This window comes from Dermacentor variabilis, chromosome 8 (assembly GCF_050947875.1).
Source record: "Dermacentor variabilis isolate Ectoservices chromosome 8, ASM5094787v1, whole genome shotgun sequence".
In the NCBI taxonomy this organism is placed as follows: Eukaryota; Metazoa; Arthropoda; class Arachnida; order Ixodida; family Ixodidae; genus Dermacentor; species Dermacentor variabilis.
In genome coordinates, this window is record NC_134575.1 from 26563782 (window position 1) to 26707582 (window position 143801).

General features: G+C 45.5%; 4 protein-coding genes across 10 annotated transcripts; 3 read left to right on the forward strand and 1 right to left on the reverse strand.

The window, feature by feature from the left end:
* Positions 1–403: 403 nt before the first annotated feature.
* On the reverse strand, positions 404–6954 carry LOC142589885 (uncharacterized). The gene has a single exon (XM_075701539.1). The coding sequence runs from the start codon at positions 6898–6900 to the stop codon at positions 787–789; it is 6114 nt and encodes a 2037-aa protein (XP_075557654.1). The 5' UTR covers positions 6901–6954; the 3' UTR covers positions 404–786.
* Positions 6955–14340: 7386 nt separating this feature from the next.
* On the forward strand, positions 14341–48262 carry LOC142589886 (uncharacterized). Of its 4 annotated transcripts, none has more exons than XM_075701540.1 (15): positions 14341–14581; positions 15214–15386; positions 16586–16702; positions 21310–21414; positions 23849–24103; positions 24865–24949; positions 25877–26035; positions 27845–28314; positions 29767–29985; positions 36791–36896; positions 38946–39101; positions 40196–40387; positions 42320–42455; positions 43823–43893; positions 46683–48262. In XM_075701540.1, the coding sequence occupies exons 1-15, from the start codon at positions 14450–14452 to the stop codon at positions 46968–46970; spliced, it is 2664 nt and encodes an 887-aa protein (XP_075557655.1). In that variant the 5' UTR covers positions 14341–14449; the 3' UTR covers positions 46971–48262. The 4 variants fall into 4 exon arrangements, with proteins under 4 accessions (XP_075557655.1, XP_075557657.1, XP_075557656.1 ...); XM_075701542.1 differs by having other exon boundaries at positions 46701–48262; XM_075701541.1 differs by having other exon boundaries at positions 36791–36881.
* A 5884-nt stretch (positions 48263–54146) lies between these two features.
* On the forward strand, positions 54147–97287 carry LOC142589887 (uncharacterized). Of its 3 annotated transcripts, none has more exons than XM_075701544.1 (16): positions 54147–54403; positions 61280–61449; positions 65650–65739; positions 67388–67504; positions 71067–71174; positions 74207–74461; positions 74934–75018; positions 76654–76803; positions 78510–78805; positions 79265–79453; positions 79889–79979; positions 81616–81786; positions 84625–84813; positions 90975–91110; positions 93767–93837; positions 96759–97287. In XM_075701544.1, exons 1-16 carry the CDS (start codon positions 54272–54274, stop codon positions 97026–97028), a joined length of 2520 nt encoding a protein of 839 aa, XP_075557659.1. In that variant the 5' UTR covers positions 54147–54271; the 3' UTR covers positions 97029–97287. The 3 variants fall into 3 exon arrangements, with proteins under 3 accessions (XP_075557659.1, XP_075557661.1, XP_075557660.1); XM_075701546.1 differs by having other exon boundaries at positions 79268–79453; XM_075701545.1 differs by having other exon boundaries at positions 54148–54403; positions 71070–71174.
* A 10585-nt stretch (positions 97288–107872) lies between these two features.
* On the forward strand, positions 107873–137561 carry LOC142589889 (uncharacterized). 2 transcript variants are annotated; one of them, XM_075701547.1, is made up of 7 exons: positions 107873–108212; positions 127189–127710; positions 129014–129146; positions 129611–129722; positions 130442–130593; positions 131559–131725; positions 133983–137561. In XM_075701547.1, exons 2-7 carry the CDS (start codon positions 127461–127463, stop codon positions 134405–134407), a joined length of 1239 nt encoding a protein of 412 aa, XP_075557662.1. In that variant the 5' UTR covers positions 107873–108212; positions 127189–127460; the 3' UTR covers positions 134408–137561. The 2 variants fall into 2 exon arrangements, with proteins under 2 accessions (XP_075557662.1, XP_075557663.1); XM_075701548.1 differs by lacking the exon at positions 107873–108212 and adding an exon at positions 108221–108333.
* Positions 137562–143801: the final 6240 nt, after the last annotated feature.

Sequence of the window (143801 nt, forward strand, 5' to 3'; positions counted from 1 at the left end):
CGCGAAGGTGAGCTTTCTGGTTCTTTTTTTATTTCCCCTGCACGGCCGGCGCCGCCGCGGAGGCGAGCGCCATCTGCCGGTGCTGCAAGGAGCCCAGCAATGCACGCGGCGCGCTCCCTCCCAGTGCCTAGGGAGAGGACATACCCTGCCATTGGGAGGCAGAGCTATACAGCTTCGCTGTAAAATCTTCGCGCACACCTGTGTCCACATACTGACGTATATATATAGATGCCCCATATATTTTGGCAACATTGGAAGCACGTGGATTCCTGTATACTGGCAGAAACCAATTAACTGGCGGAACGTCCTATTGTCAGAATTAAAAGCAGGACGGTCAGGTTGAACCAACACTTTCGGTATGTGCGAAGAGCGAAGTCCGCAGCGGTAAAGAAACAAGAGAAAGCGAAAAACAAATGTTTTATTCAGGTGACCTTACAGTCTACACCTTAATACACGTATCTCCTTTTTAGGTTGTTTCAGGAGCTTATCTGTCGAGGTTGGTGCCAATGGCAGATGCTTCTCTTCGGTCGGCGGTTCCGCCTGCTTATTAGCTGAGCCAGCCGCTGGCAGCAGTGACTTTATGTATTCTGCGTAAAATGTAAGGTGCGTAAAGGAGCGAGTAACGAAAAAAAAAACAACAACACCGCTTTCATTATGGCCGTATGAGGATATATTCCTGACCGGCATTTCTATAAAATCAAGTGCGCATTTTAAAGAGACTGCGACAAAGAATACTACGCATGTTGTCTGAACAATGTTCGATCGCATCCATAATTAAAACACAATTTAGAGAAAGATCTTGCAAACGGGTTGCCGGTTGCATTGAAAAGCGTCAGAGAACTCCTGCAAATACCGCAGGGGCATATGGACTCTGTAGATATCTTCGGCCGCTCTCGGCTGCCGCCTGCGGTACACCGAGTCCGCTGTGTTGCAGTTATCGAGCGCGAAGTATAGGAAGAACAGTTGGTCGGACGTGAGGTTCAAGTTGGGCAGGCGATAGTCGAGGTTCCAGATGCGCCTCACGTGCAGCATCTCGCGAAAGGCCCGGAAAGCCAGATGTATGGCCACCGCCTGTTCGAGCACGGCCTTCCGTAGAGTCTTCTTATAGGGCTCGATACCGCGCTCCCTGTCCAGGTTGTTCTCGATGCAGCCGAGCAAGGAACGCAGGGCCTGCGCAGAGTTTTCGGTGAGCCCCGGCGTCAGGGTGTGCAGCCCGCCGTACGGTTCTTCCTCCGTGAGCATCTTGACCATGGCCCGGTACAGCCTCGTGGCGACTCGCGGCAGGTGCAAGGCAAAGAAGGAGTCGTTGGTGCGTGTGAGGGGGTTCATGATCACCGCCGGGACGTGGACGACTCGGCGCGACGGGTCGTACCTGACCTCGGTGTCCAGCTCCGACTCGAAGGCGAGGGCGTTCGCGGCGGCGCTGTAGTTGAGGACGGCCTGAAGTTTCTCCTGCTGCCGCATCAGCGATATATGGAAGTAGCGCTTCAGGGCCAGGTCCTGGTCGTTACCTCGCCACTGGACGCACGATCCTGGGCGAGGACGACCGAATCGAATGACGCGATTCTTGCGCAAATTGTAGCGGACGAAAAGGGCCGACAGCTCTCCTAACCACGCCAAGTGCTGAACCTCTCTACCGAACAGGGTCTTTAGCCGAGAGAGGACATCTCTCACGCCTAATTCGGCCCCGGACCTCTCGCGTATGAGTGCAGCTGCCTTGGCAAAGCAGTCGGGTAGAAGGGACTCGACTGCCAGCAGACAGAGTTTAGAGGAATTCGTCACGTCGCGCAAGGACCTGCCGAGCATGCTTTTGGCAAACAGGCCTCGCACGTACCTCATTCTATCGGGGAAGAAAGGCGCAAGCCGTACCACAACCAAGAAGCCCATGTAGTTGAGAGCCTGGACCGGATCTGAATTTTTCACGAAGTGGACCAGTCCTTCGTGAACGTACGTCGGAGATTTCAAGATCACGTCCGGCTCCTCGCCTGGGTGAACGATGTTGTCAAAAAGTTTGCCAAGAAATTTCTGCAATCCGCCGTCGAGCTTGTGAAACTCCACTAAAATCCACCGTTCTGGCGTTCCAGAGGTGTCAGGTTGACCATCGTCGGGCAGCCTGGCAAGCCCGACGAACATGCGTTTCGTTTGGTCCACGACCTCTGGTGAAGTACTTTGGGTGAATACAGCCAAAGCCTCTTCGACTGCACCGCGAAGCAAGGTGTCCACTTCAGCAGAAGGCTCGTCGGACCTGTAGAACAGCAACTGAGGTCTGTCGAGCTCTACGACGGTTTGGCGCACACCTTTGGGGCTCACGCCAATCGTGACCTCAAGCAGCGCGCTGATGCCCAAATCCCGGAATACTTCGGCTGCAAACTGCCACACGTCGCTGGTCCGCGCCTTTGCGCTTGCATTGCGGGGCCACGCTTTGATGACCCAGGTCCTGAACATGTCCTGCGCGAACGCGAGTGCCGATTCTGTCTCGGGTCGCCACGCGCATGACCCGTACAAGAGAGCCGCAACCTCAAAGTCTTTGCCGTGCGTGCTTCGAATGACCTCGATGAGCGTTTGCGCCAAAGCGTCCTGAATCATCGTGCCACGCGACACGAATGAACCGACGCCTTCAGGACCCGCCGGGTTATCCCGGGACCAGGCGTCGCAGACATAAGCGAGCAAGTTATCGCACGGCTTTGAGTCAACTGTGTTCAGTAAGTTAGCAAGGTGGGCTGCCTCGTGACGGCACACCTCCGTTGGACAAACGTAGACGTCCGACCCAGGTGGCGGCGGCGCGATAGTCGGACGTACGACAGGCGGCGGTCTTGTAGGTACTGCAGGCGGTGGTGTAGGTGGCAGGGCAGGGGGCACTGGAGGCGGAACCGTTCTCGGAGTGCTTGCAGTGGGCGTGGATCGAGGGGTCGGATATGTGAATGTCAGGTACGTCGTGGTTGTGGGGAAGGTCGCGGTGCTCGCCGTCGCCAGAGCCCTGAGAAGCAGGAACAGCAAGATTACGGCGAGCAACAGGCCGACGACGATGGGGCACAAAATTCGGCAAGTGGGCCTGCCTGATCTGTAGCCGAAGGGGCGATTTCTCTTCTTGCGCTTGCGCTTCCGCTTCTTGGGCTTGCGCTTATCCCCGCCTTTATTCTTCTTCTTCTTCTTCTTTTTCTTTTTCCTCCTCTCCTCGTCCTCCTCGTCTTCCTCCAAGAATTCCCGATCACCGGGCTCTGCTCCTGCTTCGTCGGCAGGCAGGCGTTCTCCTTCAGGCCCACTGCGTTCCTTCAACATCGGCTGAGAATCACGTTGGAACTCGTCGCGCCCCGTAACGCTGGCCCCCTTGCCTTCGACAGAGCCGCGACTCGTGGCCGAAGTCTTCCGCCGAGAGTCGCGCGTTGTCGGCGATCCGGTTGTTGCCGTTGCGCTGGCACCCGTTTCCTCGGCTGTGGCCGCACTTTTTCGTGCTTTCGCTAACTTTGACGACGCGTCCTTGCTTCTCTTCCTCTTCCCTTTTCGGCCGGTGTCGGCCGTTTGCTCGTCCACCGCCGATTCAGGAGCTAACAGCGCCAGCGGTGACGGCGACTCCACCCCGCTGTGTCCTTTCTTCTTCTTGCGCTCTATGTCGGTTTTATGTATTCTGACGATGCTCATTCTTCGACCCTTCTTGTGGGGCTTTCGGCCCTTAGAACGCTTGGCGCCTTTCTGAGAAGCTCCTTCTTCATCTTGAGATGACGCAGGAGGTTTGAGGCCCACCAACACTCGGTAAGGGCTCAGAGCAAGCTCGAAGCCGATCAGAAAGTCGTCCAAGTCTTTCTCGTCCAGCTCACTATGTTCCGTTCTAATTACGGATTGTCTTCGTGCCCTTTCGATGGCAACTGTGTCGGGATCTTTCTGCTCCGAGGCGGGAGCATCAATGGCCAGCGACTTTCGCGACTTGAGGCTACTCTTCGAAACCGGTTCGCCTGTCTCCGACTCGGCCGTCTTCGTTGTCGTCGGTTTGTCGAGTTCGTGCGGAGAGCCTTCGTACTTCGCTTCCTCGTGCCTGCTAGCAAGTCTTCCAGAACCGACGGACGCCTTGGTGTCTTCTGCGGCCTTTGAATGCTTTTCAGCAGCTTCTTCGGCGGCGTCTTTCGTTGCTTTTTTCGGCTTCTTGGACGTTTTGGAGCGATGATGACGCTTTAATATGCTGTGCAGAGAGGTGTCCGAGGCCCGCGTATGCTGATCGCCCTTGGTTGATACCAGTTCTTCCGAAAGCATCTTTGTCCTTTCTCGATCACCGTGAACGTTTGATTTAAGGGCTGCCTTGTCCGGTTTCTTTGTTGCTATTTCCGTTGCCGAAGCTTTAGGCGGGGTGTTAGCAGGCGCTTCTTGAGAGGCCCGCGTATGCTGATCGCCCTTGGTTGATACCAGTTCTTCCGAAAGCATTTTTGTCCTTTCTCGATCACCGTGAACGTTTGATTTAAGGGCTGCCTTGTCCGGTTTCTTTGTTGCTATTTCCGTTGCCGAAGCTTTAGGCGGGGTGTTAGCAGGCGCTTCTTGAGACTTCGTTCCTTCCGGTGCAGCAGACTCTCTTCGGCCTTTCTCCGCAGGTAGATCATCTGAGGAAACGTTTTTGTTTTCTGGACTTATAGGAACACTTGCTACGGAAGGTTCCGGCTGAGATTTTACTTGCGAAGGTTCCTTTGGTGATTTCTCAATCCCGATATCCGCTTTATCAGGCGACTTCAACGACTTTTTGCGTTTCTTTGAAGACGCTGTTGTTGCTGGTTTCTGTCTTGCGTCAGATTTCTTCCTCTTGGAAGCCACCTTTCCCGACTCGGGATATGACACCTGGCTTTCCCTAAGCGCTTCGTCCGCAGGCTTTGCGCGGTTGGTTTTCTGCGGAAGCAGCGTTTCTTCGGAAGAAACGGGAGGCTTCACCGGAGTTTCCTTCGCTCGCGCTTTCGGCGCTTTCTTGCCCCCAATAGATCTCTTTCTTCCAGTAAGCATTTCGCCTGTTTCAGGAGATAACTCTGCGGATTCTTTCGTGGTTGCTTTAACCGAGGCATAAGGTGCGCCGTCTTTCGACATGCTCATCCTGCCTGACGGGCGTCTCATTTCGGTACTGCCACTGTCGGCCGACCGCTTGCGAACTTTGTCGGAGACGCATATTGCACTCATCTCGTGAACCGACGGCAAGCTTCCCTCAGACTGCCTTTTTGCGGAAACGGATCGGCGCTTTCTAACGCTCTCCGCGTCTTTCTTAACTGCGCGATCTTCGTCAACAGCACTGAGACTGGTAACGTCACTTTCCTTCGCTGGTTTCAACTGCTTGCCTGACGAAAGCTGCGATTCTTTGGCTGGCTTGAGCGGTTCACCTGGAGATGCCAGTGCTTGAGGTAACTGCTCCTTTTTAGGTTGTTTCAGGAGCTTATCTGTCGAGGTTGGTGCCAATGGCAGATGCTTCTCTTCGGCCGGCGGTTCCGCCTGCTTATTAGCTGAGCCAGCCGCTGGCGGCAGTGACTTTTTCAAACCACGGAACGCCGCCGCCTCCCGTGCCATCTCCGAGGGCGTCGTTGACGTCGAAAGATTGTCCGCCGACGCCTTTCGGCGTTTGGCTTTTTGAACACTCTCCGGTTGTGATACGTGCTGAATGGCTGGCTGCGAGTGGCCGAAACTGATTGGTCCGATGGTCAGGTGTACCACGGACGTCGGTGTCGGCGGGCTCCGTGGCCCGTCGGGACGACGTCTCTCCGCAGGGTCTGTGCTTGTTCCTGCTGGCGTCGTTGTGGCACCGAGCGGCGTTGCGGACAGTCCGTATTTGCTGGTCGCTTGGCCGGCGGACCCAGCCGGATACGCCAACGTCTGCCTTCGTTCTCCAGCATCCTCGGTCATCGTCACGTCCACGGAGATGCACTGCTGGCTGTCCAGCTTAATCATGGCCCTTTCGGTATTATCGGCGCGCGAAAGCGGCCGACGATCTTCGGTCTGTCGCGTCAAGAGGCGCGCTACTATCTTTTCAACGTTCGTCGAGATGGACTTGAGCAGCTTGCCGTCCTTGTCCGGGCCAGCCGGTTTGCCGAACGATATGTCGATCTTCAGGCTCTGTCTCTCTACGGCTGGCGCTGCCTCGCCCTTCGCGCCGGCAGCAGGAGGCTTTCGAGTGCCTGTCGACGCGACGCTAGGCCAGGCCCTCTCTGCCGCGTTGAGACCGCTGAACGGGATCGAGGGTTTCCTTTGCCCACTGAGCGCCGGCATCGCCTGGTATATGGACAAGGGCTGCCTGTCGATGGGCAGTATTTTCCTACCCAAAATTACTTCCACCGAAGGGCCATCTGGTACTGCGGGATCCCCTTGAAGTTCCGGGGCGCCAGTCCTCGCCTGTGAGGTTCCACCTTCTCGGGAACGACTGCCGAGAAACTCGTTGTCCCGAGCCTGCAGCACCGGATGCCTGCTGGTCTTGTAGTGGCGCTGCTGCGACGTCAAAGCAACGAGGCAAGGTGAATCTCCCATGTCAGCGGCGAGTCCAGGTGGCGGGTACTGCAAACTTGGCGCAGCTGACGGCCCGCGGATGGTAGCAGAGATCTTCGGCTGTGGCTCAGCGTCGTCGTCATCGTCGTAGTAGCAGCCAAGGTCTTCGAAGCCCAGCTCGAACGACATGCTGTGCGAGAGCAGCGACTGAGCTTCGTCGAACAGAGGCCTGGAATCATGGTGCCGGGCCCCTTGGTTGCTGTGGCGACCAACGGGCTCAGCTGCGTTGGTGGCGGCATCAGACGGTACATCCGACAGCACAGGTTGAATCGAGGAGCACGAAGAAACTGTAGCTGATGCTGCTCTACTCGTGCGGGACGCTTCTTCTCTGTCTGTTGTGAGAATTCCGCGGCTCCACCGTGGACGCTTCGGCGAAGGAGGCGGTCGCTTGTCTTCGTTCATGACTGCTAATGATCGAACGTTCGCCCTGGAGGAGTACGGGCACGGAAGAGCGCGTGAGTGGCGCAGGCCACGCGACTAGAGAGATTATGATGATGTTGATGACACCTGTGATGGCGAAGAAGTGAGCTCATATCGTTTTCGAGACGGAAATCCATGGCATATCAGTAGATTCACAATTGGCCCCTTTAGATGTACATATCCGTGAGGTAATTCCATTCGATGATTCCACATCGTCAATCGATCGGGGTTACAGTTGGCCTCTCCCCCCACTTTGTAGGTGCCGGATGCTGGCCTGCTGTGTTGCATGGTTGCCTTGTAGCGGACATGGTGCTAACCGGCACCGAATGTATGGACCCTTTACAGCGAGCAGTCTGCCACCTGTCGCGCATAGTGGAGTCTATTAGGCCACATCCTCCCTCTTTCTCTATCATCTTTTCACTTCCCACTCCCTCTCCCCTGATGACGCTTCGCCGTGCTCCCTCACGGGTTGCAGAATCAAGCGTGCTTCCTTTCCTTTGATCACTATCATCATCAGTCTGCGCACCACGCTCCGAGGGCCGCCATCACTGAACGCCTCTCGATGGAGAAACAAGCAGACATCAGCCACCGGCTGCCGCTCCAGCAACGTTCCGCCGAGTCGGATGACCAAGCTGGAATCACGGCGATGCAACTACGACGATAGCATCACAGCCAGGCGCACATACCTATAGTTGCCGAAGCTATTATGAGCAAGTTGGTTCACTGGGTCTGCGTGAAACGCGTGACAATAGCATGACGAGAGCCATATGACGTACGACGTCAGAATGACCATCATTGAATGACCGCTACGGCATCACGACCATGATATGACAACGAATGTATGAGGACTGTGTGATGACCATGGCGTGACGACGACGGCCATATGACAAGAGCCGGCTGACGAAGATGGAATATGATGGCGATGCAACGGCAACGACGGCACTACGAACACTTGCACGTACCACAGTGGCCGAAAGTAATAGACAACTTTGTCCACTGAGTATGCGTAAAAGGTGTGACGACGTCGAGAGTCAGATGACGAAGCTGTAATGGCGACAATGGAAGGACCAGGACGGCATTATTTTACGAATATATATATATATATATATATATATATATATATATATATATATATATATATATATATATATATATATATATATATATATATATATATATATGCCGATGCTCCACATGACAGTACGTGAGCGGCACATGAAAAACGACTCGGCTAGGCTCGGCTTGCGAAGTCTCCAAAATTATCTTTTGTTGAGTCGAAAATGGTGAAAGGTTGTCCACTGTCCGTCCCTCCGTCCGTCCATCAATCCATCCATCCTTCCATCCATCCGTCCAACCATCCATCCATCCGTCCAACCAACCATCCATCCATCCATGGATGGATGATGGATGGATGGATGGATGGATGGATGGATGGAAGGACGGACGGAGGGACGGACAGTGGACAGGATGGATGGATGGATGGATGGATGGATGGATAGATAGATGGATGGATGGATGGATGGATGGAAGGACGGACGGAGGGACGGAGAGTGGACAACCTTTCACCATTTTCGACTCAACAAAAGATACTTTTGGAGACTTCGCAAGCCGAGCCTAGCCGAGTCGTTTTTTATGTGCCGCTCACGTACTGTCTTGTGGAGCATCGGCTTTAGGACACATATATATATATAGGAACGTTTGTCGAGCCGTAGATGTGCGATTACTTCTGCCAAACAAAATATTGCTTAGTTTATGTTTCCTGTTTCCAATCATTCCCCACCATTTCATTCGCGATTCATTTCCCTTCTTCAAGTTACAAAATTCAAATAACAAGAACACAAATAAAAAGTCTGCAGAAGCCATCTCACGATGACTGTCACTGGTAATGCGTTGAGCATTGAATCAGTATAGCGACACAACGTATTGCCGCGGTGGCTTAGCGGCTATAGGGTGTTGCGCTGCTGAGCGCGAGGTCGCGCGATGACATCCCGGCCGCGGCGGCAGCATTTAGATGAGGGCGAAATGCAAGAACGCGCGTATACGTGTGGCGTGCATTGGATGCACGTTGAAGAACCCCAGATGGTCAGAATTAATCCGGAGTCCCCCACTACGGCGTGCTTGGTAATTAGATCGCGACTTTGCTACGTAGAGCCTCAGAATTTAAGCTTTAATCGTGTCATTTGCTTTAGTGGCGTTTCTTTAGGGGACATATTGTTCACTAAGTTAGTGAACGTGCTGTAAGACTGCTGATTCCGAATTTCAACACCCTGTAGTTGCATTCAACAAACAGAATAACGTTTTCGAGAAATAGTCTAAGCAATTGCACAACGCCACGCTGTGATGCGACTATGCGGGAATCAAAGAGCGAACGCGTTTGATACTCGATCACAAATAGAATGAGCTTATATTCGTGATATTATGCGGGTACATAACTCCAATAAATAACACAGAAAAAGATCATCACTACATGTAGATACGAGGCCACGTCGCTATCAGCGAACCCGTCGATCCAGTTCATCCGACACAATGGTCCGATGGGCGACTGCAAGGCCCCAGGCCAGCGCCCACAGAGTCGCAGACCTCTCCGGCCACGTGTGGGGTCACGGTCACGTGACGATAGCCGACGGTGGCCAAGACAGAAGACAGACACCGGCTTCTCCTGCTAAAGCAGCGTTTCTCAAACGGCGGCTCATGACCCTCGAATGAGTCATGAGCCTTTTTTCTGGTGGTCATAGACGGTCGTCCCACATTTCGACATCATATATATATACGTTCATTATGCTTGGCGGAGCAGAGATTAATTGTTGGTCTCGGCACCCAACTCTTTCAACGCCGCGTTTTCTTTAAGAGTAACATAAGCATACATATGCATATCACTCCCACCCCTGAAATTGTTAATTATGCAGAGTGTGGTATTATTTATTTTATTATTATTTATTTTATTATTAGTATTATTATTTATTTATTAGCGTATGACACAAAAATGGTCGCCGGAACGGCAAGACAACCGGCGATCGAAACCTTCAGTTGCCACAGAGAAAACTTCACCGAATACGGCCTCCCAAGCGAAGCCCGCTTTGTCTCACCAAAACTGTAGAATTGGAGTTTAGCACATATGGTTGTATCAAGAAAGCAAGAACACCATTTTCATTGAAATACGCAGTTAAACCAAACCTTGTTAAAAAAACATAAACGAGAGTTTTTGGTAGCTCTTTCTGTTGCAATTCAAGATGTGAATGTATTTGCCTCACTTTTTTGAAAAGAAAGTTAAGAAATATAAAAGTGTGCATGTGTCGTGGGGGGGGGGGGGGTTGCGGGGTGTCATGGTAGGTTTGGTACTTCTATAAGGGCTCACCTACCGGGAGAGTTTGAGAAACACTGGGCTAACGCGTCCGACTGCCAATTCTGCCAGCAAAGACGGACTGCATGTTGATGCGCGCGACGCCATAACTACGGGGCCATCCGAAACTACCGCACGCGTGAAGACTGCAGAGAAGTGCCGAATACAACGTTAATTGTGCATTCGGCTGCCGAAACAATTAAGTTCGGTCAATGGCAGGCACTAATGTAGGCCGCACCTCGAGCGGAGAGCGAGTTAAAGGCTAAACGGGGACCCGCAAAATCTCGATCGAACGAACGCCCTCGTGAATAGACGTTTATCTGCAGCCATTGAGAGAGGAAGATGCAGTTTTGTCGGGGGAGAGGGAAATAGCAGTAAAAGTGGATAGAAAATGGATGGACATGCGACCATTTTCTCGCAGAATGCCGAAGAAGCAAGGGCGACAACTGGAGCGTAGTTCAGGCGCACCGGCGCGCCGCGCATTTCGAAGGCCACGCGCAGGCTTCGCGGCGGCTGCGCTAGATGGCGCCGAGTGTTCTTAGGGCAGCGCGAAGGAGGAGTTCCGCTGCCAGTACACGCGCCTCACACACAATTCGTTCCGATGGTGCCAATACGTTGTGTCGCTGTAACGATTCAATGCTGAGCGCGTTATCGTCGGCAGCAATCGTGAGGTGGGTTCTGCCGTATTTTTGTTTGTCTAGTCAAGTCATTCAATCAGAATGCATATATTTACCTACTATTTTTTTGTCTTTCTGTACTGAAACCTATGGCATTCTCGACAAATCGCACCAACGAGCACCGCGGCCGGTGCGCCCTGGGGTGACGATGATTGGACGAAATGGCGCATTAGGGCGCCCCGGTGCGATTTGTCGAGGATGCCATTAGTTTGTTCATGGCCTCCGAGATTTGCCCGCTGGCAGGTTTCTTTTGCTCCGGCCGTCCCATTCACACGGAGAGAGGTTCAGTGGTGGGCGTGACCGGCTCCTCCGCACGGCGGCGCTCGCACCCGAGGGCTTCTAACGCTCATAACATCCATTCATCCATCCATTCTAGGGTGTCTCAATGTCCTCCTCGCCCGCCAGCGAGGAGGACATGGAGGCATCCTAAGGGCTTCTAAAACCCCTTAAACTTCGTAAAGTGACGCCACGCTTTGAAGAATGCCGCCTCCTCCTCGCGCGCTCTGGCCGAGGCCAACTCCGCGTCGCTATTGGCCTAATAGCATCACGTGGGCCCTCGCGCCGTGCTTCAGCGCCATTTTCGCTCGAGAATCGTCTACGGAGTGCCGAGGAGCCCATGTTGGCACGGCCGGACTCGACTCTCTTCTCCGCGCTCGGAGGAGCGAGTGAGTCGAGTCCGGCCGTGATGTTTGCACGACGCTCAAGTGGTGTAGGCGGCACCATGGTCGAGGAGGGAGCGTGAAAGAGAGGAGGAACGAGGAGGAGTGAAGGCGGAGGAGTAGAGTGTCGCTACTTTACGAAGTTTAAGGGCTTTTAAGGGTTTCTCATACGTGTCTTCGCGTGCTCCGGTAATATTGCTGCAGCTTGGATGAAGTGAGAAAAACAGGATTTTGTGCTGCCATATGATTAGAAAATGACGGCCGAAGGTGTATGAGGGGGAAAATCACGTGCTGGTGGCTATTTAATCTCAAATGTGTTCTTTTCTTTTTTTTGTGTGTGTGTGTGTGTATACGCATACTCCCTCTAGATTGACGTGGGCGTAGAAGTGGCACATCTCTTCAAGAATTCGTTATGAGACGGCTAGAAAGTACGAAAAGCCATTAACTATAGTTGAAACTCGATTTAACGAAGTGATGGCCACGCTCCAATTATTGCGTTAAATTGATAAGTTCGGAAAATCTAGTAAGGAATTTTTCGTCTCTTCGAAATCAAAAATTGTAATGTAGCGACACCCAAAAAGGTGTATTTGCTGCTAACCCACGCCTGCGAGTGTAAAAAATCCGCGAGGGCAGCCCAACTAGCGCCACCTGTTACATAAGAACGCTCTAATAAATTGTTAAAAATAAGTATTACAATATCAATAGATAAGAGTTCAGAAAACTACTGGAAAAATAAAGGCACAAGAGGACTCGATGTTTGAGACGCGGAATGTTTGAGCCAAAGCTGAAAAGTTACTTGGGACGTATCCGTTGAAAATGTTCCACAACACGTGAACAGAGAGACAATGCGCACGTTGAAATCTCGCGCGGTCTGCCTTTTTATGACCTTGTACTTTATTGGCTGGGGAGCTTGCCGAGTGGAACGGCCGGAGCGAAACCTGCCATTGAAAGCCAATTTCTGAGGCCATGGTTTGGTCAAACCCATTGATTGAATTCGTACGCGATATTTCTCGCCTTCTGTGTGCCTTCAGTGTCAAGTATTGGCCTCGAGCTCCACCACTGGAAAAGCTGGCGCCACCGTCGGCGTGACGTGCTAGGAGGGATCACGTGGACATAGCGGCCGCGTCGGCTGCTTCGGGAGCGCCGAAGCGAGCTGAAAACGAGAGTTTAAATTCCCTCGTACGCTGCGGTCCTCATTTAGTGGGAAGATTTCCCCGCTTCGAGTGTCTCCATTACAACGCTTGAAAGCACAATAGGTAGTGGCTGCCTTTGAAGGCGCGCAACATGGTAGGTTACTGCTCGGTGCCGTAGTGCCGGACGTACGTAACGGAGGCCGATGTCAGCCTTCTTCACACGTAGGCGCAGGACAAGAAGCCGCGTGAAGCTTGGCTCGCGAACCATAAAACCGGCAAACAGTCATCGGCTACAACTCGAGTATCCAGCAAGCACAGACGCGAGGAAGATTTCTGCTACGGCGCCGTGTCTGTGATGTTCGGAAAACGCGCACTGAGGTCGACGCTCGCCCGAGTCCATTGCCCGAGTAATGTCACGACGGTTTGGTCTATGAACTTGTCGATGCTATAGATATCGGCAAGTTCAGTGGAGTGGAAAGGGAGTGGTAAGAAGCACATTAAAAAGAAAGCATGGCATATGGTCATGTTTGTGTTATGAATCAGTGCACTGGATTACAAAAAAGGAGCAGCGGGAAATCGCACGCTGAGAACACCGATAAGCATACAGTGTGACGCAACTCTAGAAATTATATTGAAAGGTAAAAGAATTTATAATAAAAAAAATATTGAATCGTCGCGACGGCACGTACATCACAGTCCCCGTAGGCGTCGAAGTCTCTACAATGAAATTATTTTTTGAACAGCTCTGATAGCGCCCACGCAACAATGGTTGCTTGTATACTGTCAAACGCTCATATTCTGCGGCCTAAAGCTCATGGCACAGTGCGAAAACGAGCACGCGGCGAAAGCGAAACAGTGCGCGGACAAGCATGCAGACGCGCAGTCGGTCGCTGCGAATCTGTGCGATCGCTGCATTGAGGCTTCATTCTATTACGCTACATTTAGTTATACAAACACTATAAGAACATATTTCATGTAGTTTGCTCTCAGCGTTTACTTACCTTTCACGCAAGAAGCCGGTTCAGGAGACTCCATCGCGGCGACCGCGCGCAGTGGCGTTCACTGTACGTATTCGGTAAAGAGATAGCGTCTGTAAACGATTGTGCTTTTTCAGTTTGCCCAAGATTATTATTTAGACAGTAAAAAGCTTCTCTCGTTTCGAAAGTACTTACAGAAATGTCCGGAAGAGCTCGCGCGTGGTGTTTTTAATGAGCGCTGACAGCAAAACCTATGAGGAGCGCGCCACGTGATCCCTCATACTACGCCAGCGAGCCGCTTCCGATAGATGGCGACTCCGTAACTCCTCGCCGCCAATAGTGAAGTAGAATACTGGTATAGTTCACGATAGTTGAAGTGCTACCTGAAAAAAAAAAATCTTCGTATCGTGTTATACAATGGCAGATCTTTTTTGTTTGTACATTTGTATTTCGTTTTACGTGACAGGAATACAAGTTAAATATTTTTTATCGGCCTTACCGGATGATTGGCTACTTCTGTTACAATAATCGGGTGCTTTCGTTACGCGATGATTGGGTGCAGCTACAGAATCCCCGTATTTTGGCCGTGTCGCTGGGCGCCCTCTGGCCACACTGTAAAACGCTTTCCCGCGCCTGGCGCGCGTGTTTGCAATCGGTTTAGCATTCGTATCCGCGGCGCACGTGCTTATTTGAGTCTGTGAGTGTCGCGAGCAGTCTCTCCGCGCACCTTTTCTTTTTTGCCAATATGGGAGACGTGTTTTGTCTCGTCATACTACAAAGCGGCAACAGACGAAAGCTGAAGCTGACGACTGGAACCCACGTCGAACTGCTGGAGAAACTGGCCGGAATCGTGGAATTTGATTCTGAAAACACCCTGGTAGAAACCCTTTGCACCCTTTGTTCCGTGTTGGGGTACATGCGGTGCGACATGTGCACGCGCAGCCATTGCATACGCTGCACCCTCTGTGCGGGTGTTGTAATGATGCGATACGCTGCCGATGCGTCCCATGAGCTCCTCGCGCATATCGGAGTCGTTACGAATCGCGTTCGGGATCGGTATATTAAGTGCCCAAGGGAATTCGAACCCGACGCTTTGGATGACTCATAAACGTACAGTGATTCTGGCTGATACTGAAAAAAAAATAGCAGTTTTAAAAGAGCCACTGCGTCAACATTAAAAGTAATAAACATCTCCAATGAAGAAATTACTCCAGGCAGCAGGACGACTACTGCCTGGTTAGTGACGTCGTAATGTATTACTGTGCTCAGACCAGCTCGCCAATGCAGGAGCGTGCTGAACCGTACTAGAACTGCGTCTAGTTTCTTCACAATACGAAGCACAGGCGAGTTCATAATTGTGCAAATCGAATGTTGAAAAGCGTTTCCTCCTGGTGCCACTGGTGCAGATGAAGCATAGAACAAGGCAAAGCCTATTGCGCGCATTGCTGCCCATCCTGCCTGTGAAACTCCCTCCTCTTAAGAAAAAAAAATGCATCCTATCTCCAACAGATCCAAATATTCGATGCTGACCTGGACGACTTTGTAGACCTTTTGCCTGAAGATCCAATTCCAAACAAAGCAAAGCTGCGCGCTTTTTCAAGAAGTGCTTCGACCATGTGCGGTGTACCAGTGACTACCTGTGGTTACAACGCTCCACCCGCTTGTCCGCCTCCTCAGGCCTCGTGAGTATTTGTCTTATGTTAGATATTTTGTTGAACTATCACAATTATACGGACGCTTGTGGCCTGTTCGCGCCGCCGTTAGCGCCGTTGTGCTGTCGCTGTATAGACGTTTATGCACAAGCCCGCGTGTGGATGGTTAGAAGATCTTCAAGATGTGCAGCCTGTTTGGCTGCAAAAGCGGCAAAGCCAAGTGGACGCACCTTCGTGCTTTCGTCTCTGCCGCAGTGGCGCTTACAGGAGCGCTGTGGGCAGACACACATTAGTGTACCTCCCGAGCAGCTGTGTGCATATCACACCGTGCTGCATTCACTGATCTGAGAGTAATGGACAGTAAATGTCAAGCTGACATTATCACTCTGTCTGAGCATTGACCAGTGGCATAGCTAGGTCGTCTGGCACCCGGGGCTCATAGGTCTTCTGTCATCCCCACCCCCCCGGCTGTAGCAGGCAAAAAGAGGGGTGTCTTCAGACGTATATGGCACCCCCTCCCCCCTCCCACTTGCCCCTTGCTCCCGGGGCCCACGCCCTCCCCCCCCCCCCCCCTTGTTGCTACGCCACTGGCACTGACAAACAGCCACTCATTTCTTCTCATTTTGCGCGCCATAGAGGTACAATGCTAACGCAATGCTAAAACGTGCTGTCAGTTTCAATGGTTCTCGTTCTAGCAAATGCGCCAATATTTATTGCATGTCCTATACTATGGGATTGTCGTCGCTGCAGCAGACGAAGTACTGCATGCCAATTTTGAACATGTGCAAACTAAGCACTTTGACTGGTTGTTTATTGTTGGCCCTGAAGTGTGTTTGTATGTCAAGTTCCACGATGAAGCTTTTCAACACCAGCAGTTGTCCAGCCAAGTCGCTTTTGTGTAAGTTCATCCAGCTCGTTTTTTATTGTGTGTCTCTGTGAAGCACGTCTGTGGAAAAAATTACTTTTATTTTTTTAAGTTGGTGTGGTCTTATTGTGCATGGTCCGAGGGAAGAGTTGCTACATTTTGTTCAAGTACATCTTCCAGTGACCTTGGCTCTTAGAGGAATTTGGGATGGCACTGCGTTAGTGGTGTCGAGCTTATTCCGTGAAGCTGTCTAATCTCTGATGTCATGTGCGAATGCTGCAATTTTGGCTCATTAATTTTCAAGGTTCCTCACACAGAACAGGCCTAGTTTCTTGAACAGGAAAATTCCCTTTGACATTTGCAGCTGTGCAAGTGAGACAGCTTCAGTCCATGGAGAAGGTGATGTTTCACTGCAAGCATGTGATGCTGTGGAAATTCAAGAAACCGCTGACTACACTATGGAAACATCAGAACCAGTGCTGTGAGTTGTCCATACTTATTGCCCGACGTTAAAAAAAAATTATTGGTAAAGTTGGTAACCTTTTTACAGCAAGAAATAGTGTACCTTGCATGTGCTACTTGCACATGCAACTGTGCCGCTAGCCTGCGCCTTTCTTTGCTACTGGATCAGATGTAGACACTGACCCTAGTCTTGTTACAACAATAGGACTCTGATATCTGAGCCAAACTAGGTTACTGCAGAAGCTGCTGCTGCCGTCGAGGGCTGTAGGAACAATGGGAAAGTAGTGAGAAATAGGTTTACAAGAATATGGCATTGAAATGTTTATCACTCGTAGATGAGTAGTACATTTCGGTGCATCTCGCCAAGACACACGAAGAGGATATTGGTAACAAGTGCAGCCTGGAATCTACAGCCTTCGTGGTGGAGAGACGCAACAGGGTGCTACCATCGAATTTGGCATTTAAACCATGAGATGCCATAAAGCTCTTGCCTGGCAGCATATGTGCCTCAAAGAGTTAATTTGTGTTTGGCGACAAACATGTTTTGAAGCTTGGTTGTGCGAAAGCAAGTCCCTCTAGCGGTAAAATCTGGGTGTTTTGGAAAAAGGGAGAAATAGCCTAAGAAATTGATTCGATTTATTAGAAAAATGATGGGGCCACTTGAGAGCTTATGTTTGTAACAGCGAAGATATTTAGAAGGCATTTTTTGTTTTGTTGCACAGTTTCGTAGAGCTGGTGACCAGCACATCTGTTGCTGTAGTACAGTTGAGATGGCCGATTTACGTGCTGTTTTGTGTCGTCATGTAGGGTGGTGATGTTTCCGTGAAAGGGAAGTCTTTGGGAGAGCTCGAAAAAATGAAAACGCTTCTGCAGTAAAAAGCAGTGTTAAGGGGACTGAGCTGTAGCATCTACATACCTGCCAACTCTTGGAATTTCCCAGAAAGTTTACAATGTGTGCTTGTTCTACATTCTTACAAAAAATAACTTCTGTTTGCGGAAGAGCTTCTCTTGTCAATATCCTAAGATACGCTTGCCAGTCTTCTGATTGTGAAAGGAAGCAAGAAACATACCCTCTTCGAGCAAGTTTATTCGGACAATTTCCTGAAGCAGGCAAAATTGGCACAAGAATGTTGCTGAAAAAAAATCACTATCATCTAAAAACAATATGTTGCTTGTCAGTTTGGGGTGTTCCAAGTATTTCGCTGCTTGTCTGTTGCATCTAAAGCCATCGTAAATAAAGTGAGTATGCATCCCTTGAAAGGTGTGTTTGCTAGGCAGGCTTTTTTAAAGATGCGTCCAGCAGGGTATTAGCACACATTGAAATTTTGCACTTCATTGTTGCAGAGGCTGTGGAGACAACCTATAAACCTAGAATGGCAGAATGCCGAACAGGTTGACCAGAAATCATAATATGGAAAAGCAGGCACATAAAGCACAGAACACAAGAAGTTGTCTGAGAATGAGTTCGGATGTTTTTCTCCTTCTTGTATGTGTGCTTTGTATGCATGCCTTTCCATACAATCTACTCGTAAGCCATGTGCTCCTTCACTAATATTATAGGTTTGCACTCATAGGCAATAAACAAAAGCAGTGCAAACTGCACATGCGCAAGTTTACGACCCATGTAATGAACAGCCACAAAACAGTGCCTATATCACCTGCAGTTTTTTGAGTGCAGAGATATTTGAGAAAAGAACAGTATAGTGATAGTGAAAGTTATCTCAACTTGTAAAGAAAGGGCATTTATATAATCTGCGTTTTCTTACTCACTCTATTGCTCACTTCTGAGCAGAACATCGAGATTAACTATATATGTTTGTCTGTACTCATCGTTAAAAGGGCACCATGACGTCTGAGAACACGCTAAGAAGACATTTGGGATCTGTAGACAATGCTGTCATAAGCATGAGAACTGAATATTATTCTGCTGTATACAGCAGGAAGCCCAGAATCTCCTGCAGTAGATCACTCACTCTCTCCCGCAGACTTCAATGCCCTATCTCTTTTGCCATGGTTGATGATAACCAGTGTAACAGCTCGTAGACGAGTCATTGGGCAATTGTTCCCATTACCACGGATCATTCATTACCCAAGTCGCAGGGGTAAATTTGGTGGCACTTTGATGGAGTGCGCATCACCTCGTGGAGTGCCACTTTTGCGGCAGGGTGCTAGAATGCAAAATGAAGTGTCATTCAGGACTGATGGCAATGGCAATATATGGAGCCATAGGGCTCAATCTGGTTTTCACCATTAGGAGTTAGAAACGGTTCCTATATAGTTAGGGGGAAAAAATTCATAAGAACCTTTGTAATGAAAAATTGAAATACTATTATATCATTACCATGTCTATTCAATTTAAGCCAATTTAGGCGGAGAACACATCCAAAATCCAGGCAGTCAAAATGGCGGGATTTGTGGATGGTTTGACGGATGTCAAAAGTGTATGTTTCAACTTTGTTTTGCCTCCTCTAACATCACGCGGATGCTCATAACATTCTAAATCACAAACAAAGTGGTCTCAGGATTATTGCTATCTTTGTATTATTTGTTTATTAATCATTTGAAGCAAGGCTTTCAAGGATACATACAGACTTAAGCGCAGTGAAGTGAGTCCATCGAACACACTCACTGGCAAGGGCGCTCTGCAGCAAGTGCCCTAAACTTTTTCGTCTCACAGCCTCCGAATGACATTAACGGCGAAGTGCATTCGCTCGAACTGACATTAAATTTGCCCGTCTGAATGGGGTATTACCCCACAGCGAACCTTCTTGCAAGTTATTACTATTATTAGGTTATGCTATCATTAAGTTGTCACATAACTATTAAGTTCTGATATTAATTTACTAGCTATTGCTACCTAGCAAAAGCTCGAGCATGCTTGCACACCCATCTAGTCTTCTAGCAAACAGGGAAACGATGGTTGTTGATGCATCCTACCTGTCATGCCACTGCTTCCTTGTTGCTCATGGGCAATTTTGTTAGATATTCGGCTTTGAAGGCTTAACATATGCACACTGCATAAAGAAAGAAAAGCAAGGAGAGGCACTAGGTGGGGTGTCGCTGTCGGTGCCATTCCGACTGAAAGGAAGCTGTGCTCACGTGAGGCTGTGCCAGCTCCCCCTAAATTTTTCGTAAACATTGCGAATTTGGACGCATTCAAATGCTTTGAAGGTGTGGTAGGACAGAGCCACCCAGTATTGCAAAAAAATAAAAAATAAAGCAGGAAGGGGGATTCAGTCTGCAGTTGAAGTCGATCGAAGACAATTTCTTCCTGAACGAGTTGAGGAGTATGGGGTGGAGTCACTGCACCTGGCACTCTACCGCATCACCCCTCACATAAGAGAAGTAGGAGGCACGTCGGACTGCTTAAATTTGTTTTTACTGCTCGATCTTTGGGATTGGCCCACATTTTTAGACTGCACATACCCACAAGAATGACCCACATTTTCAAACTGCGCTACCTTCGGTATCGGCCCACATTCTAAGACTGCACTATCTTTAAGATCAGCCTGCAAAAAAAAGAAAAGGCTAGAAACCCAGATACTCAATACAGAAAAGTGGTGGTAACTCGCTAAGGAAGTCATTTTCTTCAAAAGTGCGTACAGGAATAAAATCATGGTAGTACCTATGCTGTACTCATGTGGTAGGGTTGCCAACGATCCTTAAATGAGCGGAGCAATCCTAACTTTTGAATAAAAGTTTGACAGGACGACTTGGCCCAGTCGGAATGATCAAATGTCCGTTTTTTTTTTTTTTTTACTGAACAGATCAATAAATATGGTTCCTTCTTTTAATTTTAAATTGCATGGCAGCTCATTATTTCCTTTTGTTTTCTCTTGCGTTGTCATAAGCATGAAAGTGGCTTCGTTATTGTCGTTCTAGTTCTGTTGTAGGTCATAACCATTCATAGTGCCTCTGTCTGTATTGTTAGACATGTTATAACCAGGCATCCACTGCACCTTTCTTATAGTATATTGCCAGTAGGACAAATTAAAATTTGCTATGTTGGTGCACTTACAGACTGGTGGCTTCTTCCTCTTACAGGGTCGATCGTCCCCTCCCCTTGTTCCAACTTTGCCTTCTCAATATCTGGCAACCCTAGCATTTGGCAGCACAAGTTGAATTGAGCAAACTTATTCAGACAAGCTGAAAGTCGCTGAAGAAGTCACCGTGATCTAAATGTAATGTGTTGCTACTGTTCAAAGTTTGCTGTATTTAAAGGTAAATAATTGTTAATAAAATGTCTGCATATCCCTTAAAAGGTAGGTGATCACAGCAAACTGATAAAAATGTGTGCTATTACCTCCTCCCCCTCTCGTTTAATATTCATTGGCCGGTGTGTTGAGGGGGAAGGGGAAAAGCAAATACTATTACACTCTTTATATGTTTGTTCATGAGGTCCTTTTCAAAAAATTCCTTTGAGAATATATATTTGTTAAAAGAAGCATCACACCTATTCCAGTGCATTTCTCCGGTTTTAAGGAAAATCATTGCAAGGCTTTTTAAAGCTCTGTGCAGTTTTTCTCACTAGATGGTTGGGTTTAGTGGCCGTGCTCCTGGATTACAATGCAGTGCTTTGATTCTGCGCTTCACTCAGTCTTTTTCTGTGTCGACCTGTTTCGGCAGTTTCATTGAAATACCTAGGTTGTCTGTGACCTCGTCCGATGCTGCTGTACAGACCATTGCAGTAGCTGAAAGTGATACACCTGGGGTACCTGGTGGCACAGCTGTGTGAGTACAATTCAAGTTCTTCATTCAGATTTGTACGTTCGGATTGGTGTACTTGAAGCTTGGAATGCTGATGAAAGGGCGTTCAAACGGGGAAGACAATGTTCTCGTGTAGATTCCGCTAGCTTCTTTCCATTGTGCGACTGAGATCCTCTGCATGCCAGTGGGATGTTGTCAGCTTTGCCTTAGAATGAATAACTTTTGCTTAGCAGGTGTAAAGAAACCATTATAAATGGATACTTCTTGCTTGGCAGTGGTTGTTGGCATTCCCGAAAGCATTTTGCTGCAGTCTGTCAGCAATATGTGCATGGTAGTAGTGCACGTAGAAACTGTGGTGGGGAAGAAAAAAAAAACAATTAAATTTTCCTGTTCACTGCAAGATGTCCACTGTCATTATATCACCATTTCGAGTCGGGCACATATTTCTACATTTTTAACTATACCACGCCGGCATCACTCGCACACCACTTTAGCGCCTTACAATGGCGATAATCTGCGAGAACGGTAGAAGCACCTTCCAGTGCAGGTGTCAACTGCTACACTGTTCCCTTCAAGACCCATATCATAGTGTGCCCACACAACATAGTTAAGAAAAATGGGTGGCTGTACGTGGTAATCTATGTTGTGCAAGGGGTTGGTGCGTCGTCTCTCTGGGCCGGCATACCGCACGTGTAATTCTCTCTTAACAATCTTTCACTCCTTTATCTGTCTTCAGATGCACATTCCACATTGCCATTTGTGTTTCCTAGTGAATTATGGCTTTGTCTGAAAAAGGCACATTTCTTGTGGACGTTTGTACTTTCAAGTGAACCACTTCGTAAAGCCCAGGCTAGCCTTCCAGCATTGCACTATTGCCCAGACTGTGGTGGCCAGTACATTGTGTAGTTGGTGCATTACGCATTCACTCGTACGTTACATATGACGGGAAAGAATTTGCAGAAGCAAAAACAGCTTAAGAACTACATAGCAGCCATCATTGTATCAGTATTGTGGGAAAGAATTTGAAAAAGCAAGAACAGCTTAAGAACCACATAGCAGCCATCATTGTATCAGTATTGTGGGAAAAAATTTGAAAAAGCAAGAACAGCTTAAGAACCACATAGCAGCCATCATTGTATCAGTATTGTTCACCATACTTCATGCAGTAGGGGATTGCGGGAAAGACAGCTTGACACTTTCTGGAAGGTTTAATTTCTCACCAAAGTTTAGAAAATTTTGGGGGGGAGGGTTTGGAAATAAATTTTATTTTATTAGTTATAAAATAGATGCTGAGCTGTATCTTCTCAAACGCTAATGATAATCTATCTTTCATGTGAATTTTAGGCTCCATTTTGAGCATGCTGCTGTAAGCGGTTCTGTCTGGAGCGCATGGAATTTATGGCTCACTGCTATTGAACCCATCAGCAATGCTACTATAAAAGGTTGAACGAGAACTCTACCGTGGGCTTCGGCGTTTAACGGCTGAAAAGTGTTTTGAGAAGCGCACATACATCTGTTACAAAACTTTACTAGTTTCACTTCTCACGAGACGAAGAGCACTGGGATGACAATAACAGTATCGAGTCATGCGGGCAGCTTCTGAAGCATGATAATGAATCACACTGGGCTTCTTAAAGGGATAAATGAGTAAAAAAACTAAGTATTTAGCTTTTTTTCCTTATCTGTGATGACAGGAGTCGAGTTACGCTTTGGGAAAGACTGCTTTAACTCCCTTCTAAACACATGAGAAGAGAGAAAATGTCTTTCTTGGCAACTGCTGTGCCAATTTTTTAGGGAAATTTGTTGCATTTAAATGAAGAAGCTCAAATCTAAAATATTTAATTTATGCATCATCTTTATTTATTTTTGAGAATTGCAACATTTCAATAAACCTATGTATCAAGTTTGCAACTCATTCGGCAATAAAAACAATATTCTGATTCTGTAAACTACACCCAATAATAAATCCAAAGTGGACATACTTGATGTATTGTGCATGACTCTCAAGTATACCACACATTTGAGGGTAGGAGTTAAGCAAAACCCTTGTAAACATTGTAACAATTTCACATATCCTGTACTCTTTTATCAAGTGTGTCTACTCTACGTGTTGTGACAGATGTAGTTTATGGAACTGCAATATCAGTTTGCTATGCATATTTACTAATTCATAACCTTTGTGCTTCGAAATTATTTTAAAGCTTACCAATTTTTGGCAATCTTCGTTTAAAGAAAATCATTGTTCTCAAATATTCTGCTTTAAACAGCTGTTAGAATTTAGCTTTATTTTAAATGCAAGGCATTTTGTTCATATTTGTGCAGTTGTATGATAAAAGCATTTCTCCATTTTACATGTTAAAGCTCCTTCAAGTTTTACATCATATAACAGCAGCATTATTTCTTCTTAGCTCCTTTATCAACTTCTGAATTGTCACGTTTTTCTTGTCGTGGACTGCAGGAAGCTCCCGCAGGTTCAAGATGAACCGAGTCCAGTGCAGTGCAACAGGTTGGTGAGCACCATAGATGTGTCAACAGACAGCACTGCATCCAGCCCTGTCGCGAAGTGTAACCGTGACGACTGTCTCAAGTTTGTGCTTCCTCCTTCCTTTGGCATCTCGTGTGACACCTTCTTGGAGAATAAGCGGCCGGTCACCGCGAAAGTCAGGAGGCACATCGTGTCAGTCCTCTTTAAGGCGTGCTGCAAGATGACTCTGTGAGTGAATTGGTATTGCTTCCATTTGTGTCGTGTCGTTGATACCTTTCGTGTGTTAAATTAAAGTATGCTAAAGAGAAGCACTTAGTCAGTTAGACTGACAAAATACTCTTTCATAACTTTATGTTTATTGCTTTTGGGACATTAGGTTGCATGTCAAAAGGAAAAGTGAGAGTTTGTTTTTTGAATCTCGCACTGAAACTTTTGCGTCGGTTTCAGTGCGTCGCACTGAAACCTTTGCGTCATGTTGGTATGATGTCACAGATTTCAAAGTAATAGAGCCTCTGGGACTTTTAACATTCAGTGCAGTTTCTCTTTCCCAATAAAACATTAATTAGGCCTAAGCGGACGCTGCCAAACTGCTGGCTAGTACGGGAATTTAAAGGGGGCGGTGCCACCGGTTTTTTGTTCTTAATGTCAATAGGCAGCATCTCACACGCCATGGACATAACTGAAGACTGCACACTCTAGGAAGTTAATATTGGTAAGTAGGCTTCGGACAGCGACGGCGAGGGATGCCATGTCTAATGTGGCTCGGATGCAATAAATTTTCTTTTTCCAAGTGAAAACAAATGAGTGTGTCTCTCTGTTACCGTAACATTGTAGTGAGTGAAGACTAATTGAAAGTGGGGGGTTGGGGGTGTTACAGTCAAGGGTGAGTTACAACCGAGTATGGTATAATACATTGTAAGTAAATGTTGTTTGCTCAAAGGACTCTCACACACAAGCAGTGCACTGTGGCTTCTGAATCTCCATTGCAGATATCCAACAAACAGACTGTACAATAGAGTACTGGACTCATTGGTGACAAAGTACCCACACGTGGTGGAAGGAAAGTATGACAGGGTAAGACGACATCTGTGCACAGTATTCCTGAGTAATACTGTCCTGCAACACTCTGGCGCACTTCTAGCTGTGAAGATTCCTGCCTGGATTACCAATAATGTGGAAGCTTGGGCAATTTGGTGATTCAATATAGACATGTTTGCACAGCACAAAAGGCGAGGACTGAAGGAAGAACACAGCACAGCGCCCGTGTTGTGTTCTTCCTTCAGTCCTCGTCTTGTGCACTGTGCAAACATGTCGATAGTGGGTCACCAAATTTTGTGAAGTGTCCAAGAGGACACTTTCGTCTTAGAGGGCACCTCAAAGGCTCCGTTCATGAACACTTTCCTGTAAGAACTTATGTTTTAAAGGGCAGCAGGTGGCCTGAGCAGAGCTGTGGTTTTTGAAGTTGACTGCACTTAGTGACTGTCTGTGAGGCAGCGGTGAATGGTCCGCTATGTCTAAATCACCACTCTGTCCTCTCTCCCTTCGTCTCACCCGCTGTGCGGCAGCCAATCGTGCTCAGTCATGGTTAACTTCCTTGCTCTGCCTTAAGCAGTCGATCTCGGTCATGTCAAACTCGAAGGGGATGGTGAAACAGTTCGATATATCAATAATTATAAATGAGGGGTGTGCAAATAGCACATAGATTTCGAATTGACCATTGAATCGAATCAAGAAGAAAAAAAAGCAGAGTATCGAATAAAATAGAATAACATTTATCGTGAAGTGATGTTTTTTCTCTTCTTTTTCTCTTCTTTATTGTTGTGTAGTCGAGTTAACTGGCGCCCTCCCTCCCCTCTGGCACTCACTCTTGTTCAGTCTCTCGTCCACTCACATCTTCGGTCACTCACCAATGCTTGATATCATGTCAAGTGTGAGTCAGTGTATTTGTGAGTGGGTATGCTGATCTGTGAGCGCCAATGGTCGTTTTCTTACCACTTGCAGCGTCGCTGGTTGATCGCCCTGAAGAGCAGGTTTAAAACTGCGCGGCCAAAGCTTCCAGAGTCTTCAGTTGCTGTGGATGAAGTGAAAAAGAGGTGTGGACTCAAGCGGACACTGGCTGATGCCGATGGCGAGCATGCCTATGCTGACGGGCAGCACATGGTGAGTACAAAGTCACAGGTTCGGAGAGATGAAGTTGTTTAACTCTTTTCTTTCCATTGGGAAAATAGCTGTTTTTTTTTTTTGTAGGTGTCATAGTTGTCTTTCTTTTTTCTTTAGAAAATGTCACATTCAAAATTTTACACAGCATGGGAAAAGAAAGTACAATGAATGTGCGTCTGAGGTATAACAGCTGTACAAATGAGTTCCATGTGGCAGCATTTTATTTTTTGTTTATTTTCTGTTTTTCTTCCGTTTCAAGGGCTCTCTCAAGGCAGTAGTCTCTTGAAAACGTTCGGCTTCATGTATTTTAAAACATCACCATTCTATCACAATGTATCTTTTGTGTTCTTAGTACTCCTCATTAGTCATTGCCATGATTTTATTACATATAGCTTTTACGCACTTTACAGAGATCGCTTTTAGGCCCCTTTACAGCTATGTCACACCAACCTATCGGAATTCGTCTACCCGCTGCAAACTCACCAACACCGACCTGGCACTCTTTGGTCATAATTGGCCCTTGCGCCATAAAACAACAAATTCATTCATCTATTTTACAGAATTACTCTGTCGCTGTAGTGGCATTACTACAGGAGGGGGGGGGGGGCATATACAAAGTCAACATAGTTTGGATACATAGCTGGACAAAATAACTGCAGGGAAATCAAAATACGGAATACAATATCTAATGGTGTAATCAATACAAAGTACAAATAAAATATGAGATGGCACAACCAACACAAATTGAAAGTACACATCAATAGACGGTCATAAGTTACAATGATGAAATAAGACACTATTTTCGGTTATATTTACTTCCTCTTCAGGGAGTTGATTTTATTCCCTAATTAAAGAAAATATACATAAATGCTCGATTGAAAAAGAAACAACAATATTTTAGAAAGAAATATAGAACAACACTTTTAAACATGCGCATGCATACTTAAAGAGACAAATAGTGTTAGGCCTACTCAGCGTAGCTTTAGGAAGACTGATCAACCACTCTCCTGACCAAGTAGAGCCTCAACACGGCTGATCACCTGTCAAGTGATTTGAATTCTTTACAAAAACGACATCATGGGCCTCACTGTACTAAGTGAAGTCCAACAATGCGCCCATCTCTCCCCCACAGAGGATGTGGGCCTCCTCATCTATTAATAAATGACTTTCTCCTCACAAAAAGAAACAAATACATGCAAAACATTTGACCATCCTATGGTCACTGTCTGTGAATAAATCAAAATTCTGACTTAGTCCACACATTGCTGGATAGCCAAATGCTTCACATAACATCGATTCCCACGGTGCATGAAATCTGCACATTTTTCTTTTAAGCGGAGCTTTTTTAGGTGAGCCCTTCTGGACTTCACTGACCGTGGCTGATGCTGCAGTTTCACCGACTAACTCATAGGCAGTTGTGGCTCTCTTTGCTACGGGATTACATGTTGAAACAACAAACAGTACATAAATATTCTTAGTGCATCAAGTGTGCGCATTCAAGTGGATAATTCTTTTTATTAAAGAGATGTCTTTTATGCCTTCTTTCTCGAAGTTTGGTGCAACTACTCGGTCGGTTTCTCATCAAGTAGGGTGGTCTGGTCCCAGACATAGTGCAAGTAGTAAAGTGGGCTGATCTCACGGTCTTGCGCATAATCTTGCCAACTTGTCGGCCAGGCACATAGTAATTGCTGTGTCGCAAAACACAGTGCAGAAGATGGAACAGTTTTTATAGCATTTAATTAACCAGTTCCTACATTCGAGAATGTGCTGAATCTGCAGAATTTCTTTTCTTTTTTTACTTTTTTGCAGCCTGCGAGCCAGAAGTCACCTCTGAGTTCATCAACCGACTTGCATATGAGCCACGACAAGCCAAGCCAGCAGGAGTCTGGTGGGCCTGATGACGCGTCTTCACAAGCCTTCGGTGCTGAAAATTCCCACACATTCGAAACCACGCCTTCGGACTCCGTGGAATCGAGCTCTGCATCAGAACTGGCTGTGTCTCTAGCAGAGAGTAACCAGCTGGAAGAAGAGTTGTTTGATTGTCCGGACTATCACGACGCCATCTTGGAGGATGTCACTGTTTCCGAGCTGCTTGGAATGTGCACCGACGAAGCAGCCTCAGAAACTCTGATGGCAGAAGAAGGTGGTCAAGCTTCCCCAGACAAACAAGAAAATTGCGACAAACCAGCAGAGGAACCAGAGGAAGTCAAGTACAACACAAGAGCGCAAGTTTCCCCAGACAAAAGAAAAAGTTCAGACAAGCCAGCAGAGGAAGTCAGGTACTATATGATAATCCTGTTGCCACTGTGTAGATTTACCATATATTTACATGCACTGAGTGCCAAGTGGGATTGGTCCTTATCTGTTACCTTCAGGACGCGAATTAACTTTGTCTGTTCATAACTTAATTAACAAAATGACTGAGGGGAACTGAGGGGCTCGATGTTTTTTTAGTTACAACCACGTGAAGCCAACAGACAATGAAGCCAAGGAAAGCATAGGGGAAATTAGCCACTTTCATTACTAAGATGTGGAATGAAAAAATTCAAGGGGCACTTAGTTACCTCTATATGGATGAATGTGAAAGCATTGTGACCACCGCACTGTGCCTATGCTCTTTCAGTCTTAACTTTGCCTTAATTAACACCAAAGGTCGTGGGTTCAACTCCCACCAAAGGTCATGGTTCGAGTGCCTTAATTCACCTTAATTAACACCAAAAGTCGTGGGTTTGACTCCGACCAAAGGTCAAGGGTTCATAACTTTTTGTACCATCGTGTGGACACGACAACAACGCCGGATTTCCCGCCTAATGAGCCATTTACTGCTTTTGCATTAATAAGGGAAATGAAAGTGTGTGAAGAGACAACTTGTCACAGGGTCACAGGGGGGGAGCTGAGCCCACATCTTTCACATTATGCATGCAATGCTGTACCACTGAGCTATGGCGACAACTGTCCTCCCGCCCACTTTGCTGGATATTTGTGTATGTATACTTCATCTGGCCCTGGGAGTGTTCGCCAGTGCCACTCACGGTTGTGGTTGCACATGTGGAACAGTGCTTTCAACCATAGCCATCGCATTGTATGCAAACTTTGGAATGGGCAACTGGCCAATGAGCCCTTCAGTGCTACTTTGAGGTGTTGGGGCCCTCACTACGCAGTGAGTGCAGAGAATTAAAAGAAATTCAGTTTTGACTCATTTCTTACCTCTGCAGCATTATTAAAAACATACAGTATGTAGTAGGATGGATTAGGAATTTGAGTTTGTTCTGTGAACTTTGTTACATTTGCAAATGCTGACACTTGAAGCCCTTAACTGTCAAATATACCTCAGCAGTGGGGCGCATAGAGATAGACATTGCATGTGATGGTGGTAAAGACAATCTGAAGCATTGCATGTAGTTTTACATGCATTTAATTGACCACTGCATGAAAGCTTCTCTTCACAGTGATTCCAACATGTACGGTTCTTGTGTGTGTATGTGTGTTTTGGATATCCATTCTTTCTCTCTGGTCCGAAACTAAGCGTTGGGCCGATTTCGCAAATCTACTTTGGTAACAAAACAACGCTTTGTCGTGCCTGCTCTAAGCTTGAATCTTAATTGTAGCACATCTCGTGCAAGTTTTCGTATTTCTGTGCAAGGAAAGCAATAATGAGCTGCAATCTGTGTGCGTTTGATTGTTCACGCTATTTTACAATTACTTTCTCTTTTGTGATCTTTTCAATGAAGCCGTCAAGAGGAGCCGCCAGAGGAGCAAGTGGAGGTGCCCGACTGTGAGCCTGACAGCGGACCTGACTGTGAGCCTGACAGCGGACCTGACTGTGAAGAGTTCAAGTTGCCTTCATTTGGCATTTTTGATGATTTGCTCCGGATCCAGGTGCCAGTCAACACCCTGATGCAGCGTCACATCATTTCCAAGCTTTTTGATACTCTCTGCAAGATTACTGTGTAAGTCTCACGCTCAAGTCACCGTATCATCTAGTCCTGCTACATTTGCGCGACCGTGCGCCAAAGCCTTGAAAAACCTGTAGTCCCAGCTGCAACGTACAAGTACCACCCATCACAATACTTTGCTTTAGAGGAGTGCTGGCATCTGTTTTTAGAGTCTTGGAGACTCTATGGCACATTTCTGATATGTGACACTTAGGAAGTTCTGAAGTGCTTATAAGACAATTTAATTTGATACCAAAGTCAATCACTGCCTTCACACGGGCATATTAGTTAGGTGCAGCCTATTTACAAGCGAGCATGAAGTCATTGGTGTTCAAGAACGTTGCCTATACAGGGTGTCCCAACTATCATGTTCCAAGATTTAAATATATGCAAATGCCACACAGACAGAGCCAAGATAATGTTGTTTGCTGTCGCTTGGATATACTCAGATTACTTTTTCCTTTCTGCATAATTGTCTGATTAGCCTTAATTAATCAACTTCTAAAATATTATATATAATTATATAAAAAGTATCAATGAGAAAATTGTAGAGCGACATGAAAAACTTCCTATAATGCTTTCCGTTGCTCAATACGTGCTGCATAAAAGTGTTTTTCTGAGCATGAAAGAAGCCTGCGAATACCGACATGCAAACTTGCCACGTGACTAGCTGCTTGAGGCACTTTACGTATATTTGCAGGATTCTTTAAAACTCAGAAAGACACTTTTAGTTAGCTCGTATTGAGCAACAGAAACCTGTATCTGAAGTTTTTTCATGTCACTCTACAATTTTCCCATTGACACTTTTCATCTATTTATATTATTTGAGAAGTTGATTAATTCAGACTAATTACGTAATTAGGCGAAATGCAAAAGTAATCTGAGTATCTCCGAGCGAAGGCAAACAACATTACCTTGGCTCTGCCCACCTACGTGGCATTTGCATATTTTTATATCTTGATGCATGATAGTTTGGACACCCTGTATAATACAGTGAAACTTTGTTGAACCGTAGTTGGCTGGAGCTGGGAAAAAGTACATACTAAACGGTAGTACAGCTTAAGCGAAATAGCATGAGATTGCCCACTTACCTGTCAAAAATGGAACTCGGAGAGAGTGTGATAAAAGGGCAAAAACACGCAGTATTTATTCACTTCGCACGACAGAAGTCTGTCATTTTCGTTTGATGCCGCAGTGGCCTAGCAGCAACGACAGCGGCGTAAAACTTACTGAAGCTTCAAGCCAGCTTTTCAGCCAGCTCCCTTTTCTCGGCAAACACTCACATAAAAGATTCCTCGTTGGCGTTGCATATTCTCCATGCATGGGCGCAGTAGCGCTGCAGAAGTTGTGGGGCGCCTTTTTCATTGCTGGGTGCTGTTCTCGTCGTGACAATTGCATTCATGAAGCTGCCACTGTTGGGCCTGAATTGCCCATGCTGTCGGTTTCCATTTCCTCATCACTGTCATTAGGCGACCCTTCGGCAACAACAGAGGCAACTATGGCGAAAAGTCGAACCTTGTAGCCGACATCTGTTTGCAGTCACAGCAGTGCTGCCGAGCAACTTCTTTGCATTCCAAATGCCACACACCGTAGTCAACAGTAGATCCTCGTCGCGTGCCAGCGCTGACTTGCTGCCACGTCCGATAGCACAAACGATGTTCAATTTTTCTTCTACGCTGAGCACTCGGTGTTTTTTACCCGAGCAAGTCCTAGCTTACATAGATCATAACGCTCTGGCATTGCACCGAAATGGTGTTGATGTTGATGAGGCTTCATGCGCAAACGCACAGGGCAATTAAAGGCCCTTGTTCTGATCTCTGAGGCTTGTTGCTCTGCCGGGCCGTGCTATGGGGGACGATGCACCACCGTGATTGTGCAACGAAAAGTGGAAACATTACGTGTGAATTGATACGTACGCAGTAAGCTAGTACAGTTTATGCAGGTACAAAACGCATTATCTTCAATGGTCGCTGAGTTGGGGAGTTGACCAGAGAGAACCTTAAACCCCTTAGCTGACGTGGCAGATTTTGAAAACATCTTTAAAAGTGTGGAATGTGTTTATTGCTGTAGCAATTATATGGACACTCCAGGTGCTTTTCCTGCTGTCGTCACCATCACCGTGATGTTCTGTATAAAGCCCAAGTGCGATAACATCACTGCCATGTGCTGTATGCTGTTGGTGCTAGTGAAAGCGTGCGAGTGTGAGCCGAGAAATTTGATGGCTCGACCTTGCACACACAAAGGAGGAAGGCGGGGAGGAAGCGCCGTCTTCCACTGCGCTCAAGGCAGCATTGAGGGAGGGGGTGTTTTACTCTGGCAGCGGTTGAGCATGGTTGCGCGGGTCTCAGCGTGAAAGCCAGTGGGTGCAAAGTCTAGGCACGCCGAGGGCTGGTGGCTTCGTATGTGCTGTGTTCTCAATGCTTAGTTCATGTTGAAGCGAGAGGCAGCACAAAGGTCAATTGCTCGCTGTTGCTGCCGCTCTTCCTCACACAAGCGCTTTGGCAGCAAGTGTCTGCGGTCATCGAATGAGATGTGTTCATGTTTGCCTGTGCGTGCGTGACGCCTTGCCTGTTAATTTAGTTACCAAACGAATGCTTTATACAAGTTCATACGGCTGATGAAACCGGTAAGTGAAAGGAAGGAAGGAAAAAAACATTATTTAAGGCCAAATGCAACGATAAGTGGATGCTTGTTGTGATGACAAGTTACATCGTCATTGGCAGTCTAGGGGTCAGTGTAGCATCTTCCAAAGCAAACCCTTGCAGTCACCAGTTTGGGCTGACAGCCACGTGCCGTCTTGCCGACATTTCATCATGTTTGTCATCATCGCCTGTACGCTGCAGCATTGCATACATTGCAATATGCATGCCATAAATTATTCTCTTGACTAGCTTGCCACAGTGGCTCATTAACTATGATGTTTGCCACTGAGTGTGTGGCTATGGGCTTGACTCCTAGCTGCAGCCACCACATAACGATAGTGGGTGAAATGCACAAACACTCATGGACTTTGTGTACCTTCACCTTTTGGGGGCCAGATGTTTTTCCTAAGTACAACAAATTCAATTTCTAAGTAACAAATTAGCACTCTTTAAATTTGAATGCTGTTCATTGGCAATATGTTGCTGAACATTCTACAAATATTTTTATTCTTAAAGATCAAGCAGTGATTGTAAGACTAATTATTGCCTTTAATTAGCATAATAATGTTCATCAGACAACATGGCCTCCTCGTCACTGTCACCGTCCCTTGAAGACGCCTCATATCAATGTCAAAGCCCTCTGAATTAGAGTTCCTATGACGTTCTTGAATTTCTGCATCATTAAAAAAGAAATGTGCAGGCCTTTTGTGGCACTCTGTCAAACAAGAAAGGACTTTTGCAAAGCCTTTGTGAAATTTCACACACGTAGTAAATCAATATATCACATTTGTCGATTGAGTTGCTGCAACAGATGCAGCTGACAGAAGTGCAACATCTGTTTTTGATGCAGAGTTGCGTATTTGTAAAGTTCATGCTTCTTTTTTAAACTTTCACATTTTCGGTAGTTTTTTCTTTAAAATATTTCTGGCAGAACCCATCTCATGATGAATGTCTACGATGATGTGATTAGCATTGAAGCAATGTAGCAAAACACCGTGTTGTCACCACAGGGACACGTCATGTGTGAGATGTGTATGCAGCCTGGCTCCTCTCTCGTGCTTCGGATGGATGGATGGATGGATGGATGGATAGATGTTATGAGCGTCCCCTTTGGAACGGGGCAGTGGGTTGTGCCACCAAGCTCTTGCTATTATAATGACTAATGTCCTACCTAGGTTAAACAATAAAAAAAGAAGAAAAAAAAACACTGAACTACCACACCCAAATTTTCTGAACCCCTATTGCGAACTGTGCAGTTACCACTTCCTCCTGCACACGCCAGGCCACCTAGTGGCGGCGCCGTGAAGTCTGTGCGTGGCACGTCTATCATTATATAGAGGTTGGGTGTGCTTGTCCCTGAGGCTGGCTGTGGCAGGACAGGACCAGATCAGATGTTTGAGGTCGACGTTGATCGCAGGGCAGTTGGGGCATTCCACTTGTGTTCCTCTCCACTTGCTCAGAACATCAGATGTAATAGATGCCTTAGCTCTTGCTTTGTGGATGAGAACCTGGGCTGTTCTGGGAAGGCGGCTGGGAATGGTAGAAAGGATGCTAGGAATGAACTCCCGTAGTAGAGCCTTCCTCTCGTGTTTCAACCGGGCAATCTGGTGATCTGGTATGACAACGGATGACGGGGATATAGGTGGGGTCCAACAGGGACGGGCTCACTTCACAGCTGCGATGGCATTCTTCTCTAATTTTCTCGCCTGCAGCCTCATGTTGTGACCCGGTGTCCAGTGTATGAAAATGCGTGCATGTCTGTTGTCCCACAGGTGGGGGCAGGATTGTTTCATGCGGTGCGCTATGGTAGTCATGTAGGATCGGGAGTTTAATTGCTTGAGGGCCTCTTGACTGTCTTGACTTAGACCACGGGCCATCCCTTCTAATAACAGTTTCAATCAATCAATTATCATTATATATATTCAGACAAGATTGAATACATATGGGTTGGGTTCGATTGTGCCCTGCAGTGGAGAAATTTTAAAGGGTATTTTTTGCCATTGAAGAGTGGCACATACTCGGTTACCCAAGTTGGACAGATGCCTGTTTTCAAAAACCCCGTTCTCACAGCACAGCAGCCCAAACGCTCTATCCATTTGATCGCGAACTACTCATTGATACAAGTTGGCGTCGCTCTGGGAAAATATTTAGAGATGGGCATAGATAAGTCAACGACCGATTTTTCGGACGCCGGATTTTTCGGACCTGCCCGATAATTCGGACGCCTTCGCGGCACCGCCACGTGCCCCGCAGAGTCAATGTGTATAAGAACGTCTGAAATTTCGGACCCAAAAGTCCTTCGCCGTCTGATTTTCCTAACTTTTTGCCATAACCACAGGTACGAAATGGCATGAGTCGAAGCCACCACCGGCGCCATTTCGTTAATCTCGCCGCTTCTGGTGCTTTCGCACGCAGATCCCCTGGCAGCCGTAGCCACCACCACGGCAACGTTAGGCCTAGCGACTTCGACGTTCGCTACCAAGCTTCTTTCTGTTCATTGCCGTGTTTCTTTATTGAAATAATTCGCTGCTGTCAGTAATGGTGCTGACTCCGCCTTTGTAATTATCGCCAGTGGCTTCGAAGCTCGCAAAACACGGCACGTTGCATAATGCCGGTTCCCTAAACTGACCTTCGCTTCAATACAGCAGTGTTAGACGGTGAAGCATACCATGAGTGGAAGGGTCAATTGTCATGGGACGCGGTATGCATTCCTTAATTATACATGCGTGTACCCGTCGTCTGCTATCCAAGTGCGAGCACCGATACGCCTAATAAGTGTACTGGCAGGCCTTTAGAGCTATTTCAGATGTGCCTGTGGCGATTTCAGCCCTCGGGGGCATAAAAAGCATGCATTCAAATTTTGTGACTGCCCGATTTTTCAGGCGTTTTCGCTGCCCGTAGGGAGTCTGAAGAATCGGACGTTGACTGTACAAAGATACCAGAATGTGCATGAGGTATGCCAAGAATGTTAATCGCATTAAATTTTCACGTCTTATATCGGAATTCTGCATCCTACAGTTGCTAGAACGTACCTTTTGTTGTCAAAAACAGCAAATTGAATTCAAAACGGTCCAGTGATTGTGTAATAAAAGCATTTTTGCATTTTACACGACTGTACTTACTTGATTCTATCGTGCACCCAATGCACAATGCACAACATGCACATGAATGTAACATGTTCACAGTTTATAAAAGAAAAATATCGCATGGCCCCCACATTCGCAATCAGGAAAAAACGACGCATGCAGTATTCAGCGCCCGTCCTGTCGTATGTGTTCTTTTCAGCTGTTTTATAAACACTGACATAATTTACCTTCAGAGAAGGGAACTCTTTTTTTGAAGACACTGAGCATGTGCTGGTGGGCGAGTTGGTTATACGTATTACAACGAAGGCACCAAATAAAACATCTGACAAAGGAAGGAGACATGAGACAACCATGTACGCGCTAGGTTTCAAGACGTTTCATAATAAAAGTGGCATGTCATTGCTGCCACTTGCGCATCTTTGGCCACAGATGTCAAGCACACAGGGGCGGTATTCTTGAGCAATCATATTTATAATTACTTACTATCACTTTTGCAAGCTTTCATGTTACTCTGCACTGGACTTGTCGAAGTATGCAACTGACAGCATTTCTCGCACTGTGTGCAGAACGCAAGCTTGGTGCAGCACCAGAAATGCTGGCGGTCATACCCGCCGACACATCCTGTACCGAATCTTGTAAAATCTTGCAAAAGTCATAGTATCTTAGCAAATCATTGACCGAGAATACCACTCTTGACTGTATTCAAGAACAAAATTAACCCACAACAACCTTTATGAAAAATGTACTGTGTCCTCATTTTGGGATGGCGCTAGTGATGCTGCTGACACCTCCGACGGTAGGCAGTTGCCAATACTGCGAACATAGTTTTGGTTTTGTATCCGATTGTAACGAGCAGGCAATTAGTGAACCCATTTTCTGTGAAAAAAAGGTGCATCTTAGATTCGGGTAAATAGGGAAGTTGAGGTTGGCCCTGAGCTAAAGCTTCTTTTTAGTACTCCTTTTTTTACTGTCCATATAAAGAACCTCTCGGAGTTCAAACTTATGCAGAGCTGACATGTTGTATTGGGACAGTTACTCTACAACCAGCCAACTTCTTTATTGCGTGCCTGTTTATTCTTTTATTTAATGCAGGTACCCATCAACATATCAATACGATGCAGCCGTGGACAGCCTGTTAGAGAAGTACCCACACCTGTCAGGCATCAAGGGAAAGAAAGGAAAGGTAAAGAAAGGAAAGGTAAAGAAAAAGATTTTATTACTTGCAATTACAAAAACACTTTCGCCTGTAATGCGAAGCAGTGATGCATTAGGTGGTGAAGTTTAATGTACAGTAAGCCTTAAACAGCTTGATGCATTGTTTGTTGGAGTGAACATTTGCAGATGCGAGCAAGCAATCATCTTTGGGTAAGTGAAAGAAGTTCGATGTCATAACATGGCAAAACATACTTATCTGCGTATGCGATCTGTGTTGTTTCACCCTGAGACGAGTCAGTATGAGCAGCTGAGCCACTTAAACAATGGCAACTATGATTTAGACTTGTATATTACAGGCTGTTATTACTGATTCTTACCTTTCTTGCACTCCATCAAACTTAAAGTTTGTGTGACATAAAGTATTATTAGAGAAAACTGTGCTCACCAAAAGTGCTCATTTATAGGCCGGATAGTTATCTCGCAATAATGTGGATGCCATTGCTGACACCATTGGTAACTGACCAAGGTGATTGTTTATGCTGCTGTACCGAATGCACCGTCTCTCGTTTCCCATTTGAGGCAGAGGTAAACAGTGCATCTCGGGAATTCAGAAATGTGTCAGCATAACAACACATTTAACAGACCCACCGAATGCCACTGGCAGCCTTCGGGAATGGCAGGGTTGCCATTGGTGTCTACTTTGCACCAAATTGGCTGCTTTAAGACATTGACCTTCAACAGAAAGCTCGGCTACTTTTGACTTGCATTTTGGCACATTTGCTAGCCATAGTTTGTTGTTGATTTCAAGCAAAATAATCAGCATGCGCAAAGTTTACCCATCATTTTCAGCCATCACATGCACATGAAAACACTTTTTCTGCTAGGATCACACTTGAGAAGCCATTGTGTAAGGTCCCTTAATGAGTTTAGTTGAGATTTATCTAGGGGACATATCTATTATCGCCACACTTCGTAAATATAAAGTCAATCTATCTTGGCCCAAAAGTAGCGGACCTGGGAGATGTGAGCAAGAAGATTGCGGATGTCTCTGCTGTGGATCAGGGCACTGTGAGCTTCCAGTTCTGAAGGCTCATGATGATGTAGCATCAACAGCGCCTTCACAATGCCTTGCCAGCGCTTCGGACACTTCAGGCCATAGATCTTCAAGCAATAGGAACATGATTAGCTGTGAAAATTAATGAAGCATCCTCCTTTTTTATGTTCGTTAGTGGCAATCAGAAGTCCTAAATTTGCAGGTAGCGAGCAGTTAACAGCATGTACTCCCAGTAATCGACGTGCGCATGTACTGAACAGTGATATTTTGGTGACTGGTTCAGGCCGCTAATTATCATTTCTGGTTGGCTGATAATGGTTCGGAATGTTCCTTATTCATTAAAATTTATGATTGATTGACTAATGAAAGTTATATTAGTAATAAAGTCTGTATTTTATATTGGTTCCAAATTGGACAAAAATGTAACTGTTGTGGCTACTTTGGGCTGCTTTTTGGTTCAGTCCCGAGTCCTTTTATCAAACTGCAATTTTGGCTCGGTAATGTGATCAACCAAATGATGAGAGGGAGGAGGAAGAGGGGCAGGCATATAAGCACGGATCTCCTTTTCTAGCCCAGCCGCTTATGCACATGGTGTGGCCGAGCACATACACGACCCGCACACCCTATCTTGGAGATAATCTGCGCCATGTGTAAACGCCAGAAAAGCTGAAATGGCTTGTGGGTTTATATGTGCTGGCTTTTCACATGACTAGTGCTGGAGGTCACATAATCTCAAATCTTGGCGGCACATTGAAGGGAGAGGGCAGCATGAAGTGGTTGCTAACCTCTCTCTGCCTGTGCTCTTCATCACGCCATTGTTGTGACAGCATGTTCTTGGTCACAGGGTGAGATCTGTTTGTGGCTGCCTGTGCGTATATGACACTGTGCCTGTGAATTCATTTGTTAGCAAGTGTTTACTGCAGTTTTTTTTTGCCTGATAAGCCTACTAACCTTACTTCATGTCGTTGTTCAATACCCTGTTATCGCTATCAATGTCTCACCTTTGGGCGAAACTGTGACTTTCTTTCTCACTGACAGAAGTTTTGGAGGACTGCACTAAAGGCAAAGTTCTACACCTTTCGAAACACAGTGGCAGGCAGTGTGTGGAACACACGCCAGGCTCAGAGCAAGTACGCTGAGGAGCTTAGGCAACAACGGGATAACGAAGATGCACAACATACCTCTCGACCTCTGGTAAGCACAAGATAAACGACTCATGTCATCCTTGTGTCTGCATGTGACTGAAGTCAAATACCTTGCTTGAGTGGAGGAAACACAGGCTGCGACATGTTCTGAAAAATTTTTATAAGTGCAAAAAAAAAAAACTGGCAAAAGTCAATGAGAGCAGCATTCCGGGCAAGTTGTTAATCCATTAGTCAAGTATTATTGTGCAACAAAAAAGACACGGACATAAGAGAAGAAGAACACACAACAAGCGTAAACTTTCAACTAAATTTATTGTGACACTGAATCGGTTTATATTTGTGAAGCAGTATAGACTGCGCATGCACTTACATGAAGAAAACGAACTGCACATTCGTGTAACATAGTAATGAGTCCTGTCACGCCACCTCCAAGAAGCTTAATTCTTTTTCTGTAAGAGCCAGTGAAGGGAAACTAACACACTTATTACGCAATTTTGCAATCATCTGCGCTTCAATTATTTCAGTGAGTTCTTGGCGATTTATTGTCGCGATCATGGCTGCAAGCCTATCGAGGACGATTGCACGATTGTGTCCCGTGGCAGGATGCAGCTCATCCAAGAATTAACCGACTCATTTCGACCCGATGCCAGACCCAGATGTCCCATGCAAAGATGCTTTTGAATACCTCAGCAAAGTGAAGGTTCACTGCACGAAGAACAGTTTGAGGGAGAAAGCGCTTCAGTGCTGAAGCCTCTTGGAGGATGAAATTGTTCGAAGCGCTTTTAAAACAATATCTCCAGACGAAAATAACAGCATTCTTCCGCTGATGCCGCACTTGTCAGGAGAACTTGGTTTCGGTGCTGTGTTGCGATTGTGTTGCATGTGTGTGTGAGTGAAATATGTAATAAATTGTGTTTGAAAGGTGGGTGGTCCGTCTGGCATAGGCAAAAGCCGAAGAAAGCATGCTTTGGTTATAACGCGGCACCGCTTATAGCATGGACTTTTACAGGTTCCGCGACTTAAATTATAAGCGGTCTACACTGTATACCATTTTTTTAAGTACTTCACGATAGCCTTGCCCCACATAGATTTCAACATGGTCGTCAGATCTGCATAATTTTTTTTCTTTCTTCATACTTTCAGTACATTGATTTACGGCTGTCGGAAGACGAGGACAAAGCATGCCAACAAGGTAAATCCGAAGCTTCTACAGTTGCAGAGAACATGGACTACCACAAGCAAGCGCTGCTCGCCAAGGCGAGGCATGTCGCTGTTCGCGAGATGACAGTGGAGAAGGCCATTTCGACTTTTCCCGTGTACAGGAAAGAGTCATCCGTGAGTGTAATTCTTCGTTTGTGCATTCAGATGCGCACTGCATCAATTAGACTACGCACGATGTTGTTGCTCGTTAGAGAAATTTACCACAGCACCGCCCATGTTTATTTTGGCTGCGCTCGTGTGTGGAAGCCGCAGTGGTTTCATGAACAGAGCCAGCCATTGTATCGTGACATCATGACACGTGCATTTCCTAGGCAGTGAAACCAAAACTGGCTGGTAGAAGCAGGTATCATAATAAATTATATACGGTATTCTTGTGTTTCAACCTTTCAACCATGAGGAAAGCAGTTGTCACACTGATCTGTTGTTTTCTCTATCCTCCCTGGCAAGGGGGCTAGGGGGCCCGCCCAGAAGCTGGCCATTTTTGCTTGTTTCTTTGTAATTATACTTCTGGTTCAGGCATATGCGTCATTCTCTCGATACAGGATGAGTGTGTGAGTTGCCTGACATTGCCATGCCCTTAGAGTTGCTTCACCCTCAGAGACCAATCGGACCATGTGGTTATCAGCTGCCAGAGGTCTTGCCACGGCACCCCATGGCGACAGCGGTATCTATGCTACACAGCATGCTGATGCGACCTCTGAGGTCATGTGCAGCAGACGCAGCTACATGCAGCTGCCGTGTGTAGACTGCAAGTGCAAAAACAAAATACCTTTTCTTTTTTTTCTCATATCGTAGACATATACATTTCTTATTTAACTCAAAATAAGCAATAATAGAGAATCTTCTCACAATCATGAAATTCACCAGTACTGGTTGGGCATGCTTGGCTGCTTGCGAAGTAGCTGCTGATGACATTTCGAAGGAGAAAGCAAGCGATTTTTTACTGTTTCTGACATGATATTGTGAATTCCATGCTGCATGCAGGGCAATAATATTTGGCTCACGTGTTCACAAGGACCTCGTCTACAGATTTGCAACGTTTTCTTACAGTATTTAAGAAGTGTTTCGTGTACTTTGTATATCCAACCGAAAGGAAATTTCACTTTGGCTAGACTGGTTGTAAACCAGTTTGCAAGATTGCTTTGCTAGTATAAATACCACTGAAGCAATCTTGGCAAAGTTGTAGGGCCGTTAATTGCCAAATGTTCTCATTAACAACCTTTAATAAAGCGCACTTAAGCAGACGACTGCTACACCTGGTGGTTGGTGGCTACGACGCAAGTCCCAGCATGTTGCCTCTAAAATTTTTCTGTGCGCCGCGGGAAGCCACGTGCAAAGGGTAGACTCATAGGTCTTGCGAAGAAGCTGCAAATTCTTACTCTGGCCTCCCTTCCAGTGAGTGGTAATGGCAACGTTTTCTTTTCCTTAGTTTTATTATCAAAATGTCTACTTTTGCAAGCCTTTAGTGCCGCATCCGCTCGTATTTCAAACGTAAAATTTTGCATGCCTGCTACTCTGTATTTATGCTACCTGAAACTAGGCATTCCACATGGCCAAGATTTTTTAGCAGTTAGCTTTAGAGTAGAGACAATAATCTGTATTTCTGCATGTTCTGTGCTATCCCCCAATTACCATCTCTTGTACTGCAGACATGCTGTTATCTCTGAGCCTCTCCTCTTTTCTGGCAGTGAAATGTTGTGATGCCTCAATGTAACATAATGAAATTTAAAAGAAAAGCTTCGTGCCCTTCCATTCTAGGAGGAAGGATAACCAGCGAAGCTGTGTATGTGGGCCCCTTAATGGTGAACTGCACCTCAGTCGCAAGTCGGCCTGGTATTGCACTATCTTCGGGATCGGCCCACGTATGGGGAGTGCTTAACGCCTGCTTCAGCTCTGCCACGGGTCAGCCCGGCATTGCACTATCTTCTGGGTTTTTTTTTTTTCTACATGCGGACGCAATAGGGGGAAAAGTAGCCCTTGACAGCTTCACTGTAAAAATTTGCTCTGTTATTCAGCTGGTATTGCTATTATTACTTTTTTTCTCAGCTGCTCGGAGAGTTCAAGATTCTATGGAGGGCTGACATTGCTGACTGCTTTGAAAAGGGCATCAAGAAGCTGTTCCTCATACTCATGAACTGTGGCACGAACGAAGAAATCAAGGCAATGTCTAAGCCTGGAAACGGTATGTTAACCATTACAATGTAACTCGTGTACCTATCCTAGGAGTGCCAGCCATGACTCTCCCATCTAAGCTTCTGGCTGGTTTCAACTCGGAAATTCACACGCACGACGATGCGCACCCTGGGTTTGTTGTGCATATAACAGGCAGATAATGCTCGCAAACGAACTCTTTGCAAAATGCCACCTCTGTGCAAAATCTCAGCAGAAGTCAGCCAGTGGTTTAGCTAAAAAACTAATGCACTCCTGGCACTACTATCTGTGCGAAACTCAGTATATCAATACTGTACTTGGACGTGCCAGCAGTGCCAGCAATACTTGGTGCCAGCAGCAGCTCCAGCAGTGCTCGTCACAACATCTAGTCGTGCTGTGCTCAACCACGGTGCACTATAAACATTCTCGTGTGGCACAAGACACAAAAATGCCATGCTGTTTTGCACTGTTAGACTGGCAAGATTGTTCGCTGCACTTAAGTTGAACACGTCAGCAGTGGCAGCCATATGTGTATGTCAGCACAAATCCATCTAAAACGGTCTCTAGTCTACACCCATTGTATTGATGGCACATACAAAATCTTGCATACTGGATCGAGAGCAGACAATGTTTGGGAGGTGCTTTCATCTCTTGAAAAACCATAAGGCAAGGTGCAAGTTTGGCCTAGCTTGTCAGACATGGTTGAACTAACACGAAGGTAGAACTTGGACAAAAGAAAGAAACGACCACAGCAGTGGTCTTCCTATCGTGGCAGTTTTATCTTCCCAGGAAGAGCCTTCTTATTTGAAATAAGTCAAGGCTGTCCTTGACAAGCACTCATTTCGGTCGCCACCATCTCGTGTTCTTTGCATTGTTGCTTTGCAATGCAACATTTAAAGATTAGCGATCACATGTGCACCTAGAATTGCCATTGTTTCATGTCAGACCGGGTCTTCGTTCCTTTGTTTTTGTTTCTCTTTCCCCTCGCCTTCTTTTTTTTCACGAGTCCGCACTGCACCCTCACTTGAAAAGCTTGCCATTGTCATGGTAGTTGGTAGTTGGATTCATAGTGGATACAAAGGGGCCAATGTAATGGGCACATGCTCTTGTGCAGTCGAGTTGCAGAGTGCGTTCATCGCGCAACGCCAGCTATATTATAGCTCTGAGACACATGTGCTGTCACACACCTGTAATACTACTACAGATGTACGTTCACAATGAAACAGTGAACGCTGCCTAACATCCTCGCTGAAACAAATATACGACATCCAGAACATATCGCCGCCTTAAATAAAGTGAACAGCTTTCTAAAAGCGTTTTTCTGTTCGCATGCATTAACAATCAACGTCGGTGGTTTCCATACAATCTTAAAAAAATGTTTTGTCTTTGCTGCTGCAGACATTCTCATGGTGGTGCTGAAGGCCATTGCCAGGAGATGCGGGGAGAGGCTGGGTTCTCTCTTGATCGAGGTAGGTCAGCATTTGTTCCATTTCTGTCATTTGCAGGCTATCACACAGGAAAGGTTTACTGACTCTTGCTGCAGAACTCACTCGCCAGCGAGCGAGTTGATCAAGCTGCTGTGCAGCAGCAAGGGAGTTAAAGGGGCCCTGAAACACTTTTCTAAATAACCATACATTGACCTCACTGTTGAAGGGCGTCGCATTGTGAATCTCCTGCCACAAAGATGTGTCACAGTTTGAGGTAGTTATCGCACCGATGCCTGGCTTTCTATCTCTCCTTTCGTCACTAGTGCGCTGGAAGCGACACAGTAGGGGTGGTGAGGGAGCAAGGCCCCACCCAATAAGTGGGGCATCTTCGTTGAATTTGTTTGCTACGTTGCTTAAAAGGTTCAGGCGTGTGCAATTGTTTTTCGATGCAAGATAGCATTCTGGTTGCCTTTCATTGCCACGCCCCTGGAGTCACGCCACCTACCGACCAATCAGAGCCACGCTGTTGTCAGTGACAAGGGGGCTTGTCTCAGCACCCCTTGGCGGCTGCGGTACGTGCGCTGCACAGCACGCCGGTGCAATCTCTGCGGCCACACGCAGCTTTGCGCAACTGTCGTGCTTAGACCGGAAGTGCAAAGATAAAATACTTCTTTTTTAGTCTTTTTGAGATCCCAGACCTATATATTTTTCACTTATTTAACTCAAAATTAACAATACCATTACTATTACTGAGAATGTTGTCGCAATCACGAAATCCACCAATACCGGTTGAACCTGCTTGGCTGCTTGTGAAGTAGCTGCTGACTACATTGCAAAGGAGAGAGCAAGCCATTTTTTACTTTTGCTAACACAAGATTGTAAATCCCTGCTGATGCAGTGCACTAATATTTGGCTCACATGTTCACAGGTGTCTTGTCTACAGATTGGCAACAAATTTTCTTACTATGTCCAAGTAGTGTTCCATGGCTGCTTTAAGAGGGGATGAGGCATTTCAAATAATTTTTTAAACAATTTGACAATATTGCACAGGTAATGTATCTTTACCAGCTGATTTTTAAAATTTATTAATTTTTTCTATGATAAATACTCTTTATGATATCCAAAACAGGATGTTCTTTGTTTGGAGCCTAATTAGCTAATTAACAGCAACTTTCACGGTAATTTACAGTACACGGAATTGATTGTGAATGTTCTTAGTGCGTTGTAAGGTATAAATTATTGTTTTAGGCCATTTTGAAACAAAGTTACAAGTTGTCAAACTTCATCATAAAGAATGCCCACCTTGATAAGTGAAAAATATCAATATGGTATTTGCCTAAATTATTTGCCAAAAATCTGCCTTTAGGAAATTTAAAAGTAAATTCAACTGAACACCTTTCCTACGAGAATGGTTTGCTTGGATCGCTGTTGTCTGTAGTAATAAACTTGCTAATACACTCAAGACACCTGATCGTCAAAAATGACCACGTTTGAATCTGAGCATTTAACAACTTCTAGCTGAACTTCTAGGCGTGCAGAATTTTTTTTTTTGATCATATGAATTACAGCTTCAAAAAGAGCGCATGTAATTTTGCATTTATTGAGCTTATGTCTGGAACTGCTAGATACTGTCATTGATTGGAATGTCAGATTCTAGGTAAAAAGGAAAGACCATCCATAAAATGCTTGACAAGCAGTGGGATATTATTAACCATTGTTCAAATAGGTTCTATTTTTTATTCAATTTCTATTGATATTCTAACTTAAGAGGAAAATTTACTTCAGGCACTCTAAATATGTGAAGATTGAGAAATTGTTTTGCTTGGCATTCACTGTGCCAGTTTTGATGAGGTTTGTTGACTACTGACTATAGAGAGTAGATTTTGATTTAGGCCAATAATTTTTCTTAAAAAAAGGTTTGTAAATTGAGAAATAAGCTAAACCATTAAGTTTACAACTCTAAACTCAGCACTAAAAAAATCAATATCACGATTGTGTAAACTGGACCTGTTGAAAAATTTAATGTGGATAAAAATTGACAGTTTATGCACCACTGTGAAGTATACTGCTAATTTGTGAGTTGGAATTTTGCAAAACCCTCATAAACATTGTAACAACTTCACCTGTGCTCTAAACATTTTCAATTTATGCTATCAGAATTTTTTTAATCTTCAAAATTACCAAATAAAAAAAAACTCATGCGTCGAGTTTACAATACCGTAAGCTCCACTTTTAACACATCTAAATTGTAAAGCAGAGATGATTGATTATGCACTGTTCTAAAATATACTAGTAATTTGCAAGTATAACCTTTGCAAAACCCTTGTAAGCATTATAACAGCATTATAAGCATTATTATAACAGCGCTCTGTTCTATCAACTGATTTCCTTCCTTGTGAATTGTACACAAAATGAGGCTTTTCACTGATGAGCTTATGTAACAATTTCGCATAAGCTGTAAATTCATATGTGGCATTTGTGTTGATGGTATGCTCTAAAAGATTTCGTTCACAGTACTACAATACCTCTTTTTGGTGCAGTGTACGAGTTTGTAAACTTTGTGCTTCTATATATTTTTTATACCTACTGATTTTTGGCAATTTCTCCTGTAATTTGAGCTCCTAAATCAATTTTTTGTTTCCTAGAGCTGTTAGAATGTAACTTTCACTTCCTATAATGCAACAAATTTTATTCAAATTGGTCCAGCTGTTGTTTCATAAAAGCAATTTCTTTGTTTTGCATGTATTGTATTAGGAAAATTGGAGTTTGCCCAGAGCTAAAGCTGAAAATGTTGTGCAATTGAAATTGCAACAGGTTGTTAATTCTGATAGGAAACTTCTATGCCACAGGGCAATGCGCTGCCGACACCCTGCCTCGTCACACACGTCGACAAGAGCGTCGACGTGTTCGTCAATGGTGTCCACCTGTTCACCGCATCGTCTCTGCTTGGGGGCCTCTGTGCGCTGTTCGCGTCTTTCTGGGTGTTCCATATCGAGTACTCCAGGCACGCGAAGGGCATCTTGACATTTCTGGAGCACGCCTTTCTTTACTTCAACTACACCACGCCACACAACAAATGTAGACGGTTCATTAATTTGTACAAAAGGTCATCATCGTAGTGTGCGTCTGTTGTCAAGTGCAACCAGAGGAGCATACTGTGTTGGTGGGGCCCCAGTGCTTTGGAGAAGTTAATTCTTAAACTTTTAGTCATTGCAATGAGCACTACTTGCAGGTTAGAGATCTCCCGATCCACTTGAACATGATTTCATGCTAAGGCTAGACTGGTCATCATGGAATAGTAACAACTAAAGAACCATGGCAAGTTGTGTAACTAAACACAACTGCAATTTGAACTAGTGTGAATCCAGTAAGAGAGCAGATGAACATAACGGATGGGCCAGTGTAGTGTGTTCTTGCTGTTGGTATCTCAAAGTTTCTTAATTTCTGCAGTGTTAAGTTGAAAGTGTTTTATGCATAACCAGCAGTCTAAGATCAATAAGAATGGGCAAATTAAAGTTTCTTGCTAGAAGCACAATTGCTTAAATTGCTGTTTATTGAAGGTAACCAAAAGTGTTGTGCAGACTTGTAATCGTACAAGGACAATCAATAAGAGGCAGAAAGAATAAAATGTTGTGCGTTCCTTATTAATTGTCCTTGTCTTAATGCGCTGCTTTAAAACTGTGTTGAATGCAGTCAATGCCTCAAGTCACATTGTATGTTAACCTTACCCTTGTTCAAAATTTGTGCTGAGTGAGTTTTAGTTTCTTATTCATTCAACAACGTAACATTCAACCAATGTGAGCAGCATGCCTGCACATGGATAGGTTGTCACGAGTGCCTTGAAAAACTTCTCACTTGCTGTTTTGAGAAATGGTGCTTATCAGTGGCACATATCTTAATATAGTCAGCATGGACTGCCTTCAACCTCGAAGAGGACAGTGGCATCTCCACTGACTGCAGTCTAAGCAAGTGTTCTGAAGTTGAACTGTCTGTTGGAACCTGTGATACCTTGTCAGTTGGTGCTGGCGAACGGCAAGGGATAACCTGCCAGCACAAAAACAATGCGTACTCCATGTTAATATGCAGGATGTTGCTTATACCATTTTGTTGTATTGTTTATGGTGTATATATATTTTTGTAAAAGGCTTGTTTACAGAGAACAGCAACAATGCAGAATAAGCTACTGCATTTTTGACAGGTCATATTATAGTGATACACCAAGTCTGCAAATGTCTTTTAGGATAGAAAGAAGCTTTTTATTTCAAAACTAAGTAATCTCCAGTGCATATTATGAAGGCTGGAAACTTGTTCTAGCCAGCTTATTCTCATAGTATCGGGCTGAATTTCACAATTTTATAGTGACGCAACTGATCTGTGACTGAGAATAAACTTCAGCTGTTTGTTGTCTTTTCTCGGCGGTGTTGTCTTTTCTTGGCAGCCTTTTACAAAGGGACACTAAAGAAAAGGATAAATTTAGACTGTTAATGTATTCTTTAAAATCTCTGTTGTTCATTCTGTGATATGTCAATCATTAGAAAAAAATGAAGCTCAAACTCATTTTCTAAATTTTGTGCCTAAGCTTTAATGCTGGTTTGTGATTGTGACGTGGTGGATTTCAATATGTTTTTTCGTATTTGGAAAGTATTGGTTCTGCAAAACTTCACGAAACTCATGTGGTGTACAACTGATATCGGCCACAACATGAAAAGGCACAAGGCCAGCCACATTTTACAGTTGCTCTTGGGCTAGTTGCGGATGTTCAGTCAAAGGCTGTGTGTAAATTTGACGCATTATTGACTGTCTATGCGAGCAGACATGGGCACAGTCCTGCTATACTGCCAAAAATTGCATACGTCCCGATATTTAAGTACAGTCCAACCTCGATATAACGAACACGGGTATAACAAAGTAAATATAAAATTTGGTTATTCATACTTTATTTCATTGAAGTAGTCTGCTATAACAAAATCAAAAGTGTGAAGTCCGGTGTAGTACCGGTCATAGCAAAGCTAATTTTTTTTTTCTGGTAACAAAAATGTCAAATATAGTTGCCTAGTCGATTCTTCAGACACCCGATTTTTCAGTCTTGCATGATTCCTGTGGCACCGCCTCGTACCTTTAGCATCAATGTATAATGGCAATTGAAATTTTGGGTGCCACATTGTGTTCTTGGTACGAACCGTGTGCACGATGCCGTAAACATGGCGGCCATCGACAAGAAGTTTCTTTGTGTCGACTGGCACGAAACTGCAACTTTGTAGATGAAACTGTAATGGGTAGGCCTAATGGCCTCCTCGTCTGAAAATTCTGTCGGAGGCTTGCGTATTTTTATACTGTAGACCTTACCAGCAATTGAGTGTGAAATCAGATGCACGGGCCAGACTAACTGTCATAGCAATGGAGTACGGATCATGGCCTGTGCAGGCCCACGTGTGGTCCTTTTTGTGTCAAAGGTCTGTCGGCGGTGTGCACGTTTTGGCCTGCAGCTTGGCTTGGTTGGGCTACAATCGGCAAGCCAAGGTGCCGGTCCCACTTGATGATACGGATCATGTGTTTGCGCATTCACGGCGATGCAGAATGCGTGTATGTGATTTATTGTTCCTGTGCCTCATATCTTCACGGCAAAATACGGCGTTTTTTAAGTGTCTCTGAAGACCCTTTGCTGGCCTGTCGGAGGCACCCCGCTTGCGTTCCTTTCGCGTAGATCTGATCGCGATTTTTTTCCTGTCGATATATGCATTTAAGCTTTTAAGGAAGACCGGATGCAATGAAGGTATTTTTGTGGCCGTGATGTGATTTCATGATAATGAGGTTTGACTGTATGACGATCAGGTCAGTACAAGGGTAGTTCATTGCTTGCACAATACCCTGAAGATGCCTCCGTAATCTGCAAGGAATGTAGGTAATTGAATATGAGGGTCTTTGTTTTGTGGAAAAACATGGCATCTCCTGGTGTTTGTGCAGAGCATCGGTCTTACAGATGTCGAGTTACGCTTTCTTTCTACTAGCCTCCCTTAATTCAAGAAATGGTAATTGTCAACTGGCCACTGCTTCGGATTTGCTCAAATATTTTGTTTTGCCTTATAAAAGTGCGGACAATGTTCCAGAATGGTATACTTGCATTTGTCACCTTTAAGCTGCTAAAAGCTGTTGAGCAGCTCTCAGTGGTAACTGAATAAACGCAACTGGGCAGGCCCTTTGTGACTGCAGTCAAACACAACCATGCACATAGGCGCTGCTGAGTTTTGCACCAGATTTAGATATATGATCTGAGTATGGTACATGACATGGCATATGTCTGCTATGAAGAGGGTTCAACTTGCAGCATTGAAATTGGTAGTTGGGTGACTGCTTGCCTTCTTTTGACCATGACTGTGACTGTAAGCAAAAGCTACAAAAACACGAATTTGTAAGGGGCATTCTTGGAATAATGTACATTAACTTTTGTTTGTGTGAGCGAAGAGGCTTCACTAGTGAGTATCAATCACTGTCTTTGATTTGGCAGACTAAAAGAAAAATCAGATTTTCTAAAAAAATATTAAATTTTTCATGATTGTGACTTAAATAGATCACTGATTTTTGCACACATTCCTCTCTATCCTCCCCATCAAACTGAAAAATATGAAGTCCACAGACATCAATGGTCGTAACTTTGTACACACAAGTAAGAATTTATAAATGCTTCATAATAAATTGTCTGTGGATTTTTTTCACAAGAACAAAAAGTGCTTTCTACGAGCACATGCAGGTACTTTTGCAAGCTATTGTGTTGCATAATTTTGCAATGTTGGCTTTCCCTGCAATGTTCCCACCCAACGAAGCTTTTGCCTACAAACTACAAGTCTCACACGTGGAATGCGTGGATTTTACATAAAGCGCTGGTACAGAAGGGCTCTAAGCTAGTAATAAAAATTTTGGCAGAACCCATCTTGCAATTAATGTTGATGCCAATGCAATTAGCATTGCACCAATGTAGTGACACCGCAGAAGCTATTCATATGTTTGAGGCATGTATGCAGCAGGGCTCTTTTCTTGCACTTTCATTTGGACTCGCTGTGCCATCAATTGGCGCAGCCGATAAGTCTGTTCCTGAAATGTGTGTGAACACAAGACAAGATTCTTTGATTATATATGATGCTGGTTCGATTCCGCTGAACCGGATAATTTTTTTTCTAATTCAAGAGCAGCACACACCCTGTGGCATGTGCCCAGTAGCTTTTTCTGTTTATTGAAGCCCTGCATAGATCTGTGGTGTGGAACAGACCTACAAACAGGTGGAACAACTTGGATATCTAGGCCACTTTTAACTGCCTTAATGGACACAGTTGCAGACTTCCACGATTAAGAGGTAGCTACAACAATAGCACAGTGGCTATTGATGTGTGCTGCACACTGCTGTTCTAAAGGTTGCGGCTTTGATACCAGCTGCGGTGGCTGCATTTCGATTGTGGCAGAATGCAAATAACACTAGTGTAGTTCACTTTCAATAGGTGAAGCACCAATAGTGACGGCACACAAGAAGAAATACAGACAGGACAAGGCACTACTTGCAGCTGTTTATTGAAGTCACAGGTGGCTGATTATATAGCCATAAGGAGAGGGGAACGAAAAAAGAGGGACACTGAATATGTGAATGCGCACGTGCGAGAACACTGAAGATATATATGAAGGGAATCACGCTTAATCTAAATCCAAAACTTATCTGAAAACATGCTTTCATTCGTGTAATATTCAGAGACGGGGTACTGACACAGTTGTCCCCTCTTTTCTTAATCTCGTTGGCCTCCAACAATTCACGCGCGGAGGCCAAGGAGACAGATAAACAGTTGCAAGTAGCGCCTTGTCCTGTCCGTATTTCTTCTTGTGTGCCGTCACTATTGGCGCTTCACCTATTGAAAGCTATGCACCAACTAGCCCCACAACGTGTTTTACTGCTAGTGTAGTTCAATTTAGGTCCACGTTATAAAGAACCCAGGTGGACCGTCAAAATTAATGCAGCAACAAGAATCAATGGGTGTGGGGCGATCGCCTGACCATGTTCAGAGACCACCCAACACTACAGACTAGAAAGAATCAGATTTTTGCCACCACACGATAAACAGGAAGGAGGCCGTAACCTTACGCTTACTCCAAACACACACCTACCCTAGCCCGGCCGTCTTACACCACTGTTACCCAGGATTATACCCAACTGATGCGTGTAAAGTGTGCAGACAGAGAGCAATGCTGCGATACATGCTCTGGAAATGTACCGGTAACAATGGTACTGAAACCGCCACTGTTCACGACGCGTCCATAACCGTGGCCTTTGCCAGTGTACAGGAAGCCTCGAGCTCACTTCTTCCCGACACCGCCCCAGCTGCGGGGGCCGCCGGGGACCTTCTCCGTCAGCGTTGCAGACGCTGGGAGGCGGCTCTCGAAAGTTAGGGAGTTGGAAGACCAGCTCTGGGCCGTCCGGAAAGCCGAAGATGCCGCCCAAGTCCAAGGACTTCGAGCCGCCACCTGAGGTCACCACAACCAAAACTGCCAGACTTTTTTTTAATAAAGTTTATTTTCTTCTTCCACCACTACGCCATTTCTCGCATTCAGATCGTAGCTTTGGCAGTAAAAACCCCAGACTGTTTTTCTCCACAGGACGTAGGTGTGCGAGAGCAGCTGGGCGAGGGCAGAAGGAATAATAGAAGGGAAGGGCAGAAGGTTCTCATAGGCTGCAGCTGCTGTCAGTGCAACACCCACAAGAGTGCTGCACTGACAATACAACTTCCTCATGGTGAGAAAGAAGGCGTATGTAGAGTCTATTATGTCACAAAGGCCCGCACTTACTTTGGGGATCTTGTTGGGCACGAATCAGGCAAGCATAAAGAACATTATGTGTAAATGTAGACAGCTATAATTTTTTAGTGCTAATCTGAAAACTGGGTTTTGTCATTGAATTATGTCACACTTGTCCGTCAGAATGCCTCCTGCTCCTCTCTCAAATGCACATCCCTCCACCTATGAACTGTGATCTCTAACATGCCATAGTTGGGCACGTTGACACATAACATAGTTGAGAATCCCCTTTTCTGGAAAGGAAGGTCCAGAAGTTGGACCAATGATGAATGAAAATATTTAGGTGAAAGAAGGCTTTGTGCAAAAGCTAACCTTCAAGTTTGAGATTTTGAGTGTGAAGTTACTTGGTGACCTTTTCTACATTTTTTTATGCCAAATGAAAGTATCAGATGTCACAATCCTGTAATTATGGATATCTTAACGCTCCTCAAGGGGCTTCTGCAGTCCAACGTCCATACATATAAATTTGGATACACTATTTCACAGATGCGTTGCCCAAATCTTGCAACATTTAAGAACTATTTGCAAGGGCACCTCTAACTTCTGTGAAATTCGCCTTGAACATGTCTTGACCATTACTACACTTAAAAGAAAATCTCGCACCTGTTGGGGCTTATCTTGCCCCACAACGATAATCGTCATCTGCCTTGCTTGCGTTTCCTTTCTTGAGAACTCTGCGCTTGCTATTTCCTGTCGAGAATTCTGTCACGCTAATAACGCACATGCCGTTCGTGACCTAGAGGTACCGGGCGCGCAGCATTTAAGAAAGGAAATGCGGGCAATATAGATGGTGATCAGAAGCGTAGACTGTTAATTGGGCCAGTTGGTGCATCATGTAGTGTCGTTGAGCGAAAATACGGGCGGGAAGAACGGAGTGGACAGATGCACTCCGTTTCTTCCAAACGGAGTGGACAGGTCCACTCCGTTTCTTCCCGCCCGTATTTCCGCACAACGACACTACAAGATAGATGGTGATTGTTGTGGGACAAGATCAGCGCCAAAGGGTGCAGATTGATTTGAGAGTGCATATACGGCCAGGCTTGATCAATTTCTACACCGCGTGTTCATCTCCCCAACGCTTAAAACAAGTCCACCGTGCTTTTCTTTATAATTGCACCATTATATCCAGAGTAAAGAGCGACGTACACCTCAAATCTTCATCGCGCAAGTGCTAGGCACCCATTTTACACCCTTATCATGGCATTCAGGATTCGCGACAAAATAGAGGGCGCTAACTAACATTCCAAAAGCGTGCCATGACTAGCCGCTACTTTGACGATTTGAAGAACGAATTTGGAAAGATAACACACGAAAGATTAGGGCCGTTCGGAAATTAAACTTGGCATTTATACTCGCTGGCCACCTGTCGATTGTCAGCTTTTTCAAATGAGAGAGAAAAACCTCTAAGCCAGTCTGAACATTCATATATGTATTCACCTGACCAATCTGACCACCAGCTGGTCGTTCTTTCCGCGCCATTTCCCGCTCCGGCTGCAAGTGTAATCGCTTATCCGGTTGCCAGTAAAGTTTGGCGTGGTTCATGCGTGTTTTGTGATACGCGGCGACGTGCCGCAATATTTCTGTCGCAATGGGAGACATATTTTGCCTCGTAATGTTGGAGAGCGGCAGCAGGAGAAAGCTGAAGCTCCAAACGGGATCCTACGACGAATTACTCACGGGCCTTGCCGGAATCGCCGAAGTCGACTTCCGTAACACCCTGGTAGACTCCTCTATGTTTTGCACCACTTTTGACTTGATATTGCGTGTACGCCTGTATGCTAGAATTAATTGCGGTGTCCAGAACATTTATTCTGCGTAATTTAACGGCGTTCGCCGCTGCCAGGGCTCCTCTATCGCAAATCACGGGCGATTTGGTCCGAACAAAATGGCCGGGCTCGTATCTTTAGAAGTTTGTAAAGTGTCGTACTGTGTGGCGGCATGATTCTGGGCTGTAGCGAACTGTGTCGATTCCGACCCGAGAAATAATCTTATACGAGATGCTCCGTGCAATGGACAACGATCATTATTATTACTTCAAATACAGATAAAAGGTGTATTATGTTTTCGTATTTTTTTTCTTTCGTTTGCAAGGCATTCCACGAGGTAAGCTTTGTCTTAATGCAGCGAAGCCATTCATTGGCTGATGATAGACCTCAGATAATTACTGATCATCATCAGCCTATTTTATGTCCACTGCAGAACGAAGGCCTCTCCCTGCGATCTCCAATTACCCCTGTCCTGATACCAACTAGCATCCGCAAATTTCCTAATTTCGTCGCACCACCTAGTTTTCTGCCGTCCTCTACTGCGCTTCCCTTCTCTTGGTACCCATTCTGTCACCTTAATGGTCCAGCGATTATCTAATCTGCGTATTATATGACCTGCCCAGCGCCATTTTTTTCTCTTAAGAGGAAGCTTTAGCTCGGGTGCTCCTATCTAAATACATGTAAAAGGAGAATTCGTTTTTCTCGGCAACCACTGCATCAAATTTGACGGGGTTTGTTGCACTTAAAAGAAAACGTAAAATCTAGTGACTGTTGGTTTCGAATTTTCGATTTAGGTCGTCAATTTTTTATTAAAAATTGGCAAAAATCGCAAATTTTCAGAAAACAAAACTATGAACTTTACAACTCCGTAACTCAGCAAGAAAAAATGTTATCGCATTTCTGTGAATTGTGTCTGATAGAACATCTAAAGCGGACAAATTTGACATCTTACGCATGAATCTCAAAAAATTTATTAATATGTAATTACAACTTATGCAGAACCCTTGTAAACAACGTAACAAATTCACGTAAGATGTAAAATGACATATCGAATTTGTCCGCTTTGAATGATCTAATGGATGCCGTTTACAGAACCGCGATAGCTGTTCTTTATGCAGAGCTATTAGTTTGTAAACTTCGTGCTTCTATTTTTTTCAAACTTCTGAATTTTTGAAAATCTTTTTAACAATATTCAAGTGCTAAATCAAAATTCCGCTTCCTACAGTCACTAGAATTGAGCTTCCTCTCTCAAATGCAACAAATTTCATTAAAATCGGTCCAGGGGTTATCTCAGAAAAAACGTTTTTGCGTTTTTACATGTACTTGTATAGGCCGCGTCTTAGCTCGGGCCCAACTCCGACGCGGCCTATTCAAATACATGTAAAAACGCAAAAATGTTTTTCTGAGATAACCCCTGGACCGATTTTAATGAAATTTGTTGCATTTGAAAGAGGAAGTTCAATTCTAGTAACTGTTGGAAGTGGAATTTCGATTTAGGTCCTGGATTCTGTTAAAGAAATTTTCAAAAATTCGGAAGTTTGAAAAAATAAATAGACGCACGAAGTTTACAAATTCATAGCTCTGAATTAAAAGCAGATATCGCGGTTCTGTAAACGGCATCCGTTAAATCATTGAAAGCGAACAAATGCGATAAGTCATTTTATATCTGACGTGTATTTTTACGTTTGTTTACAAGGGTTCTGCAAAAGCTGTATTTCCATATTATTAAATTTTTCGAAATTCATGTGTAACACATCAATTTTGTCCGGTTTAGATGTACTATTAGATGCAATTCACAGAATTGTGTTATAATTTTTCATTGCTGACTTACAGAGTTGTAAACTTCATAGTTTCGTTTTTTGAAAATTTTCGATGTTTGCCAATTTTTAATTAAAAATTGGCAACATAAATAAAAAATTTGAAATCAGTAGTCACTAGATTTTAAGTTCTTTTAAATACAAAAAAACCTCATCAAATTTGGTGCAGTGATTGCCGAGAAAAACGAATTCTCTTTTTACATGCATTTAGATGGCAGCACCTGAGCTAAAGCTTCCTCATAATGTCAATTAGAATATCATCTATACCCATTTGCCCTCTGATCCAAACTGCTCTCTTCTGTCTCCTAAAGTTATGCCTAGCATTCTTTGTTCCATCGTTCTTTGTGTTGTGCGGTCCTTAACTGGTTCTCAAGCTTCTTTGTCAGTCTCAAAGTCTCTGCCCGATACATCAGCATCGGTAAAATGCACTGATTGTATACCGTCCCTTTCAATGATAACGTTAAGCTTCCAATAAGGAGCTCACAATGTTTGCCATATGCTATCCAACCCATTTTTATTCTGTCAATTTCCTTCTCGTGACCAGGGTGCCCTGTGATTAGTTGACCTAGGCAAACGTACCTCTTAACAGACTCTGGAGGCTGCCTTGCAATCCAGAACCCTTGCCCAGTTATTCATCATTATCTTTATCTTCGGCATACGAATCTTCAAACCCACTCTTATACTCTCCCTGTTAAGGTCCTCAATCATTTGTTGTAACTCGTCTGCAGTGCTGCTTAATAGAACAGTGTCATCGGCAAACCGAAGGTTGCTGAGGTATTCGCTGTCGACCCTTACTCCTAAGCCTAATAACTAGTGCAAATTTACACGTCAGTTATCATTGAATATTCTGCGATGTGCACTGATGAGGCTTAAATGTGCGTGCATGTCTTTTCTTCTTTTTTTTTGGCATAGCTGGTAATATGTGCTTCTTCAAGGCTTAGGGTATATCTATACTGAGATAGTTGTTTAGCAAAGGATTGTGCCCATTTGGTTGTTTTCAATGTATTTCACGTGAATACTGGTCTGTTTTGTGCTGCTGTAGTCGGCAAAAACTTAAGAATTGCAAAGAAGCTTCGCCCACAAAAACTCAGCGGACCATAGGCGCTGACTACAGTGGGGGCTCCGGTGCTCAAGCCCCCTCCGGCTATGCCGAAGCCTACCCCCACCCCACCTAACGTGTCATTGCCAGAGTTTTGCAACCGCTTGATTTGAGGTTTCTTTTGACATGCCTCGACCTTTTCATTAAAAATTTTATTGTGCCTAATAGCTTACTATGTCACTGTTGGCACGGACGTGCATGGATTTTAATTCATACTTTGCATTATTTCTGCAAATCCTGACAATAGGAGAACAAGCGCATAAGATCTGCCAGCGGCGGCTGCCTCATCCGTATATTTTCTCACTTCATTGTTTTAAATTTCCACTGTAAACACCATGAACATACACAATAAATTTAGTAATATACACAGGAAAAAGTTTATTATATTCTTAAAGAGAAGGAGGTAGCCAATTAACAATTATTTCTAAAGGTATGGATGGCTTATGCCTTGAGAATAAATATGTTGCTGTGTGTTCACCTCACTTCAAAATGCTTTGCATGCTTTTTTGACCCTGAAAGAAACCTGTAGACTTAGTGACCCCTTCGGTAGAGTCTTTTATCAACGGTTTGTGAAATGCACGGAAATGATATGTGTCTCAGTCTCACTTCTCTTTCCAGTAAGTAAAGCTAATGACTCAATAAAAAAAAACACTTCTAATAATTTACTACATTTATTAGGAATGGAAACATTGTCACTTGCATGCAGAGGTCATAAATATATACAGGGTGTTCCAATTAACTATCATGCACCAAGGTTTAAAAAAAAAGCAATCTGTTACTTAAAGAAAACCTAGTGCATTTTGTTTCCAGTACAGTGGAATAGCTGCCAGTAACTTTTTTTGTTACTGATATTTAATTAGGTAATTGTAATTATGTAACTCGAGACATACTATCATAATTACCAAAGTGTCAATGAGGCATTTGTAGGTACAATCAAGGGACGTCTAACTGCAGTATTTTCAGCGATGTACTGATTGCATACTATTTTTTTCTGACTGATAAACAAACCCTGCAAAATATGGTGAATACCATGTGACTGCGTTCCCACCTGCATCAAAAGCGGTGCCCTCGAACCGGCTCCTTAATTAGGCAGAACAAAATGAAGGGTAAAAAAATCACCGCCCAAGTACTCTGTACAGATAGTTAACCAGCGAAGTGGAAGCGTGTGGCCTGGGTGTTCATCACTGGGTTAATCCCGACGGTTCATTAAACAACGGCTTGGTAGGCGGCTGGATCCTCAGTACGCAGTTGCTGCTTGCACTCGACTGCATGAACCTCTTGTGCCTGGGCTGCAGCAATGAGACGGCGTAGATGAGTTTATTCCTGGTTCTGCTTGCGGCGTTGTTGATTGAAAGCTGCCTGTTCTTCAGGAGTACGTATGACACGTCGCCTATCCGTGTCGGAGAGAAACTGTTTCACGCCTGCTCGGCTGTGACTAGCGCCGAGCCAATTGTGTGCCTCTCTTTCACTTTCTTTTTTCATGCATTAGCATGGGGTTGTGCAGGAGGAGTTTTCGGTATATAGGCGACAGACGGACGGATGAGCGAATCGGCTAGCCATATACAGCTTAGCTGTAAAACGTAGTGATCGAGCTAGTGCCTTATCTGCTGCGCCTTGGCTGAAGTAACATGTCGCATTTAGTGTTGGAAACAAGCTGTGATAGCTGTCGTCTTAGCGTAGATAAAGTGCACGGATGGTTTTGTTTTTTGCCACAAAACCTATCGCCACAAAAGTGAATTGACGTCAGTGCAAATGATTAAAAGTGCGTTTTGTTTTGTCCCAATTGCCATGTCTTTCTCTAAATTTACACCAGTGCTATGATCGGTCCCATCTTCTTCGATCACACACTGACTGGACAGCATTAGGTGGACGAAATCCTTGAAGGAGTGGTGGATGAGTTTCTCAGCGAAGTCCCGCTACCACGTTTTCCAATTCTGTGGTATCAGCAAGGTGGGGCACCAGCGCACAGCAGCAGCCGCGCACGAAACCAGCTGGATGCGACTTTTCATGTGCAACAGATTGGAAAGCATGGGCCTGTAAATTGGCCGGCCAGGTCACCTGACCTTTTTCCACTCAATTTATTTCTTTGAGGTTATGTGAAAGACCGTGCTTACATGATTGAGATGAATTTCAGATTAGTTCAAGGAAAGGATAACGCATGTCTGCTGTTGAATTCCAACGCCGGTCATCAAGAAAGCCACTGAAGATGTAATAAAGCGGACTCAGTACTGCATAGCTGCGGAAGAGACATATTCGAACATGTCCTCTAGGCAGCAGCTGGTGTTCAACAGCGCTTACGAATTCATAAATAATAAGGGCACACTGAAATTTGGTGTATTTTTGTTTGTTTTTGTGCAGGCATCCCGATTGCCAATTAGGCTCATTTAGAAGTGCTATATTTACTTTCTTGAGCTCATTGTTTTTGCCTTTTCTCTACACGTGGGTCGCTTCCCAGTCTGTTTATTTCACTTTTATTTTTTCCCATTACCCTGTTTTTGCAGCACGTATACACTTTCATGAAAAATAAAACCGTCACTTAATTTTGCCTTGGTCTGAAGCAAATTTCTGGCGCGAAATATAGCTGCGCATGCACTCTGTCGATGCGGTGCGAGCAAAGCTGGGATTTTGAAACATGCTATGCCTATTACATTGCTTTTCGTGTTTCATGCTTGGTTAGAATGGTGCTTCGGCCACATTGTCAATGGGCTTTTGTTATCAGTGGGATCAGTCGGCCTTGAGAGGCAGATAATAAGTGTGACTTGGAGAGCAAGGAATAACTGAAAAGCCGTGAAACCTGCTGTTGGTGCTCCTTCCGTACCCTGATTAAGGTGATGCCCTGTCTCTTCGGGTTTGCGACAGGCAATGCAGTTGCTTTCAATAAGCTTATTTGTGGGCGCTGCTTTAGGATGAGGGTGGTAGCGCAGTCACACGGTATTTTTTATATTTCTGATATTTCGTGAGGTTTGCTTGCTAGTCAGAAAGAATTGCATGCAATTAGTACGTCGCTGAAAACACAGCAGTTAGATGTCATTTGGGGGTGCCTGGGGGTGCCTACAAATGCCTCATTGACACTTTGATAATTAGGGCAGCACTTCTTGGATTAGATAATTAATTGCAATTGTAGAATTACATTTCAGGAACTAAAGCATTACTGGTGGCTACTCCACTGTACTGGAAACAATATACATTAGGTTTTCTTTGAGTAATGCAACTGCTCTTAATTTAAGTCTTGGTGCATGATAGTTTGGGCACCCTTTATAATTCACTCAGTAACCGAAATAAGGCCAAGCGGAATTCGCTCAAAATCAGAATCAACAGCAGTCATGCGCAGGTGTGCTTATACAGACCCACAGAAAAAGAAAAAAAAAGACAGAAAGAGCCTGCGGTTTCGCCGAAAAGATGAAGCAGTATTAGTGATAGGGAAGTATATGACAATTACACGAAGGAAGAGTACACCGCTGATAGACGCCAGATTATTGGTGTTGGGATAGGACTCGGGCTGTGAAATTGAACTGTCTCCTACTATGAGGTCTTGTAAATTCTCATATAAGGCTGTCACTTCAGTGAACAATTCTTCGAGGTCACACGAAGTGCCCTAAAGTGCAATATATACAAGGGGTTAGAAAAGCTTGATGCCCCCCCCCTCCCGGTAAAATGATAACTTTCCGCCTACGGTTGTCACCAACTATAGTAATCAAGGCTCTTTGTTAAGCGATTGGTAACCCCTTGCACCATAGCAGTGTGCAAAGTAAACATATCTATTTTGACTCTATCAGCAGCATAATCATGACAAAAGTGCTGTCCCTTGGTATGTGCTAGTTGCTCTAAAATAAAGTGCAATTACTCTACCACATGCTGCCGCTTAATGTGTCGTGAAACCTCTTCTTAGTGACATTCCACTCATTCAACAACAGATTCAGATATTTGATACCGACTTGGAAGACTTCGTGGACCTGTTGCCTGGTGATGTGGTACCAAACAAGGCCAAGGTGCGCATTGTGACAAAAAAGGATCCTGCTCCGAGTACTGCGGCTACATCCCCAATTAAAGCCATTCTACCCAGTCATCCTTTGCACCAGGCTGTGTAAGTGTTCACCTATCATATATGCGTAGCCGTCCTCCTTTGCATGGAATATGCATGAAAGCTCGAGGACAGTTAATATAGAAAGTGTGTTTGTTTAGAGGAAATAAAGCACTGCAAAGTCATTAAGGTGATGAAGAATTACAGCTAGACTGGACAGATTACTCCTTGCCGTCATCTCACTGCCATAGCTAATCACACTTTACTTGGCTCAGAGCCCTTCATGTCAACACTTGAGCTGCAGCTGCTTTTTCTATTACCATCCATAATTGTTTTTGATGCGGTCAGGACTGTTTGTAATTTAAGCACTCTTTAAAGCTTTCTCATAACAGCACCTCAAATGTTGACAGCTGGAATTCAGATACAGGAAGGCTTATTAATGTAAGTGCTTATACAAAAGTGAACTGTGAAAAGTGGACCGACTTTTGAAAAAGGTCGGTCTACTTTTACAGTGAAAATTGGAATAGTAAAATTGGACCAATTTATTTTTTATCCAGCAATAGTGTAACATTTTTTCGAACAACTTATTGAAAATAGAGTTTAAGAAAAATAACTTTATTAAAAATAATAGTCTAAATGAAGATTGCAGAACTCAAAACAAGCAAAGGGACAAAACCAACTTCTCTGGAAGCCACACGGGCAACTTTTTAGTGGCAAATATGTCTTGTTTGCGGAAGGCAGTTTATATTTGGCACCATGCTTGTTCCCAGGACATTTTGTAATGTCCTCTTTGAAGTCTGAAGTGGCCTTTGTTCAGACTTATCAAAGAGAGTGTCTGCTCACAGATGTATTTATTTGCAAAGAGATGCCTGTTTAAGGCATCATTACTGGTGCTTCCATGTGCTCAAGGTTCATCAAAGAGAACATCTGCAGGGTGTCTACCAACTGGGAAAACCGGGAACTCTCAGGGATTTTGAATAGTCTGGAAGTACTCAGGGAAAACTTAGGGAACTTGTGCTTCTATCAAGGGAAATTAGCTGTAATTTTAAGGAAACGATAGTCGCAGTAATGCTGGCTCGCATAACAGAGAGGGATCGTAATGAATCGTCTTTTGACGCCGTGTCGTCGGCTGGAGGAGTGTACAGTCAGTGGCCGACTTTCCGGATGCCCGACGGCTCCGCGGCACTATCACGTGCCCCATAGCGTAAATGTCTAAGAACTTCTGAAATTTCGGACACAAGAGCCCTTCGCCGTCCGATTTTCCGGACTTTTTGCCGTGACCGCAGGTCCTAAATGGCATTAATCAAAGCCACCACTGCCGCTGTTTTGATTACCTTGCCACCGTGGCAAACGCTAGGCCTAGCTGCTTCAACGCTCGTTATAAACCTTCTTGCCGTTCGGCGCCGTGTTTTTCATTGAAAGAATTCGCCGCTGTGAGCAGTGGCACTGACTCCGTCTTCGTAGTCCTCGCGATTGGCTTCGAAGCTCGGAAAGTACGACGCGTTGCATAATGCCAGTTTCCAAAAGTCAGCTTTGTCTCAATACAAAAGTGGTACGCAGTGAAGCATAACAAGCGTGGAAAGGGGCAATTGTCACAGGACACGGTATCTATTCCTTAATTATTACACGCGTCCATCCACCATCTCCTGTCACAGTACGGGCACCGACATGCCTAGTAAGCGTGATGGTAGGCCTTTTCGAATGTGCCTGTGGCGATTTGAGCCTTTGATGGCAGTAAAAGACGGATTCATTTTTATGGACTGCCCAATCTTTGGGACGTTTTCGCGGCCCTTAGGGAGTCCGAAAAATCGGACGTTGACTGTACAGCTGACGGAGAGGATGCTTCGAATGGTCCGTGGGGCGAAAGCGCAGTAGAAGGAAGACGAGAACAGGACGGACCTACGCATTGAGGAATGAACGGGACAGGAAGCCTGCCGCCGCTTTATTCAAGGAGCTTGAGCTCAAAAAACAAAGTGTTGGCTGGCCCTGAAATGCAGTTGTTCCTCATCCAAACCGAAATAAACTCGCTAAAGCAGTGAAATGCAACATAAGGTGTTGTGTGCGGGCTGAGAGTATGTCAGGAGAGTTGAGGTCGACAAATCAGCTGTTGAGAATCTCATTTGTGACAAAGTTTGGGCCTCGCACCAACGAGCTTGCTATAAATTGATAAAAGTAGCTCATATCACCTTCAGTAATGGCGTGAACATTTGTAGACGTGACCTATTTTTGCCATTTCTGTGCAGTGGTAGCAAGGAACAGAGCATGAACATTAAGCTTACGGCAGATTGAACATTCTGTTAACCTAAATTACTTCCATTTTGCTTCTGAGTGATACATATCATTACAGAGTATCGCTTTGGTGAAGGCAGTGCCATGTTTTACGTGATGCTTGATGTGGGGCATGTCGGTAGCAGCCTTGAAATACATATATAAACATTTTTTCTTTCTTAAAATACTTGAGGCTAATGAATAACTTGTGCATGTAATTCGAGCGGAGGATTTAATCCTTTTTACGAAGAAGCGTAGAATGACTGACTTTACAATATTGACATATTTAGTTACTCTGTAATTATGACTCATCATAAAATGCTCAGAGCCATTCTATCACCTTGATTTGCTTTCAGTGGAGTCTCAAGCACCACACATGTGTCGACAGTCGATCATAATTCGTGACTGAAGTAGATATTCGAAAACATTTGTTTATGTATGCATCTCATTTTTATTCATATCTGAGAATGTTTCACTCGATTTGAAATGAGTTTTACTATTTGTTTCAAAGTTATCTTATTCGCTGTGCATTTTACTAGCCCCTTGCTAGAGATTTTTTAAAATATAAAATAAATGATACTGCTTACAATTCAAACTGGATTAAGTCATTTCTTAGCATGCTTACTAGAGAGTGACAGCATCGGGCAACATAGCGTCAGCCTGTCTTGATGTAAAACAGAGTTGTGTGTCACTCAGGGAATTTTGCAAAAGCACTCGGGGAAAACTTGGAAAACTCGGGGAATTTGGAAATGTCAACTTTATAGACACCCTGATCTGCTTTCGTATATATTTACAAAGGGACGTGTGTTTAAGGCATTATTGATGCTTCCATGTTTGTTCTCATCAAGGTTCCCATAAAACTGAAAAAGCTTTTGCTCTTGCTCCATACCTTTAGGTCTGGCAGATGCTGCGTGTACACGAGCTCTAGCTGCACTGTAATGTCACAATTGCGTATCATAACTATGAAAAAGTGACAAAACAGGTGTTTGCTGGGTTTGTCTTTGAATAGCTTAGATCACTGGTGGAACTCAACCAAAAAATTCCTGTACATTCCGAAAAGTTGGTGTAGTGCTCTCTTCTCCATGTGAGAGAGTACTTATCCTTGAATCCAAAAACATAATCTGATGCTAGAAATTATTGAAAGAGATGCCATTTTCATTCTATCGTTTTGTATGAAAGGGACAGAAAATGTTGCCACTTTCATTATTAGAATAGACAGCTCACGGTCTGCATCTGAATGCCGACATTATAAGTAAGGCTGGCAGCATGTCAAATGATTGTCTGCTAAGCCTTCGTCACACATGTTATGCACATTTGCCTCATCTGCACGAAGCCTCAAATGACATTGTGGGTGCCACTTTTACTAGATGAAAATAACATGCAATCACTCTTACACACAATGTGCTGCTATATGAGCACAAATTTGTGAAAGTTGAAAAGTGAGGCGAACATACCATGCAAAAGTATCTTTTTGCAGGCACTGCCATTCTTGATAGTTCAGTCGAAACACATTGGGGAACTGCACGTTTAATTCGATTGTGGACAACGCGCCAACAATGTGGTCTTGGCATTGGTAATCTGAAGAATAAATTCATCATTCCTTTCTCATCGGTTGTCAACAAAATTCTTGCACTGTTGCACTTGTTTTTTCCTTTCAATACCCTGTGCGCTGCATATTTAAGTGCTGCTGCGGGTCACTATTTTTCTTGTCCGAAGGGGACATGAGATGGGCCACAGCACTAATGACCCACTTGGGGTACACATGTGGCATGTTGTTTAGCCCTTGTCTAAGCTGTGTCGGTGTTCCTACTTTCTGTGCCTGTAAATAGTGTTCTGAAAGTATGTACACTGTTTCAAGAAAATGCATAGAAATCTTGTTGCCTACGCGCTGCACGATAACACTTTCAAACTAGGTTGAATTGTGCGAAAGAGTAGTATTATGACCATTGCTGTGCTGTGCAGATTAAGTTGTCTTCTTTATGGCTAAATTTTCAGACGCCAGGTTGCACCACACACAGCATTACGTCAGGTGGCGTCCCCGCTTCCCAGGCACCTAGACGGGCTACCATACAACGTCCAGTCCAGGTAGGCAAATAATTTTGCCTTGCCACATATTCATGCTTCAGTGTTGAAGTTGTCTGACAGGGCATTTATCGGTCTCACTGGTTGATGATGCGCTGGTTGACAAGAGAGCGCCTATAAGAACAAAACTGTCAGAGATGGACCACAAGCACAGACGTCCGAAAAAAGTATTGGAGAGCATTGACGGATCATTTTGTCTGGCTTTTTAAAGCAGTGGTGTGGGACTAAAGTAAGCTGGGCTGTTTGACACAAGTTCAACTTAGGGGTGATGAAATTTTTAAAAATTTTATGCGTAGAAGGTCTTAACGAAGATTGCAGGAAGAGGAATTCATGCTGTAGTGGACTTGAGCAGGTTGCTGATTACAAGGATGGAAAATTAATTTCATTGCGGAACTCTTTGAACCCTGAGTGATTGTTGACGAAATGAATGTGGAATTGAAGCCATCTTCTTTTTTAAATGTTGTGTTAACTACTGGCTTGCAGCAAGAAAAAAGGGAACCGAGGGGCCCAATTTTATGTATCATATCATAAGAAGCCAAACAAGAAACACACCAAGGTCAACATAGGGGAAATTACTTGTACTTACTAATTGAATTACAGAAATCATAAATTAATGCAAATGAAAATGGATGAAAAACAACTGGCTGCAGGTGGGGAACAATCCCACATACTCACATTATGTGTGTGATGCTCTTACCAGTTCAGCTACCGCAGCGCTGTTTCCCCATCCACTTTCTGGGGTATTTATGTTTTACTAGTAGAGCTAACCCTGAGAGTGTTAGCCAGCGCCGTCACTTACAAACCTTGGTGGCAGCTCAGTTCATAAGAGCACCGCACACGTACTGCGAATGCGTGGGATCGTTCCCCACCTGCGGCCAGTTGTTCTCTCGATCCATTTTCATTTCCATCAATCTAGAGTTTCTTTAATTCAGTTAGTAAGTACAAGTAATTCCCCCTATGTTGACTTTGGTGTCTTTCTTTGTTGGCTTCTGATCATACTACCAGCTTGCCAGTTGTTTACTCTCGATAAAGGACATTTTGATCCTGCTTTGGCAGTGTAATTTAATGATGTGCGAGTATACTTGTTGCTGGATTAGTTGATTCATTCTATTATGGTGTAAAAGAATGTGAAACAATGTGAAGGAACCTGTCCTGTTTTTTCATCTCATTTGAATCATTTTACACTCTAAAAACTGCCAATGCACCCTTATTCGACATTTCACTGCATGTCCTTCTAAACTAACGATGTCTAGCTTTTTTTTTCATGTTGCTTGTTCGGTGTTACGAGCATACATTGTAGGTGTAGTGTGTACACAATTTAGTTCACAGTTTAAAGTGTCTTCTAGTATATGTTTTTAACATGTGCGTTTGTATTTGCATTTGGAAATTTGTGTTGCAAAGCACTTGGCAACCCTGTACCATCAGATTCAAGTTGTTTGCTTTGTGTGCCAGAATGAGCTGCCCAATTGCGCTTTTTATACTGCTGTTTGAGTCCTCTATTCCTATGGTTACATGAAAGATACTTGTCCACAATTCGCTTTGGCTCACCATGCAAACATGCTTGTGTTAGTGTCACATTTTTGCGTTTTTATGTCATGAGTTCGTTGTATGAAAACAGGTGGTGTACATTTCGTTTTTTTTTTTCCCACAGTGATGTCAACGCAGTGCCAGCTATTTGCACAGCAGGTGATGTTCTTGTGCAAGCACCTTGTGCTGACACTATGACGAGCACCGACCGTGATACAGATTCTGTGGAATCAATTATGATGTGAGCCCACTTCCTAGCTTTCAAACTTCCACATTTTACCTTGCTTTTTGAGCGCTGACTTCTTTTTTGTCTTGTGGTAGTAAAGTCATGGCATTAATAAAGGGAAAATCAGACATCCACCCATTTCTGGCATTTGCTAAAAAAAACAACATACGGGTTTCTTTAAAGAAAAGCCTCGCAGTTGAAAAATTCGCCCTGGTCCGGGACCCGGCACCACCGCCTTTCCGGGGCAGCCGCTGCGCCATCTGAGCTAACCAAGCGGCTAGCAGAAGGCAGGGTGAAGTCAAACGGTTGGATGTCTGATTTTCCCTTTACTAATTACTTCTCTCCACCTTATGGGTTCACGCAGAACTATTACGTCAAACTCTTGCCTTTGCTTCAAGTTGGTGACAAATTCGACTTCGCCCTGCCAAAATAGAAAATTTTCAGAAAACGAAACTATCAAGTTTACAACTCTCGAACTCGACAATGAAAAACGATGTCACAATTCTGTGAATTGCATTTAATAGTACATCCAAAGCGCACAAAATTGATATGCCACACATGAATCTAAAAAAATTTGGTAATATGGAAATACAGCTGGTATGGAGATACAGATGGTATAGATGGTAGAGCGGGTTCTCCGGAAAGGTGGTAGTCCTGGGTTCGAGTTCCAGACCAGGATGAATTTTTATTCAACTGTGAAGCTTTTCTTTTGAGGAACCCGTATGGGTTTCCTTTGTAGCACTTAGCTACGTTTGGGTGGATGTCTCATTTTCCCTTGACAACCGAGTTGTATGAACAAATCAAAATAGGGGGATGGCAGAGCTCATGCGAGAAAACTATAATGGCGTGGAGCCCAGTGCCACTCCCCACCACATTCCTCCATCCGGCTGTTGATTCTGTTCACTCGTTTAACTGCTTCCTGGGTAACAAGCCGTGGCTGTCGTCGTTAAAGAATGACACTGCTATAACAACTGTAAAGAGGGGTCACGGGCCCAAGCGATATGCGACCTCCGCTGAGACATCACCTTGGTGGCCCCAAAAGGGGCCTTTTAATATATGTGAGAAGGTTGCCACGGCAGCCTGTCAGCTACAGAAATCCAGAAGAAATGCTGAGGTGACATCGCCACAAGCGTCTCGCCACATACTTTTCACTGGCTTGCACGAGAAAACCCTATGTCCTTCAGCCTTGCATGCTTTATGCAAAGCTTGCTGACATCCTTCTCCAAGGCATCTGAGTGCTCCATGGAAGGTTCTTCGCGGGAATGAAGCCCCCGGAAGGAGGGATTGAATCATCTGCCGAGCCTCCTGTGAGGACAACGTTGAGGAAGCCTGCCCTACCGCGTCATCACTGTCAGTGTTGCTCTCGCTATCCGATGCAAGCACGTTCGCGACGATCGCCTCATCGGTTAGAAGCACTTAGTTTCCAAATCTGTAGCCGTGCACTTTCTCTTCACGGGCAGCATTGTGCATTGCCGATGATAAGTTGGTAGATAAGCCATCTTCCGTTTCGGTGGCGAGTCAAACGAGTGTGGTAAACCACATGGCCAAGAACGATTTTGATGCAACCAACAAAGACAAACGCAAGCGATTGAAGGGACACTAAAGGCAAATAAGAAGTTGACGTGGACTGTTTAAATACCATTCCAGAAACCTCGCAATGCTTGTTTCGGGCCAAGAAAAGACTTAGTTTACTGGAAAATTGCATCTGAAGGGTCCGAATACCTTTTTCAAAATTGAAATCTCCCGCCACCCAAACGGGGGAGTGGTGACATTGCATATGCCATCACCGCCCTTTGCTGCCATCGATGAGTAAAACGGCGCCCGACAGATGGTGGCATCGAGCCAAGACAGAGCGGTGGATTCGCCGCTGCAGCTGCTTTTTGGTCAAGTGGCGTAGACCGTTCGGGCATCCCGCGGCATAATATGGAAGTTCTTGCAGTTTGTGCGAGTTTCGCGAGCCAGCAAAACCAGCGCGGCGGCACTACACGATCAGGAAAGTATTGAAACGCGAAAGCGTGGGCGGCGCAGAGTCGAGCGAAAACTGAACATTTCGACTGCCCGTGTCATTGTTGAGGGTCATTTCAATTAGTTCTTTTTTCTAAAAATGAAATAGAACTGGATTAGTAACATTTTATTTCGTCTTCTAATACAACACAATGATGTTTTTTGCAACGAGTGGTTGAATACTAGTGACGGAATTTAACTGAGGAGTGCTTTCATCATCGGGCAAGTGCTTGAATGTCCCAGGCGAGTCTCTAATCATGTCCTACATTTACCTCAGTTTCTCGATTACTAAAGCCCTCTTTACGATAATATTGATGCCTTGGAAATTCCCGAGCGCTAATCTCACTTTAGCTTGACTTAATATTTGCTTCAGTGTCCCTTTAAAGCTTAGACCGACAGAAAGCTGAGCTAGTTGGTAAGGATTCATTATGCAAAAAAGAGGTGAGGCGTGCAGACAGGACACAAGAGTAGAAAAGTGGACAACACGAACGCCGACTATCAACTGCAGGGAGCACTGAGGCAAAAAAAGAAAGAAGACACAAAACTCATCTGCGCAAGCTCAGGAATGGTATCACCACGTGTCAGTCGGGTACGTGTGCCAGCCTACGTGAGAGATAACTGTTAAGGCACTTAATCTCTTCCTTATGTAAAGTAATTGAAGGCTGCCTCACGCGCGCAGTTCCACCATTATAGATATGCCGTGCCTCTACCATAAGACGTGTATCTTCATTCTTGTGCCTGTACAATATCGCACGTTTATATAACTTTGGCGTGCAGTTACAGTCTTGGCAATGTAGGGACAGATTAGAAGGCTGATGCGCAGATGAGTTTTGTGTCTTCATTTTTCGCCTCAGTGCTCCCTTCAATTGACAGTCAGCGTTCGTGTTGTCCACTTCTCTACTCTTGTGTCCTGTCTGCATGCCTCACCTCTTTTTTGCGTAACTTTTAAAGCTGTTTGCAGGACTGTGCTGAATGAGGATCCAGCGAGCAATCTGGGAGCAGCGCAGTTGGCGCAGTCCATTCGTGTTAGGAGGGGTGGAAGGGGTACGGGAGAGAGGCGAACGAAGAAGGCTGGAAAATGAGCGTGGTGGCTGTTGGGGCAGTAGGCCATCATGCAGTGACTCGAATTTCTTGTTTTTTTTTTCCTTTTCAAGGATGTTGCATTGCACTACCTTTCAGCACGAACACCAGCATGAACACCTAGCAGCCAGAGTTCGCGTTATAGCGGCATTGGGGCACTGTAGTAAGCTGGTTATTTCACCATGGAAAACATACAAAAAGTTGACGGTGCAACAGCTTCTCATTGTTATAACTGATGTTTTGTTAAAACTGGTTGAACTGTATAAATACCGTGTACCAACTAGCCCAACAGCATACTTACTTTTCAGTGTTTGTTCAGATAAGTGCTCTTTCTGCATGGCATCCAAAACGGGTGGATTGGTTTCTGACTAGAACAACCTTAAAGTGGCTTAATTGCTTGCAGCTGTGAGGGGCTAATGCCGTACCTATCAACAAAGGAGTGCTGCTTTAAATCTTTTGCCATGAAACAATTCATTCCATGTCTGTTTTTCAGCAGCGTTGAGGATGTTCCTGACGAACCAGCAGTCCATTCTGAAGAAGAGGCAGTGTCCACCGCTGCTGCTGAGGCCGAGAAAGCCAAAGAAACTGAAGACGCAGCCATGTGAGTGCATGTTGGGCAAATCGTTTGCGCTTTGCAGAAAAACCTTGCACATAAAGAAAGACGTGACGATGGTCACTATACAGCGAGTGTTGCGTAAATAGATTTAGCACCGAGTATATAACGTGCTGGCTGATTTCTGCTCGAAATTTGGGCTCAGTTTAGTACTACATCTGCTAGCTTTACTTGCCGATTTTGCTTGCGATAGCCATAGCCAATAGCCATAGCCGATAGCCAAGCCAAGTGTGCATTGTCTGTGGCGACACCACTGAAGATATGTAGATTTTCTTGGAAGCAAATGGTGGCTTCGCATGTCACACTACTTCAAAAGGTGCATTCTACCATAGCATTGGCAGATGCTGCTAATTTGCACCACCATCGTGGTTCTTGCCTGAACAATTACACTGAACACTGGGTAGTTCCACGCCCATGTGCAAATGAATTAATTAATTGATTTATTTATTTATCACAGTACTCACAGCACCAACAAGGCATAGAGGGGCCATTACACACTGCTCAATTTGAAATCAGCAAATATGTGCAGGTAGCATGTGAACGTCGCAAGCAAGCATCCGTACTAGACTTGTAAAAAAGAAAGAAAATTATGATATGCCACATCGAATAACAAGCGACAAATACTGACTCGGGGAAAAAAAAACAAAATATCAAAATATCCCGTGCCGCATTACTATCCACCAGATACAGTATTTGAGAATAAAACACATCATAGCACATAAATAACAAGCATCAAATACTTGATTACTTTAATAATTGCGTTCTTCACTGTGTTACTGCCTTCCCACAATGCTCAGAAAATACAAACAGGCCAAAACTACGTTGTGTACCTAAGGACACATCTCTGCAAGTGCTCTTGTGAATGACTTTTTTTTTTTTTTTCACTGCCTGAGAGGTATGATATTTTCATTTTTTGGCACTGTTTCAAGTTAGCATGTTTTTAATTTTACTGCATGTCTCTTTTATGTTGCCTTGCCAAGCATTTCTAAAATAAACTATCTCGTTATGTCCGGTGCCTGGTTTCACGGACAGGTTTTACTAGTCAAGATTGTGTTATGTAGCTTTTACCCTGCCATCCCTGTTTTTTATATAGTACACCAGCATACTTATATGGTAAATTAAAAATTGCTGATGATTACATTACTTCCTAATGTGTAGTTTGAGTGCAGCTCTTCAGCTTTCTTGGCTTTTCGATATATTTAGGTGAAGAGTTCAAGCAATACATGTATGTACAGTTACAGACATTTATTCTTCACACATATTCCTTCTTCAAGAAACGCTCCACTCCCAGTTCTTGATTGTCATGAAGGAAGCTTTGTGGTCGGAGAAATAGATGGATATGTGCTCGACTTGCTGCACCAATGCCTTGTTTGGCGCAGCGCACCTCTGGATTCTGGCGGCGACGGCCGTGGACCTCTGCTCGGGCAGCTTGTTTAGCAACAGCGGCAGATAAAGCACTTCCACCGATTGCCTCGCTCGTGGCTCAGAAAGAACTGGCTGAGAATAAACTGTTTATATAGGCAGATGGATTATGTTGTAATATATAAACCGTCTGTGAGCCTCGGACAATCCGTCTTGTGGGGAACATTTCATACCAGCCAGCACAAACGGGGTGTAGCTTGGCGCAACTGCCTCGCTTATTGGGAGGTCGTGGAAGGCAGCGCGTAGGCACATAAGAACGTTGCACAGTGAAGAGATGGCAGCTACTGACTGACGCTGCTAGCGAGTCAACTGAAGGTGGCTCTGCGTTTCGGCTTGAGAAGTGTGCACCGTGACCCGCTGATACCGAGCCGGCGCTTCGGCAAACGGAGAACACCGTGTTGTGCTCTCGCGCAGTTGCTACCAAGGAGGGGGAGGGGGCAGGGACAGGGTACATGCAGTGGTGAACTGCGGCAGCTACGCGTTTCGACTTGGGCAGCAGCAGATAATCGAGATCAGCCGCCACCGAGCCGGCGCTCTGATTGCCGCCGCATGGGGGTGGCATTGGAGGAGAAGAGAAGGGAGCAAGGCTCGCGCCGTGTGCGGGAGATGGCGCCAGGAGCGCGCTGGCTCCGGCTATGAAGCTGGTTACGGCGAGGGATGACAGCACCGCAAAATGCAGGAATGGCTGCCAAATGTTTGCGCTTTAAAATTGTTTTCCATCTCTCTCTTATAGGACATGAAGATGACATTGTGTGCACCTTGTGCTGTCCACTGCTATAGCCTGCTGCTATCACAGCTAAAGGGTTCAGCGTCCTAGGACTTAATCGCTGAAGTTTTCTGATATATTATATTACTGTACTTACTCGTGAAAGGCCTGCATGCTCACTTCGGAGCCTGAAAATTTTGAGAAAGTTTAATACATGCATTCATGCACACATGGCCTCTGAGATCGGGTTAGCGTGTGTGGTTCAACCTTGGAGGCCATGCTGCATGCTGGTTAATTTCTGAAAGTCGCTACTAGATAGCACTGGTTACTCTCCTGCCCATAGAGTTTATTTTCTTCCTCCGTGGTCCTGCTGTTCCTGCCAATGATGGCATCATGATCGTCGTCATTACCGTGTCCCACCAGATCATGAGGCATTAATACCAGTATGTTGCACTATTGGCTGCGCTGGCTCTTTTGCGGCTTGTTGTTTAGCTGCGTCATGCTTTTGGCTGCACAAGGAAGGCATCGCTGCAAAGAGTGCTTGTGGGTATTCAATGCATGGTGTGTGCTTTTAATTATCAAGAGCTTCAAGCTGATAGGAACCTCAAACACTTAATACGCTCGATGGCACAGAGGGCGACCAGCTTTGGGAAAATGCCGATGAGGCGATCTTGTCAAACGACAAGGGCAGCCAAAGCCACGAGGACAATCGACTAATGTGTTCATAGCCGACAGCTGGTGATTGTGTTATTTAGTACAGCAGCCAGAGTGTAGTTTGAGGCTTGAGTGAGCAGCCAAGGCCCACACCTTGTTAAAGAATATCAGATGAAAAAGTGCAGGCTTTATACGAGTAAATGCAGCATTTTTTTTTGTGTGTGTGTCTTCATTGCAGGAGGTTGTCACGTGTTACGGAGGATCTGCGTGCAATGCTGCCTAGCCAGCTGGAAGCTGGTAACTTGCCACTGACATCGAAAATGACGATCATACCTAAGCATGAACACGATCGCAAAGATTACCTCAAGTTCACGTTGCCTCCTTCCTTCGGCATCTGGTGCGACAGGGCCCTGGAGAGGAAAACGCTGATCACTCCAAAAATGAGGAGGCACATTATCTTCGTCCTGTTTCAAGCCTGCTACAAGATCACCCTGTAAGGCTCTTCTCAATGCCTCGTTGCATGATTTCGTCCTAGGTAAAACGGAGTGTAACTCGTCTATTGTCATGCTATTGCTACAGATAGATGAAAGTACGGTCAGTGCATGCCCCAGATATTCATCTGTGACTACTGGATCGATCAGGCTTTGCTAGTTTTGATTTCAATGAAGCGCTGGTGATAGGGCTGACGACCGTGCTAGCAATGTATCAAAACGAAAATATTGCTATTTCTGCTCAACTCAGTGGTCAAATCAGCATTGGTCGTGCATCACTACCTCATATTTGTTGTAGCCCCTACACTGCCGGCTACTCTTATTCATTCATGATAAAGATTTTTCATTCATTTTAGTCCCAAAGTGCTCTGTGTTTCATTATTGCTGCATTCTGCTTCTTCATTCTTAGATTATTTTGGTGGACAGAATAGTCTGCTGAGTTGCATTGAGCTAGTTTGCAAACCTCTTTCACAGGTATCCAACCATGAGGCTGTACAGAAGGGCAATTGATTCATTGGTGGTGAAGTATCCACACCTGGCTGAGGGGCCTTTCAATTGGGTAAGGTTCCATTATCACGGGTAACTCTAACTTATTTCCTTGCTGGTGGCAAAAGTTCTGCCTGGGTTTACTTGTTTCATAGTGGCAGATGAAAGACTGCTGGTAAAAGTTTGTCGAGATCGTATTTTTTTTCACAGACCATTATCTTTTCTCCTGCTGCTCTTACTGCGACTTAGTACTGGCAACTGACAAGTGTCGTCGCGCTGAAGTGAATACTTGTCATCATCTCATCTGCACAATGCCATAACTAAAATTACGGGTCATGCTTGTCGGCAGTTCTGCGTTGTGTGTATTTCTGCGACAGCAGTTAAAGGCTCGAAAGTGGGTCTACTGCATCTATCTGTTTTTTTTTTGTTACGCCACCACCATTGTCATTGTCATCACCTTTGTCATGTTGTCAAAGATGGGCCACTTCCTCGTCCTCTGCTGCGCCCTTGTCATAGGTTAACCAAAGGGCGCCCCGCCTCCGTCATTAAGATTCGAGGTCACGCCCCTGCGGCAATGTGCAGTTGGTGGCTGGGCACGCTAACTATCGTGATGTTGCCCTGCCTTGAGGCTTGGTAAATTGCGCAGGATTTTGTGCACTCCACCGATTGTGATAGTGGTTACACCTGTGCATGTATTTTGGAGGCCGCGGTGTGCAGTACTGTAGCAAATGGAGATGACACATATCGAGAACACGTATCGGGGATGAACTAGTATTGCTGTCACCGCATCGCACTGTTGCAAGCAATAAATTTTTTCCCGTGTTGCATGAACCCTTTACCTGCGAAGCTCGAGACATACATGTCCAGGTCACAGCTTCTGCTCTGTTTGCCTCAGACGAGCTGCGCTCGTGAACTTTGTTCACATTGTGCATTTGAGTTTTGGCATTTGGGCATATTTTTCATTCCTCTAGTTATCATGTGTCCAGATAATTAAGCTTGAACCTTGTGCATGTGGTTAAAGAAAGTATTTCTTTTCAGGATTTCATTAATTTTTTAGGTCATTACAAGGGATAAATTGCGCAAGTAATATATTTTTCGAATTCGGAGTTAATGCGCGACAATTAAAATACAGTCGCCAGCCGACGATTTAGACTCGATGGGGACCGCCTAAAAGCCTGAATAAACAGCAGTCTGAAATATCGAATTCTATAGAAAGCAGGGGACTTTCTTTCGTGAGCGGGCAAAAAGAAAGTGTTCCATGTTCTCGGATGACCACTTTTGAGGGGTGCTTTCACTTTCGCAGGATTTGGTGCAACTAGTGTCAGTTGCATAGGCAAACGATGGTATTCTTGGCACAGCGTCAAGTGTGCCGTCTTATCACAGTGCCAGGAATGGTTGTCATCTGTCAATGTGTTATTCCACTTGACTTGGTGACCAAATTAATTCACAATCGTGGAGACGAAGTCTGAATTATTTAAAGGCACGTCGCAAGGTTTCTTAAAGTTCGGTCATCCTTATGAATTATGTCTATGGGGCCAACGACAGGGCCGCGAAGTAGTCCAGACATAATCGAGCGTGTTCTAGTTATCGGTCAGCGACTGTATCGGTAAACTTTGTGCACTTTATTATGAAAGGACTCGGGGGTCGAATGGTTAACCAGATTTTCTACGATCTAGAGTACTTTATTTAACTTTGATGCTACTTTCAGCAATGCTGGAACCTGGCCCTGAGGAGCAAGTTTAAGAATACACGACGAAGGCTCCCAGAAACGCCAGGTCTCATGGGCGAATCAAGGAGGAAGTTTGGTGGGAAGCGCACACTGGATGAAGTCCGGTATCAGGCGGCCAAAGAACGCATGGTAAGTAGTAGGTCACATTTTAAAACTTTTTTAAAATCTGATAGCATATCCTGTCACCAGGTATCTCAACAAGGTTTGTAATGGATTTGTTATGCAATAGGTGGCTGGATTTTGCCACAGACAATGCAGCAAGTGCTGTTTGGGTGAAGCTTGGACGCATAGCAGGTCAACTTGAAGTTTCAGGAGCGGCATTCACAGATACATACTCATTCTTAGTGAAAATGATTAATGATTCTTGCTGTTCGGTGCACTGTTTTTATTGAAAGAATTTGCTGCTGTCAGCAATGGCACCGACTCCGCCTTTGTGGTCCTCGCGATTGGCTTCGAAGCTCGGAAAGCACGGCATGTTGGATAATGACAGTTTCTTAAAGTCTGCTTTGCCTCAGTGCAGAAATGTTACGTGGCGAAGCATATACAATAGTATTGCGGTGAAGCATAACAAGCATGGGAAGGGGCAAGTGTCATGGGACACAGTACGCATTCCTTAATTATGCACGCGTGCGCCCGCCATCTCCTGTCACAGTACGAGCACCGATATGCCTAATAAATGTACTGGCAGGCCTTGAGGGCTTTTTCAGAAGTGCCTGTGGCGATTTGAGCCTTTAAGGGCAGTAAAAGACGTGCATTCATTTTCTTGAACGGCCTGATTTTTCGGATGTTTTCGCAGCCCTTAGGGAGTCCGAAAAATTGGACGTTGACTGTTGACTAAGAGGATGTGTCAAATGGTGCGTGGGGCAAACATGCGGTGGAAGGGGTGCAAGAACAGAAATGACCTATGCTTTGAGGGATTAACGGGAAAGGAAGCATGCCGCCGCTTCTTCAAAGGAGATTGAGCTAAAAAAAATGAAGTGTTGGCTGATGCCGAAATGCAGGTGTTCCTCATCCAAACCAAAATAAACTTTTTAAACCAGTGAAACGCAACAGTGAGGCATTGTGCGCAAACTGAGAGTATGTCAGGACAGTTGAGGTTGACCTTCCAGCTGCTGAAAGAGAATCTCACTTGTGATAAAGTTTGGGCCTCATACCAATGAGCTTGCTTTCAAGTTCTTTTTCTTTCAAATTCTTTCAGTTCTTTCTTTCATATCTCATATACGAAAGTATTTGCTTCTGTATGCATCTCTTCTTTATTTGTATATAGAGAATGCTCGACTCGATTTGCAATGGGTTTTACCATTTTTTTCGAAGATAATTTATTTGCTGTGCTTTTTACAAACCCCGCCCTTCTGTTTTCTTTTTGAATGAAATAAACTCTACTCCTTACTATTCAAATTGGTTTAAGTCGTTTTTAAATTTTTTAACATGCCTACATTAGAGCGACAGCAATGGGCAACATAGTGTCAACCCGTCTTGACATAAACGAAGTTCTGGGTCACTCAAAGAATCTTGCAAAGGTACTCGGGGAAAACCTGGAAAACTCCGTGAATTTGGAAGTGTCAACTTGGTAGACACCCTGTCTAGAGACCTTGAACAGTTAGAAAAATTTGTGGAAACTTCATGACGGGTTAACTCGTCATCGGCATTTAATTGAGAAGTTATACCGTCATGAAATATAAGAGTTATCGATTACCAGCTAGCCTGAACCAATGCTTTGCTCAGTTAAACCAGAGTATGTTTATCAACAGCGTACAGCTTTCTAATTTGCATTGAACACGTGGTCCAGGTGAAGTACGCGGTCTTGATGGAAGTATTCTTTTTCATGGCTGCAGGCCTTTGGTATTGTTCCAGCATTGAACTCTTCCGAGGCACCCGGTCTGCACAACCAGATGGGTGACGAAGGTTCCACCTGCACCGAAGTTGTGCTATACAATGCAGGATCAGAGGAGCAGGACGAGGAGGTCACTGCCGATTGTGCTAACAAAGCCGTGTTGAAGGGCGTCACCGTTTCTGACCTGCTTAGTATGTGCACGAACGAAGCCGCTGCGAAGAAGCTTGTAGAGCAAGCTGGTGGCAGAGCACTGGCAGACGAAGAGATGAATTGTGATGAACCATCGCTTGAGGGGAGGTAAGTTCACGTTGTCAGAATGTTGCTATTGCACTAAAGTAAAGCTCGTGCTTTGACATGTTGAGTGGATCACTGTACTAGTTCACAGCTTTGGTTTGCAAAGGCGGCCTACCGATATGACTTCATGTGTTGTGCTAGTTCACGGATTTGTGCCTCTTGCCGTTGCCATGGGTGGCATTCGTCACTTTTTTTTATGGTATGTAAGGTGTACACTCTATATCAAGGACCTCTGACACATGTTCTCATGTGTAACCTGATATGTTTCGCTTGTGAATAATGATGATATGCCATCGTTGGTTTAATGCATGTTTGGCTTGATAGCTTTCTTTTGTTCCTGAAGATTACCTTTATGTATATTCTATTTATGTGATATGAGCACACATTCATACATTGATGCAAGCATTTTTTTTCATCATTCTGTTAGCATTAGTCTTGTGTATTCTTTTTTTTAACATCTAGCAGTGAAAAGGCATCGAAACCAAAACGAGACAGAAAATCGAAATCCCTCGAGGACAGGGATGACATGAAGTTTGAATTGCCTTCCTTTGGAGTGTTTGAAGATTCCCTGAGGAACAGGGATCAAATCACCAGCAGGATGCGGCGCCACATCATCACGTGCCTCTTTGAAGCTTGCTCCAAGATAACTCTGTAAGGCAGGCTCTGTTATGGAGTGTCATTTCTGACCTGTTCCTTTCATGCATGCCTTATGTGTGGCACCTATAAGCTTGTAGCCATGGCTGAGATGTGCCTGCACCACGCTACCTAAGAGGCAGTTGCCTGTGCATGTGTGTGTGCGTAGATACATTATCGCTGCCAGTATCATGATGATCATTACCAGTTACTGTTAATATTGTGACAGCATTTATATGGACGCTCGAGGGGCATTCCCAACATCAGCACTGCCATTGTCGCCGCTTTTGTCATACCCTCCCCCTTATCGACACGTGTGTGCAGGCGTGCAGTGCATTTGGCTGCAAAAGCGGCAAAGCCAGGTGGACACACCTTCTTGGTCCAACTTGGTGTTTGCTAGAAAGTCCATATGTCCATCGTACAACTGGTTTTGAAAAATTTGGTTTTCCGCAGATATCCAACATCGCATCTCTACAGGACTGCAGTGGACCTTCTGCTGCATAAGTACCCACACCTTATTGACACCACTGGAGAAACTGGGAGGGTAAGATGAATAATTAGTGGTTGTTAAGCATTGTACGGTTCAGGAGCAAAAAAAAATTGGTTAGCGAAGGTGTGTGTTCTGTGGTAATACTTAAAATGTCTAGTTTTCTTCTGTAATTGGTTAGCGACCGCTTGCCTATCTTACTCTTTGCACTATTGTAAAATGAAGTAATAAAAAATATCTGTTTATCAATCAATCAGTTCTAGTCCCACATTTGTTTTATCTGCATCTCCTCTTTGTGTCTTGTTTCTGTCATACTAATAACATGAACCAAGAATCTGTTTATTTCAGTTTTCTGTTACAAAACTTGATGGTGACAAGAAATATGTGTGTGCTGTTTTCATCTCCTTTCTCGGTACTTAACAGTCGGAAATTGTTTGATTTAGCACTGACATATTCTTTAGGGTTCATTTGCTTGCATACATTCACACAGGGTGTCCTGACTATTGTGCATCGAGATAAGATGTGATGATCATTATGTATAAATAACACTGAGAGCATGTTGTTTAAAGTCTTGTTGAGCAACTGCATTTTTGTCCTTGACACAAAAAGCACTTCATTTTTAAGTCTCTTATAGTTCTCTACAACCTCCTAATTGACATCAGAACAGTTAAAATAACATCATGCATAACATCATGCATTTTGTTCTTTCAACTACACACAAACAGCTCCTGGCAATTAATGCACATCCAGGTCATGAAAATGCGCTGCCCTGGACAGTGAGCCCAAAATGCATTTTTTGTCCTTGACATCCAGTTATATAATAAAAAACTAATTATCCAAATTAGGAATTTCTGTTCTAATTATCAAGCTCTTAATTTGTCTTAGTAGAGAACCATAAGATTTGTCAAAATGCGATATTTTCAGCATGGTACACATGGCACGTTTACTTTTTACATCAAATAAAGAGAGGCTGCGAAATATGAAAAAATACCACGTGACTGTTCATCTGTGTGCATGAAATAGCAGTGGCCTTACACAGTCTCAGTGGGAAAGCAAGCTGTTCATCTCGGGCTCACTGTCCAGGGCAGCGCATTTTCATGACCTGGATGTGCATTAATTGCCAGGAGCTGTTTGTGTGTAGTTGAAAGAACACCATGCATGATGTTATGATCGTTGCTCAGCCCAGCAAGAGATAAAAAGATTGCTTTCCCACTGAGGCTGTTTGATAGTGCTTCTATACTGTGTGCACTAGTGCACAGTTACATGATATATTTGCAGGCTTTCTGTTTTTGCCAAAAAAAAAAAGTAAGCATGTGATGGTGCCCTCTGTTGAAAGCACTTCATTTTGAAGTCTCTTATAGTTCTCTACAACCTCCTAATTGACATCAGAACAGTTAAAATGTTAGCGAATTGGTTTTATTTACCAATGGGATGTCAGTGACAAAAAAATTACTGGTGGTTTCTTAAAAGACTAAACAATATGCACATGTGCTTAATTGCATAGAATAATTCAAGTCTTTTAAAAGCTCTGTGCATGAAGGCTGGGACATCCTGTATATGTTTTTTTAATTTAATCTCTGGGACATGGGCAAAGGAGTTCCTTAGCTATGTATGAAGGTAATGGGTTTCCCAGTGACTGTAATATTTGTATTCATTGGTCGATGATATGACTGAACGAATCATCGGTCTGCAGGAGTTGTGGGTTGACTCGCTGAAGTCAAAATTCAAGAATGTCCGACGCCAGCTGCCGGATAATGTGTGGAGCATGCGCGAGGTTCGAAGCAAGTATACCACCTCCGCCAGGCGTTTCAACAACCAAGCAAAACGGGAAACGGAGGGTGTGCGACGCGCCTCTCGTCCTGTGGTGAGTGCCATGCTGTTGTCAATAATTTGATTGATTCACAAAGCAATGTTATTGTGTGGCAGTGGGAATGTACGCGCTGTACCGATATGAAAGGGAACACTTGGTTTATTTTTAAAGAGCGCTGAAACACCTTTTCAAGTAATCGTAAGATGGCCTCATTATTGGAGGGCATTGCCTCACAAATGTCATGCCGCAAAAGTTTTTCAAATCCTTCAAGTATAAGCGGAGCTAACGGTGGTTGAAATTTGCCTCCACACTGCCGCGCAGCTTTCTCTCATCTCTACTAGCATTCTGGAAGCTGCATGGGGGGGAATGTCAAAGCAGCAACGGCCACGAGACCCCAACCAAAAGTCATGTTAGCCGTACGCCGAGACTTTAGGCATTTTCCCTTGTTTCTTTCTTAGCCCACTGCTGGTTCATGCATGGGCAGTGCTTGCTCAACACGAGTGCACGATAAGCCATACTCATCTGAGCCACCACTTCTTTTATTTTTTTATGTAAGTGGCCTGATGTATGTGACTGTCGAAATGAGCTGATAACCCACACGAAGCCAGCTACACTGGCTTAACCATTCGTTGACTCGTCGTGTTGACAGCACTCGACCATCTATGGACCCCGACTTGTGTGCGCACGTGAATCAAATGACAGTGGAGATGGGTTTTGATTCATAAGTTCCTGGCAGTGCCCCATAAAATGGCATGGGAACGAGATATACCCGAATTGCTGCTGCCAGCTGGGTTCCTTGAGGCACCCGATGGAATGTTACTGTCGTGCTACTGACGACGCCTTTGCAGCCAACTACTCCTAGTGAGTAATGTTGTTTCCGAGACATCTTGACAACCGAGTGCACGATAAGCCATACTCATCTGCGCCACCACTTCTTTTATTTTTTTATAACCTCAATAAGAGCTTTGGCCAACGCATGAGTCGGAAATGGGAGCAACGTAACGCATGACGTAAAACTGTATATAGTGAAGCCTTGTTAAACCGTACCTGCTTAAACAGCAGTTTCGTTTTAAAAGTAGTAAAATCAAATCCCTGACTTAGCGGCCATTGAACATAATGCATTTTGTATCTGTATAAACCATACCAGCTTATTGTGTACGTATCGGTTAACACATAGCGTTTCCACTTTTCGTTGGCCCGGCAGAACAAGCCTCGGAGATCGGAACTGCCTCCAAGCGCAAACCCAGAGGGCACTTTGAAGGGTGAAGCCACATCAACATAATTTTGCGCCGTGCCAGAGTAGTAGAGCATTGTAGCCAGTGATGTGGCGTCGTGCAAGCTAGGACAAAAACCGGGTCCTCAGCATAGAAGAAAAATTGTACATCGTTCGTGCTGTCGAAGATGGCACGAAGAAGTCGGTGCTGGCATGCGAAAGGGGTCTACCATTGACTGCGGTGTGGGGCGTCTGGAATGAAAAGGGGAAGTTGCACAGCAATGCTGCTGCAACCGCAAATATATGTCGGCTACGAGGTTCGACTTTTCGCCATCGGTGCCTCTGTTGTTGCCGAAGTGGTGCCTAACGACAGTGATGAGGAAACATGGAAAGCTGAAGTACGGGCAATTCAGGCCTGACAATGGCAGACGCTACGTGTTACTTCAGCCTCATGCGGATGTTTGCCGATAAGAGGGGGCTGGCGGAAAAGCTGGCTTGTAGCTTAAGTGAGTTTGAGGCTGCCATCGTCGCTGCTAGCCTGCCGTGGCATCAAATAAAAATAACAGATTTTTGTTGTGTGAAGTGAATAAATACTGCATGTTTTGTGCCCTTTCATCGCACTCTCTTGTAGCTCTGTTTTTGACAGGTAAGTGGGCAATCTAACGCTATTTAGGTTAAGCAGTGCTACCGTTTAGTACATACTTTTTCTGAGCTCCGGCCATCTGCTGTTTAATGAGGTTTCACTGTATCAGCAGCTCAACTTTAGTGTAGCCAATTTCACAGTGATCACAAGGAAACTGAATGAAAAATAGTGATGCTGCCCGCCCACTTACAATTGATGATTACTGAAACCTTCGTGATTAGGCTGCCTGCAATGGAAGAGAAAATGTAACATTGAGCGAACGACTGTCACTCGAGACCAGAAATGCAAAGGTGAAATACTTTCTTGGTCCTTTTGAGATTTCAGACATTCTTTATTTGTGTAACTAAAAAGTAGGAATAATGGTAATACTCAAAACGTTCTCGTAATCACGAAATCTACCCAATAATCTCTTGCACCTGTTGGGCCCTTCTTCAACCTGCTTGTTAATGGAGTAGCTGACAGCATAGGCAAAGGAAAGAGCAAGCAATGTACTGTACACAACTGTAAATTCCTTGCTGCATTCAGTTTGGCCCACATGTTCACAGGCGTTTCATTTACAGATAGAGAACATTCTTTTTAACCTGTTTGAAATGTGTTTCGGGCCTGTTAAAGCATGTAATTTTCTTGTTTCGGCTCTGAAGAAAAAAAGAAAGGTTCCATGAGGGGATTCTTCAGCATAAAATTTATGTAGTAGATAACAATGAGTGAGGTTCTGGGATACATGTTTGCATGAATTGTTGTTTGAGCTCAGGTAAAGTGTTTCCTTTCATATTGATGCAGTGTGTATATTGTTGGCAAGCAGGATAAGTGCTGTCCTCTTTGCTCATGTATACTCAGTCGAATTTAAATCAGTGCTCATCCATCTTCACGATACAGCATGAACCAACTAGCCCAACATTGACTTTTGAACTACTCAGAATCTTGATATGTTAGGCTAATAGGCTAAATTGTACAAAATCCTTTAATTTAATACAGGATTGCTTCGCGCCCCATTTCAATCGTGATCATCGAAGTAAACCTTCCTGTGTGTTTGCAGGCAGTCGAAGACCTGTTATCAGCTGGTGACAACATTTCACTGCAAGATGGCCTAAAGGCTCTCACAGACACCAGCGGCTCAAGCGTTCGAAGCCAAGTGTTGGCCGTGAAGGAGAGGAATGACAGTGTACGGGAGATGACAGTGCAGCAGGCCATCGCTGCCTTCCCTTCTTACAGGCAGGAGTCTGTTGTAAGTTCACTGTTATTCCACAGTAGTAGCTGCCATTGCTGTTCCTCTTGCTCTACTGTTTCATGATGAGTCTTGTTGCTATTCCCGTTGCTCTGCTATTCCATGGCAAAAGATGATATAGCTGTTCCCCTTCCTTCGCTATTTCATGATTACTGCCATTGCTGTTTCCCTTACTAGGTTATTTCACAGTGGTAGCGGCCAGTACCGCTCCCCTTACTCTATTTTACACTAAAATCTGCCATTGCTGTTCTCCTTACTCTGCTGTTTCATAGTGATAGCTGCTGTTACCGTTCTCTGTACTCTATTTTACAGTGAAACCTGCCATTGCTGTTCTCCTAACTCTGCTATTTTACATACAAATATGCCATTGCTTCTTTTACCCTGCTATTTCACAGTGGTAGCTGCTATTACCTTTCTCCTCACTCTATTTTACAGTTAAATCTGTCATTCCTGTTCTTACTCTGCTCTTTCACAGTGCTAGCTGCTATTACCATTCTCCTTACTCCGTTTTACAGTAAAATATGTTTTTGCTGTTCTGCTTACTCTGCATGTTATTTCACAGTCTAATGTGCTGTTGCCGTTCTTACCTTGCTATTTCACAGTGATAGCTGCTACTGCTGCTCTCCTTGCTCTATCTTACAGTAAAGTCTGCCATTGCTGTTTTCCCGACTATGCTATTCCACAGCATTAGCTGTCATTGCTATTTCCCTTACTGTGCGGTTTCAGAGATTGTTGCTATTGCTATTCCCCTTTGCTATATTACAGCAAAATCGACCATTGCCATTCTTACCCTGCTATTTTATGGCAATAGCTTCCTGTTATCACTGTTCCTTTCACTCTGGTATATCGTGGTCATAGCCACCATTGCTTCCCTAATTATTTCACAGCAATAGCAGCTATTCATGTTTTTCTTATTTTGTTATTTTATCTTAGCCACTATTGCTGTTGCCTTGCTGTTTCTCAGCAATAGCTACCATTGCTGGTAATCTTTGCTATTTCTCAGCCATAGCTGTCATTGCTGTTCCTCTTCACAATTTTACGAAAGCTGCTATCAGTGTTTCCTCTACTCTGCTATTTAACAGCAAGAGCTGCTATGCATTGCTCCTTCCTTCAGTATGTCACAGTGATAGCCGTCATTGCTTTTTATATTTGTTTTACTGTGGTAGCTGCTATTGCTGTTCCCCTTTGTTATTTCTCAGTGAGAGCTGCCAATGCTGTTGATATTTACTGTTTCACGACAGCTGCTATTGCTGTTTCCCTTACTCTACTATTTCACAGCAATAGCAGCCATTGATGTTCTTCATATTGAGGTGATCCTTATGCTGGAAACTTAACATTGCGAAATGCTTGCACAGGTTAGCAGACCCACGCAGGTTGATTTTTAATTGCACAAGTGCATGCAGAGTTGCAGTGCGACCACTGCTTTTACTTTTATGGCAGCAGTCAAATAAGCTTCATCATTTCAAAATGAAATTCCTCAGTTTCGTTTATTTATTCAAATAACTCACAGGCTCCTTTGCATGGGAGCATTGTGTGAGTGGGACAATATACATCGAAATTGCAAAAGCGTAAGAGAAAATACATCGATTGAAGAAAAACCTTATACAATTGTTAGCAACAAACACCAGACATCATACTCTCAAAATCAAGGAAAGCAGTTATACAAATTCTAGGTTTTAGGAATGTGGCTATATAAAGACGGAACACAACTTGGCTCAGAACTAACCAAAAGCACAGTTTCATACAAGTAATGCAACATTAGAAAACATTTTGTTTTGTTAACAGCATATAAAAACAAAGATATTAGGTAAGCGTGGCGGTTACCCTGTCTCTAAATGCGTTATTATCTCAGGTGTTTGAAGAGCAAAGCACTGACAGTGATGGCAATGTTTAACCGTGTGCTCAAGCTCATTTGCTGGTGTTTAACAACATGCAGAGTGGAATGTCGGTGTGATTCAGTGCCTGAGATAGCTGCTACTGCAGAGCACTAGCTACCAGGTACCAGCAGCTACCAGCTACCAGTAGCTACCTGTCACAATGCTAGCTTAGAGTTGCTGTACATGGCTCCTGTAGCTCTGTGCTGGTGTGATGAGGAGCACTGTCAGCATTGATGTTGCATGAGGTGCATTCGACAGACGACCATTCGGTGTTCACAACTTCACATTTACTGTCTGCTCAGACCACTGTATGTACCATGGTGTGGTGCGCACGCAGCTGGAAAGCAGCTACGCCTGCACTTAATAATAATTCCTTTATATTCCATCCTTTGAGAGGGGGAGGCTAGGAAAAAAAGCTGTACGAACAGCTTGACTTGCTCCTGCCCCCTCCCCAACATGAAGTACAGTGTGACTTGTTTTCAGCAGCGTACAGTGCAAGCATGGAGCAGCATAAACAAAAACAAAAAAGAAAACCAATCAGCAGTCTTTGCAATAACAGAAAGTGTGCAACAGTCGCGGTTGCATGCATTTTTCCACGCAGTCTTCGCAACAACAAAAAGCGCACAACAGTCCCGGTTAATTTTTCCATAAGATAAAAAAAAAGTAAATTAAGAAATAGAAAAAGAGTTCCATACATTACAAGAATATCTTGCGGTTACGACAGGTAGGCACAGGAAAGTACATGAATTGCAACCGGTAGCAATGATTGGAACCAGGAGATTTGCTATAAAAGGGAAAAAAAGTCACGCAATTCCTTTTCCGTTGTTCTCGCAACATTAATGTGGTTTGTATGACAGAAGTTTAGCAATTCTGGAAGTTTTCGCTTCAGCATTTGGGTCCATTAATTTTTTCTACAAACATTAATTTTCCAAACTTCGTTAGTTTTGTGGGACATGGATTAATTTTTGCGGTTAGCGAGGACAATTGGGAGAGAAAATTTCTTTGTTGTTTAAGTTCCTTTTTGTAACTCACGGCTAAGCAATATGGATACAGGTGATGTATTTCCATTATGCTATGTTTCAGAAAGAGCTCGGTGGAGGGGTCATCAAAAGAGACATTAGCTATATTTCTTTAAATATTTTTTTTGCAAGGCATAGACTGTGTGTAGATTTGTGGGATTGGTATTTCCCCATACTAGATGACAATATTTAATATGCAAGTAAAATAACGAGTTATAAAGAATTCTTTTAACTTCAGTAGGTAGTATGCTCTTATAAATAAAAGTTAATCCAACTCTTCTCGACAATTCTGATTTTACAGTAGAAACCTGGTTATATGACTTCCGGTTTTGCGACGACCGGGGTTTTTCGACAGATTAGCACAGACCCGGCGATGTCCCCATAGAAGCAGTGCATTAAAAACCCTGGTTATCCGACGCAATCTTATGCCTGACCCGCGTTATACGACGACCCTCGCTAAATGCAGGACGGAACGGCGGACAAAAGTGCTGCGAGTCTCTTTCCTCGCTCTGTCTCTCCACTTGCGGGGCGCTTGACACTGCTCGATTGGTTCGCTCCGGCGCAGCTTTCTTCCCTGCCTCGTCTCATCGTTCATTTCTCTCTCCCCCACCAGCAGCCGCCCACGATTCTGGCTGTGCTGAAATAGCGCCTTTTCTTCTCCACAATCACTTTCTCCCTCTCTTCTCAGTGGCGTCGCCTCTTGTCACATTGGGGAAGCGTTTCTCTCCTTCCAGTTTCCCAGCAGCAGATCGCCAACAAGGTAGCGCAGAGAGGCCTAGGTTTATCGCATGGGTTCTTCGTCTTAATCCTAGCGACCAGCATGCAGTGGAGGTTTTGAGTTGTGTGGAGCAACGCGATGCACAATTGTCCCGAAAGCGGACAGTTCTGTCGCTCGGCGATAAGCTGAATATTATCGAGGAAGCAGAAAAGCGGCATAGAGCCACGAAAGCCAGCATTGCCCGGGACCTTAAGATACCCGAGTCTTTACTTAAGACGATCCTGGCAAACAAAGCGGTGATACTATTGCAGAATGCTAACAAGTTCGGGCTCAAGCGGAAAGCGGCAAAAGAAGGACAGCATGAGAAGTTAGAAAAAGTTCTCGTCAAGTGGCTGCATCAAGCACGGAGCTCTGCGATCAACGTTGATGGCGCCATTCTGAAAGGAAAGGCAGACCTTGTGGCATTGCGTCTGGGCATTGACGACTTTAAGGCATCGAACGGGTGGCTGGATCGCTTTAAAAAGAAACAGGATCGTGCTCCTGCAGAAAAACCACTTTCGTGGGCGTTTCGACAGTGAACGAGTATATAGAGTCGCTGCTGGAGATGATTGCTGCATACAAGCCCTGCGACGTTTTCAATGCCTATGAGAGCAGTATTTTTACCATATGTAGCTTGAGCAAACCCTTGCGTTTAAGGGTGACAGCTGTCATGGTGGCAAGCATAGTAAAGAGCGTGTGGCGGCACTATCCTGTGCTAACGAGGACGATTCCGAGAGGCTGCCCGTGCTTGTTGTTGGAAAGTTTACAAAGCCACGGTGCTTTGAGAACAAGATGCTGCCGTACAGCTACAACTTCAACAAAAAGGCGTGGATGACGTCTTCGCCCTTCAGCAATTTTTTGCAGCAGCTGGATAACAGAAAGGGTGCTAAGATGAGGAAAATATTGCTTTTCGGCGACAACGCATCGTGCCACCCACCTGATACGTCCAGCCTGAGGAACATAAAGGTTGTTTTTTTTTCCGCCCAACTGCACAATTCGGTTGCAGCCGCTGGATGCCGGCATCATTAAGTGCGTCAAGCAAGGGTCCTGGAAGCGGTTAGTGCAGCGTCGGCTGGCAGCTATGGAGCGGAGCGAGTCGGGAAAAAAGATAACTGTGCTCGACACCATGCATTTTATTGCTAGTTCGTGGAACGCACTGTCGCGAAGCACAATGGCTAACTCGTTCAAGCACTGTGGCTTTAAGCGAGAGACTGCCTCCTCTGCTGGAGACGCAACAACCTCAATGCCGCTCGAGTCTGATGCAGGCTTCGCCGACAATAATTTTGAGGGTTTAAACCTCGCCACGGCCTTCGCCGAGTACGTGGAGGTCGACGACAACATTGCGATCTGCAGCGAGGTGTCACTGGATGACGCCATCGAGGAGGCTTTGCCTAGTGCCGACACCGCTTTGACATTGGACGAGGACAACGACGACGCCACAGATGCCGTGCCTGTGCCTACCACGTTCGCCGAGGTGCTACGGCACATAGACTGCATCCGGAACTTCATCCGTTCATGCGACGCCGCAGAGGACCTCCTTTTGGACGTTGCCCAACTCGAGCGAAAGCTCTTGGTTCATGGATCAAACAACGTTCAAAAGAAACTTACAGACTTTTTTTAAAGTGCGCGCCGTCTGGCGGGAATCGTGGCAGTGGGCAGTGGAGTGCCGTAAAGGTTCGTTTGAATAAAGCATGATTGGTGCCTGTGCTGCAGCATTAATTCTTATCGCATTTACTGTTTCAGTAATTTGGGTTTCCAAGCCCTGCAAAGTATGTTAGTAGTTTCCATTGAAGTTTCTCGTAAATCTGTCGCGCAATATAAGTAGTATTTTTATAGGCATAATTTATGTTTGGATTTTATGACCCTTGCATTTTACAACGCTTTTTCGCAGTCCCGAAAAAGTCATATAATCGAGGTTCCACTGTATATGGTTGATATGATCGTCCCAGGTCACTTTTTCTGTGAAGCTAACCCCGAGTGTTTTATATGCATTAACTATCTCTATTGCTGAATTGCTGTACTTAATGGTATCGAAAGTAGATATATTTTTGTTTTTTGGGCGAAAAAGAATAGCTGTAGTCTTATTTGTGTTAACTTTAAGGGCATTGTACTTAGTCCATTTGCTTAGTTCGTCAAGATGTGCACAACGCTCATGCCAGCAACAGAAGCCATAACAATGCCCTCCTTCTTACAGTAAAACACACTGCGTGTCTCTTGCGCCTCTGAAAACTTCCAAACCTCCACTTGTGGGCCACACGTGAACCATCCATCATGATAGCACGACAGGGACGGCTATGAAAGTATTACACACATTGGTTAAACGTGACATCACAAGGTGACACTGGCAGCGCTGGTCTTTGGGTATAAGTCGTCTGGTACTTCAGTATATGCCTGCTCCATGCTGTTAGAACTCTATATTATAGTGTGCACGTCATTAAATTGAGAGCACCTTGGGGTTTGCCATGTATGCTGGTCATCCTCATTCTTCTGTTACCTTCTCCTTTTTAGCTGCTTGCGGAGTTCAAGACGCTCTGGAACACCGATGTTGCTGAATGCTTTGAAAAAGGCATCAAAAGGCTGTTTCTGGTGCTGTTGGACTCGGGGACGGAGGACGAGGTCCATGAAATTTCGAGGGCTGGAAATGGTGTGTGATCTGTTTCCCGCAGCCCGGCGGTGCTGTATTGGTAAATCATTGTCGTCGACTGCAGCAGAAGTGATAACTATATGAGAAGAAGCACAGCCTGTGTCCGGGTGGCTGCTTCAGCAGATGTGTAAATTGGAGCCTTGATCACGTTTATTTGCTGTGTAGTTCAGACGTTGAAGAACCACACCCAATCGAACCTTTTTGGTTGCTTAAACATAAGAAAAAGAGGAAAAATTAGTGGCCTTGAATGAGAATGCCACTTTTCCTTTCATATTGGTGGAATGTGTAGGACACGTGTGAAATTATCACGTCTCATGTGTAATCATGGATTGTGGATGGGAGCACATATGAAAAAAAAAAATAAAAATTTTGTAGTTTCACTAGGAGAGTGAAGTGTTGACAGTTGTATCAAAGGATTAGAATGTTATATGAAGAAAAGCTTATCTTCTTAGTGGCACTTTGTTATAAGCTCAAACTGGGCATAATGTGCATCTCCTTCCAGCTCCTGGACTATAGAGCTTTGTTGGAATTTTCACTTTGTCTTGGCCTCATGTTCCTACTCTGCCACATCACAGCGCCTCTGGCATTGAGCTACAGCATTCATTGCACATACAGCTAGCATTCCGTCACTTCATCTGCCCTCATAAGTGTTGCATTCAAAGATGTTCAAGGATGGCATAACTGAAAACAGGCTTTGTTTGGGTGATGGAAAATAGGCAAGGAAATGTCGCTGCATGATGCGAACACTATGTAGCATTTATTTTCTTTTGCCACTTGAAACTGGGACATGATGTCAGCGCCATGAGTGGCGCTTGTGAGAATCATTGGAGCTGGCATAACGATTTTTCTAGAGTTACGTGCATGTTGAAGGTGATGTGTGCACACATTTGGAAGTGTGTGGGACGATTAGGTGCAGTGTGGGAGATTACCATAGTTCTGTTACCTGATTGCACCTTTTGAAGCTCTTTAGAGTAGTCAACTGTAGGTAGCTTTATGACTGTTCAGTCTATTGACAAACTGTTTTGAGAATAAAGTATGCCTTAGGAGGAACGGGCTGAGGAAACGTCACAGTTGTAGGTACCTTGGGGGCATGTCAACAGCGGTTTTGTCTGAGCTAGCCTCTTCGGGGTTACTGTAGCATACAGCCTTGTATTTACAGACAGGACAGATTATGGGTATGGCAGGCTCGAGGTTGCAAGTTCGGCTCCAGCTGCAGCAGCCACATTTCGATGGGGGCGAAATGTGAAAATGCTTGTGTACTTAGATTTTGGTGCACAATAAAGTGCTCTGGGTAGTCAAATGTGATCTGGAGTCCCACCACTACGGCATGCCTCATAATCAGATTGTGGTTTGGGAAAGTAATACCCCAAAATTTAATTCATTAAGATTAGTGTTAATTGGGGTTCTTATGCTTTCAAAGTACCTTTCAAAGGTCAGGAGTGTAATTTGAGTGTGTAAGCAGCAAGCAGTTGCGCATTGAACATCATTAGCGCTAGTACAACAATAGGGGCTCGGCATGGAAGTAAAGGTGTTGAGGAGGGTGCGTGAACATTGTGAATATAAGTTTTGCACGAACTAGAAACTCCTCTTTGCCAGCAAAATGTCAGGAGGCACTTTGTCTTGCTAAAATTTGGGTGGTGATTCTAAAAACTCGTGCTAGTTCGCCACGTCGTCTTTTTCTTAACGGTCATTGAAGTAATATTGAACAAAGTTCTGGCATGCTATTGTCACTGCCTGAATACAACTGTATGCAATTCTTTAACACGCTAATTATAAAATTGCAAGGTAAATCAGTTGTGCTACACTTAGAGAGAATAAGCAAAAAGGTTACAGACGTGAGTCCTTGCTTATTATGTCCTTTATATAAGGTGTTGGACTTTTAGCTGCGCCAAATTTTCAAAAATTGCCTATGGCAGTTAGAGCAACTCTAACCCTTGATGTAAATTACTAGATGAGGCAATGGAATAATTAGCTTAATTACGCTAATTAGCTTCATAATTAATTACTTTATGGCACATATTTCAATCTACGAATTAAAGCCAGTTAATTTGCAGGGTGTATCCGCTTGGAACAAATTCTCAGGACTGCATCAGTTTCAAGATACTAATTTACAAAGTGTCCGACAAAATGCATTGGAGTTCCAGTTACTTTCTTGCAGAAAACGCTGTTGTATGCAGTGAAGCACAGTGCAGCAGCAAAAAAAAGAAAAAGAAACCGTGTATACCAAAGAGCTAACAGACAGAGAAGTTAAAAAATGTGCCTTAATCTTGCTTTCAGACATTTACTTTACCATGACTTTTCGCAAGGCTTGGCTCCACTTGCCAAGCATAGTTACGAAGTATTTTTTTTTTTTGAATACTACAATACAAATAATTATGTGCAATAAAACAGGTTCAGCTTTCTTATAAATGACTTGACTTTTATTTAGGAAATCAGGCTCGGTAAAAAATGGTAACAAACATTCAGTCTGAAATATTTTCATTGTGCAGCAGTTATCTGTGCACCCGGACTTGTCAGCGCTGAACTTGTAATGTATTTAAGTGTATTAAGTGTAATGTATTTTTTTTTTCCCTTTGTGCCTGCACCACATTTTGAGCTGTGAAGCTTACGATCGAACATTATTTGAATGCATTTTTTTTCTTTGTCTTTGCTGCAGAGATTCTTCTCGTTGTGCTGGGTGTGGTTGCCCAGAGAGTGTTAGAAAAGCTGGATGCCCTCGTTACGGAGGTGAGTCGGTTGAAGTTGTTGCATCAACTAACACAGCGTTATTGAGCGTGAAGTGTTTTGAGTTATCACTGTTGGCGACCTTCAAGTGACCTTGAGCAAAAAAAAAAAAAAAAAGAAAGCCAGAGCCGTTATCCGGGCACTCAAATGAGAGCATCCGGGCAAGTTGAGAAACAAAACGAGATCATCCGGGCAGCCAGTCAAAACTTCAGAAAATGCGGTCTCTGGCCCTTAACCCTTCGTACAGGACTACATTGCGTACGCTAGTTACTGCCCAAACAAGTTACCAAAAATATTGCTTCCGAGTTCTTCCGAATGTTTGTTCACAATGTCACTCAAGCTGTAACTTCTAGTTCGCTAAAGTTTTATTTGTCATTTCTAAGAGGTGACATTCAAAAGGCAGATACAGGGCACAATGCACTTCATCATAATCTTTTGGCATTGAGACAGGTTTGCCTGTGCTCTTTTGAATGCCAGCGGTCCGTAAGCTCCACGGCGTGGGTTTCACATCGCCTCAAGAGATGGTGCCACCTTGCGTGGTACCTCCTTCAGGTGATTTTATTCTAGCTGGTCAGTGCACTCGGTCTCCCTGGCGTCTTTAATTGCCTGTCGGGCCGCCTTGAGCCAGTTTTCTTCTGGCTGGGCAGCATCTGTATGGACCAGTGCACAGTATGGCGTGATGCGGTGTGGTTTGGTGGGGTGCGCTGTTGCAAACATGCATTACACCCATTTTAAGAGTGTGGCTAGTATCATCCCCAACCAACCTGCTTTGCCGGTTGCCATTTCGGGCTTGCATCTACTCTTGATTACAGGAGAGCCGGCAATTTTTCTTCTTCTGTTGTTCTCCTGTAGGGTTTTGTAGGGTTGTTCTCCTGTAGGTGTAGGGTAAACATCTGCATTGTTTATCATGAAATGACCAACAAATCTGATAACTCTGTCCTGCAGTTTGACAATATTTGTTACTGGTATAGCAAACGGTTTGTGACTCTTAATACTAATAAATGTAAGAGTGGGACATTCTCTCGCTGTTCCGTTCCCACAGAACTGTCTGCTTATAAAGTGACGGCATATTGCAGAGCACGTAACTTCCTATGAGTGCCTTGGTGTGCACATAGCAGATGACCTATCATAGCGTACTCATGCCACGTTTATTGCTAACAACGCTGACTGTGCCTTTGAATATCTGTGCCGCAATTTTTCTGAAGCACCAAGCCATTTTAAATTATTATACTAAATGCTAATTAGATCTAAACATGAGAATCTGTCTGCTATCCAGTATCCGGGCCTACATGACCTTGTGGATGTCCTTGATCCTGTCTAGAATTGTTCAGCTGGCTTTATTTGATCAAATTGGTCCCATGCTGCCAGTGTTTTACTGATGAAGTCTACTGTCGGCCTTCCAAACTTACTCTTACAAAGAAAAGTTTCAGGCCTCTGTCTTCTTCATGGTTTATTTTTCATTTAACCGGTTACTTAAACATGAACTTTTATCTCAACCATTATGTTTATCATCCTGCACTTATCACCTCTATAAAGGTGTAAAGCCTCCTTTTTTTTTTCTTCACAGAACTGGTTTTGGCACGTGAAACCCCATAATTTATTTTAGTTTTTTTTTCACAAAACTAGCTTGTCCTGTGATTCACTTATACCAGAAACTAGCTCAGAGTGCAGCAACCTTCTTAGTGTCCTCGCCTGCATTAAGATCCACCGTCATTCAAGGTTGCTGTCGTTGACCACTTTTCTGAATAACCTGCACTGTTAACTAAATTTGTGCACTTGTTATGTAATACTAGTATCATTTATGGGTTTGTACCTTGTATGCATGAACGATGTACCCATCCCCTCTGCAATGCCTCTAGGGGCCTAGGTATGCTGAAATAAATAAATTATGCCGTTACCCTTATTAAGAAAAAGCTCTAGCTCTGGAGCTCCTATCTAAATACATGGGAACAGAGAAATTGTTTTTCTCGGCAACTACTGCACCAAATTTGATAAGGTTTGCTGCATTTGGCAGAAAAAGTTACAACGTAATGACTGCAGCAAGCATAGTTTTTTTTATTTAGACCATCAATGTCTTACAAGGAATTGTTGAAAAATAAAAAAAAAATGCAAAAAACTGAAGTATGAAGTTTACAACTCTGTGACTTGGCAATAAAATATGGTATCCCAGTTCTGTAAACTGCAGCGAATAGTACATTTAAAGCAAAAAATAATGTATGTGTGTGATATACTGTTCTGAAATAAACCACTAATTGATGAATGCGACTTTCTCAAAACCCTCATAAGCATTGTAACAATTTCACTTATGCCGTAAGTTTATATATCAAACTCGTCCGCTTTAGATGCTTTAATGATGCATTTTACAAAACTGCAATGTTGCTGATTTGTAAACTTCGTTCATTTTTTTTTCAGAGATTACTAGTGTTGGAGAATTTCCGTAAAAATTTTGAGGTCATAAAAAGAATTCTGCTTCCTAGAGCGACTGGAATTCAATTTGCTCACTTAAATGTAACAAATTTCGTTCAGATCGGTCAGTCCAGTGGCTGCCTAAGAAAAATGGTTCTGTGTTTTATACGTAACTGAAATGTGAAATCAGAGACTGCCCTGGGCTAAAGTTCGATGCAACCATCACTGGAATGTTTGCTGTAAGAAGCGCCTTCTGAACACTATCTCAGCCTGCATGCCAGGGGATAGGAGCTGATCCACAGACGTCTATGGTGACTGTACGTTGATCGTTTCCTAAGCAGCAGCTCTTGGAAATCTGCATACGTTTGGTAGAATGTATCGTTGGGCCTGTACAAAAGAGTGAAAATAATTCAAATGAAGTTACTGAACGTGCCAGTTTGTAGATAGAAAAATAGACATGTATTGCGCTTGCCCTTCTAACCCTAATTGGCTTCTGCTGCTTGTCCTCTGTCTGACAGGGCTCCGCGCTGCCGACACCCTGTCTCGTCAAACGGCCAACTGGGAACATTGACGTGTTTGTCAACGAGTATTACCTCTTTACCGCGTCATCACTGCTCGGAGGCATGTGTGCGCTGTTTGCGTCCTTCTGGGTGTTCCACATCGAGTACCCTAAGGAGGCGCGGAGCATCCTAACATTCCTGGAACACGCCTTCCTCAACTTGCGTCACACCAAGCCACGGCTAAGGTGCCGGGAGGTCATCAACCTGTACAGGAGCACGCATCTATGATGCAGTATTCCAATTCAATTTTTTTTTCAGTAGGAAAGAAAGCCAAAGTTTAAACTTCAGTGACATGCAACGCTGTTAGATGAACATCTCACTGTAATGCACATCTTAGCTGAAAGGGAATGACAAATCCTGTGTACAGTGACATCGTGTTTCATGCCAGTATGTACGTGTTCATGCTATTCATTGTATTGTTTCATCACATAGATATGTTTTGTAGAAGCATTTCCAAATAAGTACGAATATATAAGTGCATCTCTTGTGTCACATTTCATCTCCTTCACCAAATGGGTTAGCAGCTACCTTACTCACTATCTTACTGTGAGCCAGGGACTTGCTGTAGCACTCGTGCGAACGATGACAATGGTATCCCAGCCAAGAAAGGGCGAAATAGTGGGAATCGAAATCTATAATTTCAAGATATGGTTAAAGGTGTATGAATCCGTCATTGAAAACTGCTACCCACGTGCTTTTATAAATCCATATACATTGCCACAAGGATGCCGAATCCCTAAGTTTGCCCCTGAAAACCTATATCTAGGGATAGTTCCCTAGAGTCAGCATCGCTGGTCGACGGTGCGTCAATTGTGCGTTTCATCGTTGCAGCCGAATGCGCTCTGCGTCTCTGGAGGCCCTCTAATCCATGCGTGATCGAGCCACACATGTGTAGTTGAGCGGGACAGCACAAAAACACCGACAGTATTGTTTGTGCTTAGGCAGTTTAATCTGTAACTCAGTGCCAACATATGTATTGCAGTTTTGCAAACTGCATCTGCTGGAGCATTTGGAGTGGAGAGATTTGACGTTAGTTTACAGATCACATGAAATGGTTACTGCATACAAGGGTTTGAGAAAGGTACTATTGTACTGAGGAAATAGTGGGATGTTTAAGATTTGATATCATCGTCATTATTGTATAAGCCTCGATAGGGGAAGCTTATGGAATTGTGATATTGTTTATTGATAAGCTATCATGGGCACTCCATACAGTAGGCAGGTTGTCTCTGTTTTGCAGCCTCATCAGTAATCCGATAATGGCATCAAATCTAAATTCTTTTAAAATTTGCTGGAGTGGAGGTGGTGTTCCAAAAGTGAAGTCGAGCTGTTTCCAACTTATGGTGGCCATGACTAAGCATTAGCTGAATTGCTTCCTTCACCCTACGTTTACTAAGGCTAAATTTTTCCTACAGATCTTTCTTTGTGTATGTTTGTGTAACTCGTTTTAGAATGAAGTCTGGAAGAGAAATATCTGTACAGAAAATTTAGCCACATATAAATTGTACTTTTAAAAGCACTGCTTTTAAAAATAATTTACATAGATTGATAGTTTTTTATCTATTTAAGTTTTCGTGACATATATGGACAAAAAAATTGTCAACAAGAGGTGTAACTTAATTGATACAGACTCAAGCCCATCGTTACAAGTATTTCATTGGCAGCACGTGCAAGATGATCAAGTAAACATCATAAAGAGTGAACCGAGTGACACTGCTCTTGTGATGTCACTCAGGCTTGCACGGGAACTTAGTGCCTCTACAACACTGTTGTACTCATGCAAAGCAAGTACCTGCTGTGATAATTTGTAAGACTTTTGCTTACCTGTAGTTATTGGGAAATCTGAAAAAAACCTTTGCAGAACTAGAAATCTGATTGTTCGAATGCTAGAGAGCTGCACGTATGCCTCTATTTAGCTGTTTTATCTAATACCTGGTTAACTTTGTTCCTGCATCTTCCGTTACTTGATGCCTATCAAGCTTATCTCTCTTATCTTCCCTATTTTCATACTCAGCACGAAAACCGAAGTAATCAGTGAGCAAGCACAAGTTTGGTTGTATACTAGAAGTTGTTACTTGCCTTCTAGGGAGCGTTCTACCGCAGTGATTTTTCACATTGGTTCCATTAATAGCCGAGATATAAATATTTCAGTGCCGCAAACCCATAATTTAAGGAAGCGAGCGTTGCCACCAATGGAGACACTCTCTCCCTTTGCCCCCCGTCTAGCCTCCACAAGTGAAATTCCTTCCCTGCATTCTCCTGTACTGAAGCTGGAGGATCGCGTGACGCATACATCATGGGCGCCAGCGCACCTTCTTTTTTCTGCTGCTTTTTTGTTGCGTGGAACACTTCCACTGACAGTCTCACATTCACGCGTGAGACTGTCAGTGGAAGACAGGAGTGGAAGTGAACTGTTCTGGAAGTGACTGCATGACGTAGGAACAGCAGACAAAACGGAAGTGCATCTCTCTTGCCACAGTATGAAGTAAAACGAAGGCACGCAGACGTTTGGTGTAGGTTTTATTACAGCAGAGCTGTTATACGCTAGGCTCTGGTGGTTTGTGTGCATAGACAAAAAAAAATGGCGGCCACCCTAGAGCTAAAGCATAGAGCAAAAGCTTATTGCCATGTATGTCCTAGCTGTGTTGAGAAGTGTCAAAACGTATTGTGGTAAAGAAAGCATTGTAATAAAAAAAGTAAAACCAGAATAGACACTGTTTAGTATGGATTGGGGTTTGATGTCACGGGCTGTATAGGCAAACTATGTAACCTTATTTCGGTTCCCTTCCACACATGCAATGGGTAGGACGTGTGTGGTGAGGACTGAGAAAGAACAGGCTCTGGTGGTTTGTGTGCATAGACAAAAAAAAATGGCGGCCACCCTAGAGCTAAAGCATAGAGCAAAAGCTTATTGCCATGTATGTCCTAGCTGTGTTGAGAAGTGTCAAAACGTATTGTGGTAAAGAAAGCATTGTAATAAAAAAAGTAAAACCAGAATAGACACTGTTTAGTATGGATTGGGGTTTGATGTCACGGGCTGTATAGGCAAACTATGTAACCTTATTTCGGTTCCCTTCCACACATGCAATGGGTAGGACGTGTGTGGTGAGGACTGAGAAAGAACAGCGTTCCTACGAAGAACACCTTCAGGAACAGAAGTGGGAATGTGCGCGGCGACGCTGGGTGACACGTAATACAGACGAAGATCGTGCCGCAAATGCCAAGCGTATGCACGAGAACAGCAGGCAAAATTGCACGAGAACAGCAGGCAAAAGAATGAGCAAATGGAAAGTGTTCTTCCCTGCCTTGATAGTCAAAAAAGTCGCAGTTTCGCTCGAAAGGCGAAGAATCGATTGCGATAGCAAATTAGTAGACAGCTATACGAAGTAAGGATAATAGCTTTATTGGCTGTGTAAACTTGTAAACATTCGTTTACTAACTAAATGAACAAGCATGGTGTCACGCGTGCACAAGCAAACATGAACACATCTCACTCGATGACCGCAGAAACTCGTCAGAACACTGGAGTGAGGAAGCGCGGCAGTAGGAGCGGGCGAATTAACCTTCATGCTGGCTCTCGCTTCAACACGAACTAAGTGGCGAGAGCACAGCACACATGAAGCTATCGGCCCTCCGTGTGTTTAGACGTCTAGAGTCTGGCTCCATCACAAATCGCTTTCAAGATAGGGCTCGTGCGGCCGCACCATACGCAGCAGCCGCCGGAGTACAACGCCCATTCCCTCCCTTCCCTCCCTCGGTGCCTTGTGTACGACAGAAAACGGTGTGCTTCCTCCCTGCTTTCCTCCCCTGCGCGCGCGAGATTGAGCCACCATCATCAGCTCACCTTTGCACGCTTTCACTTGCACGTATAACATACGGCACTCGGGGACAATATTGCCCTTGCATTTTATGCAGAACATCACAGCAATGGCAGACATGCGCCTAGAGTGTCCATATAATTGCTGTCACAATAAAGACTAATTCACACCTGAAAGGGATAAAAATACACATTTGAGGCTTGCGTCGCATGAGTACTTTGTGGCGTCTGGAAGTTCAGATGCTGTGGCTAGTGGCGCTGTATGGCGAGGCTTCCTCACATTCATTGTTTTGCACAGCTTGTGGATCTCTTCTATATATGTCGATCGTGCGCCTCTCCAGGAGTTTTAGCTCTTTCAGCTTGTGTTCGCTTCACGCGTTTGTTTGGTGTACGACTCATCAAAACACTTCATTTCCTCAATGAAGCGCTACCGCTTTGTTAGGGAGTCTTCGTGATTTTGTACCACATGAGCGCTGTCTCGCTCCGAAACAGTATGACATATTCAAGCCGAGTGACAAGAGTCCCAATGGTTGTGTAGCGGCTTAGGGGTGTCAGCCACTTGTCGACATCTTCACCTGCTTTTCCCGCAGACGAGCGTGTTTTTATGTAGTGCTGCACAGGTCCGACAGGTGTTGACCTTTGAGCAGGTAGCAGTGGCGTTTGTTGACCTCCGTCCTGAGACATAGTAAAGGTCGTTGGCGAGAGGCCGGCAAGACGGTGGCTACGGCGAAGTTCTGGATGTTGCAACTCCATGGTACGTTGTGTCGTACCCAGCACCTTCACTACTGTGTTACGCCCACAAAAGGGGTTTAATGGTAAGCCAGGTGGAGTCAGTCGCAACGGTCTTGATCAGCTGAGTTCCTTGTTCTTGTTCCTTAGTGAAGTGACCCAACCCACCCTGGACGATTGGCCATGAATCGGGCGGTGAAAAAAATGTTATAAATTTTTTTTTATCGAGATTCAGCTAGCCAGCCATATGTCATCTTTATCCTCTTCACCCGTCTTGGATACCCCACATCCTGTTGAACCATAAGCCTAGCACGCACGTAAGAGTCGCATTTCCCTCCGTGCAGATGAAGCCCACCGTGCGTTACGCCCTTTCGTGGGCGTAGCATTAATAATAGAGACTTTAGCGTGTCCGCTATTCCGGAAAACGGGGGTGGTTTGGGCAGATTGCCCGATAGGCGAGTGCGTAAAAGTGAGTTGCCAGAGTGTTGCAGCCGCCTGGTGGAGTAGAGCTCAACCAGACAAAGAGCTAAAATTGCAGTAACCTGCTATATTCTGCTTCGCTGCTGGTGCAAATTTTTGGCAGCGGCGTAATTGTGAACATGATTATGCCGCTGTAGAAAATTTACACCAGCAGCTAAAAATATAGTAATTGGGTTTGTGTTTGTGCGGTTGAGCTTTGCGCCACCAATCTGGCCGCTCATCCGGCAAACCGCCCGTGCTTTCCGGAATGCCGGACGCACTAAAATTCTCTAATATAGTGCAGTGATGACACCTCGCTCACAACCAAACCCCTCCCCAAGAAAACACTTTTTTAATCAACGTCTTCTTCGCCACCATCAAATCCCTCAGTGCATCAACCAAGGATCCGTGAACGCATTGTCGGACACACTTCTAGTCTTGGAACTGGCGAGGGTGTAGTGTGAAGGAGTGTGAGGGGGCAATGCGAGGCATGCTCGGTGGGGATCAATGGCGTCAGCTCAGTTTCTCTTGCGTCAGCACACGAGTTGCTGTGTATCATGTGACTTGCTCTCTTCCGGGAGTAGCGCGCTTCTTGCTTTGTCCTCTATGTGGCTTACCGAAAATTGCGGTAGAAATCATCGATAACGTTTCTAATCATAATTTATGGAAAGCTGCAATAAACAATCGAAATTTCAGCATACTTCAGGGAAGCTAACGCCGCCTTTGACTAAGATCATTATCAATAATTTCTACAGGGATGTTTTTCTGTCGTGGAATTTTGTGATTACCGATCACATTGTGCAGACACCCGTTTATTACATATGTAAAATGAATGCCGCTATAGAAGAACAACGCACTATTGCGCCGAAGTTACAGTTTCATCATTTGCCGAAAGAAGACATAGTTTACAGACCACACAGATTTGCATTTTGCACTCGTCCTCTATATATCAAATGAGAGCTCTCGGGAAAAGAGTCAGAGACAGGATGAGCAGTGACCATTCCCGAAGTACTCCCTTTATTTGTGCAATGTATACCAGTGCGTGCCGAGCTCAAGGAAGTGAGAGAACGCTCGAAATCGGACACCAACTGTGACTCCCCCAGAAGGAGTTTTACGGACTCTGCTTGTTCGTATAGTGTATACCAGTGCATGTCAAGCTCATGGAAGTACGGGAAGCAGTGAGTTACTTTTAATTTGTTGCCAGGGCTCCTGTTATTCCTAGTGTCCTAGTGTATATGTGTCCAAGCGACTCATAAAAATAGTACGAGAACTCTTGAAAAATGGAGTCAAACATGAGACAAGCAGTGACTCTCCCAGGAGTGTTCAGGACTTTCACATTTTTCTACAAGGTATGTACGAATGCATATTAGAGACCGTTAGCGTGTCCGGTATTGGGGCAAGCGCGGGCGGTTTTCCGGTTTAGCGGGGGCGTCAACGTGAGCGGCCAGATTGGTGGCGCCAGCTGGTGGCGCAAAGTTCAACCACACAAACACAGAGCTAATTACTATATTCTGCTTAGCTGCTGGCGTAAATTTTCGACAGTGGCGTAATCGTGTTCACAATTACGCCGTTGCCAAAAATTTGCATGAGTGGCGAAGCAGGATATGGTGAGTTACTGCAGTTTTAGCTATGCGTTTGTCTGGTTGAGCTCTACAACACCAGGCGGCTTCACCGCTCCGGCCGCTCACGTTTACGCCCCGACTATCCGGTAATCCGCCCAAACCGCTCCCGTTTACCGGAATAGCGTACAAGCTAAAAGTCTCTATTGATCTCATGGGAGTACGGTAACGCCATAAAAATGGAGTCAAATATGAAAAAGAAGCAATGGTGGTGGTAAAAAATTTCCTTTGTTCACGGGTATGCCCCCCCCCCTCCCGCTTTTGGTATTTACAATTTGAGAAGGATGGGTGAAAGGACGGGTTTCTAAAGATGGGTGGGGTTAAAAGTACATAAACAACTGTGCCGTGGTTTCCAGGGAAAGATTTGTCTCAACACATTTTCTTGAAGGACTGACAACCAATTTTCATCGTACCCATATTTTTTTTTAGTGCAGTGGGAAGCTTACCAGTCAGTGTCTAATCGTGAAGTGATAACAAGGTAAATATACCTGGTAGCGAAGCTTCCATAGGAGCCCATACGTTCAAAACATGGCGGTCCATCGGCGGTCCATGGGGCTTAGCGCCATCTGTATGCCGTGGGAACACTTCCGGCGGAAGAAAAAATAATGTGACGCCATGTCCGTTAAAAGCAGAAGTGACGTCATTTTGTTTCGAAGGCGCGAAATTTGTTTTGTTGTTCTTCCTTTGGAGCTATATATTCAAATGCCCCGCCATTCGACTTGATGGGCGTTTCGAGCTTTCAGCGTGGCAAGCGATGCAGGAAAAGGCCAGCCGTACGGATGTCGAAATCGCATCCCTGCACAGAACATACTTTCTTTGGAGGCCGACGAAAGCTTTAGGTGTAGAGTGCTGATCCTATTGCTGGATGCCAAGCCCGTCGGCCAGCGCAGCCGCACGAAAACAACTACACAATTATCTGGCGGTCGTAACTCACTACTTTTGACTGAACAGATTAAGAAGCGATGAAGCTACCCGCGTCACCAAATTCAGACAAACTTCGACAAGCAAGAAAGCAGAAACTGTGAGGGGGGCGTATTTCAACAGGTGATACGAGTGCGCCTTTCTGCCCATTTCAAGACGTGCATTACATTGCGAGTGATAGCGGCGTCAACGCCCCCTGTAGCGATGGGCGCTGAAAAGAAATGCATTTATTAATAATAATAAAATTAAACTTGTATTTTCTTAACTCGTCACGAACATATAAAATTGACTAGGAACATTATTTTTGTTGAATGAATCTAACTGTGTCTCGTTTGAATTAAAAAACGCGTTTTTCTTTCCCAATGTTTGTTCCCTCCAAACCTAGTCGCGCTTCAATCGCTGCTCCCATAACCCCCCATGCTGATGTCGGTGACAATCTGTACTGAACCGCTTTTCCCCCGAAGCTTCGCGACCTATTTGAATCGACCTTGGTGATAATGCGGAAAATGCCATGGATATTTTTTTTCATCAGAATTTTTCTATGCAGTGAGAATGTAGTTCACCGGCATGCTGAGCGTGATATCGATTATACGCCGGCATTGGTGGGAGGCAGACGACAAAGTACGACCGTAGCTGCGAGAAAGTTTTATCAAGCTGATCTTCCTGCAATTCGCGTTTTCTTAAGCGTTAAATTATTTCTGCAATAATAGCTACGTGTCTTAGTGACGTCCTGTCCAACTGCATTGGTCATTAACCTGGAAAGTGTTTTCTAGCCAAGCCAAGTTCGAAAGCGAAACGACGATTCTGAACGTGAAAGGCAGTTCAGCATTTGCCGTAGCCACGCGTGTGCTAATATCGTAGTGCCGGCACCCATTTACGGCACAACTAGTAGAGAGCATATTGTATCTTACAGGAAGACCGCAGAACTCTGAGTAGTTACTTGCAAACTCGCTCACGTACGCAATAGCGTGTGCGCCGCGATGCATTGTTCGACGAGCATGTGCCGCGTGGACTTTCTTTACTTCCTAATACGCGTGTAGAATAAAGCGCAGACGTCCAATAATAGCATTAAGTATGCTGACAGTAATCTCATATACTAGGACATCACTGTGCCAAGATTCCACCGCCAGGCCGCACCGCTTACCGGTTTTTGAGACCTTCTTTGCCATATTAAAATTATAATTTCTACCCAAATCGCGAACGTGCCGGACGTGCTCATTTCATTCCGTCAACGTCTTGCGAGACATTCTGGCCAGTTGTCAGTCCCCAAGCTCACGGGAGGGCGGTCCGTATCCGAGACGCCAATACTGTGGTAAGAAGCAAAAGTGAATGTAAAGGGAACACTTGACCAGTGATAAAGAAGTATGCCTTCACAATTTCTTCACCGTTATCGCAATGAAATCGCTGATATGATCCGCCGGACGTACAGTTATGCGTACTTAGCTTCATTGTGGGTCTTTGCGCCATACCTCGACGGTAATCGGTGGCAGAACACGGAAACATTGAGTGCGAGCTGTCCATTCGGCATCGTGTTTGTCACCTCCAAGACTGAAATTGTTACCGCTATTAATAATTTCGCACGAACAAAGCTTTCGTAAACTTAAGTGTCGTTTAAAATAAAACATCCATTCCACCCTGTGAAAGTGAATGTACAGCGAAGCTGGTGCGGACGTGAGAGCACCACCCCAACTGACGTCAGACGACGTTGCACACGCACTACCACCACAAGCGACGTACACCGTGAGCAAAAGTATATACGGACCAGAGATTGCGCAATAAAACTCATTTTTCTGCTCTGTCAGTTGATGGAACTTGAAATTAAAGACTGCAGTCCCAAACTTGACATTACAAGTTTTCTAGTGCACTCATCAGTTTCCGTTTGTGCGTGTTAATTACGGCGAAATTCTGTTTTTCTCGGTGACCCTGTGGTCCGTGTGCTTTTGCTCTCGGGTGTACGTCACGCGAGTGTGCGGAAGTGCAGCATGTTTGTTCTTTCTTCTAGATCGTCTACCTAGCGCAAGTGCGTTACTGAACTAACTGAATTTCTCGAATGCGTCAGGAAATTCGCGACGTACGATTTACACACAACCTACGGACGTGATAGTATGTGATTGTAATTTGAATGGACGCGGGAACTCAAGCCCCTTTTCCTGCTGCCGTTTTTCGGGTGAGCACGTCACGGAAGATCCCGACCAACTAGAGGCTAACAGCTTCGCTCTAAAATGGATGCAGGCTGACCTGCAGTCTAGGGGCTCGGAGAACCTAGCCGGCAGGGCCAACATATTTTAAACATACGCATTCGACTAAAGGAATAAAAAGAAAAGACGCTCATAAACAAAGAGACATTCCGATAGTTATTGACTCGCTTGTTAGTTTTCCTAAACGAATCATTCCTAGCGCGTTAAATCACTTTGGATAATGCAAATATTGCAAACGCACAAGTACGATATGCGTTCACGCTCTGTCGTTTCTCCTGTTCTTCGTCTACGTTTCCCTTTCTGAAAGAAATGTATAGCCGGGTGCAACCTGGGATGACCTTGCTTTTTCTATCTTTTGCGCGTGTATGGTTTGGTTTTGCTGTGAACGACCGCGTTCTTGTCGGGAAAAGACGAAGGGGAGCAGACGATTCGACAGTTGTCATTTAATTATTTCTACGAAACGCGCTTAATTCTTGGAGCGTTTGTTCCGTTTCGTTTTAGATCGCATCTGCCGTTCCTGCGGCGAGCGCAGGTGTCGGCGTAACCAAGCGAACGAGCACAGCGAAAGATGAAGGCGAACGCGGAGCGCAGGGGGGATGAAAGACGCGAGGAGGAAAGCGGAAAGAAGGGTGCAGCGGACCCTCGAGGCGGAAAGCGGAGGAGGGTATGGCGAAAGCGTGAGAAGAAAAGCGTACTGCGGTGACGATCGCTACGAGATGGCGCCTTGAGTAGCGCGCGTCGTCTGGGAGGTCTGACGGCGGCGGCTGCTGCTGTATTTAGCGCCCACGCGTCACCCATGCGCTGCCTCTCGCGATCCCGACAGATTAGCGAGGTACTTGCGCCGCACTTCGCGCCATTTGCAACTTGCCGCACGAGACAGATTGTCCGCGCCAGCCAATATATCACGAAATGAAAACGCGTATAGAGCTGCGTTCAAATTTCGCATTAGGAAGTATCGTAATCGTCGGTGAAAACTTTTTGTCACCTCTAGGGAACCATCCTTCGATAACCGAACAGTCCATTCGCGGAGAATCCGGAGACGCAACAGTTGCCAACATTTCCGGCTTCATCAGAATAACTCACTATGTTCGGCCTCTGTTCGACTGTTCGACCTTTCATGATGTTACATGCAGCGCACTATACGGGCAGCCGCTCTACAATAGCTTCATTGCACTGAACGGAAGTGTACCGTAAAGGCGAGAAATCTTTCAAGGCAGATATAGAGATAAGTGGACGCTTTGTTGGCTGCTGTGCGTGAATACGCGATAAAGCCCGCGCAGGGCTAAAAAAGAAATAGAGAAAGAAAGGAACAATGTGCGTCAGAAGGAACGAAAGCAGACGACACGATGCTCATGGCGGACGACCCCGCCGCGCGTTATCATGCGTTCGGTCGGTCGCACCACGACTGGACGCTATATACGCAGTGCTTCACCTCTCGTTATCTAGGGGCTGTCAAAAGAAGATACGCGCCTTCGTCGTCGGTAGCCGATCGGGCCTCGTTTCGGCGTCTGTGTGTGTGTGTGTGTACGTGTGTGTACACTGCCGCGAAGAGTGGTAGCGGCCGTCTTGAAGCCACCGTCATAAGTACGCGTGGCCCAAGCCGAGGATTATAACGGTGTGAAACCATGTTCGAGGGGCTGACGTCGAACGGGTCGGATGAAACCGCAAGGTAGTGTTTTATTCGTCTCCTTTCCTTTTTTATGGATCCCCTTATCTCTTGCGTGCGTGATTCGGGAGCTCCTTCTGCGACGGTATCTGCCGCTTCCTCAGAGCGCCTTGTACCTTTATAGGTGAGTTCTCGACGAATCGTACATGAGGCGGCGTTTGAGCGCACTCGAACGACAACCCCTAGGTTACTGCCCAACATGCGTAGTTTCAGGCCGTGCATTTGGTGTTGGGTTTAAGAATACGCGTCTCTGTTTCGCAGAGGGCGAAACGCAGACGGAAATTTATCGCTTGCGGTTTAGCTACGATACAGTGTGCATTCTTAGAAAAGTGTGTTTTCGCTTTCAGGACATCTTCCAAAAGAGCCTTTCCTAAATATGTGCATTTTTGCTTGGACGTATATCTATAGCCCGCAGACGCATTCGTGTTCACCGTGATCTGTATTGCTACCCTGTAGTAGAACGTCTGTAGCGTGTACGTCTGGTGTATGTGTGGGCTGCGTCTGGAACGTGTACGTCTGGTGCGAGTCGAACGGTACGTCCAGAACAGGATACGTCTGCTACGCAGTACGGTGTTGCGCCGTGCAACAAGGTAGACCTGGCCAAACATGACCCACTATGAAAGCTATAGCTCACCAAGTTTAGGCCTTGGGCCAACATTTAAATATATCGATTCTTCCACGTTTTTGTGCCATTCAGAACCATCGCGGGCGACTTTCATGCCGAGAACGAGTCTTCCAACACGATGTTTTCTATGAAATTGTATAAAATAACGGTCTCGGTTCGAGTTTACGACGGCGTCAAAAGGCACGTGTTCTGAGCTTGCCTGTGACCTAATTGGTGCTGCATTGCTCAAGTGCAAGTGCTCCGCAACTGCAAGTGCAACTGCAAGTGCTCCGTTTACAAATGGCGTTTGCGACGTATTAACCGATGTTACACCAGCCTTCGACACTATTTCATCCGATTGCAGAATGAGGAGGTCGAATTCTGGTGTATTTTTCCTGCAGCTCTGTTATATGTGCCAAATATGTTCTTGTCTTCAGATTTGCGCTTCAAACGTTTTTCGTTCTAGGCCAAAACTATAAGGGGGGGGGGGAGTGAAACGGAGTAAAGAACCAAACACAAAATTGCATGTGAATTTAAAAAAAGAGTAATTGTTATGAAACATGGTGCACCAGAACCGCGGTAACATGATTGACTGCACAAAAATAGAAACAAACCCCACGAGTATGCAGGTGAATATGATTTTTCTGTTCCTGTTAGTGTCTTCCTGCGTAGTTCGTGTTTGTTCGCGTGGCCAATCACGTTAGCCTAAATGCCCTAACTAGCACACCAAGTAGCAGGTGGGGCGATAAACAGGTGAACGCTGCACTTTTCGCTTCAAATATTCAATACAGTATAGCGCAGTTGGAGACAGTGGCAAACGCTGGCCTAAGACACGCGATCCAGCGTTTGATCCTGTTCACTGCCAAAGGCGTTGATAAGTACATGTTGTTATCATGCCAAGTACACGCACACATGCGTTCATTGTCTGTTGGCTTTATATGGTCATGACTATGCATATACTAGGTGAAGATGCGCAACCAAATAGGCGCACGTACCCCGTATATTGAGCAGTGCTAAAAAAAAAAAAACGCGCGAAACGTTCGAAGCGTGCACGAAATTCGTGGCCCCCCTGCGTTAACGCATGTGGGGCCTCTTCAACGTGTGATAAAGAGCTAACGTATCTATGGATACTTTGGCAGGTGGCGAAGCCGTGTGCTCAGGCTGTTACGTTGCTGTTTGGTGTCGCAGTGTACTGAACTTAACTAGTCGTGCATTTTCCCCCAGTACATACGACGTGCTTTTGTTTTGTTGTTTTGTTTTTACTCTACAGAATTTTTGAAGATCGCAGATAGCGCAATTCTAGTCATTGAGCTGATTTATTCGAAGGGGCAGTCATTAAAAAGGCGTAATCGACTCATTCTCAACATTGCACTAATTAATTTTCGAACTAATTACTATACGGAACATACTGCAATTTACTATTCGTAGCCGGCCGCCGCGAGTTCGTGATGCCTACTTGGAATCAATTCTGAGGATGACACAAATTCGTAAATTACAATGTGTGCCGCAATGTAATTTGTGAGAGAAACGTATTTAGCGATACTTCTATTAATAAGTCTATAACGCATTTAGATTTTTCGTGGAAGTAATATCCACCTTTTCGAATGGTCCAGTTCATGGATTAGAATTGTGCTATCTGGCCATAGGCGACTTTTAAAAAAATATATGCTTAGTCTAGAATAAAAAAATAATAAGAAACCTTCTACGCTCTTTAAACAAAAGTTGTCAATCTGCGCCCTGTGTTGTCTATTCTTGTCCATTGTTTTCCTTCTCGCTGTTCCCAAGCGTCAACTGATTTAGTATTTCTAAAAAAAGAAATACAATTTTGGGGGTTTTACGTGCCAAAAGCACGACCTGATTATGAGGCACGCCGTAACGGGGGACTGTAGATTAATTTTGGGCTGTCCGGGGTTTCTTTAAAAGTGTTCCCGTAGTGCGGTACACGGAAGTTCTTTCATTCGCACCCCCCCCCCCCCCCCCCTTTAACCTCATGGAAGTGCGCCGCCGCGGCCACATTTTTCTTAGCTTCTCTTTAACTTTAACCCTACAAATAATTTGCGGGAATCCTTTAAAGTACAAAGTTAAAAACTTGACAAATACATGTTCCGGCACGTGATAAAGTAAAAATAAGAAAGGGCGCAAAGACAAAACGATGACAGGAAAGGTAGGACGCTAACCATTATTAGACCAGCGTTCATGTACCTTTCCTGTCGTCCTTGCGTCACTGCATTCTTTAATTTTTTTTTTCTCTCGCGTACTGGAAGATGTGTCTGTCAAATCCTGTTGAGTGTATACTGTACAGTTCGGTTGTCTCCGGAATACAAGAGCCGGACGGCGTCTCTCTCTCTTGGCAAGTGCGCACCCATACCCTTTGTACCGTACAGGCCCAGCTTCTTATCGTTCAGCGTTCGAACTGGCGGTAAACAAGAAGCACTCAGCGGGGGCTCCGCTTCACTGTTACTATCATCGCGACCCGCGCGCTGTGTTCACGTTTTGTTTTGTTCGGCCACTGGACGTCCGTCTGCTTCCGTTTTCGAAGCGATTACTCGCGCGGTGGTCACGTGTTTTTCTTTTGTCGAAGCATACGTTACACCAAGTGTGCATGCCGTATACCGACAGACCTATACGCATCGACCTCCGATAATAAAAAAAAAGTAGTTTCCTACGTTTCCTCGAGGCGCGCACTTAAACTTTCAAGCTACGAAATGCCAAAAAACTAAGCGAAGGGTTGCCAACCTCGCCGAATTTAGCGGAGCAGTCACGACCTTCGAGGAAAGGTCCCGAGTGCCAACTCGACCCTCTCGAGGCGGCCAAACGGCGTCCCGATTTTTTTTTTGTCCTACTGGATAACAATGAGTACACCAGATATTCTTTTTATAATACCTGACAGCTCGTTTGCTCATTGCTCTTTTTTTTTCTTTTCTGCTTTCACAGATTACGAAAAGGCATTTGATTCAGTAGAGATACCAGCAGTCCTAGGGGCATTACGTAACCAAGGAGTACATACGTAAATACCTTGGAAAATAGCTACAGAGGTTCTACAGCTACCTTAATTCTACACAAGAAAAGCAGGAAGACGCCTATAAAGAAAAGAGTCGGAGAGGGAGACACAATCTCTCCCGTGCTGTTCACTGTGTGCTTGGAAGAAGTATTCAAGCTATTAAACTGGGAAGGCTTAGGAGTAAGGATGGACGGCGAATATCTCAGCAACCTTCGGTTTGCCCATGACGTTGTTATATTCAACATCAATGCGGACGAGTTACAACAAATGATTGAGGACCTTCACAGAGAGAGAGTGTAAGAGTGGGGTTGAATATTAATATGCAGAAGACAAAGATAATGATGAATAGCCGGGCAAGGGGACAAGAGTTCAAGATCGCCAGTCAGCCTCTAAATTCTGTGTAGGCATACGTTTACCAAGGTCATATATTCACAGGGAACCCTGATCATGAGAAGGAAATTCATAGAAGAATAAAAATGGGTTGGATCGCATACGGCAGACATTATCAGCTCCCGACTGGAAGCTTACCATTATCGTTGAAAAGGAAGGTGTACAATCACTGCATTTTACCAGTGCTGACATATGGGGCAGAGACTTGGAGGCTGACAAAGAAGCTTGAGAACAAGTTAAGGACCGCGCAAAGAGCGATGGAACGAAGATTGCTAGGCATAACGTTAAAAGACAGAAAGAGAGCGGTTTGGATCAGAGAGCAAACGGGTATAGACGATATTCTAGCTAATTGACATCAAGAGAAAAAAATGGAGCTGGGCAGGTCTAATGCGCCGGTTAGATAACCGTTGGACTATTAGGGTTACAGAATGGGTACCAAGAGAAGGGAAACGCAGTCGAGGACGGCAGAAGACTAGATGGTGCGATGAAATTACGAAATTCGCGGGCGCTAGTTGGAATAGGTTGGCGCAGGACAGCGCTAATTGGAGATCGCATGGGGAGGCCTTCGTCCTGCAGTGGACATAAAACAGAATGCTGCTGCTGATGATGATGATGATGTCGCAACAAGAAGACGGTTTCATTTTTGACATTGTAGTTCTGTTGTAGGCCCAGACCGTTCACAATACCGCTATCCGTATTGGTAGCCGTTGCAGTCAGGCAACTGTACCGCACCATTTATTGACGCAAATCGCAACACGGTAAGGCTTAACAAAAAATTGTTGCACGTATAGAGCATGCCGACTGGCGGCTCCTGGCTCGGATAGGATCGGTCGTTGGCGTGAAAACATGTGTAGAATGGACTGAGAGGGAAGAGGGGGGGGGGGAGCAGGCTGGCAGTTGCCACCGAGATGGGCGCAACGCCTGCCTACTACTTACGAAGGAGGGGTTGGAACGTAGAAATTGAAGAAGAAAAGTGAACAGAAACGAAAGAACAAAGTGACAGATCGCAAATACTAAAAAAAGTCGACAGATCCCACGCCCTGTGGGAATCGATGTTGTGCGAAGCAGTGTGCGGGGAGAGCCTACCAAGTTAACGAAACGACCGTGAGAGCACCAAGACGTAGACGGCTGTTTCATGACCTACATAACACGCATGTCATGACCTATCATTTATATTCGTCGTACACCCTTGTCACACTATGCCAGTTTTGGTACATAACAAGTTAATGAAACGACCATGAGAGCACCAAGACGTGGGTGGCTGTTCCGTGACCTACATGGCACAGATGTCATGACCTGTGATTTATGTTTGTCATACACTCTAGTCATGCTACGCCAATTTTGGTACATACCAAGTTAACGAAACGACCATGAAAGCACCAAGACGTAGGCAGCTGGATAGATACTGTCAAAGTGGCAAGTGTTTGCCAAGAAATGCTTGGAATTTGAAAGTAAAGCAAGGACAAAGAATATTGTAACCAACAGTTACGACAGCCGTTTCTACGAAAAGTAATTTATTCTGGGCGAGCCCGTCAACAAAAACCGACTGAACACTCAACAACGACAAAAAGCGTCCCTCGAGCTTCGCTTCTTCGAGCGTCGTTCTCGTCTTTGTCGCCTCCTGTCGCGTGCCAATCGTCCGGTTCTCGCGCACGAGCCGCCGGCCTGTCAGCACCCGCGGCCCAGCGTTGCCTTGCGGTGCTTTCCTTGGCGCTCGCGGTGTGGCGCCTCTTTCAGACGCATTTGGGTTGCGTCGGTCGTCTTTGTCTTCTCGCCATGCTGGTGGCAATATAATAATAATAATAATAATAATAATAATAATAATAATAATAATAATAATAATAATAATAACTTTATTTGCATCCGAAATACACGATGCCGGAGGCCTACAGAAAAAGCTGTCGCATTGCAGCTTGACAAGGCCGCAGGCCCCCGCACTGGCAACTTCACGTAGCAGTCAGCAAACTATAAAATATATGTGAGTTATAATCAGCACTCACTGCAATCCATACATACAAAAAAGATAAAACTCATTCCATATTCAGACATCGTTATACAAATTATGTTGTACAATTTGAAGTTATACAATTAATACAATTACAATTGAAATACAATTAATACAAGTAATACAATACAATTTGAAGTTATACAATTATGAAGTACGGAAGTATGAATTATAGTACAGAAGTATGCAGGAACGGAACGCTATGTCATTGTAACACGCGCTCGCCGTTACGGAAATTACCGGACGCGAAGCGTTAAATAAACGGAGTGCACGTAGGATGTATCATGACTATTGCTTGAGGACGGGACAAGCCCCCTAAAGGGTGCAAATTTTGAGGTGACAAGTTCTTTCTTTTTTTTTGGCACTTTCACCTGTTTTCGCGGTGGTCGGTGGAACCCCGGTGTGGTCGAAACCCGGTGCGTCACCATCTCGGTGTCTTTGCTCGATCCAGCGCCGCCATCCGAAAGAGGCCTCTGTTAAAGGCCTCTTTCGGATGCCGCCATGCCGCAAAGGAAATTTTGGTTATGCGCTGGAAGTTGTTACGTGCCCTCTAAGAAATGTTCTAACGCAAGAATTTTTTTTATTTTTTTATTTTCAAATTAGTTAATTGATAGCAGAGATAGAAATATTTGAAGTGCCGCGAACCCACGATTTCAGGAGGCGAGCGTCACGGCCAACATAGACACTAGAGAGTTTTAGTTTAGGGGACGCAAGAACTAGGGGCGACGGTACTGCGCATGCGCAGACGTAGGAGTTTGCGCATGCGCAGTACTGTCGCTCCTAGTTCTTGCGTACGCAAGCCGCTTGCGTCCTCTAAACTAAAGCTCTCTACTCTCTCGACATGCACCGTTTAGCCTCCTCAAGCGAAATTCCTTCCCTGCGTTCTCCCATACCGGAGCCGGAAGATTACCTGACTAATACGTCATGGGCCCCGCCTTCATTTCTCTCTACCCTCTCTCTCTCTCGCGCGTTTTTGCTGAGTGGCGCACTTCCGGTGACGGTCTCGGGCGCGTGCTGTTGCGTTTGTCTCGTTTCGCCCAGCGGATGATTTTACGCGCTCCGCACGAGAACACATGGTTAGCGCTATAAGTCAGTGCCACAATCACAAGACCACTGAGGCAGACGCGAGAGGATTAAAGAGCATGATCGCGGCGCTGAAACGCGATAAAAAATGGCATAGTTTCGTTCTTCGCGCGCGACTGCACGACGTGGAAACAAGCAGACGAAACGGAAATTGCTACGGTAAGAAGTAAAGCAAAAACACGCAGCCATTCGGTGTGTACGTTTTATTATTTCTCTGTACTTTAATTCGTCTACTGAAGCAACAGATTAAACAAATAACTGATGTTGCCTTGAATAATTCTCGAAGTCACGTGTCACTGAGCGACGTCACAACACTGCCAGAAGCGCAAATCGGTCTGAAAATTAAGCTCGTTCCGCGGTGCGTAGGGATGTAATACTTATCAGACACGATCGTTAGCGCGCATTGTACGCATTGCCATTGTCAGCTCAACATGACCAGGCCTGCTGAGGGCTCCTTTAAAGGTCAACAGCAACGAAATTTTGGGCCACGTAAAAAGCCTAGTTTAAGATGCAAAATTTGACGTTTCACGCAAGAGTGGAAACGTCACGAAGAGCTCGCAATGTAGTCGTTTCTGATACTGAAAAAGAAAAAATGGCTGTGGCTTAGCTAAGGTTAAGCACAGGATGCAAAGCATACTAGCCTTTATTTTAGTTGTTGAACCACTGTTTAGCCTTGTGAACTGCTGTTGCTTGGCTATATTTGGTTCGGCTAGACGAAGAAACAACTCATGCGTTACTCTGCTTCGCCTTCAAGAGTGGAACGCGACAGCGTTCCCGTCGACGCGCCATGGGGTGTAAGACAATGGGCTACGGCGCAGCGACTACGCGCTCCGCATTGGGCGCGGTGAGCGTCGAGCAACGCAGCGTTCGGCGTGGCAACGAAATGTGCGCCTGAGCAAGCGACGCACGCCTGAGCCTTAGAAACAGCTAGTTTCTAAGGCAACACCGCATTCACTAGAGGCGCTTTTGTACCGCTTTGAAGCATCGTACTCGTGGCTCAGTGGCTGACCGCCATCCTGGATCAGCCTCTGAGCCACGAGTACATTGATGCCAGGCCGATAAGACAGTATTTTTGTGAATCTGTTAGCAGAGCTATTGAAGGCTACAAGATACAAGACCCAGTGCCTGAGTGGCTTCCAAGAATGGAAGCTTTGCTACACATGCGTGAATTTTAATCTCATCACGTAACCCCAAGTGAGGGTGACGTATTTTTAGCATACGTGTTGTGTTCTTCGCGCGGACTGATTTTGTAAACTGACGTGTTGAAGTCGGCAATAAAGAAAAAAAAAAAAAAAAAAAAAACTCGTGGCTCAGTGGTAGCGTCTCCGTCTCACACTCCGGAGACCCTGGTTCGATTCCCACCCAGCCCATCTTGCAAGAGTTGAGCCAAAGCCACCTAGAAACAAGCGCAGCTGCTTATATACCGCCGCGAGCGACGGCGCCAGTTGGAGCCCCGTTTCTCCTCTGTCGTGACGTCACGGTGTCACGTGGTCAGCCTTGAAGGCGACGCCGCGAGCGACGGCGCGAGTTGGAGCCCCGTTTCTCCTCTGTCGTGACGTCACGGTGTCACGTGGTATTGAAGGCGACACCGCCGCGCCTGAGGAGCTGGGTTGAGCTCTAGTAATATGCTTCGCATAAAAAGGAACCGCCGCCATTACCGCACGCTGGTTGTGACGCATGACCTAACGCGCGGCTCCTCGGCACGACCTCCGATTGCAACGGCGCACCCGTGCAATCTCGGAGGCCACGCTTCGGCATAGCGTAGATATCGCGGCCGCCGCGGGTTGCCGCGACGAGCTCCCTCGCGTCTAAAACCCTTAAACTTCATAAAGTAGCGACACTCTCCTCCTCCGCCTTCACTCATTCTCGTTTCTCCTCTCTTTCACGCTCGCTTCTCGACTGTGGCGCCACCTACACTGCTCGAGCGTAGCAACGCCGCCAACCTGCGCTCCTCGCCACTCCGTAGACGCTTCTCAAGCAAAAATGGCGCTGAAGCAAGGCGCGAGGGCCCTCGTGATGCTATTAGGCCAATAGCGACGCGGCGTCGGCCAGAGCGCGCGAGGAGGAGGCGGCATTCTTCAAAGCGTGGCACTACTTTACGAAGTTTAATGGGCTTTATCTCGCGTCAAGACTCTCGGGTTAACCGCGTGCTCTGATTGGTCTCCGTGGTTCTCCAGACGTGGCGACGCGAACCAGCCCGAGCGCCCGGCACCTGTGGCTGCCCGTGGAGTGCTAGGACTCGCGTCATTGGCGACAACCGCTTCGCATGGCGTCGTCCGCTTAGGTGCTGTTTAAAGGCTGCTAACAAGAGAACTATACAATTATCAGTTCTGCTGCTTTACCATGATCGCTTCGGTGGCATTTGCTACTCATTTATAAAGAAATTTAGTCACTGTGACTTTTCGTTGCAGTTGGCCTTCAACCAGAAAACACCCTGGTTGCTTTCTTTCTTCAACATATTCTTGTTTTTAAATCTCGTGGACCGATTTCTTTCTCGGTGTTGGGTATACAGAACCACGTCAATAGAGAAACCATTAACGCTTTTCGCAGTGCTTCAAAATAGCACGGAATTTAAACGAATTTTCTTGCACAAATGACGTGCGCAAAAGGTGAGCGATAGAGATGTTCCGACAGACAAGCCATAGTAGCAGTATCGAGGTACTCGCCGCCTTAGTATTTTCCGTTTCAAGGATGTTTTTTGTCGAATAAAGTTTTTCTGTCTGTCCGTTTTCCTGACATCAAATTTATATAGGCGTTTGGAAGTGGGCCCAGCGAGGATCCGCGACTTTGGCGAAGCTCTCTTCTCCGAGTCAACCTTGTCGTGCGTCGATCCCAGAGGTAACGCAGTCTAAAAATATGGGCCAATATGTGGCCCCTGTTCACTGGGTACGTGAACAGGGGCCACCGTGTGTGTGTACCACTGGGTATGTGTCGCTCATAAACGAACCCTTTTGACGCCAACTTGCGTGTGAACCACTGGTTGTGTGGCAGTGGGCTTACGTCACTTTTCGATGAACGTTTTTTTCGAACTGGGTGTGTGCCACTGAGTACGCGCCGTTCTTCAATTGATCTCTTTAACTCCAACTTAAGTCAGTGGGTATCATAACAACTAGAAGCACCTACGCAGGAGCATCCACGCATTAGGCCGGTGCCAACTCGAGTTGAGTCTGCTTGGAATTTTTTTTTGAAGCTTGCAGCAAAACACCCCGAATAATGAAGAAAACGAAAAAAGAAACGAACAGACCAATTAAATTTCCCCGTCTTTTCCGGGAATTCCCATTTGTATATCATTGCCTGCGTAGGGAGTCCATATAGCGACTTCATTTTGGTCATAAGCGCTTCATAAAAGAAGCTTCGGGGCAAACGCAATCACTCCTGTTTATGAAAGCCACAGTTGCACACGAGTCCATACCGCATCTGATCCATGTCGTTCAACGTGCGCAAGATGGCGGCCGCTGTGGAACAGGCAAGCGGTTCTTTGCAACAACTTCCCTAAGCCCTCTGCGCGCACCTCTTCTTCTTTCGCGCTCCTTTCCCTGGAAAGGAGAGAGAGAGAGAGAAACGGTTCGTGATAAGAAAGGTGGAGATGTCAGAAGGAATTTACTTTTATTCCGTGGTTTGAACCTTTGAGATGGCATGTTGCCAGCCTGCTCCTTCCCTGTTTCTCTATCGCTGTGTGTATGTGTTTTCACATCAAATGATAATAATAATCATTTAGAATGCGAAAATAAAGATAATGCTGTCAAATTGAGACCTTAGGAGAGCTTCTGAGGTTATAATAATGGCGGCGGCGAATCTCGTCAGGGCGTGCACCTGAAGGGCATGTACTCGAGGGGCAGCGGGGGATCAAAGCCGGAAGCGTAGGGTACCCGGTAGATTGGGGCTGCCGGGGCCGGAGCGTGCCGAGGGGTGTCCGCACCTCCGTGCAGGCGGGGTCCATTGGCAAGCCCCCAACGCGCGGACCTCCCTAGGTCGAGCTTTGGTGTCCTCCTTGACCATTCGATGCCCTGGAGGCGGCTCCAAAGTATGCTAAATAATGACACATTGTTTGCACTTGGTACTTTCGCAAATTCTCACTTCCCTCGCGGCCTTTCTCAGACGCGTGCGCCTCCACAAATCATTGTGCGATCTCCTCAATACAACGTTCAAAAAGTTCACCGAGGATTACGATACGCGAAGTTTGAGCGCAGCTCTATACGCGTTTTCATTTCGTGATATATTGACTGGCACGGACAATCTGTATCGTGCGCGTTCCAAACGGAGCGAAGTGTGGCGTGACTGCCTCGCTAATCGGGAGCTCGCGAGAGGCAGCGCGTGGCTGACACGTGGGTGCGATTCACAGCAGCCGCCGCAGACAGACCTCTGCTCATGCAGCGCTTTGGTGAGCAGACGACGCGTAGAGTGCCTCGATGCGGGCGACCCCACGGACGGAGCGGAGGTGAGCGAGCGCATCGAGGCCCCCTGACGACGCGCGCTACACTGGCGTTGATCTCATAGCCATCGTTGTCCGTCTTGCGCGGCACTGCGCTTTTCTTCCGGCCACGTTTCGCCGTGCCATCCTTCTCCGCTTTCCGCCTCGTGGTTCCAGTGCTGCACCCTGTTCCCGCGTTTTCCTCCTCGCGCTCACTTCGCTCTCGACGTATTTCATCGCCCGCTGCTCTCCGCCTTCGCTCTCATCTTTCGCTGTGCTCATTCGCTCGGTTACGAGGTACGACGCTTGCCGCAGGAACGGGCGCCTGAGAGCTGCGCTCTAAAACAGGCTGCACAAGCTACCAGAGGTGATTTATTCGGCAGGTGCTCAGCCAAGTGCCGTTGGTGGTAGAGCCAAACCGAAGTTCGTTCTTCTACGGAAGCCTCGAGCCCACGTTTATATCAAACATAGCAGCAAAGCATACCTCCTGCAGCGCACACGAAGATCTGAGATTAGTCTCCTTGCTGATGCTGTACAATTAATTGCTGCAAAGAAACTAAATCACACAGAAAACATTTTAGAAAACAGAACTCGCTGCATACTGGCTTGAATACATTTGTGCATCAGGGAAGCAAGGTGCTACGTATACTGTTGTAGCAAATTTTACTCATGTAAAGGACGACACAACAGAGTGAATTCTTTAGTTCCTCCATAGTACTGACTACCTACAGTTATCAAGTTGTGTAAGGCTTAGGGAATTAAGGTAAGTAGTAGTAGAAGTAAACTGTGTATGGCAATGAGAAACTGTGAATAATAGTGGCAGCTCAATTAGAATCAGTGTAAGAAGATTGCCGTTTGTAAGAGACCAACTAGCTATTTTACCGCAATGCGATCCCTGGTTTTAACCGATACACAAAGCACTGTGAGGGCCAGAGAGGGTAGAGTACATTGACTTACGCCGATCATTATGATTAGGTCCCTTAATCGAGCTAGCACCAAGTAACAAGAAGGATGTCCAGCCGTCTATACAGTGAAATTAAAGGACAAAATAAGAGAGCATCGAGTCAGTCGAAAGACACATCTGCAATTACAGGTTAGGCGCACCACAGTCATCCAGTAATGAACGACAAGCAATAGTGACTGCACTGCCAGATGAAGCACCTAATATTAGGCTACAAGTTTTGCAGCTTACTTGGAACAAAGCACCAGCGCACTTTTTGCATCAGCAGCCGATTTCATTTGGCATTCTACAAAGCAAGTAAGCATTGCAGTAGTTTTTTTGTTTTGTTTTGCTATGAAGCGGGAACGCTACGAACGTGTGCACACAGAGGCAATGCTGTAACCCATGCAAGAACAAAAGTGCACACAATAGGGCGAGTTCAGTCTGGTCTATGATTACGACCAATGCGTCCTCTTTGGATGCGCTCCCTTCGGTAGCCTCGTGCTATGTTAACCATAAGGACTATAAACAAGCAGAATCCGCGCGTACAAAATAAGATGACCAAAACCGGCCGGGCATGGGAGCCAGCCTACTTCAAGCATGAACCAACTAGCCCAAGCAAGAGTTTTACTAGAGCATATTTCTTCTACATTGGGCCCTTTCTTTCATCAAATCTTTCGCACCGATCCTGCCATTTTGTGCGTCAACCTGATCGCCGTCTCAGCTTGCCAGTCTCGAGTGGCGCCGGTCCTGTCGTTTGTGTTCTTCTCCCTAAGTCCTGGTCTTCTGCGCCTTGCCTTTACTACTTCAAGCATGAACCAACTAGCCCAAGCAAGAGTTTTACTACAGCTATCAATAGTTGTCGCGATTGACAGCTAAAAAAAAATTCAGACATTTTTGACGAAGAACTGAGTGCGAAGTATTTCACTTACTATCCAAACGTGCGACGTACAAAGACGCATTGAGTGCGAAGGCGGTGACCGCAGGTCCCGCCATTGTGGTTGTAGTTGCCGTTGGTGAGAGCACAATACACCCGATGGTCACGAAGAATTGATGCAAAACACAGCAAACAGTGTTAGCGCAGTTAAATGTCGCCAGCTAATATCCAATACATGTACAGAACAGCTGAGAACGGCCCACAAATATAGCATGACCTACTGAACCGAACCCACGACGTTAAGACATTGCGTGCGCCAACTGCCGTTTTATATCGAAGCGCCCGTTCCTGCGGCTAGCGTCGGCGTTGTCCCTCGCAACCGAACGAACGGCCACAGTGAAAGATGAAAATGAACGCGCAGCAGGAGATGTGAGAAGAGAGGGCGAGGAGAAATGCGGGGAGGAAAATATGACGAAAGAGTGAGGGGAAAGCAGAATGCCGCGCTAGACTATATACGGGATGGCGCCATAGTATTTGTGATCTGATTGTATGCGGCGCGACGCGAATTGTGTAGTACTTTCTGGAAGCCACGCGGGCACCAGCGACTTAAAACCTTCGACGATCATGTATAAAAGCCGACGCGCTAAACCGCAGATCGGATTTTCGATGACCGCCGTCTGTGCTCGCCGCTATCGATGTGCTTGAGTGTTAATTGTTTTGCAACACTTCGCGCCGTTTGCAACGTGCCCCACGATACAGATAATGGCCGCGCCAGCCAATATATCGATAAACGAAAACGCGCATAGAGCTGCGCCCAAATTTCTAATTAGGGAGTATCACAATCGTCAGCGATTTTTTTTTCTTCAAGCTTCTTGCTTCCCAGTGTTTGCGGCACGGAACGAGATCTTTGACATATTGAGAGTCTGTCTACTTGGCTACAGGCGGAGCGATCGCAGTGTGGCGGCTAGCCCTGTGACACCGCTGCGATTCACTGCGATTGCTGTGATCACTGTTAGTAATTACAAGACACCGGCGCTTCGCTCCTGCTGTCAGGACCTGCTGCGCCATGGAAGAATGGTTTCGAGGCGTCGTGCGCGCGCCCCGAGTTTAAAACTCGGGTTTGAAACCCTTGATTGTTAAAGTTCCGGTGTGAAATTATTCAGCACCGAAGCCAGTTTATTATGTGGCTTCAAATGAGGCCGTTTTGTCCGTGACGTCTTTTGTTCGTTAACGCCGACGGTCACCGTGCTGTTAACATTCCGCAAGGCATTTTAGACAAAAACGTCTAAAAAGATTCTTGAGTTAGACGTTCTGAATGCGTTTACCTAAGTAGAGTCTGATGACACCAGTGGCAAGTTGTTACCGGAGATAGGATATATACTAGTATATTTCTGGCGCTTATGTTATGTTTTGAAGAGATTTTATTTTTAGTCTTATCGTAGAACAAGACGTCTATAGACGTTTGTAGACGTTTCAAGACATCTTTAAGAAGCTTTGTTTTTCGTAGATAGTAAATGTTGACCACGAGAAAGACTGTAATCCTGCAATGTTTTGATGAATGCAACATTCTGACGTTAACAAACTGACTTATTTGCACCTTTCTCAGAGCGTATTTTGAGGACACTTTTGTACCTTTTTCTGAAAATCTGGAGGGTGCACGTAAACTAAATTTTGTGAACGTTTGAGTAAGTGCTTCGTGCAACTTTGGAACTAGCATGAATATCCGCAGGATAATGGAAGTTTAGTTAACAAATAAAATGCATGTCATAATGTCAGTTGCACAGTGTAAAAAAGTAAAGAAATTGTTTGACTTAAAGGGCAACCATGTTAGGATATTATTATTTTCAAATGGCATTGACAATCCTGTCACCGGTAGGGTGGTTCAATTTGCTTAGAAACTCATCAATAACTTTAAATAAGCAATAAACGAGATACCGAGACCGAAACGGGTATCTGCTTCGCGTGACGTCACGATGAGTCACTGACGTCAGACCATACACTGCCATAGTGTAAACATGCAGAACGCGTTCTAAAAACGCAGTACGCGCGGCGCTAACACCAAAGAAACGACGCTGATGTCTCCTGACGACACAGGAAGCTTTTACAGTTTCCGAACTAGACAGCGGCGATTTGAGCGACGATTTCAGCGACAGTGGCGAAGTAATCCCTGACGTCGCATGCACGGGGTGGCCAGTAGAAAGTCATGAGTCGGGAACGCAACCAATATTTAAAATTCATTTTAAGGAAAACTAAATGACTTGCAGCCATATAGTTTGGCATTGATAATGAGAGTGCAAAAAGAGAACGTATATTCAAAATTTTGTTAAGATCAATGGACAGCGAAAAATCGCCGGCGTTGCCCTTTAAGCATTTGAGGTATCTACATCGTCTCAGTTCCACACGGGTAGTGTACCATTATCCTTCTTTTCGCAAAACTCGAGAGCTCTGCGACCAATAATTTTGAACAAAAAGGTACATTTGTGAAAAAAAAAATCAAAGTGAAATACGTTTTTTTTTTAAATTTGGACCTCATAGACAACCACACTGCTACCGATACAATATGATGAATCTAAAGAGCACAACCATATTCATGACTTCTCTGGTTGCGATTTTTCCATACCGCCTTTAAAAGTTTCACCTCAGCTTAGCTGGACCTTGAAAATTTTTTCTCTCTCAGAATTTACTTAAGCCTGAAATAGTTTCATGTGCTGCATTTTAACGCACCGCGCTGAGATCTGATAAATAAGTTTACGTATGGCTTCCTCATAAATCGATTCACCGGCTGGTTAGTTAGCACTGTCCATCCTTACACTTTGATGGTACGGATGCTTTACCGTATAGCGCTCATGAGGTACTTTGTAGAAGTATGGGACTGCAGCTTTGAATATTAGTTTGGGTTGCGCAGAATGTTGTACCAAATCAGACGTCTGTATGCACTTACGAGTGCGGGAACATCGGTATTTGAATTGTTATGCACTTGTACACGGTCTCGGGGACTCTGAATGAACGCAGGCAGAGATTCTAGCAGCCAATCGGTAAAAGAATCAAGTGGCGTGCCGTCAGTGTGTCCTACACCTAAAATACTTCTTGATAATTACGTAATCATACTGACATCGTTTATCCCTCAGCACCACCAGGCAAAAATGATGATCCGGCATCGGCTGATGTAGGAGTGAAAAGGCCGTTGCCGCTATGAAGCAGCAGCTGTTGTTCATGGCTGCCTCGATCTACAAACGCCTCTGTCAATTTTAATACATTTGTGAACGTTTTCCAGGTAGTGACAGACTTAGTAGATAACCGTGTTTTGTTTTTCTTACTAATGTTGCTTTGGTGCTTCTGTTTTGAACGGTAAATTGTACCCACATACAATGTGTTCTGTTTGCTTTTTTTCGTCAAAAAAATTCTTCTTTCCTTATTTTGCGTAAAAGGTAACATCCTGGATCAGGACCAGGGCCAAGACCAGGACGAATTTTTCCTCAACTGTGAAGCGCTATTTCTGAGAAACCTGCTATAGGTTTCCTTTGTAGCTTCGTGCTACACTCGGGTGGATGACAGTTTTACCTTTCATGAATACTTCTTCCACCTTGCGGCATTCTGGAGAACTGATTGGCATTATTTTGTGTGTGCAACGCCATCACATGACCTGTTTGACTCTGTTTCTGGTCTTACGTGTACTGCTGTTCGACTTTCTCAGGTAGCTGTGATAAGTGAATGTCGCGCCTTTATAAGCAAGCATTGAAATGGCAAAAACGTCTTTATGAAGTAACAGCCTTATAGTCTGATACAAGAATGGAGATTTTGCTCAGCTGTAGGAACACGAATCCACAACAAACACTGACTTGAACGAAAAGAAACGCTCACCCGTCGATTCTTTCTTGCATGCTTATCTTTGTGCTGTTAAAGTATGTCATACAGTATACGCATGCTTCACCCTGTTAAACTCTGTGTATGTTTAGAGGTGAGCCTTCTTGCTTCGCTCAGCTGTGGTTATTGGAAGTACTTTGGGAAGTTTCTCCGAGCAGCTGCTTGAAAGATTTCATCTCTAGTCTCTGGATATATCCAATATGACATATGTCCCTTCTCAGGCGGCCCCTAGACTAGCCCATCTGTTTTTCAGCTTCATGTAGTAAGTATATCTAGGTATATATGTAGGTCAACCGGCACCACAAATAGCATGACATTCACTGCCACGTTTTTCTGCTCAAAAAAGCAAGTTAAATTTTGCCTACTGCTACATGGGCGACCTTGCAGCTGATTCTTTGTGAAGTTTTGGATGAGTACACATGTGCATAAAGACATGCTTATCTTGCCCTAACACTTGTTGTTGGCATTGACCTAGACAAAACACTGAATTTAAGCAGTTGTGCAACAAAAACTATGTGTAATGTGCATAGATTTTCTTGTTTTTTTTTTTTTAGTTGTAGGTACTAGATGGGGGGGGGGGGGGCAGACATATGAGCACAAAAAAACAACACATTATGCGTATCTCAGGCATGTTATTTAGTGCTTGCCACGAGCACCTTGCAATGCCCATGATGTCATTACGCGTGATTTTGAAGGACATTTGCCCCCCCCCCCCACTATCAAAAGTGAAAGGGCAAAGTATGCCATTTGACTCCCCCCCCCCCCCCCCCGACCACCCCCATAGTTCTAAGCGGCCACTCTCGGCTGCACGCCGGCACAATCCAGCAAAACAACAGCTGAGGCCATATTTTCTTTCTGAATATATTGTTCCCGTTAGTAATGTTTTTCTGTAGTATGTGTCTCTGCTTGCAGAGAGGATTGTCCTCCGTGCCCTTCATGGCGTGCTGTTCGCATACACGTTCGCATTGCGGAGAAGGCTGGGCAGTTACCGCCATAAGAAAGCCTTCACTGGCTTTCGATGGCTTTCACTGCCCTTCGCTAGCTTCTTTCAGGCTTGGAAAAAAGTTTTGCGTAGCACGTGTTGAGCGACAGAAAGCTGGATCGGGAATTTTCCTCGATGGTTTACAATTCTCTCGTTGCCACTTTTGCTCTGAATATAATATTTCATGAAGTTGATTAATTAATAATTATGTAATCAGGCGTAATACAAGAAATAGTCGGACTTGCTCCAAGTGAAGGCAAGAACATTACCTTGGTTCTGTCCAGTTAAGTGAGACTCCTATATTTTTAAATGTTGGCCTAAGTTGCGTGGGACACCCTGTAGAGGTTTGAACAAATCCAGGAGAACGTGTATATTTCAATGCTGCGACCGGCATTTTTCGTCCTCGTCTTAAGCTCGATTGTGGTCGCATCGACACACTCCAATTCGGGCTTATATGTGAGCGTGTTATTCACTTTGCATAAAATTGTCAACGGGAGAAATGTGTACCGTCGCATCCATTTCTTTTGTCTGTTGCACAGCGCTTGTTACCCGGCGAACGACACTCCTTCAAGCCATTCACTCATTGCTTCATTGCTTTAGGTTGCTATAAGTTATTCCTTTTTTTTTTCAATTCTTCGTTTACTGTTGAGCTGTGGAGCAATTTCTAGGCGGCAAATTTCAGCAGTTGCTGCACGAACCATTTAGGAAGAATTCGCCCGACCACATGCTTTGTTAGTGTTTTCTTGTACTTGTTGGTTATGTTATGTTGGAGTGTTATGGCATAGCAGGGAAAATTAATGAATTTCTCCCTCTCATTGGCAGACACACTCCGCGTTTCCACTAATCCACAACAGTTGGGTTGTCCCGCGGTCGTAGCCACACCAACGCATCGTGACCGATGACCTCGACACAGAAGGCTGTCATGACGAGGTCGTCGGAAGGCCGCTTACAAACCGGGGGTCCAGTCAGGGCCACGACGGGTCAGACAGGGACGGAGTGCCTCCAACTCGGCTGACCGGAGCGGTGCGCGCCAGGACCGATCGGGTATCGCCAACCGTTTGCCGGCGTGTGCGGCGGTGTGGTCAGCGGCCGCCATGTTGGACCGCAGCCATCGCGGAGGGAGGGCGGCGGCGGCCATCTTGCTGGCGGCCATGCTGTGGTCGTGCGACCCCATGGTGGCGGTGTCGGCGGACAGCTGGTGCAGCGCCGAGGAGGACGACCCTGAGTCGCGCTGGTACTGGCGCGTCGACGAGTACCCGCACCCGATCACGCAGCCGCGGTACTGCAACCGCTACCGGCCGTCGTTCGTGTGCGACCCGGACCGGGTCATCAACAAGAAGCAAGGCGAGTACGCGTATATAGCTTGTTGGGTCGGTCGTTATCTCCTAACTTGGGTCGGCAGTAAGAGGTCTACAGAACTGCAGAGCTTCATTGGTAATTGTACAGCCTTTTTGCGCATGGAACTAGAAGACGGTGCCACAGTTTCACGCATCACCGCTTTCACATTACACCTTGTTTGTTTAGAGATTTCATGTTTTTACCAATAGGATGCACGTCACATATCGTCTGTACATAAAACCTCGCCCTTTCGCCAATAAAATTCAGTTAAAGGTGTGCGCTCACGATTGCCGAGTCCGCTGTCTTCGTACTCTATTTTGGGCGTAAAAACCTGCCGTCACGGAATGCTACCCACTCGTCCAAACCAGCACCCCATTCAATGAAGAGTCGCTGGTATGTCGCGTAAATGTACCCATACGCCGTCGCATAGCCAGATTGAAATTCTTGTTTTTGCTTTCTCAAAATTTATTTAACTGTGATGCAGCGCAGTACCTAATTCCGCGACAAGTCCGGAGTCTACGAAGTGACCACCACAGCAATTTTCTAGTATGTCAATCTCGTGTGAACACATACGCATACTCTTTTTCCCTAGAACTATAAGAGACTGGAATGATTTACCGAACGCCATATGTGATTCTCAAACTCTAGAACATTTTGAAACCGAAGTTACAAAATATTTTCTAAATGAATCCTCATGGATCTAACGCTTCTCGCGTAAGTTGTAGAATCTAGTATTGTTATATGCATAATGTTGCGATGTATGTGATGTAATGTGTATGATGTAAGTTGTAGTATATGTAGTGCATTTTTCGGCTGATGCATTTTTCGGCTACACATTGCTGCTTTATGTTTCAAATAACGGTTGTTAAGTCAGATTTTGTATTATATTTATGTATAATGGCACGCTGTTATTATGTATTAGCTATAGCGTGCTGCTTTATGTAAGCCACGATGCGTTTTGTGCCATATTTGTACCCCACCCCTGTAACGGCTCAATCGGCCAACAGTACCTGTAAATAAAGAAATAAAATAAAAATATGTATATTCACGCTGCAAACCTCAGTGAATACACATGGACAGTAAAATGTACGACGTAGGGCATATGACGGACTGAGGGAACGCCTAATTAAAGCTAACGAAGTATAACGCATACATTTTTTTCAGCCCTCTCAACAAATGTTGTTGCTGATGTGACGCTTTACGCGAGTCTCTGCCGATCGTGTTCGAAGGGTTAAATCTGTTGTACATACACTATGGTGATTACTTGAGCCAACCTATGCAACGTGTGCTACCTCATTGCCGTTCGCAGCGGACGCCCTGGACGCGATCATCGAACGCATCAGAAACGAGACCCTCTGCATCTGCCCAACGTGCGGGAAGTCGCACGCCAGGGGCATAACACTGGGCGTTGCCATCGTGGAGCACATTAACCGGCCTAAAAAGTGAGCGCACTCCCATAAATAAATAAATAAATAAATAAATAAATAAATAAATAAATCGTATTGCCCAATCATTAAGCTAATATGTACACAACACAATCAATAGATTATGCAATCTGTCATTCGGATGACAAATCAGTCTCTGTGGGCTCGAACAGCCGGAACAAATCACCCTGGGCTCAAATAGACAATCAATTCATCAGTAAATCAGCAAGTTGACTGATCGATCTGATAAATAATCAGTCATTCTGTACTTGAACAGAAAATCATTCGATCTATCAGCCAGTCATCCAATCGATAAATCAACGAACCAATCGATGAATATGTGCGTCGAACATTTCATCAGCCAATCAGTCATTCGATTGGACTGGTCATTTAATTTGTGCGTCAGACAAACAGCCAGTCGATGAAGCGGTCAATAGGTTATTGCATCGATCGATCGACTGATCAGACAATCTATATTGCAGCCAGCCGATCTCGGAAGCCGTGCGCATCTTCGCGGAGACGCTGCGCAAGCAGTGGAATCTGGGCAACTGCGACGACGACATACTGCTGCTCATCTCTACAAAGGACAAGCAAGTACGGGCCGCCCGAATAACTATGTCATGACGTCTCCGTGAGGGAATGTGCCTTACGTTAACGATGATGATGGTGACGGTTTTTTTCAGAGGATACGAGCGTTCTTTTAACACTCATCGGGCTAAAGGCTAGCTTTTGTTATCTTTGCGTTGTACATTTCTCAGCCGACAGTAATTAGGCGCTAGGAAAACAAAAAGATGGGTTGAACGCGCACGTTCATTGGCACGTTCGCAGCGGGCAGCACCTAGCTGCACAGCCGCCTGTGACGTCAGAAGCACACCGCACGTAGCCGGAGAAGACGGGCTCGGGAGCTGCCCAGAACGGTGCACCGTAGCCAGAGATAAGGGAACAAGAATGTCCGTCCGGCGGCACCTTTGAACGAAACAGCGCAAAATACGAGACAAGGCGAGGACAAAGAAGCACACAGAGTACTTACTGTCCGGCGGATTTTGTTAAATATTGCGAGTGTTTCTTGTAGATTCTTCGGCCTATCAGGCACTTTTGAAGCAAGGGCGGGGATACTATGCCTGTAAGTCCGATTTCTTATTTCGAATGGCTATTCGCAGTAATTACGCTGATATAGCGATGTGGCCGTTTGAGTGAGGATCCTTTGATACATATTTTTTACCTTTTGTGTGCTGTTCTTCATTTCAAACTTGCTAATTATTTTTGCTTACTACAACTGGACACTTCCGGTCGTTACTACAACGAATGCGCAGTCACACACCCTGGTGGGACCGGCCGTGTCGGACGTGTTCCCGCAGGAAGTGGCTGACCAGATCTACCTGGAGAGCCGCGGCCACTTCGCCAACTGCGACTTTTTCCTCGGACTCGAGTCCATGGTCCAGTCGTACTTCGACATGCTGCGCAGGTATACCTCCGCGTGGCGTTAAACGCACTCTTATCAACCTATCGATCTATCAGCCTATTCCGTACTGCCTTGTAATCGACGTATATTGACAACTGTGTAGAAATAACGAAATCGGCATGTTACTCCTCCGTCGCTGTGCGCATCAATCACATTCAGTCAGACAGTCGGTCGCTCGGTCAAGGTAACCTGCGAGATAGCGAGTCAACCAGTCAAACAATCAGCCACTCAGTCTATCATGAAGACTCAGTACTACAACGATTTGGTCAATCAGCCAATCTTATTGCCGGTCAGTCAATCAGTCGGCTAACAAAATCGAGCCATAGAGCCAATTATACAAGCAGTCAGCTATTAACTCATCTAATCAGACAGTCAGCAAATCAGTGAGCCAGCTGTTCGACGAGTCAGTCAGTTATCGGTAGAACCAGACGGTCGGCCGACCAATCACCGAGTCAATCGGCCGTTGAATGAAGTCAGCCGCTCAGTTAGTCAATCGGCAAGTCGGCCAATTACTCGGTCAACGTTTCCCGTCTCCCGACAATAGCGGAGGAATCAACCAAGTGGACGCGTTTCTAATCACCGAGTCAATCGGTCGGTCAGCCAAGTCAGCCAATCAGTCAGTCAACCTTGCCCGCCTCCCGACAACAGCGGAGGGATGTAATGCAAAAGGATAGAAAGTTGGGCGATTTGGTACGGTAACATGATGTTTGATTGTAGCGCGAAGTGACACGGACAGAGACTATTAGCGCTCGTCCTGTCTGCTTCTAGTCTCTGTCCGTGTCACTTCGCGCTACGATAAAAAAAATAGCTGAGGAATCAACCAAGTGGACGCGTTTCTAATCACCGAGTCAATCGGTCGGTCAGTCAAGTCAGCCAATCAGTCGGTCAACCTTTCCCGTCTTCCGACAATAGCGGAGGAATCAACCAAGTTCTCGCCCTGCATAACTGGCGCGTCACCGGACACGCAGGCTCCAGCTCAAGGGCCTGGTGGGCGCCCGGGCGCAGCCTTCGGCCGGTGCAAACGCGGGCGTCATCGTGGGCATCGTGTTCGGCGCCCTGGCCGGCATGCTGCTCGCCGTGGCCGCCGTCTTGCTAGTGGTGCGCCGATGCGACGCCCCGCCCATCTCCAGCAAGAGTGAGTGCGCTTGACGGCACACCTTTCGCGATTTGAGTACCGAGTGAAGAAGGGGAGCGACCGACGAAATGTTTTAATGCCAAGGAAATTTAACTCTTGCTGAACTGGTCACAAATGGCCGGTGTCTGCCGTCGAAGTAGTCTGGCCAAAGTCGCGGGGCTGCTAGTTCGCCTAGTCCTTTAATTATCAGCCTTTAAACATCGCTTTAGTAGACTGGGTGGACAGCCAGTGGCAAGCGGATATGACGCAGATCCCAGGACCGTGCAAGTGTGCTTATTTTGCCTTCACGCCACGGTGTGTGGGGGGCTTCTTTTCTAACGATCCGCTTCATTTTCCATTCTCTTCGGCGCCAGTCATTGCTTCGGATTACGCCACGCCGCCGCAGTCGTTTTGTTTGGCCACTTAGCGCGACACACGGGAAGAAAAAAAACAACAATGGAAAGTGAAATGAGCGCTGCAAAATAGGGACCCTGTCACGTATACGGGCGTCTTGCGCTGGAGTTTGAGGTATAGTAGCGATGCCTGGTGGCGGCGCGGGAAACATCTGGGTCGTACCAGCTTGGGTCGTATTGAGCCCTGGCTGTGGCGAAGCACGTTTCTAGACCGAGTTTTGCGTCGATTCGCACTTTTTTCTGCCCTGTTGCGAGTGTGAAAAGGCTCGTCACTTCTCATAGACCATGCACGCCGACCACGCTGCGAGCTCGTCGCAGCCTATAGTTTAACGAAAACGGACTCTCCGTGAGACGTAATGCTGGAAGCAGAAGGAATCGGCGACGCCGATCCGGAGAGACCTATCTCAGCCTCGAAAAAGCGTCACCGTCGTTATTTCTGCGTCGTGGGCTGCCATGAACAAGAAGGCCTGAATCCCAACGTCAGATTCTACCGTTTTCCTTCAAGGCCTCACGAAGCGGAGCGTCGGGCGCGCTGGTTAGCTGCAGTTCGTCGCGCTGGGTAAGCGAAACTTCGCGCCATGCTGACTGCTTCGCCTGTCCTGAACCTTGCTTATCTGCGTTCTAAAATACGGTCTTTTGCACCTACAGTCCCGACGGCAGACCGACATAGCAGCAGGCATGGCTGGTGATTCACGATTCGAGACCCGTGGCCACAGGGACAATTAACAATTCGACCCGTGCGAAGTGGTGCGTGCAAATGAGCACAAGTGGTCGGGCTGATTCGGTGACAATTCACTACCCCACTACGAGCAGCACAGGTTAGAGAGTTAAATGTGCCTATCCTTGACCTCAAGCCAGCACGTTGAGGCAGCGCAACAAGGTAGTATTGATTGCAGCACATCGATGTTCGAGCGCTGTCATTAAAAGCTACATCAAGCGAGCAGCGCACGAGCTCGCGCGATTCGCACGTACGTTACGGCGAGCTCATAGCATTGCATCAGTTATTTATCAATTGCTAAAGGGACAGATGGCCGCTACTACAGTGCAGCAGGCATAACTACTTGTCTAGCGGCATGCAGTCAACAAATATTGCAGGAGGCCCGCCGTTTCGCGGCATGTCGGAAGACCGCTGCCGTCGCCACGCGTACCGTCGTGCGCTCGAGCAGTTCCGTACACACGGTGCCGGCTTATCGCTGCTGGGAATTCATTTATAGCAAGCATTTCCTCGCGTTTGTGCGCCTGAATCTAGCAGCGTGCAAACCTTACCTGAAGTTCAACTTCGTACGCGACTCGCTTCACTTGCGATTGACACCGCGCTAAAACTTCGACGCTTATTTCTTTTAACGGCTTACACGTATTCGGCGTCGCATAAGTTATTGCCTTTACGCAGCGTGCCACCCCTGAAAAAGAATCTTCGGCGCCCGATATTCGCTGTAAGCCGCGGTACAAAAAAAAAAAAAAACAAAAAGTGGCGGGTCCTTATTGTAAACGTGCTTTCCGAAGTAGACGACCGAGCTTGGTACTACCCAGTTGATGACAGAGGGCGCTTTTTAGCACCATTTTCGCAGCGCCCCCTGGGCAATGCAAAAGCCCCATTGGCTTTTGCGTCGTTTCCGGTGAACCCCAGTGAGGAGTAGCACAATAGTGACACGCTCTCCAGGCCGACCTCTCCTCCTTTCTCTTCATTGAAATCTCCTCGTCCTCGGGCAAGCAAGAACTTGCCGCGTTTGTTCTTTATGTGAGCTTTCTTCGACGCGTCTATTCGTAATCAAAGCCTTCGGTTTTGCACCGATGTTGTTTTGCATACTTACGCTACCGGAATCAGACAAGGCTGTTTAAGAGGTCCCAAATTTTTTTTGTTGCAGGCATTCCTGAGGCTTGGCGAAGGATGCGCCACCTGCGAACTGCGAGGCACGGCGCTCCACAGCCGGTCCGGCACACCACCAAGGCCGCCCATCCGGCAGCACCTTACCTGGTCAGGATTCCGGCGACAAGTGCGGCGACCGCGGCTTCCGAACCGCCGGATGTGACCAAGCCTCTGACTTCCGGTCTAGTGCTTCCGCCTCCTCCTCCTCCTCCTTCGCTGAGCAACGGACGCTACGAGGCCCCGAAGGGCGGCTGCGAGACTCCCAGGGGCCTCGACGCTAGCGACCCTAGCGACAGTTCCGGCGACGAAGAGTCGACGACCGATAGCGAAGGAGAGTGCAGCAGCTGCTCGAGCCCCGGGGACGCTCATGAAAGCACTCCGATTGCCAGTACCTCGAGTGCCGGCACTAGGGTCACGGTTTGAGCACTGTAATCTAGTACTGGCCAGTCGCAATGCCATTTTACCTAAGAGCTGCCTACGTCAGAGGCACGTGGGCTGTGAAGGCCAAGACACACTCGTGACCCTTCACAGCGTGCTTTTGCTGAGGCTTGCAGTGGAGTAATTGTCGGAACCGTACTCCTGGGACGGGTCCGGGAGAACGCTGGGAACTACAACTTGGCCGTCTCAATGTCGCTTCGCCTAGTGCTACCTGTATACGTCAGAAACATCTGGACTATGAAGGCTTCGAACGCTGAGAAGATGCAGCCATTTCTCCACAAAGTGCAAATGCACCTCATGCTCTTGGTTAAACTTTAACTGGTTTGTGGCCAGCCTCACTGTCACCTTACCAACTTCTGCGTGTTAGAGTCATTTGGGTTACGAAGGCGAAATCGTAATCCAAATGACAAGAGTCATTTGGGTTACGATTTTTGACAACTGCTTAACGACGGCGTCATGTGTCTGGAATGTGCGGAAGGTATTCTGCAACATGCCCCAAGACTCGTAGATAGAGAAATTGGAGCCGTATGGTTTCATCGCTGTCAACCAGAACTGGTCAGTCTCAAGATGACTTTACCAAGTGCCGTCTCTGTCAGAAGTGCCTTGGTATATAAAGGCGTCGAACATTCTGAAGTCGCCACCATGTACCCAGAATGTGTGGAATGTCTCACGCAACATGCTGAGGATAAGACTCGCACCGCAAGAGTTCTTTGGTACGTATTCTACGGTCAGAGGTCGCGACTTGCAAAGTGTAATCTATATATGGCTGGACAGTTTCAGTGCTACTTCACGAAGTTTCTCCTTTTTTCACAGTCTGTCAGAGGAACTGAGCGAAGGCTTTGAACTCTGTGAGGACGCAGTGGTGTGCCCAGAACGTGCGGGATGGGTGGTAAATGGCTTCTCGCAAAGTGACCTTGCTAAGACTCGCAGCGAAGTAATTGTTGAGGCCGTATCCCTGGTCTACTACTTTCGGAGACACTTTAATTTTTCCGTGACGTAAGGAGCATCTCGGCATCTCATTGGAGTGGCGGATGTCCTCCATCCGCTCGCATATCCAACGAATAATGCGTGCTGAAAGCGTATTATACCCTATAGTGATCGGCAGAGAGTACGGCTCTTAATCGGTTACCTTACGACACAAAGACAATGGACAATTGACGAAATGACACAGGGAGTTCATAGCGCCTTTTTGACATTTGATCTCTCGCGGTTCATCTTGTCGTCACCATTACGTGTCACCAGATATACCGAATATTTCTCTTTACGAAAGACATTTTTGTTGTTGAACTGGATCCACTAAGTGACAAGGACTTTCAGTGAGTGTGCTCAATGCGTCTTGGACTGGAAATCGCGAAGTCATTCTCTTTCACCTGCGGAAGAGAACGTCTTCTAAAAAAAAGAACAACTCTCTGCGCTCTTCGTAACGTCCTCATTGCCGTGTTCATTTAGTGAGCGATGATCCAGCTTTATTTGAATGGACTGTCCGTGGATGTTCAAAGACTCCGGACCGGGAACCATGACACCATACTACGACTTTTCGTCGTCTGGTTACGGGTTATAAAGACATTTAATTCTCTGACTCTTCTCTGCCATCAGGAAACAGTTGCGGCAGTGGATGTGGACCGCATATTCGGTTTGTTGTGTAGTGCTAGTGCGGTGACTACTGCATGGATGCTCGCGTAACAACACCGTCTTGATGCATCTGCGGATGAAAGCCTTCACGTTTATCTAGCTTGAGCTGCTACAGATTGGCGCTGCAACCATCGCTGGTGCTGGCAGTTTACTGACGCAAGCGAGCCGCTCTGACTATGCGTTCGCTGGTGTCGGAAGCAGCCCGAACCGTTTTCCGAAAGGCGGCGCCTTCACATGGAGGCCATTCACCGCACCTTGTTTTACGCACGCGAATCACTAAAGAGATGTAGCCTATCCGTGAACTATCGCAGTTTTCGGAATACCGCAAAAGGCGAAGCGCTCAGGTGTTCCGTGGATGGATGGATGCTATGAGCGTCCCCTTTGGAAAGGGGCGGTGGGTTTACGCCATCTCGTGACACTCAGTTAAGCTAGAGAAGAGGGAAGATGACAGGAAGATAGAGACTTGAGTGCGATATCGTACTTGAGGTGAATAACGGTGGTGGAACAAGGAACGTCATAGGGGGGGGGGGGGACTGAAGCCAGCGTTACGACAAGTTCACTATGTCTTGTCAAGGTCCTGACGAAGGCAGGGGCGAAGTGGAGCAAGCCCACCACAATTGTCTAAATGTTGGCTTCAGCCTGCGACATCTCTTATTCGACCAGCGTTTGATGTTTTCAAGCACGGATTCACGAGGAGCACACGAGACTAAATGTTGCTTGAAGGCGCCGTCTTGTCTCGACTTCAGCACACAAAACTACCATTACGACCACTGTTTTCTGTTTAGCTGCTTATGTACATTAGTCGGCAGCAACCATCACTGATGTATGGGGATTTTTTTTTTTTTGGCGAGAGCGCAGGTCAGTGCAACACGAAAACGTTCCTAACGCACCGTGGTTAAACGAAGTGTTACCAAATGTTGCAGCTTGCACTGCGGCCACACTGCGTTCTGGTATTCCGCAGCACACCAATGTCAGTCATTCGTTTTAAGAACAGAAGGCAAACCACTGTGAAAGTTCCGGTATTCGTAGTATGGGCTCTGCACAGATTGAGAAAACGATGGACAACGTCATGAGGTGGAATTTATTTTGGCGCTTGAACGACGCCATAATGACCGCGTTCTTGTGCCATGCTAGGACATGCTACGATACACTTTAGAACTTTAGCAAGGCTGCCCGAGATGCGGCATGCTTGTACTGTTAATCGCACCATCGATACCCACTTCTCATGTCTGCTTTAATTTCTTCCCGTCAGAAGCTTACCCAGAGTTGAGAAGGCATTTGCATGTGAAGTTTGTTTCTGTATTTCGCACGGGTAGTGTCATCATGGCTTGGTAGACGTTCAACTCACCGGCGGTTTGCTTCCTGCTGCGAACCGTCCAGTGTTCGTATAGTTTATAAAGTTAACTTCACTAGATGATGTTTGTGGTATGCGATATATATGCGCATTCTATTGAATGCAATTAGGCAGATGTTTAGAAATAAGAAGTATAAACGGTTCGCCTGCTTCTTTTTCTAGGTTTATTTCACGGCACCTCATGTACTTAACGCGCACACTAACCTGTGTTTTGAAGACAAGGTCATCTCAGCTGACTTCAGATGGGTTTGGTGTATTTGGTATCTGGGTATCTCGTAACGACTTCCAGAAAGAAAAGGCCCTTTCACGCCTACAGAGCGTCGTAGCTAGTCTCAAATAGCACGAAATTGTACAGCTCAGCGAGATAAAAGGAGAGAATTAGTCCCAGAGAACGTAAAAAACGGTACAGGCGTAATTAGTCAGTACAGTAAAAAACTAACCACATTGCACTAAACGCCTTTACAGGCGTTCAGTTGCAGGCGTTTAGTGCAATAAAATCGCCGAACATATAGATTTGTGGAAGCAAAGTCGCCGTACGGCACACTTTGGAGCGAGTTCGCTTAGGCAAAGCATGGCTCGGGCGAGGCATTGGGCGATGCCCACAAGAAGCTTCACTTCACTTCACCTAATTACCTTAAAGGACACCCGACCTGCCGTGGTTGCTCAGTGGCTATGGTGTTGGGCTGCTGAGCACGAGGTTGCGGCATCGAATCCCGACCACGGCGGCCGCATTTCGATGGGGGCGAAATGCGAAAACACCCGTGTACTTAGATTTAGGTGCACGTTAAGGAAACCCAGGTGGTCGAAATTTCCGGAGTCTTCGACTACGGCGTGCGTCATAATCAGAAAGTGGTTTTGGCACGTAAAACCCCATAATATATATTTTTTTACAGGACCATGTATTTGGGGTATTACATAAGGGGTTGGTATCAAATATAAAACAAATTAAATGCACAATAAAAGGAATTTAAGTACAAATTTGCTCGCTATTGGATATCGCAGTTATACAGTTGAAAAATGTGGGTGGGCAGGCGATTGCGGCGATGTCGTGTGGAAGGCCGTTGCAGTCCGAGGCTGAGCGTGGAAGGAATCGTGAGGCAAACGTAGTAGTGTGCGCACGTGGCTGGGCAACTTGAAGTGGATGACCAATGCGGAATGAAATACTTGCCCGAGGACTGATGTAGGTATGAGGATGAAGTGAATATAACTAAATTAACAAGCATGGCGTCACGCGCGCTCAAGCCAACGTGAACACATCTCACTCGATGACCGCAGAAACTCGCTGTCAAAACGCTGCAGTGAGGAAATGCGGTAGCAGCAGCGAGCGCATTCACCTTTGTGCACCCGCTCTCATCAACGCGAACTACGTCTTGAAAACACGGCTCAGCGTGTACTGTGTGCCCGTCGTAGATGGCTTTCAAATTAAAAAAAAATGAAGTTTCAAGATACAGCGTATCCGCCGGGCTCACGCGGCCGCATGGGCTGCCCGGAGTAGAATGCGCCCTCCTCCCCTCGAAGCCTTGCGTGCGACTGAAGGCGGCGCGCTTCCTCCCTGCTTTCCGCCGGTGCGTGCGCGAGATTCAGCCGCGATCGCCGGCTCACCCTCTCTCGCTTTCACTCGCTCATACAGCATTCGGCGCGCGGCGACGATTTCATCGCCCATGGACTTTATACGGCACCTCACGGTGACGCCGACGGCAGAAATGCGCCTGGAGTGTCCATATAGTTGCTATTACAATAGCAGCTATGGAATAAGTACTTACTATCGATATGCCGCCGTCAAGAGAGGGCTAATTGTTAGACCAAACTCTGCTTTTAACGATGATGTACTGGTATTATATGAATAGCATGGATGAGCGTATCTTGATTTTGTCAGATATTTGTGGTTGGGCTCCAAATGGCAGAGGCATATTCTAGTTCAGAGCACAAGACTGACTTATAGGCAAGCAGTTTTAGATTGGGTGATGCGTGACGTAGATGACGTTTTAAGAATCCAAAGTTTCTGTTGACTGATGATATGACTTTAGGGACATGCGCATTCCAGGTTAGATCATTGGACAACATTATGCCGAGGTGTTTATAAGACTGTGTTAATGCTACCGTGACGTGCAATTTAGATTGTATGAGGGAACAAGAGAAGATTACGTTTGCGGCTAAGTAACACGAGTTTGCATTTATCGGGGTTTAGTTCCATGAGCATTGGTTACACCAGTCCTGGACGCAAGTTAAGTTACTTTGGAGAGCTAGTTGATGAAAGGGATTAATAATTTTTCGATAGATAACACAGTCATCTGCAAAGATATGGACGGTACAGGAGACATGTGTTAGTAGGTCGTTAATATATACCAAAAATAGGAGGGGACCATGGGACTGACTCCTGCGGGCCGTCTGATGTTACTGGAAGAGAGCTAGAGGCTTGATTATTAACGTGAGCAAATTGGGTGCGGTTAGCCAGAAATTTCTTTATCCACTGCAGTATGTTAGGATATAGGTTTAAGGAAGGCTTTAGTAGCAAGCGTTTGTGATGAACCTTGTGTAGTGTGTTGGTAAGTGTGATGATCGGAGCCTGATGGGGGTTTAGTACTTACCAGATCGAACTTTCTCCTGTTATTGGCTAAGATGTTCGGCAGGTCTGTCTGAAAAAAAAAATGCGAGAAACTGTGAATACGCTGAGTCGGCCTCGTAGTATTTGTTCCATGCGTATGCGCTCGGCTTTCTTTTTGCAGCAAGGAAATGTGGTTGTGTTGGGATAGCAATTAGGTGGACACTCCAAGCGCATTTTTTCTGTCCCCTTCGGCGTCGCCGAGACGTTCCGTATAAAGTACAAGGCCGATAACATCGTCTCCGCGCGCCGTATGCTGCATGTGCGAGTGAAAGCACGCCGATGGTCTCGACTCAATCTGGCGCGCGCGAGGGGAGAGAAACGCGCCGTCTTCCGTCGCGTGAGATGCCGTTGGGGGATTGGAGGGAGGGAGGGAGGGGGGTTGCGGGTGGCGTTGTGCTTCTGCAGCAACTGCGTATTTCGCGAGCGGGAGAACTGACGATCGCTGCTCGATCTCGCGCGCGAAAGCGAAGAAAGCAGGGAGGCAGAACGGGAGAGAGAAAGGGGGAGGGAGCGGCTACTCCGCCATCAACTGCGTACTTAGCGCGCGCCATGTCTTCAAAGCGATCTGCAGATGGCTCATACCTTTGCGTGTGCTGTGTGCCGTTCGGTTTGCGTTGAGGCGATAGACAGCACGAAGGTAACTTCGCTCGCTGCTGCTGCCGCGCTTCCTCACGCCAGCGTTTTGACGGCGAGTGTCCGCAGCCATGGAATATCATGTGTTCATGTTTGCCTGTGCGCGCTGACACCATGCTTGTTAATTCAGTTAGTAAGCGGATGTTTCCAGGTTAATACGACCGATAAAACTGCTGTCTTCGCATAGTTGCCTACCACTTTGCTATGGCGATTGGTGCTTTGCCTTTCGGGTGAAACTGCGACTTTTTTTTTTGTTCACAAGGGCTTTCAAAGACTTTGATAACTATGTTTTTGTTATGACTGACACGAAATGTAATAGTGGGAATAAATTTAGTTGTCAGTTCTGTAATTTTGGTATTCGGAAGTAAGCCAGTTATCCTAAATTAATCGGTCGTGGAAACTTTCATTGAAGTTTGGAGTAAAAGCGAGAGGCTAGTTATTAATTTCATTGTAATTGCCTTTGTAGTATATAGGCGAATCACTTTCTGCAAAGTCTGGCTCGATAGCGGGATGAAGGCGAGAGCACCATGTAGAATTTCGCGATCGATAATTTCGCGGAGATAAAGCTTTCAGAGTGATTTGTTAGTACAAGGTCCAAGATGTTTGGTGATTGACGTACTACGCGTGTGGGTTCTGTTACTAACTGGGTGAGATCGAAATGTAGACAAACGTCAACGAAGTTATTTATGTGCCTCCTTTTGGTGTCATGTTCTGTTGGTCAATACAGGGAAATTAAAATCGCCAAATAGAAGAATGCGCGCGTTTGGATGCGTAGCAGTGAGTTGACTTTGGCTATGAATTAGGTAACTAGAAAAACTTAGATTGCTATGGGGGTGTCTGTAGCAGACACCTAGTATGTCGGTTTGATGCGCGGAAAGGCAGATTGCCCATATTTCAAGCTCCGATCAGATGTTAATAACAGAATGAGGCAACTGCTGGTTTGTGGCAATAAGAACAGCTCCTCCCCTGGAGCCCTTGCGAACCTTACCAAAAACATTAAACTTAGGTAGATCGACCAAAACGTCTGTATTTTGGTGACGTCATCTGTTAGCCATGCTTATTTAGTATGAGTACGTCGCTGGCAGATGATGCAACAAAATTACAAATGCGTTCGGGCTTGGGGAGAAAACTGCGTATGTTTGGGAAGATAACAGAAAAAGAAATATTTGGCAGCTTACAGCGGGGGCTGTCGCAAAGAAGTTTAGTTACATGATGATGGGCCGTATACTATGCGATTTCTTTTATAGTGTGTGATGACTCCTCGAATTCAAACCGCTTAGGGCCGATGAAATATGTCTTGTAGCAGAAAGAAAAAATTGAGGTCTTAGTTTTGGCAAAGGTAGCGAGGTGCTTTCGCACATCTCAGACAGAACGTGGAAAGTCCTCAGTCCTCCCCAATGCTGTAATCGGCCCTTTTTAACTTACGGGCACTGGAAAGGATTACCTGTGTGGTTTTAAAAAATGGAAATTTAACGATCATTTGGCGAACGCGCTCATAGTAATGGCTCCAAAGACGGCGAGCCCGTTCAGTTTCTTTAGGGTGAATGGTTAAAGCTGAGCGATCACGGCACGGGCTGTTTCTTGAGATTCGGCGTAAGTTTCCGATACATCATCATCAGTGATATTATAGAAAATTGTTACGCCGAGAGCGATCTTCGGCGTCTTTTAAGCCGGCTTCTATTCCTCCGATTTCTTTAGTTGTCGGGCGTTGTTACCGCAGATGGTATCCATGTCGGTGCGTAGGGTTGCTAGAGCTTGATATTGAGTTTCTAAGTTGGGTAACCTGCCACTGAGATAAGGTATAGCCTGTTTAGTAGTTAGTTGATTTCGAACTCCTGGAACCTCAGTGAGTAGTTGTGACCGACCGACAGATAGCTTTTGTTCGACGAGTGCCGTGTCCGGACCCGGATTTGTAGCGACATCGCCAGCCACCAACAACAAGGTACGCGCGACATCATCACATTCAATAGCAACGGAGAGGCAGCACTGTGGGCTAAGTAGCTGCAGGAGACAGTAATCGCTTGATTTTTTTGTGTGTGTGTGAAAAGAGAATACTGCGCACACACCTGCGCAGCGAAGGCGAACGGTTTTGACGACTGCATCGTGGCAGAGCCAGTGCGCCTACAATGCGCCGGGTGATTCAGCGTTATTGTCGCCGTGTCGGTCGCTCTCGATAATATGAGGGGATAGAAGGTTGGGCGAGTTGGTACGGTAACATGATCTTGGATTGCAGCGCGAAGTGACACGGACACAGACTAGAAGCGCTCGTCCTGTGTGCTTCTAGTCTGTCTCCGTGTCACTTCGCGCTGCAATCCAAGATCATGATCTGAGGGGAGTCGAGGAACCGCAGCGGTGGCGCTGCTGGACTGTATGAAGCTGTGGGCAGCTGAGGAACGCTGGCGGCACACTCCAAACGAAGGGGCTCGCTGGCACTTAGGAGACCTGGCTGTATGGAAAACAGCGCTTGTTCGGCACATACATAAATACCCATGTGAATGCACGTGCTTATAGCAATTTACGCGATGAATAAATGGACATGCCTGAATTGGATTACCCTGAAAAAAAAAAAGGTAAGCGCCCAGCAGAATGATGGCACAGCCTCGTGCACTCACTTTTACGGAAAACAGCACTTGTTCGGCACATACATCAATTTCCATGCTAATGTACGTACTTCTTGCAATTTATGCGATGTATAAATGGACATGCGCGAATTGGATTACCCTGAGAAAAAGTAAGCACATAACCCAGAAGAATGATGCACAGCCACGTCATCTCACTTAAACAGCGCTGGTGCGGCGCATACTAAATACCCATGGTAATGACGTCCTTATAGCAATTTATGCGATGAATAAATGTACATGCACGAATTGGATTACCCTGAAAAAAGGTAAGCCTATAGCCCAGTAGAATGATGGCGCCGCAATGTGCCCTCACTTCTATGGAAAACAGCGCTTGTTCGGCACAAAGTTGAATTTCCATGCTAATGTACGTGCATCTTGCAATTTATGCGATGAATAAATGGACATGCTTGAATTGGATTACCCTGAAAAAAGGTAAGCACATAACCCAGAAGAATAATGCACAGCCACGTCCAATTACTTCTATGGAAAACAGCGCTTGTTCGGCGCATACTAAATACACATGCTAACAACGTC

What these genes read in the sequence shown, in the direction of transcription:
- LOC142589889 (XM_075701547.1), top strand. Translation starts at nt 127,461, where the DNA reads ATGTTGGACCGCAGCCATCGCGGAGGGAGGGCGGCGGCGGCCATCTTG. An exon ending in TACTTCGACATGCTGCGCAG is followed by an intron (nt 130,594 to 131,558) that starts GTATACCTCCGC and finishes CCGGACACGCAG; the next exon opens with GCTCCAGCTCAAGGGCCTGG. An exon ending in CCCGCCCATCTCCAGCAAGA is followed by an intron (nt 131,726 to 133,982) that starts GTGAGTGCGCTT and finishes TTTTTGTTGCAG; the next exon opens with GCATTCCTGAGGCTTGGCGA.
- LOC142589886 (XM_075701540.1), top strand. Translation starts at nt 14,450, where the DNA reads ATGGGAGACGTGTTTTGTCTCGTCATACTACAAAGCGGCAACAGACGA. An exon ending in GAAAGGTAAAGAAAGGAAAG is followed by an intron (nt 36,897 to 38,945) that starts GTAAAGAAAAAG and finishes TCTCACTGACAG; the next exon opens with AAGTTTTGGAGGACTGCACT. An exon ending in TGTACAGGAAAGAGTCATCC is followed by an intron (nt 40,388 to 42,319) that starts GTGAGTGTAATT and finishes TTTTTTTCTCAG; the next exon opens with CTGCTCGGAGAGTTCAAGAT.
- LOC142589887 (XM_075701544.1), top strand. Translation starts at nt 54,272, where the DNA reads ATGGGAGACATATTTTGCCTCGTAATGTTGGAGAGCGGCAGCAGGAGA. An exon ending in CCATACAACGTCCAGTCCAG is followed by an intron (nt 65,740 to 67,387) that starts GTAGGCAAATAA and finishes TTTTTCCCACAG; the next exon opens with TGATGTCAACGCAGTGCCAG. An exon ending in GCCTGCTACAAGATCACCCT is followed by an intron (nt 74,462 to 74,933) that starts GTAAGGCTCTTC and finishes CCTCTTTCACAG; the next exon opens with GTATCCAACCATGAGGCTGT.
- LOC142589885 (XM_075701539.1), bottom strand. Translation starts at nt 6,900, where the DNA reads ATGAACGAAGACAAGCGACCGCCTCCTTCGCCGAAGCGTCCACGGTGG.